The 102,068-nt window shown below is 37.5% G+C and overlaps 1 protein-coding gene across 3 annotated transcripts; it reads left to right on the forward strand.

Moving 5' to 3' along the window:
* Positions 1-20,059: 20,059 nt before the first annotated feature.
* Positions 20,060-99,431, forward strand: SEC22A (SEC22 homolog A, vesicle trafficking protein). Of its 3 annotated transcripts, none has more exons than XM_065943220.1 (7): positions 20,060-20,148; positions 32,929-33,129; positions 46,273-46,436; positions 47,580-47,774; positions 72,959-73,074; positions 85,937-86,002; positions 95,621-99,431. In XM_065943220.1, exons 2-7 carry the CDS (start codon positions 32,948-32,950, stop codon positions 95,819-95,821), a joined length of 924 nt encoding a protein of 307 aa, XP_065799292.1. In that variant the 5' UTR covers positions 20,060-20,148; positions 32,929-32,947; the 3' UTR covers positions 95,822-99,431. The 3 variants fall into 3 exon arrangements, with proteins under 3 accessions (XP_065799292.1, XP_065799291.1, XP_065799293.1); XM_065943219.1 differs by lacking the exon at positions 20,060-20,148 and adding an exon at positions 22,151-22,248; XM_065943221.1 differs by lacking the exon at positions 20,060-20,148 and adding an exon at positions 22,151-22,248 and having other exon boundaries at positions 97,649-99,431.
* The last annotated feature ends 2,637 nt before the right edge of the window (positions 99,432-102,068 follow it).

Genomic DNA, 102,068 nt, shown 5'->3' on the forward strand with positions numbered 1-102,068 from the left:
CAAATATGTGGACAGAAGAATTCTTGTTGGAAAGGATTGTCCCATTGTTCATGAATACAATGGCACTCTTATTCAAAAATCATTACCTGAGTCAGAAGTTGCTGGTAAGAAAGAAATCTACTCTAAGAAGCTCATAAAAAGTGGGTTTGATATCAAGACTGAGAGGAATGTCATAGAGACTTAACTGCAAGATATAACCTATCCTCACTGGGAATCATAATATGAGTTACCTGCCCCATCTCTCTCTGAGGAGATAGAGCCATGTTCATTTCTTTTGGGCTTCCTTAGGTGTATTCTAAACATCTGCTCTCCTGTAAACTTATAGACTCTCTGACCCACCCTCTAAATAACCTTTCAGATAGTTGCATGCACGTGGCATCTGACCAGCCCACTCTTTATGTTTCTTAGGTCAAATTCAGAGAGTCTGATTGATTGCTGGCCAGCTCGTTTTGTCACATGGTCCAATCAGCTGTGGCTAAGTCTCTAGCACAGTTGCCTGGCTGGTCAGTCAATGCACCTCAAAGAACTGTGCCTGCCTTCTGCTCCTGCATCCCCAACTTAGCTTGCCTTTACCTCCCAGCTGTCCTCCAGACTTGCACAGGCTGTTTTCTCCCCAAGTGAGAGATGCCAATGCTCCTGTAGGCCTTTCTGTCCCAGGCAGCCATCTGTCTGGCCATTGGAAAAGCTTATCCATTTCATTATGTGGCTCTCAATAGATAGCTAGAATCCCTGGCATTGACTGGACATCTCTTGTCCTGCTTTTATACCCTTGTCTCCAGTCTCAGGGCCTTCCCTGGACTTTGCCCTCTTCACAGACCTGCAGATTTTGTCTCTATGCACATTCCTCTTACGTTATCTTAGATTTCCTCCCTCGGTATGCATGTGGCCCAGTAGTTTACTTCATGCCAGGATTAACCAACAAATACATAACATTGGCTTTTTGAACTTGCCGAGTTGAAAGGCACACCCTGACATGGCTGGATCCCTAAGACATGTGGAGTGTCCAAAGATGACAAGCCTAATGCAGTTGGTCTGTCTTCCTGGCTACAGAGCTACCAACTGCAAGTGGCAGCAAAGGATCACAGTGAAAAGAGCCAGCACAGGAGTTAGCAAGCCTGGATTTGAATCCTGGTTCTTACATCTCCTTACCGTGGGACCTTGGCCAAGTTTCGGAGACTTAGTTCTATAAGATAATAATTATTATAATATTTAAGGCATAGGGTTGCTAGAAAAACTAATTGAGATGGGTGCAAAGTAATTAGCCCAAAATAAAGGAATGGGGATAGTTATTTTTAATCATATTTATCAGTGTTAATAGAACATTTCCTAGTCCCCAGGAAATGGTTAAAGAGAAGGCATTGTTACAGCCCACAGGCAACTCCTCATTCCTGAAATAGGCTTTTCTCTCCACTCCATCACTCCTACAAGGTCACTGCCATATGGGGGTGGTGAAGAAATGATGGATGTATTTATAGCAGTTAGGGAAACCATATTTTGGATTTCAAGAACTTCCCGCACCTAACCCCCTCTCCTGTAATGAAGGTTTAAAATCCTTTCCTTGCAGCTTACCTTACTTTTTTTTCCTTAAACCTCAGCAGCAATGTCACATTGAGGTCTCTCTTTGAGCAAACACCACTGTACTAAACCATATTTCTTACTGAATTTTGGTTGGAGTGAAAATTACTTCTAAGCCATTTTTTCCTTTAGCCAAGAAGTATGCAGTAATTAAAGCACTATATGTAAACAGGAACAAGAAGTAATTTATAGCTTATGTGTGATTGTTTCATTCTTTCATGAACTTACCTATTTATGTATTTGAATAAAACCTATGAATACTAACTGGCTCTTTATTCCAACAAACGAGACTGATGGGGAGTGAATTGAAGAAGGAAAATATGGAGCACGTAATTGAAGAATAAGATGAAATGATGGACTTGAGATACACGTCTGAATCATTTTGTAACTCTAAATACAACACTTCGTGTTCTGATTCTCCACCTGGAAGATTATGGTAATATAACTATCTGGAAAGTATGGCATAAGAGTCTATTTTTTAAAAAGTGAGAATATCAAAAGGATTCTGGGGCTTTTGGATCCAAACTGGCAAACATTGAATACAAGGGTCTGGGAAATTAGAATCCTTGTTTAGCCTGAAATATTTTATCCCTGGTCAACAGAGTTTGCAATATTTGAAGATGTGGCTTTAAATCTAGCGTATCAACAGAGTAATAGTATTCATACATTGTTTAGCCAAAGAAACAGATGAATGGGCAACTCTCCGAAGACAAAACACATTTGACCAATAAACACATAAAACAATTAACATCTTCACTAATAAAATTGTATAAGAATTACAAGCTAAACAATAATGTAACTTTTTTTCACTTTCAAATTGGAAAAAAGTTAAACACTCTGCTGATACAAGTTCAGCTTTGGGGAGGACTGGGGAAATGCACACAGTATCAGTGATAGTATAAGTGAGTACAGGAATTTTGAGAGCAATCTGATAGAAATTTTCAATCCGTGTGCCCTTTGGCCAGGAAATTCTACTTCAAGGAACCTGTCCTACCTAAATATTCATATATGACAGTCTTTACAACATCAGTGGTTGTAATGGACTGAAAAGGGAACATAAACATCCGTTAGTAGAAAGTGATTCAATCACTTACAGTAATCCATATTACCATATGCTACTATGGAAAAGAATGAAGTAAATCCTCAGATACTGACTGGAGTAGGAAGAGGGACTGTACATGAAATACTGTCATAAAAGCAAGTTTGGTGGCTCAGAGGTAAAGAATCTACCTGCCAATGCAAGAGACACAGGTTTGACCCCTGGTCTGGGAAGATCCACATGCCACAGGGTAGTTATGCCCAAGTGGCACAACTACTGAGTCCATATCAGTGAGTGGTAATCCCCCTCTCTAGAAATAAATGGTACACATATATTTCTGTATTACCTTGCAGTCTTTTAAAAATAAATCCTTAAAAATTAAAATTATAGACGTGGTACGCTTACTCCTTGGAAGGAAAGTTATGACCAACCTTTAGATAGCATATTAAAAAGCAGAGACATTATTTTGCCAACAAAGGTCTGTCTGGTCAAGGCTCTGGTTTTTCCAGTGGTCATGTATGGATGTGAGAGTTGGACTATGAAGAAAGCTGAGCACCAAAAAATTGATGCTTTTGAACTGTTGGTGTTGGAGAAGACTCTTGAAAGTCCCTTGGACTGCAAGGAGATCCAACCAGTCCATCCTAAAGGAGATCAGTCCTGGGTGTTCATTGGAAGGACTGATGCTGAAGCTGAAACTCCAGTACTTTGGCTACCTCATGCGAAGAGTTGACTCATTGGAAAAGACCCTGATGATGGGAGGGGTTGGGGACAGGAGAAGGGGACGACAGAGGACAAGATGGCTGGATGGCATCACCGACTCAATGGGCATGAATTTGAGTCAACTCTGGGAGTTGGTGATGGACAGGGAGGCCTGGCATGCTGTGGTTCATGGGGTCACAAAGAGTCGGACACGACTGAGCGACTGAACTGAACTGAACTGAATCATACACTGATTTCTATTTATGTACTGATTTTAAAAATTGTTTTAAAATTTATTTAACTGCTCTGGGTCTTAGGTGCAACACACCTAAAGATCTTCGATCTTTATTGTAGCATGCAGGATCTAGTTCCCTGACCAAGGGTCCAGCCTGAGCTCCCTGCATTGAGACACAAAGTCTTAGCCACTGGACCACCAAGGAAATCCCTTATGTACTGATTTTTAACTTAATGTTCTATTATGAGCGCTTCTCTATATTATTTGGCATAACTTTAACAGTTATGGATATACCAATAGTTTTTTAATAATGAACATCTGATAGTTTCTATTTTTTGCTATTGTAAAGAATATGTATGCATGCATATAAAATATGTTTCATTATATCTCTTGATTGCTTCTTCAGGATAAATTTCTAAAAGGAGGAGGAGTGCAATCTTGGCTCGGCACATATTGCCAAGTTGGTTCCTGGAAATACTAAATTCATTTGCACTTTTACCAGAAGGAGATCAAAATGAATGAGCTTCCCAGGTAGCTCAGTGGTAAAGAAGCTGTCTGCTAATGCAGGAGATGCAGGGGACGTGGGTTCGACTCCTCGATTGGGAAGATCCCCTGGAGGAGGGTGGCAACCCACTCCAGTACTCTTGCTGGGAAATTCCCATGGACAGAGGACCCTGGCGGCCTAGAGTCCATGAGGTCACAAAGAGTCAAACTCGACTGAACACCTGTGATGAAACTTCAACCATCCCACTGTGGCCAGTAGCTTAAATTCTACTTTAAATAGAAAATAAAAAGAAGCCAAAATAATAAGAAGGAATCTATTTAACAGGCAAAATTTTTTTCCTTTTTAAAATGTGTATTTACTTGATTGTTATTATAGCTGGAAAAATTAGAATGTATTTTTTACTTCCGTTTGTAGTTTAAAAAAGAACATTTCTCTCCATAAAAATTATAATTTTTAATATTATATCAATATTTGTTTCATAGTTAAATTGCACCATTGTCTGAAAAATGTCTTTTCTGGTTTGTTTAAAACAAAATCCAACCCAAGACCAGACATTGAACCTGAATATTACATCTCTTAAGATTCTTTTAATCTACAGTTCCTTTATTTCTCTTTCTTTTTCCCTCTTGTTTTCTTCCTTTCTCGCTCTCTCTTTTCTTTTTTTTTTTTTTTGAAGAGATTTGGTCAGTTGTCTGTAGAATGCTTTATTTTTCCATATTTGTCTTATTTCCCTGCAGTGTTGTTCACTTTGATCCTCTATTCCCTGTGTTTTCTGTAAATGAGGAGCTGGATTTAAAGGCATGGGATTTAAGCTAAACATTTTTGGAAAGAATACATCACAAGTGTTGTATATTTCTTATTGCATCATATTAACAGTCTGACCAATAACATCTTGTGGTCAGTGATTAGGAATGTTAAGGTTGACCCCTGATAACATTAGCAGCAACCTTCTCCCTCCATTTCCCCTTTGCAACTGCACAGTAATCTGTATGGTGCCCTTGAGCACCAGAGGAATACTATTCTATTAAATAGAGCTTTCTCTCATCAACTGGGACCACTTGTTTATTCTGAAATGCAATGACTAGGAAGGTAAGATATTTCATTTTTCCCCTTTAATTACCCCTTAAATATTTGTTTGCCACTTACAATAGTTCTTTGGTGAATGATCTTTTTAGTGCTTTGCCTATTTGCAATGAAAATGTCCCTAATTCTCTTGGCATATACTTTCTTCAGTTTGTTGTCTGGTTCTTAATTTTACTTGCTTTCAGGTACACATTTTATATTTTTATTTAATTTGATCTCTTGATCTTTTTTCTTTGTGGTTTCTTCATTGTTTTCATGCTTAGAAATCCTTTTCTATCCCAAAGCCAGATCACCTTTATCTTCCTATAGCTGCTTTAATAGTTGACGTTTTTAAAAAGCTATAAAATATGCTTATTTTTTAAAGCACCATTAAAAACAAAATTTTATGATGCATTTATTTTACTATTCGTCTGCTTAAAATCATTCAGTGCCTGCAGGATAAAAGTCAAACCTGGCAACTTGGCATATCAGCTCTTTGGAATCTGGCCTTTCCTTTGGCTTTATTTCCCATCTACATTCTAACAACAGAAGGACACTTGCAGTTACTTGAATTGTTAATGTTGTTCCATGTGCCTATGCCTTTACAAATATGGAGTCCCTTCTCCATGACCCACCACAGCTTGCCTGATTAATTTCTCTTCTTCCTCTTTATCACCTCTTTCTGTAAAATGTTTTCTGTGTTTCCCTGCAGCTTAGTCACCCCTTTGTGATCCTTCAGAGCCTCTTGGTCATATTTTTATTGACATTTATCTTATTGGATTATCATTGTCTTTATACATATTTCTCTCACCATCCTTACTGTGAGAGCCTTAAAGGGGAGGACTGTATTGTATTTATCATTGTGACTGCCAGCACACAGAGGGCACACAATTTGTTGAATGTGTGAAAGGTTAATGAAAATACAGTTTTGGACAATAAACCAGATAACAGTTTGCAAAATTGTTGGAAACCACCTTTGCAGTGGTGAAAATGTCATTTCAGAATTTCCAAGATGTAAGATGCTTCCCCCCCCACCCGCCCCGTTTCTAAGAAATAGAGCTATCAAAGACTTCACTAACCTAAAAGAAAAATAACTTCATATAAATATGACATGTATGTGTGTTAAGGATGGCTTTTGATGTGCAGTGTTAGTGACAAAGAAATGATGTCATAGTGGCAAAGCTACTACACAACTGCAATGCTGGGCAATCCTTGCCCTCTGGCTTCCCTAGCCTTTCTATCCTGCAGTTCTTTATTCCTGGGTCTGCAGTGCTGCCATGTAAGACTCAGACACACTACCCCCAAATGCAAATCTTCACTTCCTTCCCCACCAGGTCTACCCGGAGCCTTGAGGTATGAGGGACTCCCTTAGATGGCTGGCTACATAGAGGGTCAGCACTGTTTTTCTGTCCCTCATTAACAGTTAAAAAAAAAAAGAACCCAGGCCTTCCATAGAACTGGCTCATAAAGCAATAGAGCAGTCTCAAACGAGGGCATGTAAAATGTTTAAAGATATGTGGTGATGACAGTACTAGAGATAATCTTGATTTCTATACTATGAAAAAGTAATGGAATCCAACAGTGCTATCCAATAGAAATAGAATGCAAGACATATAATTTTAAATATTTAGTAGCCATCTTTAAGGAAAAGAAAAGTAAAATTAGCTATGATAACATATTTTAGCCCACATATTAGCATACTATGATTTCAGAGCATGTAAATTTTAAAGTTCTACATTGCTTCAATTTTAAAATAAAAAATTTAACTAAAGTTAAGTAAAATGAAAATGGTTAAAATTGATACCTTTAGTATTGATACAGCACTATTGATACTATCTAATCCATTCTCCATATTCAAATATTATTGGTTGTTCAAATAATGTTCTTCATGGCTATTTCTTCCCACAGTCCAGAATCTAATTTAGAATCATATATTGCATTTAGTTGTCATGTTTCTTTAGTTTCTTTGAAACTGGAAAATAGTCTCAGCCTTTCAAGACATTGAGATTTTTGAAGTGCATGGGCCAGTTGCTACGAAGAATGTGCTTTAATTTGGGTTTGATGTTTCCATATGATTATTTTCATGAGTTGCACTTTTGGTAATCATCCCGCAGAAAATCTGTGTGTCTGCTGTAGACACAGGGACTCCCTTCCAGAATCTGCCTCAAGGTAGGACTTGTTGAATTTTATGGACTAAATGTTTGTCTTCCCTTGTTGAAGATCTACCCCACATGTGATGGTATTAGGAGATGATGCATTTAGGTTTAGTTAAAGTCATGAGAGTGGTGCTCCTATGGTGGGATTATTATCCTTATAAGAAAAGAAATAGACACCAGAGCTCACTCTCTTACTATATGAGGATATAGTATGACAAGAGGACTTGTCATGTACCTGCAGGGAGAGTGGTCAGAAGATAGGCTCTAGCCAATAGATGCTCTATTGTCAGCCTCCATTTCAGAGAGCAATCTTGTGTGATGTCATGTCCATCTCGAGAAGTCCACATATGGTGACTTGTGAAGCAAGGATATCAAAGCCTGGCCATCAGATCTGACACAGGACACTATAATAGGTGGTACCTGTTCCAGAACTCCTGCTAGACTGACTGAGCACTCCTTTGTTAGATTTGCATCGCAGTTCAACTTATTCCTCTGCCAATACTGTTTCCTTCTCTTCCCTTCACAGGTGTTGGTCCCTAATAAATATTTCATACCCCAAACTCTACTTAGTGCCTACTTTCAAAGAACCCAACCCATGATGAAAACAGAAGTGGGATAATGAAAAAAAAAGGCAATAATAAAGAGTGTTTGAAATGGAATCATTTACCACCTGGCTGGGGATATTAATAGATGGAAAATTTGACAGTACCACTTGTTAAAGTCTTTAGCAGGGGTAAGTTGAGAGGTATATAGGTGGAAGGGAATACATATGAGCAGGTACAATGTATGAGACATTCAAGATATATGGAGAAAAGAAAAGCTATGAGAGTAGTACGTTGGATGACTCTTACTGATTGCCATTGAGGTTCTACATAGAAATATAATATACAGCTAAAGTTGAATAACAGGCAATTGAAAACCAGGTATGAAAGTTAGAGGACCACTTTGATTACATATATAAAAAGAGAAAAATCTCATCTCTAACAAGACTGCAGAGAAAGCCCAGGAGAAAGCCAAGTGTTTAAGAAGTTAAAAGCCAGTAAAGGCAGGACTGCTTTGCCAAGGTCAGATTCCTGGTCAGGAAACACTGGTTGGGAAACAGCACACAGGGTCATACGTGTAGAGGACCCCAAAGTTTTTGCAGCCCTATCCCACTCCTGTCTCTTCTGAACCTTTTGAGCCTGCGTAAGTGGCTGTGCACCAACCCTCCACATTATGAGTTGGTAACTGACCCTCAAAGGCAGTATGTGCTCTTGGGCTATCCTATTGGTCACCAGGCCTATGAAGAGGCTTCAGTGAAGGTGTAGCCCAGCTGAGGACATGGTGAACCTAGGAAGGAAGGAAAGGAGCTATACACCAAGGGAGCTGCAAGATCCAGGCAACAGTTATCAGAAGGAGCGGGGCAGTCCATTTGTGACTGGGTTCTAAGGCTGCTTAATCTAAGGGGTCAGAGTATAAAATTGGATAGAGAAGAGTTAGACTTGGGAGTACCTTCCTGAGATTCAGGATTTAACACACAGCAAGAGCCCAGGATGCCAGGAGGTGAGCATTCAGCCCTTGGATGGCTCCTTCAAGTGTGGTTCACACAGGGCAGTTGAAACACCGGAATGGCAGGAGAGGACAGAATGGAAAGCAGAAGTGAGCACACTGGAATGGTTACACTATGTGTGACTGCAAGAGTTGCCAGATGATATGTTCTTGGAAAGGCCCAGAGGAATGAGCTGTGGGGCACTGTTCAGAGGCTCAGCAGATCTCTCCCTGTCAGCCAGGGTTGATGGCAGCAGAAGTCATAATAGAATTTGGTTCCCTGATACTACAAGACCCTGAGCAAATAGAGGCCAAGTGTTGATGTTTAATAGCCAAATGCCAGGGTGAGACCGTGATGACTACAATGGTCTGCAAAGCTAGAGTGGCAGGCTGCTGGCCTGACTGCAAAGAATTATGCTGCTGCTAAGTCACTTCAGTCGTGTCCGACTCCGTGCAACCCCATAAACGACAGCCCACCAGGCTCCTCCGTCCATGGGATGTTCCAGGCAAGAGTACTGGAGTGGGGTGCCATTGCCTTCTCTGGCAAAGAATTATAAAAAATGGTTAATAGAATGTGGCCTTCATTGGGTCAAAATAGATGGGTAGCTGACTAAATACTACTCAGCTTTCACTAATAGAAAACTGGGAGGTTGAGTGTACTCATCCCACAAAAAAACTCATGATTCCTGATCATAACTACCATAATTCCTTGTATCCCTAGTAGAGACAATACACAAGTCTGGGTACCAAGGGGTAGAAGCAGGTTGGCATCTCTTATTATGACTCTTAATGACTCATCAAGGGACCTCATATTTCTTGTCTCCGTAACCCTGGGCTCTGAGAGGTTTGAGTTCTTGGTCTCCACATGTTTGGCAGGTGATTACAAGAGTCCTAGGGGATTATGAACTATGGTTGCTCCCTGAGCACTTTGAATTCTTGTGTCCAGGGACCAGGCAAGAAGAGGGTCACTGTCTTGTCAGGGATCACGGAGCGTCAGGAGGAGGTTGGGCTCCTTTTTACATAACTGAGGCAGGGATGAACATGTGTGGAATGGAGGCTTCCCACCTGGGAGCCTCAGAGTACTGCACTGCCCAACTGTGACTGTGAAACCACGGCTGGAGAAGGGCATGATGACCCTGAGATGAGAATCGGGGTCATGCCACTGTTAAGGCACTGAGGCCAGCAGAGTTGGAAATGGAAGATAAGGACAATTAGAAGGAAAAGTGGAGGGGGATGATGTGATGTATCAGTTGTAGTTTGTCTCCCTTCCTTCCTTCCCCTAAGTTTGCCCTCTGAAAGAGATCCACCATATCCTGGAGAAGTGGGTTGGTTGACAACAAGGTGTTGACTGTGATAGACACAGAGCTAAGATGCCTAGATCTCCCCTCTCCCCACCCCACCAGTGAAGAAAATGCTGCCCATCTTTAGTGAGTGAAGACCCTTCAGCGTCCACATCAGCTACAAGAGTACAGCCTCATCTGGGGTCACACCCTTCCCAGGGCAGCCTGCTTCTGGTCCCTGAACGAGGTGGGACTATAAAAGTGGTCATTTTGGCCCACATAGGACACTCTGATAAGCAACACTCGCTCCAGAGCTACCCATTGGATCGGAAGAGGCTTTCTTAGGTCTGAATTGTAGTGTAAACTCTTAATCCCATCTCCACTCTGTTTTCCTTCATAGGTGTTAATCGCTAATACACATCTTACACTTCAAACTGGCTCCAAAGAACTCACTTTCTGACAGTGTCCTTTTCAGTGCATCACATTAGGGAGCAAGCATATAAAGTCACTTGGTGATTTGGTGGCATCTGCCAGGTTTCTTCATTATAAAATTCCTGGTTTTCCCTTTGTTTAGTAGGCAATTTGGGGAGATGTTTTAAGATATATAAATATCTTGTTCCTCATTATACTTCTGTCTACTTAGATTGGGATTGGCATCCATTAATAATTTTCTAAGTCTATCATTCTTTCTGTATTTGTTACTTGGCATTTACTGTAAGGAAAAGCTTTCCTTCCTCATTTATCTATATCTATCATCTATGATTTAAATTTATATCAGTGTGGACTCACGGACTTCCCTGGTAGCTTAGCTGGTAAAGAATCTGTCTGCAATGCAGGAGACCCTGGTTTGACTCTTGGGTCAGGAAGATCCCCTGGAGGAGGGATAGGCCACCCACTCCAGTACTCTTGAGCTTCCCTGGTGGCTCAGTTGGTAAAGAATCCACCTGCAGTGTTGGAGACCTGCATTCAACCCCTGGGTTGGGATGATCCCCTGGAGGAGGGCATGGCAACCCACTACAATATTCTTGCCTGGAGAATCCCATGGACAGAGGAGCCTGGTGGGCTACAGTGCATCAGGTCTCAAAGAATCAGACATGACTAAGCACATAGACTCACAGATTATTTATTTCACTGATATTTATTCTACTCAAGGGGAATTATATAAAAAATGACAGCTATCGCTTAGTTTGAGACTATGATATTATCCCAGATAGGATCAGAGGAAATCCTTCAAGCTGGCTTCTACATCTTGGATGCGTCTCTGTCGTTCTTTGACACTTCTTTGTTTTCTGGCATAATATGATCCAGGCGCCTATTGTTCTTTCTGTGCCGTAGGCCTGCGATCAACCTTTTCCCCAAAGACTTCTGGTCCCTTTTAGTGGAAATGGCATTTTGTTCTCTTATTTTTAGGTAACTCCATTATTTTTAAGTAACATTAGATAACTCCTTATTTTTAACTCCCTTTCTTGACTTGAGTGACCTGCCTTCCATCCTTCTCAGTGTATTGATTTCTTTGTTCAAGCCTAGAAAAGACAAAAATAATTTCAGATTGCTAGTTAGACTTCAATATTTATATGCCACTTTTTTCTTTGGAGGTAAATTTACATGCAATGAGATGCAAAAATCTTAAGTGTACCATTTAGTGAGTTCTGAATAATTCATATGCCTGTGAAAACCAAATCCCTATCAAGATAACAGAACCTTATCACCACCCTAAAAATGTCCCTCATATCGCTTTCTAGTCAACCCAACCACTAGAGGCAAGCATTTTTCTGATTTTTTTCACTATATATTATTTTTAATTGTTTAGACCCTCATTTAAATGGAAAGATACAGAATGTACTTCTTAGTATTTGGTTTCTTTTGCTCCACTAATATTTTAAAATTTATTTTTATGACCTAGAGTATGGTATAGCTTAGTGAATAGTGCATGTGCACTCAAAAAGAATGTACATCCTGCTGTTGTTTGCCATTATTTCACCTTCATACTTCGAAAGAAATTTTACTGGATATAAAGTTCTAGACGGACAGAGGTTTTTCTTTCAGATTTTATTTCATTAAATTTTGGCTTACACTACAGTCATAAAGACAGTGTGGTAGTGGCACAAAAACAGAAATATAAACCAATGTAACAAGTTATAAAGACCAGAGATTAAACCCAAGCACCTATGGACATCTTACCTTTGACAAAGGAGGCAAGAATATATGAGAAAAAGTAGTCTGTTCAGTAAGCGGTGCTGGGAAAATTGGACAGTTATGTGTAAAAGAATGAAATTAGTACACATCCTAACACCATACACAAAGATAAACTCAAAATGGATTAAAGACCTAAATGTAAGACCAGAAACTCTAAAACTCTTAAAGGGAAATATAGGCAGAACTCTCTAGACATAAATCACAGCAAGATCCTCTATAACCCACCTCCTAGAATAATGGAAATAAAAACAAAGGGAATCTAATTAAACTAAAAGGTTTTTTTCACAGGAAAGGAAGCCATAAACAAGATGAAAAGACAACCCTCAGAATGGGAGAAAATAATTGCAAATGAAGCAACTGATAAAGGATTAATCTCCAGAATTACAAGCAGCTCAGGCAACTCAATATCAGAAAAACAAACAACCCAATCAAAAAATGGGCAGAAGACCTAAACAGACATTTCTCCAAAAAGACATACAGATGGCTAATAAACATTAAAAAGTGCTCAACATCACTTATTATGAATAGAGAAATGTAAATCAAAACTACAGTGAGACATCACCTCACACCAGTCAGTATGTCCATCATCAAAAAATCTACAATCAAATCCTGGAGAGGATGTAGAAAAAAGGGAACACTCTTGCACTGTTGGTGGGAGTATAAATACAGTCACTATGAGAACAGTATGGAGATTTCTCTAAAAGCTAAGAATGAAACTACCATACCACCCAGCATTCCTACTACTGGGCATATACCCTGAGAAAACCACAATTCTAAAAGACACATGCACCCCAGTGTTCATTGCAGCACTATTTACGATAGCCAGGATATGGAAGCAACCTAGAAGTCCATCAACAGATGAATAGATAAAGAAGACAGACAGACAGACACACAGACACAGACACAGACACATATATATATAATATATATATAATGGGATATTACTCAGCCATAAAAAGGAACAAATCTGAGTCAGTTCTAGTGAGGTGGATGAACCTAGAGCCTGTTATACAGAACGAAGTAAGTCAGAAAGAGAAAAACAAATATTGTATATTAGCACATATGTATGGAATCTAGAAAAATGGTACTGATGAATCTATTTTTAGGGCAGCAATAGAGATGCAGGCAATAGAGGACAGACTTGTGGACACAGTTGAGCAAGGAGAGAATGGGGTGAATTGAGAGCATAGCATTGAAACATATACATTACCATATGTAAAATAGATAGACAGTAGGAATTTGATTTATAACACAGGAAGCTCAACCTGGGGCTCTGTGACAACCTATAGGGATGGGATGATGGGGTAGGTGGGAGGGAGATTAAAGAGGGAGGGGACATATGTATACCTATGGCTGATTCATGTTGATGTATGGCAGATACCAACACAGCATTGTAAAACAATTACCCTCCAATTAAAAATAAGTAAATTTAAAAAAATTGTAGCTTACAATCTCTCTGATTCATAGTAGTAATTCTTATCTTTTCCTCTGTATACAATGTGGCTTTTTCTGTGGTTGTTTCTAATATTTTCTTTTAATTATTTATTTTCAGAAGTTTTGTGAAATGTGCATTGATGAGGATTCTTGTTATTTATCCTCTTTAGGGTTGGTTTGATTTCTTGATACTGTGGATTTCTATTTTTCATTAAATTTAGAAAAGTTTTGGCTGTTATTTCTTCAAATATTTTAAAATCACCTCTCCTCTCTTTCTGGGTCTCTGATTATACATGTGCTAGGTAACTTGGTATTGTTCTGTAGGTCACTAAGTCTCTTTTCATTTTCTTTTCAACTTTTATTCTCTTTGTGCTCTGGTATAGATAATTATTTTTGTACTATTTTCTCATTCACAGATCTTTTTTCTGTATAGCTAAGCTGTTTTTAAGGCCATCCAGTGAAGTTTTCATTTTGGATACTGTATTTTTCTGCCCTAAAAGTTCTATTTGGTTATTTTTGTAGTTTTCATTTCTTGTGTTTTCTTTTAAATTCCTGGCTACATTTTTAACAGCTGTTTTAAGCCCTCTGATAAATTCATTTTCATTGTCATTTCTGGGTCCATTGACTAATTTTTCTCCTGTTTATGACTCACATTTTCCTGCTTCTTCATATAGTTCAGTTCAGTTCAGTCGTGTCCAATTCTTTGCGGCCCCATGGACTGCAGCACATCAGACTTCCCTATGCATCACCACCTCCTGGAGTTTACCCAAACTGATGTCCATTGAGTCGGTGATGCCATCCAACCATCTCATCCTCTGTTGTCCCCTTCTCCTCCTGCCTTCAATCTTTCCCAGCACCAGGGCCTTTTCAAATGAGTCAGTTCTTCGCATCCGGTGGCCAAAGTATTGGAGTTTCAGCTTCAACATCAGTCCTTCAAATGAATGCTCAGAACTGATCTCCTTTAGGATGGACTGGTTGGATCTCTTTGCAGTCCCAGGGACTCTCAACAGTCTTCTCCAACGCCATAGGTCAAAAGCATCAATTCTTCAGTGCTCAGCTTTCTTTATAGTCCAGCTCTCACATCCATACATGACCACTGAAAAAATCATAACTTTGACTAGATGGACCTTTATTGGCAAAGTAATGTCCCTGCTTTTTTTTTTTATTTTTTATTTTTATTAGTTGGAGGCTAATTACTTTACAATATTGTAGTGGGTTTTGTCATACATTGACATGAATCAGCCATGGATTTACACGTATTCCCCATCCCGATCCCCCCCCCCCACCTCCCTCTCTACCCGATCCCTCTGAGTCTTCCCAGTCTCATGCATCCAACCTGGGCTGGTGATCTGTTTCATTATAGATAGTATACACGTTTCGATCCTGTTCTCTCGAAACATCCCACCCTCGCCTTCTCCCACAGAGTCCAAAAGTCTGTTCTGTACATCTGTGTCTCTTTTTCTGTTTTGCATATAGGGTTATCATTACCATCTTTCTAAATTCCATATATATGTGTTAGTATGCTGTAATGTTCTTTATCTTTCTGGCTTACTTCACTCTGTATAATGGGCTCCAGTTTCATCCATCTCATTAGAACTAATTTAAATGAATTCTTTTTAATGGCTGAGTAATATTCCATGGTGTATATGTACCACAGCTTCCTTATCCATTCGTCTGCTGATGGGCATCTAGGTTGCTTCCATGTCCTGGCCATTATAAACAGTGCTGTGATGAACATTGGGGTGCACATGTCTCTTTCAGATCTGGTTTCCTTGGTGTGTATGCCAAGAAGTGGTATTGCTGGGTCATATGGCAGTTCTATTTCCAGTTTTTTAAGAAATCTCCACACTGTTTTCCATAGCGGCTGTACTAGTTTGCATTCCCACCAACAGTGTAAGAGGGTTCCCTTTTCTCCACACCCTCTCCAGCATTTATTGCTTGTAGACTTTGGGATAGCAGCCATCCTGACTGGCGTGTAATGGTACCTCATTGTGGTTTTGATTTGCATTTCTCTGATGATGAGTGACATTGAGCATCTTTTCATGTGTTTGCTAGCCATCTGTATGTCTTCTTTGGAGAAATGTCTGTTGAGTTCTTTGGCCCATTTTTTGATTGGGTCATTTATTTTTCTGGAATTGATTTGTAGGAGTTCCTTGTATATTTTTGAGATTAATCCTTTGTCTGTTACTTTGTTTGCTATTATTTTCTCCCATTCTGAAGGCTGTCTTTTCACCTTGCTTATAGTTTTCTTTGTTGTGCAAAAGTTTTTAAGTTTCATTAGGTCCCATTTGTTTATTTTTGCTTTTATTTCCAGTATTCTTGGAGGTGGGTCATAGAGGATTCTGCTGTGATTTATGTCAGAGAGGGTTTTGCCTATGTTCTCCTCTAGGAGTTTTGTAGTTTTTGGTCTTACATTTAGATCTTTAATCCATTTTGAGTTTATTTTTGTGTATGGTGTTAGAAAGTGTTCTGGTTTCATTCTTTTACAAGTGGTTGCAAAAAATCTTGAATAGTCAAAGTAATCTTGAGAAAGAAGAATGGAACTGGAGGAATCAACCTGCCTGACTTCAGGCTCTACTACAAAGCCACAGCCATCAAGACAGTATGGTACTGGCACAAAGACAGAAATATAGATCAATGGAACAGAATAGAAAGCCCAGAGATAAATCCACAAACATACGGACACCTTATCTTTGACAAAGGAGGCAAGGACATACAATGGAAAAAAGACAACCTCTTTAACAAGTGGTGCTGGGAAAACTGTCCCTGCTTTTTAATATGCTGTCTAGGTTGGTCATAGCTTTTCTTCCAAGGAGCAAGCATCTTTTAATTTCATGGCTGCAGTCACCATCTGCAGTGATTTTGGAGCCCAATAAAATAAAGTCTGTCACTGTTTCCACTGTTTCCCCATCTATTTGCCATGAAGTGATGGGACTGGATGCCATGATCTTAGTTTTCTGAATGTTGATCTTTAAGCCAACTTTTTCACTCTCCTCTTTCACTTTCATCATGAGGCTCTTTAGTTCTTCTTCACTTTCTGCCATAAGGGTGGTGTCACCTTCATATCTGAGGTTATTGATATTTCTCCCAGTAATCTTGATTCCAGCTTGTGCTTCATCCAGCCTGGCGTTTCTCATGATGTACTCTGCATGTAAGTTAAATAAGCAGGGTGACAATATACAGCCTTTACATATTCCTTTCCCTATTTGGAACCAGTCTGTTGTTCCATGTCCAATTCTAACTGCATACAGATTTCTCAAGAGGCAGGTCAGGTGGCCTGGTATTCCCATCTCCTTCAGAATTTTCCACAGTTTATTGTGAGCCACACAATCAAAGGCTTTGGCATAGTCAATAAAGCAGAGATAGATGTTTTTCTGGAACTCTCTTGCTTTTTTGATGATCCAGCGGATGTTGGTGATTTGATCTCTGGTTCCTCGGCCTTTTCTAAACCAGCTTGAACATGTGGAAGTTCACGGTTCATGTATTGCTGAAGTCTGGCTTGGAGAATTTTGAGCATTACTTTGCTAGCACGTGAGATGAGTACAATTGTGCGGTAGTTTGAGCATTCTTTGGCATTGTCTTTCTTTGGGATTGGAATGAACACTGACCTTTGGATACTGGATATTATGGGTGCTACATTGTTTAGTGTCTGGATTTTGCTGTCCTTAAAGATTATTAAGTTTCATTCAATGAAGCACTTAATTTACTTGCAGGTAAGTTTTCTGTTTTGTTTGAGTGAGTCTAGAATAGCTTTTACTCTTGGGCTAATTTAGCCTTATCTCTAAACTGTGGCCTTTCTGAGGTTTTCTTACCAAATGCCCTATTTGTTTAATAAGGTTTTTCCATTCCAGTTGGTCAGAACTTCAATGATTCCAAACTTTATTTAAGATCTAGTAGTTGTTCAGCTTGTAGTTCCCACAGTGGTTATTATTTAACCAGCCTCCTGGAGTCTCATTAAAGCTATGCCAAAGATTCAAGGAGACTCATGCATATTCCTGAAACTCTTAATCTGTTCCTCTTCCCTGCAAATTTCAGTTGCCTCCATCTCTCATAATTCAAATTTCACTCTCCTCAGTTAGAGAGAGTACTGTATTCTGCTTAGCTTTCTTCAATCCTGTGCTTTGGAAAATACCACCAGAAAGAAAATTTGGGGACATCTTTGTGCTCATCTTATTTGCTTTCCTTCTTTCTAGGATCACAGTTCTACTGTGCCTACTGTCCAACATCTAAAGACACTTGTCTCAGATTTGGTTCAGTTTTCTATTGTTTGTGGTAGGAAAGTTAGTTTAGTTTGGTACCAGTCACTTATTTATGACTGGATCACCATAACACTTTAAAAATATAAAATTTCTATTGAATAATAAGATGCATACTAAAAATTGCATATCTTAAGTGTACAATTTGACTAATTTTCTTTTCTGGTTTTTTTTTTTTTTTTTTGCTTTCTCCATGTAGCAGGCAGGATCTTAATTCCTTGATCAGGGATTGAACCTGTGTGCCACCTGTAGTAGAAGCAGGGAGAGTTCCCACTAGATTGCCATGGAATTCTCAACCCCATGAATTTTCATTAATCAAACACACTAGTGTAATTAACATCCAGAGCAAACATTACTAGAACCCCATAAGCCCTCTAGGGGCCCTTTCCAAACCTTAACGCCACCTAAGGGTAACCAACAGTCTAACTTCTATTACCAAATATTATTTTTGTCTCTATTTGAATACTATATAAGTGGAATCAAGTAGTATACAGTTTCTGTGTCCGGCTTATTTCAGTCAGTTTTACAGTTGTGAGATTCATCCATGTTTTGTATGTAGTTGTTGATTGTTCATTCTCTTTCCTGTATACTGTTCTACTATGTGAATATTCTAAAGTTTATTTATCCTATGAGAATTCTTATATATGTGGTACATTCTTATATATGTTTATGGTAAACATGTGAATACAATTCCGTTGCATATATATCTAGGAGTGGAACTGCTTGGTTAACCCACTCCAACAACCAGCAAATTTATATAATTAGTCCAGACATTGCTTCTGGACTTCAGACTTACATCTCCAAATTTGTTTGACATCTCCATATACAAGCATGTCCAACTTAATAAGTCCAAGACCATTTACTCCTCCTTCTAGGTTCCCTGAGTCAGTAAATGGGTTCTTAATTCATCTAGTAAGTTATGGAGTCATCATTAATGCTCCTCTTTTCTTTATCATTCTAGGCAAACCAATTCATTATTGCATCCTTTGGATTCCACTGCTAATTTATAAATAAGTATTTCAAAATTATCCAAATCTTTGTGTCTCTAGTGTCATTACCCTAATTCAAGCCACCGTCATCTCCGGCCTTGACTAATGTAACTGCCTCCAAACTGGACTTCCAATAAGCCCTTCTCTCCTCTTTCAAACTATTCCCCACAAACAGCCTAAGTGAGAGTTTATTAATAAATATGTAAATCTGACCCTACTTAACACTCTATTAGCTGCCCATTGACCTTAAGATACATTCCAAAATACAATTTAAAACTTATAATGTGGACAGGAAGAGCCTGCATAGTCTGACCTCTGATTCATTTCAACTCGTTTGCTCCTACACCTCAAACCCATTGACTTCCTTTCAGTGACATGTTCCTAGAACACATCAAATTCTTTCATGCCCCAACAATCTCAAACATAATATTCCCTATGCCTGCAACATTCTTAAAGGCTCTTTCATGTGCCTAGAGCTTCAAAGGCACTTCTTCAAAGAGCTCTGCCCCATAGTCCTGATTAATCTGTCGTTGCACTACCTAATTTTCCTTCATAGAACTGATCACAATTTATAATTACGTAATGTTACGCTTTAACATCTCTTGCTCCTATCACACATTAGATCCACTGAATGCTATATTCACTCCTATAACCCAATGCCTAACACTGTGCTTAGCACATAGTGTGCAGTCAGTAAGTACTTGTTTAATAATGCATGACTGATGCAAAAGCTGGGATGGACTGAAGGAACAGCATCTGGCATTTCTTTGTCAAGGTTGGATGACTTCCCCCGCGTGGTAATAATGGGACAGGTCGTTTTCTTGTTCACTCAGAGGGGGGCTTTCATGCTCCTTCGATAAGTGTTTCCTGCAGGGCCGCATAAGAAACAACCTGCAGGTACAGGCGGCAGACAGGAGATCAGCCTTATTTGCGAGGGACAGTATAATCAGTCAATCCAGGACTTGCCACTCTCTTGGCGAAGAAGCGTGAAAAGCTGTCAATCTCCCCCGGAGCGGGCGGGTGTGTTCTTCCCCCAGAACCTGATTGGCCTGAGCAAGATGGAACGGGGGCGGGGCTTGATCCCGCTGGGCGCCAGCCACGTTGCACGCGGGGCTGCCCTGCGGAGAGGCCACTCCCCGGCCCCACAGTGCACTGCGAGGCGCGTCACTCGGAGCGGCGGGTCTCGGCTCGACAGGTACGACCCGGCCCCTCACAGTCCTCCTTCGTCCCTTCTTGGGGTCGCTCGAACCCCTGATCTGCCGCTCCCCTCTCTCTCCCGGTCTCCTGCTACGGTCCTGACCCTCGCCGTTGGGACTACAGACCTACCTACCCCGGGCGGGAACTAAGTTCGTGGCGTGGGAGCGGGAGTCGTCGGAGTCGTGGAGCTTTGGAGGGGTGGGATTGCTGGGACTTCGTTCACTTCAACTTGAGGGATCACTGGGGCCGCGCGAACGGCGGTTGTCCTTCGGCTGACCTGCCGGGATATCGGGCTGCTTGGGCGGGGGGCCGAGGAGGGAGGGACAGTCGCTCTGAGCTGCCAGCGGTTAAGCGGCATTCCCTGGCGCCCAGGTGTCAGAAACACGGTGATCCTCCTAAGCTGTTTAGGTGGCCCAGAGAACTTGACATGGCACTTCCTATTTTCTTTTAGGCAGGGTTACTTTGCTTTTTTGTGAGGTAATCCAACCTCAATGCTAATTCAAGCGTTGAACCCAGAGATTTGCCCGCGTTGGCTCACAGAAACCTAAGTTCCTGTTAATGGTACTTAGGAAACGATGTGTCATAAGAGAGACCTAAGCAATTGGCTCGACAGGTAGATGAAGGTTCCGGAATAGGAGGCCGAGCCCCAGCTGCCTTTAATCTCTCTGACAGTGAAAACAGCAGCTTTGGCCCGCCTCCCCCCCTCCCCCGCCCCCGGTTAGTTTCCTGGATCATCCACCTGGGGCAGTGGGAAAGCTTGAGAATCAGTTCCTTCTTTGCTTTGCTTCAGCCAAGGCAAAGCTTAGGGGTGAAGTGTCAGCCACCAGGAGGGAGATGATGGGATCCCAGCTAACAGGTGGAACAGTCACTTCCTAAAACTCTCTCAGTCACTTTGCAGGTTACTGGCATTTGTTCAGGTGCTAAGATAATGGTTTCCCTGGTGGCTCAGATGGTAAAGAATCTGCCTGCAACGTGGGAGACCTAGGTTTGATCCCTGGGTCAGGAAGATCCCCTGGAGAAGGGAATGGCAACCCACTCCAATATTCTTGCCTGGAGAATTCCATAGGAAGAGGAGCCTGACGGGCTACAGTTCATGGAGTTGCAGAGTCAGACAGGACTGAGCGACCAAGCACATAACACAACCCTAACTTAAGGGGCATCTGGGCATTTCCTGTATTGAGAACCATAATTAGTTTAGTGCTTGTGTGTGTGTGTGTGTGTGTGTGTGTGTGTGTGCGCGTATGTGCACGTATAAAGTGTTAGTCGTGTCTGACTCTGTGATCCCACGGATTGTAGCCCACCAGACTCTTCTGTCCATAGGATTCTCCAGGCAAGAATACTGGAGTGGGTTGCCATTTCCTCCTTCAGGGGATCTTCCCCACCCAAGGATCGAACTTGGGTCTCCTGCATTGTAGGCAGATTCTTTACCATCTGAGCCACCAGGAAATCCCGTGTGTACATAACTGACTCTTAAAAATCTTCAGTGTATTTTATGCTGGTGTATTAATGGAGCCTGGAGTTCAGTTCAGCCGTTTGTCATGTCCAACTCTTTTTGACTTCATGGACTGCAGCACACCGGGCCTCCCTGCCCGTCACCAACTCCCAGAGCTTGCTCAGACTCATGTCCATTGAGTCAGTGATGCCATCCAACCATCTCATCCTCTGTTGTCCCCTTCTCCTCCTGCCTACAATCTTTCCCAGAACAGGCTCTTTTCTAATGAGTCTAGGTCTTAACAAATGGGTTCTTTTGACCTTCCTGTCCATGTAGTTGAGTTGCTGCTGCTGCTAAGTTGCTTCAGTCATGTCCGACCCTGTGTGACCCCATAGACGGCAGCCCACCAGACTCCCCCATCCCTGGAATTATCCAGGCAAGAACACTGGATTGAGTTGCCATTTCCTTCTCCAATGTAGTTGAGTAAGAAGCTTAAATATGTTGAGAGACAACATTTCAGAGTGTGGTTAGAATTATGCTTGAGTTTAATTCTGTCACTTGCTTGTTTCAGGATTGAATAGATTACTTTTCTGGGCTTGAATTTCCTCAGAGATAAAATGGAACAGATAATAACTACCTCACAGGTTATTGGAAGGCTTAAATGAGGTAATGTGTATAAAATGGTAAATAGAGGACAGTCAATAATAATAACAAACACTTAATATTGCACTTTCAGTCTGCAAGGTGATGTTTCAGGTTCCTTACATGTTCTTATGAGGTAGATACTATTAGTATCTTTAAACAGTTCTATGAGGTGGGTGCTATTGGTGTTCAAAATTGACAGATGAGGATATTGAGCATAAAAAGACAAAGTTTGCCCAAGTTTACACAGTTACTAAATGGTAGAGCCAGTTTTTGAACCCAGGCAATTTGGTTCCAGAGTACACCCTGTTAACTATAATACTATACTATAGAGTATATACACTGTTTTTAAAAATTACTGTTATTTCAGAATGAGTAGCTAATTCCTGTATCACTGGCTTCTTGTCCCTTGTTGATTATAGGAGGAGCACAGTGATGTAGAGATATACAAGAGACTTAGGTTTAAGCACTGCCATATATTAGCAGTGTGACACTGAGGAAGGTTTCCTCATCTGTAAAATGGAGGTTATACCTTCCTCACTCTTCGTGAACTGTGAGGTGTTACACAAATTACTGATGCAATTGAGTATGTGTTGAAGTCCTTCTTCCTAGATGTGTGTATGATCTACTCTGGAGCCGGGGTTCTTATGCATATTATGCAGTATAAGTACCTATAATAAAAATACCAAAGTCTGTTGATAAGGTGGGAGGCACAGGTAAAGTTGCAGAATAAATTCTGGTTGTTCTTGGTACCCTTTCCACCTCTTTTCAGGCTCTATCTCCCAAGTGCCTTCCTGCTAACCTATGGCTGCATGAAGTCCTTCTCTTTTCACTCAATCTTGCCCCAACCCAGTGCATCACAATTAGTATAGCTTTCTCCAAAACTACACCCCAGTTCCCAGATCTCGGCTAGTACTTTTTAAGAAAATTAATTAATTTATTTTAATTGGAGGCTAATTACTTTACAGTATTGTAGTGGTTTTTGCCAAACATCGACATGAATCAGCCATGGGTGCACATGTGTTCCCCATCCAGAACCCCCCTCCCATCCCATCCCTTAGGGTCATCCCAGTGCACCAGCCCTGAGCACCCTGTCTCATGCATTGAACCTGGACCGATGATCCGCTTCACATGTGATAATATACACGTTTCAATGCTACCCTGTCAAATCATCCCACTCCCGCCTTCTCCCACAGAGTCCAAAAGACTGTTCTGTACATCTGTGTCTGTTTTGCTGTCTCGCATATAGGGTCATTGTTACCATCTTTCTAAATTCCATATATATGCAATAGTATACTGTATTGGTGATTTTCTTTCTGACTTACTTCACTCTGTATGATAGGCTCCAGTTTCATCTACGTCATTAGAATGGATTCAAATATATTCTTTTTAATGGCTGAGTAATATTCCATTGTGTATACATACCACAGCTTTCTTATCTATTTGTCTGCTGATGGACATCTAGGTTGCTTCCATCTCCTAGCTGTTGTAAACTGTGCTGTAATGAACATTGGGGTACATGTGTCTCTTTCAATTCTGGTTTCCTTGGTGTGTATGCCCAGCAGTGGGATTGCTGGGTCGTATGGCAGTTCTATTTCCAGTTTTTTAAGGACTCTCTACACTGTTCTCCATAGTGGCTGTACTAGTTTGCATTCCCACCAACAGTGTAAGAGGGTTCCCTTTTCTCTGCAACCTCTCCAGCCTTTATCGTTTGTAGACTTTTTGATAGCAGCCATTCTGACTGGCGTGAGATGGTACCTCACTGTGGTTTTGATTTGCATTTCTCTGATAATGAGTGATGTTGAGCATCTTTTCATGTATTTGTTAGCCATCTGTATGTCTTCTTTGGAGAAATGTCTATTTAGTTCTTTGGCCCATTTTTTGATTGGGTTGTTTATTTTTCTGGAATTGAGCTGCAGGAGCTGCTTGTATATTTTTGAGATTAATTCTTTGTCAGTTGCTTCGTTTGCTATTATTTTCTCCCATTCTGAAGGCTGTCTTTTAACCTTGCTTATAGTTTCCTTTGTTGTGCAAAAGCTTTTAAGTTTAATTAGGTCCCATTTGTTTATTTTTGCTTTTATTTCCATTACTCAGGGAGATTGGTCATAGAGGATCCTGCTGTGATTTATGTCAGAGAGTGTTTTGCCTATGTTTTCCTCTTCAGTTCAGTTCAGTTCAGTCACTCAGTCATGTGACTCTTTGAGACCGCATGAACTGCAGCACACCATGCCTGCCTGTCCATCACCAACTCCTGGAGTTGTGGCTAAAACTTCCAAAACTATGTTGAATAGTAGTGGTGAGAGTGGGCACCCTTGTCTTGTTCCTGACTTTAGGGGAAATGCTTTCAATTTTTCACCATTGAGGATAATGTTTGCTGTGGGTTTATCATATATGGCTTTTATTATGTTGAGGTGTGTTCCTTCTATTCCTGCTTTCTGGAGGGTTTTTATCATAAATGGATGTTGAATTTTGTCAAGGCTTTCTCTGCTTCTATTGATATAATCATATGGTTTTTATCTTTCAATTTGTTAATATGGTTATCACATTGATTGATTTGCAGATATTAAAGAATCCTTGCATCCCTGGGATAAAGCCAACTTGATCATGATGTATGATCTTTTTAATATGTTGTTGGATTCTGTTGCTAGAATTTTGTTAGGGATTTTTGCATCTATGTTCATCAGTGATATTGGCCTGTAGTTTTCTTTTTTTGTGGCATCTTTGTCTGGTTTTGGTATTAGGGTGATGGTGGCCTCATAGAATGAGTTTGGAAGTTTACCTTCCTCTGCAATTTTCTGGAAGAGTTTGAGTAGGATAGGTGTTAGCTCTTCCTTAAATTTTTGTTAGAATTCAGCTGTGAAACCGTCTGGCCTTGGGCTTTTGTTTGCTGGAAGATTTCTGATTACAGTTTTTATTTCTGTGCTTGTGATGGGCCTGTTAAGATTTTCTATTTCTTCCTGGTTTAGTTTTGGAAAGTTATACTTTTCTAAGAATTTGTCCATTCCAAGTTGTCCATTTTATTGATATTTAGTTACTGATCTTAGTCTCTTATGATCCTTTGTATTTCAGTGTTGTCTGTTGTGATTTCTCTATTTTCATTTCTAATTTTGTTGATTTGATTCTCCTCCCTTTTTTTCTTGATGAATCTGGCTAATGGTTTTTCTATTTTATTTATCATCTCAAAGAACCAGCTTTTAGCTTTGTTGATTTTTGCTGTGGTCTCCTTTGTTTCTTTTTCATTTATTTCTGCCCTAATTTTTATGATTTCTTTCCTTTTACTAACCCAGGGGTTCTTCATTTCTTCCTTTTCTAGTTGCTTTAGGTGTTCAGCTCAGCTCAGTCATGTCCGACTCTTTGTGACCCTGTGAACCGCAGCACATCAGGCCTCCCTGTCCATCACCAACTCCTGGAGTTTACCCAAACTCATGTCCATTGAGTCGGTGATGTCATCCAACCTTCTCATCCTCTGTCCTACCCTTCTCCTTCTGCCCCCAATCCCTCCCAGCACCAGAGCCTTTTCAAATGAGTCAGCTCTTCGCATCAGGTGGCCAAAGTATTGGAGTTTCAGCCTCAGCATCAGTCCTTCCAATGAACACCCAGGACTGATCTCCTTTAGGATGGACTGGTTGGATCTCCTTGCAGTCCAGGGGACTCTCAAGAGTCTTCTCCGACACCATAGTTCAAAAGCATCAATTCTTTGGCCCTCATCTTTCTTTATAGTCCAGCTCTCACATCCATACATGACTACTGGATAGAGTCAGATTATTTATTTGACTCTTCCCTTGTTTCTTGATGTAAGCTTGTATTGCTGTGAACCTTCCCCTTAGCACTGCTTTTACTGAGTCCCATAGATTTTGGGTTGTTGTGTTTTCATTTTCATTCATTTCTATGCATATTTTGATTTTTTCTGTGATTTCTTGGCTATTCAGAAGTGTGTTGTTTAGCCTCCATATGTTGTATTTTTAATAGTTTTTTTTCCTGTAGTTGACATCTAATCTTACCATATTGTGATCAGAAAAGATGCTTGGAATGATTTCAATTTTTTTGAATTTACCAAGGCTAGATTTATGGCCCAGGATGTGATCTATCCTGGAGAAGGTTCTGTGTGCACTTGAGAAAAAGGGGAAGCTCATTGATTTGGGGTGAAATATACTATAGATATCAATTAGGCCTAACTGGTCCATTGTATCATTTAAAGTTTGTGTTTCCTTGCTAATTTTATGTTTAGTTGATCTATCCATAGGTGTGAGTGTGGTATTAAAGTCTCCCACTATTATTGTGTTACTGTTAATTTCCCCTTTCATACTTGTTAGCATTTGCCTTACATATTGCGGTGCTCATATGTTGGGTGCATATATATTTATAATTGTTATATCTTCTTCTTGGATTGACCCTTTGATCATTATGCAGTGTCCTTTGTCTCTTTTCACGGCCTTTATTTCAAAGTCTATTTTATCTGATATGAGTATTGCTACTCCTACTTTCTTTTGGTCTCCATTTGTGTGAAATATCTTTTTCCAGCCCTTCACTTTCAGTCTGTATGTGTCCCTTGTTTTGAGGTGGGTCTCTTGTAGACAGCTTATATAGGGGTCTTGTTTTTGTATCCATTCAGCCCATCTTTGTCTTTTGGTTGGGGCATTCAACCCATTTACATTTAAGGTAATTATTGATAAGTATGATCCCGTTGCCATTTACTTTGTTGTTTGGGGTTCGAGTTTATAAACTTATAAACTTTTCTGTGTTTCCTGTCTAGAGAAGATCCTTTAGTGTTTGTTGAAGAGCTGATTTGGTGGTGCTGAATTCTGTCAGCTTTTGGTTGTCTGTAAAACTTTTGATTTCTCCTTCATATTTGATTGAGATCCTTGCTGGGTACAGTAATCTGGGCTGTAGGTTTTTTTCTTTCATCACTTTAAGTATATCCTGCCATTCCCTTCTGGCCTGAAGAGTTTCTATTGAAAGATCAGCTGTTATCCCTGTGGGAATTCCCTTGTGTGTTATTTGTTGTTTCTCCCTTGCTGCTTTTAATATTTGTTCTTTGTGTTTGATCTTCATTAATTTGATTAATATGTGTCTTGGGGTGTTTCACCTTGGGTTTATCTTGTTTGGGACTCTCTGGGTTTCTTGGACTGGGGTGGCTATTTCCTTCTCCATTTTAGGGAAGTTTTCAACTATTATCTCCTCAAGTATTTTCTCATGGCCTTTCTTTTTGTTTTCTTCTTCTGGGACTCCTATAATTCAAATGTTGGGGCATTTGACATTGTCCCAGAGGTCTCTGAGGTTGTCCTCATTTTTAAAAATTCTTTTTTCTTTTTTCCTCTCTGCTTCATTTATTTACACCATTCTATCTTCCACCTCACTTATCCTATCTTCTGCCTCAGTTATTCTACTGTTGGTTCCCTCCAGAGTGTTTTTGATCTCAGTTGTTGCATTATTCATTATTGATTGACTCTTTTTTATTTCTTCTAGGTCCTTGTTAAACATTTCTTGCATCGTCTCAATCCTTGTCTCCAGACTAATTATCTGTAACTCCATTTTGTTTTCACGATTTTGGATCATTTTTACTATCATTATTCTGAATTCTTTTTCAGGTAGACTCCCTATCTCCTCTTTTGTTTGGTTTGGTGGGCATTTATCATGTTCCTTTACCTGCTGAATACTTCTCTGCATTTTCATCTTGTTTAGATTGTTGTGTTTGGGGTGACCTTTTTGTATGCTGGAAGTTTGTGGTTCCTCTTTATTGTGGAGGTTCCTCCCTGTGGATGGGGTTGGACGAGTGGTTTGTCAAGGTTTCCTGATTAGGGAAGCTTGGGTCGGTGTTCTGGTGGGTGGAGCTGGATTTCTTCTCTCTGGAGTGCAATGAAGTGTCCAGTAGTGAGTTTTGAGGCTTCTATGGGTTTGGTGTGACTTTGGGCAGCCTGTATATTAAAGCTCAGGGCTACATTCCTGCATAGCTGGAGAATTAGTGTGGTATGTCTTGCTCTGAAACTTGTTGGCTCTTGGGTGGAGCTTGGTTTCAGCGTAGGCATGGAGGCTTTTGGATGAGCTCTTGTCGATTAATCTTCCCTGGAGTCAGGAGTTTTCTGGTGTTCTCAAGTTTTAGGTTTAAGCCTTCTGCCTCTGGTTTTTCAGTCTTATTCTTACAGTAGCCTCAAGACTTCTCCATCCATACAGCACTGATGGTAAGACATCTAGGTTAATGGAGAAAAGATTCTCCACAGTGAGGGACACCCAGAGAGGTTCGCAGAATTACATGGAGAAGAGAAGAGGAAAATCAAAAGGGGAGAGAGCAATCTAGCCAGTAATCAGTTCCCTATTTGCTCTCCACAGCCTGGAACACCCAGAGAGGTTCACAGAGTTATGTAGAGAAGAGAAGAGGGAGGGAGGAGATAGAGGTGATCAGGAGGAGAAGAGGGGGAGTCAAAAGGAGAGAGACAGATCTTCAGCTAGTACTTTTAATAAAACAGTATGTACCAAAGTAGAGTTTCCCAAACTTTAGTAACTTAAGATAGGTAAGATAATTCAAATGATAAGCAGATAAACATAAAAGAAATTCTGCAAAAATTTTCCCACACATGTTTGATGAGGCAAAAGTTCTTTATATATTTTAATTTAAATTAGAAGGAAAACCTAACACCTCAAAACTGATTTCACAGATGCTATTGCTAAGCATAGGGCAAAAAATAAATCAATTGAAAGACCTGTATTAGGTAAAAAACAGTACAGGTGGGATGCAGATTTGGTAATATGACTTCTGAAAATGGTACTTGGATGATGGAAGTTTGGGAAATAACAGACTAAAAGTATGAGTGATCAACCTATTATGAAATTTTTTTTCCCCTTAAAAGTGGCATTTATGAAAACATCTTGCTGGAGAGTAGATATAAAATGTACTTACATGTTGGGTTTTGTTTATTACTTTTGAGAAATTGCCTTCCTGGAACTTTGGACCCACAGTCATTACCCCACAACATTCTGAAGAAGAGAGGCCAGCGTCTTGTCTTGGGTCTAAAAGGCTGCTAACCACTGCAATAGGAGTTTGGTATTGTGCAAATTTTTCCTCTAGCAGTTGCTGTTATGCAAAGAATATATAAGCCAGCACTCAGATTTCTTATGAGTTTTCTGATGCTATGTAAAGGCATATGTTACTTTTTTTTTTTCCTGTTAAAGGTAAGGGAGAATGGACCAGTGTCCTAAAAATCTATCTATAACCCCAATAAAACTACTGCTCTTGAATCTTCCCATGCAAGTGTCTTAACTGCTTCCTTTTCTCAGTTCCCACCAGCTTTTCCATGTTCTCTCCAGCCACTACCCTGCCTAGACTTTAAGGGTATCCTAACCCGAGCTTGGCCTTAATGTCAACAGATTCCTTTTTCTACTGCCACAGTCCAGATTAAGATTGGAGTGTGTGTGTGTTTAAGGAACTGTATTAAGAATTCAAGGTAAAAAGAAAAAAAAGGGGGGGGGGTGTATTTATTGAGTTAATAAAGGAAAGATTGCTAATCCAAAGAGTTGGACATGACTGGACTGAACTGAAGGTGACTAAAGTCTCTACAAATTAGTCAAGCCTTGTATTGTTCACTGGGCAGTCATCCCAATTTCTTTTGTTAGTTCAGTGGTTTGAATGCTAGGTTAAATGACTCTGAAAGGAAGAGGTTTAATTTTTTCTCCTCAGAGAAATCTTATCAGTAGATCTAGTGAAGTAGTTCTCTGAAAACCTTTCAAGAATTTAGAAAGGGAATATCACTACTGTTGTGCTTTTGGTTACAAGCCTAAAACTGTATATTAGGAATATCTGAAAGGCAAGTTTGTGTAACTGTAGTTTTCCAGTTAGTAAAGCAGTTGGCAATATAGCTTTTGTTATGTTTGCTCTTTCCATCTGAATTTCTTTAATTCTGGACCAATGCTTCTCAGTGGTAGGAACTATCTATTCCTAATGTCTAACATAGCCCCTGGCATAAATAATAAATGTTTCTTAAATGAATGGAACTTAACTAGGTTGGTATTCTTTTAGGAAGTATGAATCATACATTTCTGTCTTTTAAGTCATATAAAAAGAAAAGAGTAGCTTTGAAGGTTATGTGAAAGTTGGCACTGTATAGTAAAGCTTATTCCTAATATTTCGGTTGAGATCCTAGAAAGATCGAACATAAAGAATGCAGTTTCTTTTAAACAGTACTAAGAATATGGATGTTTGGAAACTGTAAGTCACAATCCTGCCCTCATGTTAAGTCCTAGAGTGGTCACTGTGTTTCAGTATACTTCTGGAAAGATGAAATTTTCTGTTTAAATCATAAATTGTAAGGGTATAAAGTAAGCCATTTTCCTAATTTCTTACACTTAGGATAAATGTTACAATTGTGGTTTGATAAATGTAATAATTTTAAAAAGAGATTTATAGTATAGACATTATCCCTTGATCCCAGCTTTCTTTTGCTACTGCCTTCAGAAGGAAAAATGAGCTGATTGAATAGGAAGAAAAAAAATGATTTGGATATGTCATGTTGGAACTTTTGTTTGAAGATTCCATTATGGTAAAGACTAATTTAATTCCTGCTGGGTTTTTTTTTTTTCCTTTCAAATAAATGGAGAAGAAAAATATTAAAGGGTAATGACATATTAATACCTAGCTTTTCCTCTTAGAACCTCATGAATAGAGGTAAAGGGGGAAGTTAATTTAATGCATTAGCTTTATTATTTGGGTTAAGCTTTGTTATCAGTTGGGCACTCTGATATGCCCAACTGTGATTGGGCATATGATCATGATTGGGCACTCAGATTTCAATTTGACACAGCAACAAAAATTAGGGGCACTCAGATTTCGATTTGACACAGCAACAAAAATTAGGGGCCACTGGTTTCCAAACTTGGTACCAATTGCTTTTCTTTGTCATTGTTTGATATATTACTAACTCAGTTTTTCATTTTTGGAGTGGGATAATATTGAACTAACTAAGCTGATCAGGTGAGGATTAATTTAGTCTCTGAGATATATTATCTTGAAAAAAGCCTATGACATTGTTACCAAATTTTTCAGTTTTACTGCTGCTAGTGAAGGAGATATATTTAGTGGCATTATGCTCTATGGCCTGGCAGGAAAGAGTTATCACTTAATTTTAGACTGTTAATATGTTGTAATTCAGTTTTTTTCAAAGTATGGTCCTTAGATAAGCATAGTAATTACTTTGGGAATTTGCTTAAAATGGAAAATGCTCAAGCTCCACCCCATAGTCAGTGGATCAGAATTTGTTGAGGGGAGGACCCAGAAATCTGCATTTCTAATAAAAATTCCAGTGGTTTTGATACAGGCTAAAATTTGAGAACCACTGTGTTGTGTATTTTATCAAAGTTTGACTGTTTACCTGATTTCTTTCAGACCTGCATAAACCTATGGTCTTTTATTTATTTTTGTAAACCATGATTAGAATATAATAAAACAGGTCATTATGATTTAGTTAGTTCAGTCACTCAGTCGTGTCCGACTCTTTGCCACCCCACAGACTGCAGCACGCCAGGCCTCTCTGTCCATCACCAACTCCCAGAGTTTACTCAGACTCATGTCCATTGAGTTGGTGATGCAATCTAAAACCACCTCATCCTCTGTCGTCCCCTTCTCCTCCCGCCTTCAATCTTTCCCAGCATCAGGGTCTTTTCAAATGAGTCAGTTCTTCGTATCAGGTGGCCAAAGTATTGGAGTTTCAGCTTCAACATCAGTCCTTCCAATGAACACCCAGGATTGATTTCCTTTAGGATGAACTGGTTGCATCTCCTTGCAGTGCAAGGGACTCTCAAGAGTCTTCTCCAACACCACAGTTCAAAAGCATCAATTCTTCAGTGCTCACCTTTCTTTATAGTCCACTCTCACATCCATATGTCACTCTCACATCCATACATTATGATTTGCTTTCTGGCAAAAAGATTGAGAACAGTATTAATTAGTATTCCTTTAGCTTTAAGACTTATTTTAAATAAAACATTTATCTGATTATAAAAATAATATGTACCCATTGTGGACTATTGTGGAGACTTAGGAAATTGTAAAATAACTGTCACCCATAATACTGTTTCTTGGAAATAAGCATTCTGATTTTGTCATGTTTCCTTCCAGTATCTGTTTCGCCATTTATCCCTCCCTTCTTCCTTCTCTGTGTCTTTATGGAAAACAGCATATACAGTTTTGATCCTGCTTTTTTAATACCTAACATATAAACATTTTACCATATCATTAAACTTTTCTTAACAAACATAACTTTTAGTTGCATTATATTCCATCATGGGGCGTACCAATAATTTGTTTAACCATCCCCCTGTTGTTGAATGTTTAGGTTGTTTTCAGCTCTTTTTATGTGAAAAATGTCCGTTTAAAATTTTTTTCTAAATCTGATTATTTTCTTTAGGATAAGGAGATATATGTATATATTTATTTATTGTGGTCAAAGGGCATATGTTTTTTTAAACTTTTGTTGAGCATCACCAAATTGTTTTGAGAGTGCTGTTTATTCCAATATTTATTTCCATGTATACCTACAGAAATGCCAGAAGGAAGCAAGTGGTTTTTTTTTTAACAGCTAATTTGTGAAGGAAAGTATGATGTGTCATTGCTTTAATTAGTATGTCTTTGATTATTAGTGAGTTGCACATTTTTGCCCTGTTTACCAGCCTTGGATTTAATTTCTTACCTAACCCAAATTGTTAATTTTGTTTCAGGTCTTCTCTGCTGGTGGAAATGTCTATGATTTTATCTGCCTCAGTCATTCGTGTCAGAGATGGACTGCCACTTTCTGCTTCTACTGACTATGAACAAGGCACAGGCATGCAGGAGTGCAGAAAGTATTTTAAAGTGCTCTCAAGAAAACTGGCTCAGCTTCCTGATAGATGTACACTGAAAACTGGACGTTATAATATTAAGTAAGACTTCAGCTTGCTCCCTTAGAATTATTTGCTTAGTGGTTGTCATTTTAATGAAATTTTAGTTGTTGAAATAGAAATCAATATTTGATTAGTTTAGGAAAACTTTTCAAGTCAAAAATGATGTGATTCTGACCTTACACTAAATAATATTTATTATGTCATTACCCTTTTTGTAGTTTCTCTGTGTTTATGTCCGGCTTTAGAAAATGTTATATTTTTACAGATTGCAAATATTCTGTCTAGTAAACTGATCATTTGGTATTTATTGGTGTTTTAACATATCCAGGAAAACTTTTCATGGGAAATATAAAAAATCATACCTGATAGCTGTACCTCAAAGAACTTACAAGGTTTATATCCTAGTGAGAGGAGATAGTGCTTATCTTTATTATTTATTGACATAATGCCCAATAAATAATGAACAGTGGAATAGTGACTTTTTGGTGGTCAAGGGCCTCTCTGAGAGGGTGACATTTGAACAGAGATCTAGAAGACATGAAAAATGACAGTCTTATGAATGCCGTGAATGAAGATCAAAGTGTGGTAGATGCATTAACCTGGCCTGGAGTAGTGAATGGTGATTTAGGGATAGTTATGGGAAATGTGAGATAATTAGTGTGGGGTCATATCCTAGATCTCCCTGAAAGTTCAGGTCAAGGGATGTCACTTTGATTATGTAATAAGTTTAGGAAACTGCTATCGCAGGTTTGAGGAAAATGGCTTTATAAAAAACAATGCTGAGACAGTGAAATATAGGGTGAAATGAAAAAAAACCAACCAAACAAAAAAAAGAAATATAGGGTGAAATGGAAAGTCTGAGCAGAGGAGAGAAGTCAGCTTGTAATTAGGGCCTGAACTAGTAACATAAAAGTGCAAATGAAAAAGAAAATGCCAGCCAGAAAGATACTTCAGAAGAAGAATGGTTAAGCCTGATAAGATAGAATATCAGAGATGAAGAGAAGAAAGGGACGAAGTTGACCTGGAATGGGAATAGGACAGAATAAGATCTTTGGAAAGGGTTACTTATGTGGTGAGGAAGAAGAGGGAGACAGTGAAGCTCCATTTTGATCATTTTAATTGAGGTTATGATAAGGTGTTCAGTTGAAGTGGTAGAGAGATTTTTGAGTTATTTACATAGAAACTGAAACTGTGAGGGTAGACATGCCTACTGAGTTTCAGAGAGGCCCAGAAGAGAACCTTAAAGAAGGTCCTTATTTACTTGGATTACCTGGGATAATGAGCATTGTCTTTACTTGGTCTTTCTGAGAGTTTCAGCTAGAAAATGTGGTGGTCATGGTGGTTAAAATATATCTAAAATGATATCTTAGTCTACTTCTATAATTTAAAGAAAAAGCCTGAAACCTTAAAATATTTCATAGGCTCTTTTAGTGTCCTGGGTTTATCATCCTGAGTTCCAGTTGTTGTATAGTGCCAACACAGATTGGTTTGAGTATGTATTAATTCTAGCCGATATCCTGGACTCTGAAAAAACCAAAAGCTTATTTGCAAATGTTTTTTGTTCCTCTGCCTTATTGACTTAAAAGGAGAGTAGAATGTGGTGAAATTTTAGCACTCTTCTAGTGCTCAATGCTGTTTAATTGTTGTGAATTCTAGATTTTATATTATTTATTTGCAAGCAGGATTCCACAAAGGATGTGAGGCAATTAAAAATAATTCAAGAGTACAGTTAAGAGAATCATATGAAAGAAAAAAATATAGACAGACTAATAAACTGAAGTAACATATCCTTTTAGAGATGCAAACTACATAGTCCATTCATTTTTTTAGAGAAAGACTGCAAACATTGTCCTGAACTTCCTTGGGGCCAAAACAAAGGGGGATATGGGTCATTTATGGGATTCACAGTATCCATTGGATAAAAACATTGTTTCTCATGTTGCTGAAACCTGATGTATATAGAGACAGAATTTGGATAGTATTCTTCCAGCAGCCATACCATGAGCTTTTTATGATTTTTCTTATAATATTCCTTAGTGTAAGCAAATAGCTTGATGCAAAAAGCAGTTTATTAGGGAGTTTAGGAGTCAGGTGAATCAGCAGAAGTCTAATCAGCTTGATCTAAGAATATAATTTAGAAATGTCTAAAGGACTAAATAGATTACATGGCCCCCAGAACCACATATAGAAAAATCTCTTTGTGTATTTTTATAGCCAAGTTTTAAGAAAGGTTGGAATAACAGAATTTTTAGTTCTAGTTCCTGACAACCTGGATTTCATATATCTTCTTGTACTGATTAGAAGTCTTGTTAGTTGATTTCTAGCTCACTGAGGTTTTTACGCTTTATGACAACAAATTTAGCCTGAAATACATAAAATTGGAAATTTATGTGTTACCTGACATATTTAAAATTCTCACATGACACCTCTTTTTCTAACCACCATGAGTTTGCCAGATAAAACCCAAAGATCTGTAGTAGTAGTTGCAGCACAACGTGAAACTGGCAGCACTCTGTACTTTCTTAGCCATATTTCTAAATACTTCTCTTTCTTTCAAAGCTCCGCCTATAGCCTGTGTCTTTTCAGTCACCTTCCTCATTACTACTGTTTGATTTCTCTAGTAACCTCACTCCCTTCACAGATTGCCTGTAGAACTTGTTGACTGGCCTTTTTACCTTTTTTTTTTTCTTATTAATATTTTTTAGAATTTCTGTATCCACTGTCTAAAACTACGTTGTAACTCATTGAGATAACTGACCTGCCCTGGCTTGTATTATTTTTGATTCCTTACCTCTAAGCATTGTGGTTTTCAGATTTGTACAGAGATTGAAGTGCTCTTTGCAGAATACCCCTGAGAAGCCAAACTAAGTATCAAATTATGTGCTAAATCAGGTGGTACCTCACCTTAGATTCTAGTTGAATAGGTAGAGGAAGTTCAAAGTTTTAAGAAAAAAAATAGGTAACATTTAAAATTGAGAAAATTCTTTTAACTTTCTCCCCCTATGTATTGGATAAAAGATAAATTTCAACAGATTGTAGTATCTGAATAATGCAGCTCAGCTAATGGTGCACGTTCTGTGGAGCCTGGCTTGGGGTGGCACAGTGCCATGCGCGTATCATAGTAGCTGCCGCACGAGGGGCGGTTGTTCGGCATGGCAGCAGTCAGAGTGCAGTGGGGTTAAGTCTTCGTTTTCTCTTAATTCTTCAACTTGACTAATTGATTGGCGTGGGGGTGGGGGGTGTATAATCCAGTTTTGTGATTTCTTTTCGAATTGCATAGTGATAGTATAATTCTCTGTATAAAATTTTAAGGAATTCATCTGTTTTATTAATTGAAGGATACTTTCCTTAAATTATAGTGTTTAATAGATAAACATATTACTACTTAAGGAACAACAGTGACTCACACAATACTTATTAACCGTATGGAAATTAAGTTGTATTTTATGAAATCTTGAAACTTTGAAATTGGTTTTAGGTGTTTAAAAAGTATAGTTGTACATTTTGAAATCTCTTTAAACGTTGAGACACTGATCTCATGAAAAGACAAACCCTTTGGAAGGTCAGTCATACTTTGAGGTGAGTTTAGTGCAAGAAGTGAAATTCTTTAGTTCTTTCATAGCAAATTCATTTGAAGTCTGATATTGGCTGTGAACTTCATAGGTTCTCTCCTTACCTGTGGAGTCACTTTCTTCATATTTGTTCCCAAACTGCTGCTACCAACCAGGAATGCTGTCTTAGACTTATCTATCTTTTTGTTTTTATTTCTGGCATTCCTTTCATACTTTGGTTGTATTTTCTGATTATAGGAGTAACAACTTCATCAATGACCCAGTTATTAATTACCTGCAGTTGCCAGGCACATTAGTTACAGTAGATCCCCTACATGTGAATGAGTTTCATTCTGAGAGCATGTTTGTAAGTCCAATAAAGTTAGCCTGGGTACCCAGCTAACACAATCAGCTGTATCCCACTGCTTTTATGCTTGCTTCTGGACATCCTCAACTTGAAGTAAAGATATTATACTACTGTACTCTAAAATACATAAAAACCCAGCCACTTGTAGAGGATGCATGCACGTTACATTGCATGCCAGACATATGAACTAACTTACATGATTAGACATGTAAACACGTTTGCATCTTTGAAAGTTTGCAACTTGAAGGTTTGTATGTAAGGGATTTACTGTGCTTTTCATTAAATTTTGCAGCTGTTCTGTGAATGACTTTTAAATAGAACTTTTCCCCATTGTCAAGGGCAAAAACACAACTCACACTTGCTTAAGCAAAAAAGGGTATTCTGAAGGTTAGGCCAGATTCCTAGTTGGATGGAGCCAGGGACTTAGATGTTACCAGGAATTGTTCTCTCATTTCTCCAGTCTTTTCTTTTGCAGATAGATGTTATGTTTTGCACATATTAGAAAACACTGTACGGTAGCTTCAGGCTTACTTCATTACAGCTGGGCAACCCCGCCACCTCCATGTTTCAAGAAAAGGACCTCAATTGGCCTTGTTGTGTTGTGGCGCATTTCTGTACTAACTTTGTGCTTGGAGGTACTCTTAGTTGGTCTGACCTTGTACATACCCATCTGGTTGGTGGGGAACTTTATCAAAGCCACATGGAATAGGTAGTGGGGCTGGAGGTAGTTCCCCAAAGGAAAGGGGTGAAGGGATGCTGGGCAGATAGCTGTATAGTACTACCACTCCTATTGTACAGATGAGGGGACTGAGACTTAGGGGGTAAAGAAACTTGTTCAAAGACACAGAGCTAATAAATCGTATACCTCACGTACAGTCTTTAGGGGTGCTCAGAGGGTAAAGTGTCTGCCTGCAATGCGGGAGCCTTGGGTTTGATACCTGGATCGGGAAGATCCCCTGGAGAAGGAAATGGCAACCCACTCCAGTATTCTTGCCTGGAAAATCCCATGTACGGATAAGCCTGGTAGGCTACAGTCCATGGGGTCACAAAGAGTTGGACACGACTGAGCGACTTCACTTTCTTTCTTTATTCACATTAATCTCTGGTAAAAGAGGGAGTTGCCTCCCTTTACCCTTAACCTCTTTCTTGACAAAGTGCCTTCCTAATTCTTTTCATTTTATGGACGGAGAAATTAACTAGGGAAGAGTATTAAGTGAAACTATCCCCTTCCTTTTTTGGTTGAAAAACAGTGAGGAATAGAGTATATATTAAGTCTAAAATTGATGAGAAAACATCAATTTTAGGTGTTTGGTGGGGGTGGGGGGTGTAGCAGGGGAATGCAAGCCACCCAGTAGTTACCAGGCTACTTGGGGGAAGAAGATAACCTGTGTTTTGTCTCATTACTAGCATCATATTACTTTTCTAATGTTTATTATGGTAAGATCCACAGCTTTTCAGCTCCATGTATGTTAAATAGGCTCTTATGAACTGATCTAGAAGTCTAGTTACTCTTACAATGCTGTTTCTGTAGGTGTAGTAAACCTCTGAAATACAGCTAACAGGCAAATAAGAGAGTGTTAATGGTTGGTTATCTAAAAGAAGTTAGGATCTTTATTCCCTGGAATGTGAAGGTGTAAAGGTGTTAGGGTTAGTGGAAACAGGTAAATCAGGAGATAGATTAACTCTGCAGAAAAAGAAAATAAAGGCTGTCAAAGGCAAAGTTTGTATCCAAGGTTCTGATGGTGTAATCATCTTCAGTCACTTAAAATCATCTGATTCTCCTTTTGTTTTTGTTTAGTTGCTAAGTCATGTCCACCTCTTCTGTGATCCCATAGACTTGTAAGATGACCCTCTGGGTCAGCAAGATCCAAGAAGGGAATGGCAACCTACTCCAGTATTTTTGCATGGAGAATTCCACTGATAGAGTAGCTTGGCAATTTACAGTCCGTAGGATCGCAAAGAGTCAGACACGACTGAGTGTCTAATGCTTTCACTTATTTTCTCCAAGGCGTCTTCCTGACCCAGGGATTGAACCTTGTCTCCTGCATTGTCAGGTGGATTCTTTACCACTGAGCCACCAGGAAAGCCCAATTCTTCTTTAGCTTACTGTTATAAGTTGCTATCACCTGACATATTACATATTAATACATATTTTCTTATATAATGAAGTTTAAGTAATGAAAATGGGTCTTTTATTTATGGGATAGTGTATTTATGATTTAGCTCTTCACCATTGGCGGATAATTAAAGGTTGGCTACGTAAGAGAGGAATAAGTGAGAAAATATGAAATACCTGGTAGAATGTGGAGCATGGCAGATGCTCATTATTACTTAGTTCTCTTTCTGGTTCTTGTCATCGTACTGTCACTGTACTGTCCCTTTGGTAGTAAAGTCTTGTTTTCACTTTGTTTCTTATCATATATATTTGGTGATAACAAATTCATAAGGTATACTCAATTTCATAACATCAAACCATTTTTTATGTTTAAAACTTTAAAATCATTATTTTAGGAAATGGAATGCAGTGTGGAAGGTTTTTTTTCTTAGGAGTTTTAAATGTAGATTAGAGATTTCATGTCCAGCTGGAGAACTTTTCTTCACCCAGGAAAGCTATTTACTTGGTAAACATGGCTACAAAGGATGAGCAGATTTTCTGTGTGCATTGGTACAATTGCAGAATGAAAACTATCAGTTCAGTTCAGTTTGGTCACTCAGCCGTGTATGACTCTTTGTGACCCCCATGGCCAGCAGCGCGCCAGGCTTCCCTGTCCATCATCAACTCCTGGAGCTTTCTCAGACTCATGTCCATCGAGTTGGTGATGCCATCCAGCCAACTCATCCTCTGTCATCCCCTTCTCCTCCTACCTTCAATCTTTCCCAGTGTCAGGGTGTTTTCAGATGAGTCAGTTCTTTGTATCAGATAGCCAAATTATTGGAGTTTCAGCCTCAGCATCAGTCCTTCCAATGAACACCCAGGACTGATCTCCTTTAGGATGGACTGGTTGGATCTCCTTGCAGTCCAAGGGACTCTCGAGAGTCTTCTCCAACATCACAGTTCAAAAGCATCAATTATTCAACACTCAGCTTTCTTTATGGTCCAACTCTTACATCCATACGTGACTACTCGAAAAACCATAGCTTTGACTAGACAAACCTTTGTTGGCAAAGTAATGTCTCTGCTTTTTAATATGCTGTCTAGGTTGGTCATAGCTTTTCTTCCAAGGAGCCAGTGTCTTTTAATTTCATGGCTGCAGTCACCATCTGCAGTGGTTTTGGACCCAAGAAAATAAAATATGTCACTGTTTTCACTGTTTCCCCATCTATTTGCCATGAAGTAATTGGACCAGATGCCATGATCATAGTTTTTTAAATGTTGAACTTTAAGCCAGCTCTCCTCTTTTCACTCTCCTCTTCACTTTCATCAAGAGGTTCTTTAGTTCTTCTTTGCTTTCTGCCATTAGAGTGGTGTCATCTGCGTATCTGAGGTTATTGATATTTCTCCTGACAACCTTGATTCCAGCTTGTGCTTCATCCAGCCTGGCGTTTCTCATGATGTACTCTGCATGTAAGGTAAATAAGCAAGGTGACAATATACAGCCTTGATGTACTCCTTTCCCGATTTGGAACCAGTCTGTTGTTCCATGTCTGGTTATAACTGTTGCTTCCTGACCTGCATACAGATTTCTCAAGAGGCACGTCAGGTGGTCTGGTATTCCCATCTCTTTAAGAATTTCCCACAGTTTGTTGTGATCCACACAGTCAAAGGCTTTAGTGTAGTTAATAAAGTAGAAGTTGATGTTTTTCTGGAATTCTTTTGCTTTTTCTGTGATCCAGCAGATGTTGGCAATTTGATCTCTGGTTCCTTTGCCTTTTCTAAATTCACATTTAACATCTGAAAGTTCATGGTTCATGTACTGTTGAAGCCTGGCTTGGAGAATTTTGACCATTACTTTGCTAGCATATAAGATGAGTGCAATTGTGCAGTAGTTTGAACATTCTTTGGCCTTGCCTTTCTTTAGGGTTGGAATGAAAACTGACCTTCTCCAGTCCTGTGGCTGAAAACTATATGTAATACAAATATTATTACTATTTCAATTTATAACTATTTTTATACTTTTTCATTTAGCATGCTAAAAGGTTCAGTTTTGTTTCTTTAATCTTATTTTGTATATCATTTTGAGTATATTCCCAGTACCTAACTACAGGTGCCTGGTGGACAGGGATTTATTTGGTCTTTGACATTAAAGCCTGTAGAGTAGAATGCTGGATATGTACTGGGTGCTTTATTATTTGCTGTGAGAAAGATCATAGTCTTAACTTATCATTTTAATTTGGTACAACAAGCCAAGTCCTAATAATGTTGATGTTTAATTGGTGATGTCTAAAAAAATTTTTTTGACATTTCATAAATAAAATTAGGTACTAGGAAAAGTTTAATGTCTAAAACCACTTATTCATTTTGTTGGACTTTAGGAATCACTTGAGGTGTGGCCTGCTTGGATACATGTTAAAATTAGCTTTTAAACAAAGTGACTGAAAGTGGTTAAGTCTCCTTATCTGTAGTTTGAACTTCAGCCAGCCTTACCTGTCCCAGACACTCTTGACTCTTGGAATTCCCTAAAGAATTTCTAGTATATGTGCCATGGGGAGGAATCAAAGATACAATGAGGTTAGATAAATTCCTGGGTCAGAAGAAAGGCAGTAGCTATAGAGATCAAATCCCATGGATCCAAAAGTCCAGAAGTGGAAGGAAATAAAAAGGGAAAAGGAAATTAGAGTGAAGTAGGAAGAAAACAGTGGCAATTTAAGAATTGTAATCAAGGTGGAGAAAAGAGGACTTTCTGTTGTTGTTGTGAGGATTAGTAATGACTGTGATAAGAGGAAAGCTGACAAACTTGTTAGACCTTTATAACCATCTGTTGGTACTCAGTGCACGGGTGAGTAATTCTACATGATCCCTGAGACCAGCCCTGTCTTTTAAATAGGGGGATGTTGAAAATTTAATGACTTGAACTCAAGCCTTCTGGGAACAATGACCTGGAAGAGTATGTGAAGCTCTACTCCTTTCTGTCATTAGTCAGGTGTTTATTGAGCTTCTTGGTGTAGATGCCACTGAGCTGTGCAATTGTCTGTGCATAGTATCTAAACCAGTTAGGTATAAATGAATAAATGAATGATGCTGTGTATGCACTTATTTACAAATTTATTGAGCACTTATTGTGTACTGGACATAGTATTCTAGATATTAAGAATACAGTGGTGAACCGTAAAGAATCATCTCTGTTATCATGGAGCATAAATATTAGTGAGAAAGACATGACAACAAACATACAAATATGTAAATATAAACTGGGTTAATTACATGAAGATAGATAACATGTGCTTTATTTACATAAAGTAGGAATGAAATAAGATAAAATATGTAAAATGCTTAGCAAAGAGCCTGGTTCATACCAGGTGATCAGTAAACCGTACCTGCTACTATTACTGTTACTACTACTACTCTTCTTCCTCCTCATCAAGACAGAAGAACAACAGCCAAATTGTAACAGGTGAGCCAAATGAACTTGATGGACAGGCTGAAGCTTGCACAAACTTGCTTGCCTCTAGTGACTTTAGACTATTTCATTGCAGGTTGTCCTTAGTGCGATGATAGTAGTCTTTCAGTTTGTCCCAGTGATATGAAAAAGTAGAACCTTTGATAATAAAGTAGAACCTTTGATAACAGAGTTGTATGTAATTTTGGAAAACCAGCTTTGCATTTCAAAAAAAAGACAGCATTGTAAGGGTAAATTCACTATGAAAAGTCAGAATACTATAGAATATAGCATTTTTGGAGAATATTTAGCATTTATAATAAAATAAAGACTTTGTAATAAAGATTTGAAAACATTAATATACCATCTTAAAAACAGGACTTTTTTTATTTCACAAATAATTTGCTAGGTAAATTGAGTGCAAGCAAGAGAAACCATTTGAGATAAACACATGTAGGTGTCTATGGTTCACTCTGTTATTAATATTAAAGTACAGTAAAACCCTGTTATAGCACAAAAACTGGAGTGTAGAAGTTTTCATCATATTATTGAAAGATAGTGAAATAATGCCTCAGTAGCTACTTGAAAGTTCCAAGTGTTTAGAAGCCAATCACCAATTGTGTTCTATTGCAATTCAAGTTATTGTGAGATATATTTGAATGCTAATGACATGTTGAAGAATTTTGATAGTGACAGTGAAGATTTTTTTGGACAGGGAAAAGTATTTGGAGAAATCATACTTTGATTTTTCAATTTTTAACAGTTGAAAAATTGACAGATTTCTTGACAATTTTGTAGAAAAGTACAGTACATTATGGCTAAACTTTTTTGACTGTGACCCATAAGAAGAGATACATTTTACTCTGTGACTGTTACTTAGCATACAAATAGGATAAACCAAAGTTTTATGAAACAATTTGCATTCCAGCATTTTCTGTAATATTCTATTTCAGTTTTTAAGAAAATGCTGTGTGTAATTCATTAATTTTATGATCTACTGGGGAGGGGTCACAACTTGCAGCTTGAAAAACATTGCATCAAATGACTGTGTGTTAAGTGGAACTTCAGAAAGGAATTTCAGGTTATTTCAGAAGCACAAGATCAGCAGTTTCCCTAGTAGTGTATCCCACACCGTTAATAATAGATGATTAACAGGTGCCAACCTCACATCATTTGGCTGCATTGGGTGGTCTTTTAAAAAACATAGATGTATATTTGTTTTCATATGCATAACTCTCACTGGAAGGATGCATATGAAATTAATAGTAACATGAGTTGCTTGAGGGACAGAGAACTGAGTATCTGAGAGCAACGGTGGGGATAAGACACTTCAAGTATATATTTCCTTTCATTTTTCATTCTTTTAAAATTTGAGTCATGTGAATATTTTTTTGTGTGTGGATTTATTTATTTGTTTATTTTATTTATATTTTTAAAAATTTTTTAATTTTTTTATTTTTCAGTTGGTTTTGTCATACATTGATATGAATCAGTCATAGAGTTACACGTATTCCCCATCCCGGTCCCCCATCCCACCTCCCGCTCCACCCGACTCCTCTGGGTCTTCCCAGCCCACCAGGCCCGAGCACTTGACTCATGCATCCCACCTGGGCTGGTGGTCTGTTTCACCACAGATAATATACATACTGTTCTTTCGAAACATCCCACCCTCACCTTCTCCCACAGAGTTCAAAAGTCTGTTCTGTATTTCTGCGTCTCTTCTTCTGCCCTGCATATAGGGCCATCGTTACCATCTTTCTAAATTCCATATATATGTGTTAGTATACTGTAATGTTAAAAGTTAAATTTAAAATGATGTTAATAAATAAATTCTGCTTCTATAATAGTAGAGAAAAAGGGGGAGAGAGGGACTCTGATATGGATCAGGGTTCGGTAGTAAAAATTGCTGTGACAGATTAGCAGTGTCTGGCATGGGATTGGCGGTTACAGCCTTTACTCTCTGTTTGCTTCCCTTGATCTCGACCAGAACTGTGTTGACAGTACCATGCAAGAACGTTTAATGACTCATTAAAAACCGTCAATTTGTGTCCCATACTATGCATGTTATAGGGCAATGTATACTTTGTTTTAGAAATTTTTTTTCCAATGGAAGATAATTTAAACATTTTTGTTTTTAAATTTTAACTTATGTAGAAATAATTTCAAACTTTCAGAAAAGTTGTACAAATATGAAAATTACAAATAATACTTGAGCCCAGAGTCACATTTTGTTAACATTTTACCCCATTTACTTTATTGTTTTATCTATCTATCTGATTTACTTTGGTCCAAACCATTTGAGAGAAACAAAAATACCATACCCTTTTATTCCTAACTACTTCAGAGTGTATTTTCTAAGGTTAGAGATATTTCTATACTTAATTATAGTACAGTTATCAGGTCTAGTATATTTAATATTGATACCATACTTTTACCTAAACTATTGTACTGGCTGTTTTCTGTTTTTGTCAATTGACCAAGGAATGTCCTCTATAGAATTTTTCCCCTTTTCTAACACAGGATCCAGACTAGTGTTAGGTATTGCATTTAGTTGTGTCTCTTTAACCTCCTGTGATCAGAAACATTTCCAAAGCCTTTCTTTCTTTCTTTCTTTTTTTTTTTTTTACAACATTGAGGTTGCTGAAGAATACAGCTCCCCGCCCCACTCCCTTTTAAAGAAAATAGAATGTTGACTATTCTGGTGTTCCTTCATGATTAGATTCAGATTATGCATTCTCAGCCAGAGCTGATAGGTCTTACTGAGGATCACATCTGGAGGCATGGGAAGGCCATCTGTCCCTCTTTAATGATATTAGAGTACTTGGTTAAGGTAGTGTCTAGTTTCTACTGTTTGATAAATACAGTAGAATTCCCCTGCAGCCAATAAGCAATCCATGAGAAGACATTTTAAAGCCATGCACAATTTCCTGCTCCTTACCAAAGTACCTACCTAGATTTAGCATCCACTGTTTATAAATGGATTCAATCTTTACTATGTAGGCTGCAAAGTGCTAGGTTTTCCAGTTCTACCACTATCTCCACATTTACCAGGTGGTATTCAGCATTCTGCTGTGAATGAGAGTCTTCCTTTCTTCCCTTTTATTTGTTGTTATAAACTCATAAATTCTCTTTTTCCCCCAATGATACGTAATTCATTTTGTGAAGTAGAGGATTTGATTTTGGAGTCAGTGGATAACTTTAGGAGATCAGTAATCATCTTGAAACTGTCTGCCAAATTCTGTGTTGTTCTGCAAAGAGTGTCCATAACTTTCATCAGAACCTCTAAGAAGTTCTTGATTCGGTGTTAAATTCCTCTAGGTTGAAGAATTGAAATGTTAAGCTATCTATAACCCTTATCTATTAGCATAGTCTTTTCTGCTTTCTACCCCAAATGATAAGTAACTGAGGTGTTCGAATCACAGTATATGTCCCTCTCCGCTTTTTTAAAATGAATCTAATTTGAGTATGGTTGATTTACAATGTTATGTTAGTTTCTGCTGTGCAGAAAAGTGAATACATTCCACTTTTTTGTCTATTGTTTTTAAACTGCAACTGAAACTAGTATTATATTTCAATTCCTTTAATTTTTTGCTAAAATATTTAATAAGTGTTAATATCATCAATGCCTCTGTAGCAGCAGTGTATGGTGTATAGAGCCAGTCTTGTGAAGTAATGAATTACCTTGATTTAATTTGAAATTTTAAATCCAATGTTTTTTACACTGTAGTTTTATTAGCTCTATGGGAGTGAGCTACATGATGTTGTGCACTGAAAATTACCCAAATGTTCTGGCCTTCTCTTTCCTGGATGAGCTTCAGAAGGAGTTCATTACTACTTATAACATGATGAAGACAAATACTGCTGTCAGACCGTACTGTTTCATTGAATTTGGTAAGGGCCTAAATTTTTTTTTCCCCTTTTCATTATCCTGTCTCTATTAAGTCATAAATGATTTTTCATCTAATACTAAGGGACAGAGAGAAAACTCAGAAAATTCTCTTAACTTGCTCTTGACAGAATAGTTTGACAGTCTATAAATTATGGCAACTTCTTCACTTAGAGGCCTATTAGAAAAGGTTCTGTTTGAACTCTGTAGAGGATCGTGATTATTGGCTCAAAGAATTAATCCCAGAGGATAATTTCTCAGTGAGAAATTTATAAGCTAGAGATCCAGAGCTTTGTGTTTATGTGATAGTATTTTTAGGCTGCTTAATGTAGAACAAGAGTTGGCAAACATTTATTGGAAAAGACCAGATAGTACAATTTTAGGCTTTAAGGATTATTTTCTCACTGTCTCAGCCCTTGCCATTATAGCTTGAAAACAGCCATAGGCAATGCATAAATGAATGAGTATATTTATATTCTAGTAACATTTTATTCACAAATAGAACCAACAGGCTAGATTTGGCCTGTGGACATTGGTTTGCTTGACTCCTGATGCAGAAGGGGGAAAAGGGTAAATTCAAGGTGCAAATAGTGGAAATAAAATTGGGAGAAATTTAGGAAATGTCTTTTATTCATTTCATTAAATTTGTTTTTAAAACATATGTTCTAATGGTATAAGCAATAAATAAGAAAACATTTATATGAACATGCAATTTACAGTATATATTTTAATGTAATTACAACTGGTAATACTTACAGATAGTATTTTATGAGATCTGAATCCCTGTACAAATTAAGGCTTTGGTTCAAATTTAAAGGGAGCTGTTTTCAGTTGTTTTTTTTTTAAGAAGTTCAGAGTAATTCCTTGAAGTGGATATAATTGTAGAAGTATTCTCACAATCATGTAATATTAAATCCTTAGTTTATTTATAATTACTAGTTTCTAGAGTATAATTTCTAGTGAGAAAAACTGATGATGCCATGATATATTAACCATTAAACACAAATAATATTAGGGCATTCCATGACAGGTTGAACATTTAGGATAACAAACTGTTTATCACCAAATTTACTGTCCGTAAACATCACACTTTCAAATGATTTAATTAACAAATGACTGCAAGGAAATTTATTTTTTATTTTACATAGATAACTTCATTCAGAGGACCAAGCAGCGATATAATAATCCCAGGTCTCTTTCAACAAAGATAAATCTGTCTGACATGCAGATGGAAATCAAACTGAGGCCCCCTTATCAAATTTCCATGGGTGAGCTGGGGTCAGCCAATGGAGTCACATCTGCATTTTCTGTTGACTATAAAGGTGCTGGTAAGATTTCTTCCGGTGAGTTCTGGATCTCAATTACTTCATTAAAAAAGTGTTTTCTAAGAACTGAGGGACTCTTAAAAAATGAATTAATTTATTCTAAAATTTTAAAGCAAGTACATGAGAGAATGTAGAAGCTCAAAGTAATCAATCATTTCTCCCAATGTTTTATATAGTTATCTCTCAGATATGTGATTGATCAAAAAAATACTTTTAAACAGCAGTCTCAAAGGAACTCTTTGCTAGAGAAACATTTAAGAAGGTTTCTTTGTACACATTTTTCTTGAAAAGAATAATAGTTTATTTGCAATGTATACCTATAGGCATGTAAAGTGCTTTGCATTGTGTAAAAATGATTACATTTGAGGTCAGGGTTCTTGACTGTCACGGAAAATATGATCATCTACTCAGAGGTCCCTGTTAAACAAGGAGTGCCATTCTCAACAGTTGTGACATGTTGAAAAGTTCTGCTTAAAAGTAAAACTCTTGTTATTTTATAAGGTAGTATATGCCACTGTTGAATTGCTTATTTAAAAAATTCTTTCTTGTATTTTTGAGCTAAAATCTGTTCCCTATAATGCCTACATTTGTCTAAGTTCTGTGATCTCTCCCTCCCTGGCTTCAGCTGTACCAAAACATTGAAATCAGCAGCTTTGTGTCCTTTTTATCCTGTTAGTCTGATTGACTTCATGTAAAATATCCCCAATTTCCTTACCCTTTTTGTCTGTTGTATTTTGAAACCGTCCTCATCCTGGAAGCTTCCTCTTTATATGCTTGTTTGTTAGTATTCTTCAGATGTAGCATTCAAGTCCGAACACGTTTCATGTTTGGTTTGATTAATACAAATTATGGGAGAGAGAGGAAGCAGATTTTACTAAAATAATCCAGCTAGTCAGAAAACAAGTAAACAAATAGTATTAACAATCCCTGGGGAAGAGGAGGTGGATCAGTACTCAGAGTTGTTAAAATATAGTTTCTAAAATTCCTAGTTTCCAATAAAAACAATTACAAGACATTCAAAAGAAAAGGAAAGTATAATTCATTCACTGAGGACGGGGTATAGTAGGGAAGGCAGGCAATAGAAACTGCCTGTGAGAATGACCTGATGTCAGATTTAACAGACAAAGACTTCAAAGTAGCCATTATAATTTTTTTTCAAAAAACCAAAGGAAGCCATGATTAAAGAATATGATAGTGATGTCACATCAAATAGATAGTATTAATAAAAGAAATGTTAAAGTAAAGAAACCAAATGGAAATTCTGGAATTGACAAATACAGCTGAAATAAAAAACTTGCTAGTTGAGCTCAACAGTAGATTTGAACAGGCATAAAAAAGATCAATAGAGATTATGTAATCCAAAGAACAGAGAGAAAAGTGAAGAAAAATGAACAGAACTTCAGAAAAATATGGGTCCCTATTAAGCACACTAACATATGCATGATGGGAGAACCAAAAGGAAAGGAGAGAAGGGGGAATAGAAGAAGCATTGAAGAAATAAGAGCTGAAAAGTTTCCACTTATTCAAATATGTCAATCTACTTCTCCAGGAAGCTCAAGGAATTCCAAATAGGATACATGCAAGAGATTCACAAAAAGATGAATCATTAAAAATGCTGAAAGACAAGGAAAACTCTTTAAAACAGCAAGAGAAAAACAACTTGTCAATTGCAAGGTTAACCACAACAAATTTAACAACTGCCTTCTCAACACAAACAGTGGGGACAAGAAGGTAATGGGATAATATGCTCAAAAAACTCAAAGGGGAAAAAAAACTCAACCAAGAATCCTATATATAGCAAGGCTGTCTTTCAAAAATGAAGGTGAAATAAAGATATTTGCAGATAAGCAGAAGATGAGAGAATTTGTTGCTGGTGGACTCACCTTAAAGAAATACTAATGGAAATTCTTCATATTTGAAAGCAAGACCCAGACAATAATTTGAATCCATACTGAAAGAAAAAAAAGCAAAGAGCAATTGTAAAGGTAGTTAGACAATAAAAAGTATTTTCTTCTTTTCTAAGTCAGTTAAAAGCAATAGTATAAAGCTATATATACATAGTCTCAGTAGATGTGGAAAAAGCTTTTGACAAAGTTCAACAACCATTTGTGATGAAAGCTCTCCAGAAAGTAGGCTTAGAGGGAAACTGCCTCAACATAATAAAAGCCATATATGACAAACCTCTTGTGTTGTTGGAAGAGGGTATTTGCTATGACCAGTGCGGTCTCTTGGCAAAACTCTATTAGCCTTTGCCCTGCTGCATTCTGTACTTCAAGGCCAAATTTGCCTGTTACTCCAGGTGTTTCTTGACTTCCTACTTTTGCATTCTAGTCCCCTATGATGAAAAGGACATCTTTTTTGGGTGTTAGTTCTAGAAGATCTTGTAGGTCTTCGTAGAACTGTTCAACTTCAGCTTCTTCAGCATTACTGGTCGGGGCATAGACTTGGATTACCGTGATATTGAATGCTTTGCCTTGGAAACGAACAGAGATCATTCTGTTGTTTTTGAGATTGCATCCAAGTACTGCATTTCAGGCTCTTTTGTTGACTATGATGGCTACTTCATTTCTTCTAAGGGATTCTTGCCCACTGCTGCTGCTGCTAAGTCACTTCAGTCATGTCTGATTCTGTGCAACCCCATGGACTGCAGCCTACCAGGCTCCTCCGTCCATGGGATCTTCCATGCAAGAGTACTGGAGTGGGGTGCTATTGCCTTCTCCGATTCTTGCCTACAGTAGTAGATAAAATGGTTATCTGAGTTAAATTCCCCCATGCCAGTCCATTTTAGTTCACTGATTCTTAAAATGTCGACGTTCACTCTTGCCATCTCCTGTTTGACCACTTCCAATTTGCCTTGATTCATGGACCTAACATTCCAGGTTCCTATGCAATATTGCTCTTTACAGTATCGGTCTTTGCTTCTATCACCAGTCACATCCACAACTGGGTGTTGTTTTTGCTTTCGCTCCATCTCTTCATTCATTCATGCAAAGATGGGCACAATAAAAGACAGAAATGGTATGGACCTAACAGAGCAGAAGGTATTATGAAGAGGTGGCAAGAATACACAGAACTATACAAAAAAGATCTTTAAGAACCAGATAATCAGTGGTTTGATCACTCACCTAGAGCCAGACATCTTGGAATGCAAAGTCAAGTGGGCCTTAGGAAGCATCACTACAAACAAAGCTAGTGGAGATGATGGAATTCCAGTTGAGCTCTTTCGAATCCTAAAAGATGATGCTGTGAAAGTGCTGCACTCAGTATGCCAGGAAATTTGGAAAACTCAGCAGTGGCCACAGGACTGGAAAAAGTCAGTTTTCATTTCAATCCCAAAAAGAAAGGCAATGCCAAAGAATGTTCAAACTGTTGCACAATTGCACTCATCTCACATGCTAATAAAGTAATGCTCAAAATTCTCCAAGCCAGGCTTCAACAGTACATGAACCATGAACTTCCAGATGTTCAAGCTGGTTTTAGAAAAGGCAGAGGAGCCAGAGATCAAATTGCCAATATCTGTTGGATCATTGAAAAAGCAAAAGAGTTCCAGGAAAACATCTATTTCTGCTTTATTGGCTATGCCAAAGCCTTTGACTGTGTAGATCACAACAAACTGTGGAAAATTCTTAAAGAGATGGGAATACCAGGCCACCTGACCTGCCTCCTGAGAAATCTGTATGCAGGTCAAGAAGCAACAGTTAGAACTGGACATGAACAGCAGACTGGTTCCAAATAGGGAAAGAAATATGTCAAGGCTGCATATTGTTACCCTGCTTATTTAACTTATATGCAGAGTACATCATGAGAAACGCTTGGGCTGGATGAAGCACAAGCTGGAATCAAGATTGCCAGGAGAAATATCAATAACCTCAGATATGCAGATGATACCACCCTTATGGCAGAAAGCAAAGAGGAACTAAAAAGCCTCTCAATGAAAGTGAAAGAGGAGAGTGAAAAAGTTGGCTTAAAGCTCAACATTCAGAAAGCTAAGATCATGGCATCCAGTCCCATCACTTCATGACAGACAGATGGTGAAACAGTGGAAACAGTGTTTCCACTATTTTTTTAGGCTCCAAAATAACCCCAGATGGTGACTGCAGCCATGCAATTAAAAGATGTTTACTCCTTGGGAGAAAAGTTATGAGCAACCTAGACAACATATTAAAAAGCAGAGACGTTACTTTGCCAACAAAGATCCATCTAGTCAAGGCTATGGTTTTTCCAGTGGTCGTGTATGAATGTAAGAGTTGAACTATAAAGAAAGCTGAGCACCAAAGAAAGGATGCTTCTGAACTGTGGTGTTGTAGAAGACTCCTGAGAGTCCCTTGGACTGCAAGGAGATCCAACCAGTCCATCCTAAAGGAAATCAGTCCTGAATATTCATTGCAAGGACTGATGCTGAAGCTGAAACTCCAATACTTTGGCCACCTGATGCGAAGAACTAACTTATTTGAAAAGACCCTGATGCTGGGAAAGATATGAAGGCGGGAGGAGAAGGGGACAACAGAGGATGAGATGGTTGGATGGCATCACTGACTTAATGGACATGAGTTTGAGTAAACTCCAAGAGTTCTTGTTGGACAGGGAGGCCTGGCGTGCTGTGGTCCATAGAGTTGCAAAGAGTCAGACCCAACTGAGCAACTGAACTGATGACAAATGTACAGCTAGCATCATACTCAATAGTAAAAGGCTGAAAGCATTTCCTCTAAGATCAAGAACAAGACAGCAAGCATCTTTTAATTTCTTGGTTGCAGTCACCATCTGCATTGATTTTGGAGCCCAAGAAAATGAAAAATGACACTGTTTCCACATTTTCCCCATCTATTTGCCAAAGTGATAGAATTGGATGCCATGATCTTAGTTTTTAAATGTTGAGTTTTAAGCCAGCTTTTTCACTCTCCTCTTTCACTTTCATCAAGAGGCTGTTTAGTTCCTCTTTGCTTTCTGCCATTTAAGTGATATCATCTGCATATCTGAGGTTATTGAAATTTCTCCGAGCAGTTTTAATTCAAGCTTGTAATTCATCCAGCCTGGGATTTTGCATGATGTACTCTGCATATAAGTTAAATAAGCAGGGTGAGAATATACAGCCTTGACGTATTCCTTTCCCAATTTGGAAACAGTCTGTTTTTCCCATATCTTTTTTTAACTGTTGCTTCTTGTCCTGCATACAGGTTTCTCAGGAGGCAGGTAATGTGGTCTGGTATTCCCATTCTCATTAAAAATATTCCACAGTTTGTTGTGATCCACACAGTCAAAGCCTTTAGCATAGTCAATCAAGTGGATGTTTTTTGGAATTCCCTTTTTCTATGATCCAGTGGATGTTGGCAATTTGATTTCTGGTTCCTCTGTCTTTTCTAAATCCAGTTTGCACATCTGGAAGTTCATGGTTCATGTACTGCTGAAGCCTAGCTTGAAGGATTTTGAGCATAATCTTCCTGGCCTGTGAAAGAAGTGCAATTGTATGGTAATTTGGATATTCTTGGCATTGCCTTTCTTTGGAATTGGAATGAAAACTGACCTTTTCCAGTCCTGTGGCCACTGCTGAGTTTTCCAAACATGGAAAATCCTGAAGATGCTACCAGAAAACTACTAGAGCTCATCAATGCATTTGGTAAAGTTGCAGGATACAGAATTAATAAACAGAAATATCTTGCTTTCCTATACACTAACAATGAAAGATCAGAAAGAGAGATTAAGGCAATAATTCCATTTACCATTGCATCAAAAAGAATAAAATACCTAGGAATAAACTGATCTAAGAAAGTAAAAGACCTGTACTCAGAAAACTAAGATACTGATGAAAGAAATCCAAGATAACAAAAATAAATGGAAAGATGCACTGTGTTCTTGGATTGGAAGAATCAATATTGTCAAAATGTTATACTACCCAAAAGCGATTTATAGATTTAATGCAATCCCTATTCAAGAGCATTTTTCAAAGAATTAAAAGAAAAAATTTTATAATTTGTATGGAAACAAATAAGACTGAATAGCAAAAGCATCTTGAGAAAGAAGAATGGAGCTGGAGGAATCAGGCTCCCTGACTTCTGACTATACTACAAATTTGCAGTAATCAAAACAATATGGTACAGGCACAAAAACAGAAATATAGATCAGTGTAACAGGATAGAAAGGCCAGAGGTAAACCCATGCCCCTTTGGCCATCTAATGTATGAAAAAGGAGGCAAGAATATACAATGGAGAAAAAACAGTCTCTTCAATAAATGGTACTAGTAAAACTGAACAACTGCATATAAAAGAATGAAATTAGAACATTCCCTAATATCACACACACACACACACACACACACAGACACACACACACACACACACACAACTCAAAATGGATTAAAGACCTAAATGCTGGATACCATAAAACTCTTAGAGGAAAATGTAGACAGAACATTCTCTGACATAAATCACAGCAAGATATTTTTTGATCTACTGCCTAGAGTGATGGAAAAAAAGACAAAAATAAACAAATGGAACCTAATTAAATTTAAAAGCTTTGCACAGCAAAGGAAACCATAAAACAAAAAGACAACCATCACATGGGAGAAAATATTTGCCAATGAAGCAACAGCAGGGATTAATTTCTAAAATATACAAACACCTCATGCAGATCAATATAGAAAGAAAATTAACAACCCAATCAAAAAAAGTGTGAAAGACCTAAATAGACATTTCTTCAAAGAAGACATGTAGATGGCCAACAGATACATAGAAAGATGCTCAACATTATTATTAGAGAAATGCAAATCAAAACTACAATGAGGTATCACCTCACACCAGTCAGCATGGTCTTCATCAAAAATTCTACAAACAATATATGCTGAAAATGGGAACCCTCCTACACTGTTGATGGGAGTGTAAAGTGGTACAGCCACTATGGAGAATAGTATGAAGGTTTCTTAAAAGAGTAAAAATAGAGCTATCATATGACCCAGCAATCCCATTGCTAGGCATATATCTGGAGAAAACTATATTTCTAAAGGATGCATGTACTCCAGTGTTGATTGCAGCACAGTGGGCAATGCAAATGTCCATTGACAGAGAAATGGATAAAGAATAGCTTCTTTATTCTTTCTACTGTACATATACACAGTAGAATACTTGTGTGTTTACTTGGCCATAAAAAGGAATGAAATAATGCCATTTGCAGAGATGTGGATGGGCCTAAAGATTATCATAACAGGTGAAGTATGTCAGAAAAAGATGTATAATATTGCGGCTTTTCTGGTGGTTCAGATGATAAAGAATCTGCCTGCAGTGCAGGAGACCTGGGTTCGATCTCTGCATTGGGAAGATCTCCTGGAGAAGGAACTCCATGGACAGAGGAGCAGCAACTAACACTTTATATGTGGATTTAGAAAAATGGTAGCGATGAACCTATTTGCAAAACAGAAATAAAGACACTGACATAGAGAACAAATGTATGGCCACCAAGGGGTGGGAGAAAGAGAGAGAGGGAAGAACTGGGTGATTGGGACTGACATATGTACACTGCTAGGTATAAAATCTGGAGTAGGAAATGGCAGCCCACTCTAGTATTCTTGCCGGGATAATCCTGTGGACAGAGGAGCCTGGCAAGCTACATACAGTCCATGGGGTTGCCAGGGTTGGACACGACTTAGCCTCTCAACCACCACTATGTATAAAATAGATAATGAGCACAGGGAATTCTCCTCAGTGCTCTGTGGTGAGTTAAATGGGAAGGAAATCTATAAAAGTGTGGATATATGTATATGTATGGCTGATTAACTTTGCTGTACAGCAAGAAAATAATACAACATTGTAAAGCACCTATTTGTTGTTGTTTAGTCGCTAAGCTGTGTCAGACTCTTTGCGACCCCATGGACTGCAGCTCCCCAGGCCTCCCTGTCCCTCACTATCTCCTAGAGTTTGCCCAGGTTCATATCCTTCAAATCTGTGATGCTGCCCAATCATCTTATTGTCTGCCACCCTATTCTCCTTTTACCTTCCATCTTTCCCAGCATCAGGGTCTTTTCCAATGAGTTCGCTGTTCGCATGAGGTGGCCAAAATACTGGAGCTTCAGCTTCAGTGTCAGTCTTTCCAGTGATTATTCAGGGTTAATTTCCTTTAGGATTGATTGGTTTGATCTCCTTGCTGTCCAAGGGGCTCTCAAGAGTCTTCTCCAGCACCTCAATTTGAAAAGCAACTGTACTCCAATAAAAATTAATAAAAAATAAAACTGTGTATATTTTGCTACCTATGACATATAGAAATATAATGTATTTTCTGTTTCTATAGTGCAAAGGAGGTAGATGGTGGCAAAGTTCCATTGGGTTAGAGAAATGACCCCAGATGGTAATTTGATACCCCAGGTAGTAATTTGATTCCACAGGAATAAATGAAGAAAGCCAGAAATGATAAGAATTCATATTAACAAAAACCTGCAAAAATATAATTGCAGCCCTTTTTCCTCTTAATTTCTTTAAAAGACATACACATACACACAGAGCAATGCCACAAAAACAGGAGAAAGGGAATAAAGCCATATAGGAGTAATGTTTTCTGTAGCTCATTTGAATTAAGTTAGTATAAATCTGAAGCTGTTTCTGATAAGTTAAGATGTATATGGTAAATTCTAGAGCAGACACTAAGCAAATAACTCAAAGTGAAAAATCATTGAAGAAAAACACTGCAGTATTCACTTACTGTAAGTATAGCAGTAAGTAAGGAATAGAGCAAAAAGTATGAGGGATATCAAAATGAGTAAAAATGGCAGGTGTAAATCTTCTGTCTCAATAATCACATCATATGTGAATGGATTTTTTAAAATGTGAATGGATGGGACATTCCAGTCAAAAGATTTTAAAAGTGGATTAAAAAACCAAAATTCAAAGATACAGATAGATTGAAAGTAAAAGAAAGAAAAAAGATATATATTGCAAACGACAACCAAAAGAGAGCTGGAGTGGCTATTTTGATACCAGACAAATGGAGTTTAAACAGAAACTAATACTAGAAACAAAGGACACTTTATAATGATAAAAGGAATCAATATACTAGGGTATAACAGTTTTAAATACATGTGCATTTCTCAACAGAGAAAATCCTAAAGAATTCACCAAAAAACTGTTAAACTAATGCATCAAGCAAGGTTGTAGGGTACAAGACCAAAATAGAAAAGTCATTTATTTGTGTTCTAAATAATAGCAGTGAATAATCTGAAACGGAAATTAAGAAGATCCTAGCAACTACTGGCCAAAACAAGACAGACATGTATATATTATACTGTTTGCAATTAGAAAGAAAGAAAATCCCATGTGCTGAGAAGTACCAAACATAGGAAGAAATTAAAGAAGACCTAAATTAACGGAAAGTAAAGTAGTCCTTTGTTCACAGATTCGAAGACAGTATTGTTTTCATAGCCATACTCCTAAACTGATACACAGCTTCAGTGAAGTCTTTGAAAATTCCAGCTTTTGTGTGTGTGTGCAGAAATTGGCAAACTGATCCTAAAATTTGTATGGAAATGCAGGGAACTAAGAATAGTCAAAATAATCTTGAAAAAGAATAAAGTTGGGGGACTCACACTTCTAGCTTACTACCAGGCTGGATAGTCAGGACTGTAGTTCTGGTGTAAAGATAGACATCCAGATCAACAGACTAGAATTGAGAGTACAGAAAGAAATCCTTATAGTCAATTCATTTTTAAGAAAAATGCCAAGGCAGTGGTGAAGGAATAGTCTTTTCAGCAAATAATTCTGGGACAAGTGGATACCAACTTGCAAAAAAATGAAGTTAGACCTCTACCTTACAAAATGTGTTGAAACTGACTCAGAATGAATCAAAGATCTAAATTTAACAGCTAAAACTGTGAGATTCTTAGGAGAAAACTTACATTTCTACAAAGAAAATGTGCAGCTGGCTAATTAGCACATGAAAAAATGCTGAACATCGTTTAGTCACTCAGTCATGTCTAACTCTTAGTGACCCCATGGACTGCAGCACTCCAGGTTTCCCTGTCCATCACCAACTCCCGGAACTTGCTGAAACTCTGTTGAGTTGGTGATGCCATCCAACCATCTCCTCTGTCATCCCCTTTTCCTCCTGCTTTCAATCTTTCCCAGCATCAGGATCTTTTCCAGTGAGTCAATTCTTTGTATCAGGTGATCAAAGTGTTGGAACTTCAGCATCAGTCCTTCCAATGAATATTCAGGACTGATTTCCTTTAAGATTGACTGGTTTGATCTTGCAGTCCAAGGGACTCTAAAGAGTCTTCTTCAACACCACAGTTTAAAAGCATCAATTCTTCAGCGCTCAGCTTTCTTTATGGTCCAACTCTCACATCCATACATGACTACAGGAAAAGCAATAGCTTTGACTAGATGGACCTTTGTCGACAAAGTAATGTCTCTGCTTTTTAATATGCTATCTAGGTTGGTCATAACTTTTCTTCCAAGGAGCAAGCATCTTTTAATTTCATGGCTGCAGTCACCATCTGCAGTGATTTTGGAGCCCCCCAAAATAAATTGTTTGTTCAAGAAATTGCCATTGTTTCTTCATCTATTTGCCATGAATTGATGGGGCCAGATGCCATGATCTTAGTTTTTTGAATGTTGAGTTTCAAGCCAGCTTTTTAACTCTCCTCTTTCACCGTTACATTGTTAGTCATTAGTAAAAAGCAAAGCAAGGTGTTAAGATACCACTTCACACCCACTAGGATGACTATAACAAGATAGACAATAACAAGTGTTGGCAAGGATGTGAAGAATTTGGAACATTCTTATGTTGTTAATAGGATTGTAAAATGGTGCAGCTGCTTTGGAAAATAGTTTGAAAGTTCTTGGAAGAGTAAACAGAGTTATCATATGACCCATATCATATGGATCATATCGTATCATATCATTCTAGTTCTTGGTACATACCCCAGAAATTGAAAATTATGTCTAAACAAAAATTTGTACATGAATATGCATACCAGTTAAAAAGTAGAAATAACCCAAATGTCCATCAGCTCATGAATGAATAAAGTATGGTGTATTCACGCAATAGAATAGTACTAAGTAATAAAAAAAGAATGAAGTATTGATATTACATGGTACCATATGAACTTTAAAACATGCTATGTGAAAGAAGCCAGGTACAAAAGGTCACATATTTATAATTCATTTATTCAATATGTCCAGAGTAGGCAGATCTACAGAGATAGAAAGTATATTTGCAGTTGATAGGAGCTGGAGGGAAATAGGCATAATAACTACTAATTGTTATGAGGTTTCTTTTTAAGGTGATAAAAGTGTTGTGGAATTCATTGATAATGATGGTAAAACTCTATGAATGTATTAAAATTTCTGAATTGTACACTTTAAAAGGGTGAATTTTATTATATTTGGATTATATTTCAATTATTAAAATCAGTAATAAATGAAGGGGTTTACTTTAAAGACTTCTAAAGAATAGGGTCATGTCTGACTCTTTGTGACCCCATGAACCATAGCCTGCCAGGCTCCTCTATCCATGGAATTTTGCAGGCAAGAATACTGGAGTGGGTTGCCATTTCCTTCTCCAGGGGATCTTCCTGACCCAGGGATTGAACCTGGGTCTCCTGCATTGCAGGTTGATTCTTTACCATCTGAGCCCCCAGGGAAGATATTCAGACCAGTAGTCCCATGAAATACATGTAGACAAGCTAAATGGAATGTATATATTACATAGAATAATAGGTCTAATATAGAATTTAATTTAAATTATAATGTTCCTGAAGTCTTTGGAGACCTAAGAATATTACTAAGAATTACTAGGTTACAGGGGGAAATGGAGGCTTAGGAAAATGAACCCAATGTTTGGAACTACTTTTTTGGTGGGGAGGCTTTTTCCAGTTCTGGAGGGAACTACTGATAACCTCTCAAGACCTGGGAGACAGGGATTAGAGAACAGAACCCACCAAGGTGGTGAACCTCATGAGCAACTTTTCAGCTCTGGGTTAGAATTTTGCATGTCTGCACGCTAAGAAAAGGATAGACAGGAAGGAGTATGAAGTAGATAGGCTTTATGTATGAAGTAGATAGGCTTTATCAGGACTGAAGCTTAGTTTTGAACTATATTGGTCTCTAAAACTGAATTGAGCCGATTACACCGTGCTTTGCTTCAAAGATCCTGGCAGAAACAAACAAATTTCCTAGAAGAAATAGCCTCACAAGCTTTAGATATCTACAATACAATTTTGAAAATAGATTGGCAAGCAGTCAAAAATAACCAGATTCCTTGAGGAGACTAGACTATGTGAATGCAAACCATTAGACACACACATACACACACTCTCTCTCTCTGTCCCTCTCACAGAAACTGTGGAGGCCAGAAGGCAACTTAATGATATCTTCTAAAAAAGAGGATAACTGCAAATGTAGAATGCTGTGGTTAGCAAGGATATCCTGAAAGAATAAAGGAGCAGGAATGGATATTCTTGCTTTGTTCCTGATTTTGATCTTACCAGGAAAAGCTCAGTCCAAACAGTTAAATACTTATAATACGATATTAACTTAGGGTTTATTATATTTGATACCTTTTTACCAGGTTGAGAAAATTCCCTTATATTCCCAGCTTGATGAGTGGTTTTTATCAGGAACTGAAGTTGTATTCTGTCAAATGCTTTGTCTGCATTTTTTGTCTGCATTTATTGAGATGATTGTAGCTTTTCAAATGTTAAATCAATCTGGTGGTTCTATGATAAACCCCACTGAGTCATCCTGTATTATCCTGTTTATATAGTCAGATCCAATTTGCTAAAATTTTCTTAAGATATTGTACCTGTATCATCAGGGAATTGGTTTGTAGTATTCCTCTTTTGTGATTTTTTTTGTGGGGGGGCGGTGTTTGGTTTTGCTAACATGAAAAACTGGCCTCATATAATAAATGGAAAGGTATTCTCTCTTTTTCAAAGTCTGAGAAATGTTTCTGTAGAAGTTTTATTTCTTTAAGCATTTGGTGGGTGGAGCCTTTCGAGCTTCTGGTTTTCTTTGTGGTAAGATTTTTATCCAGATCGGTTTCTTTAGTGACTGTGGTTATTTATCTTCCTGAGTAAGTTTTAGTAGTTTGTTTAAGAATTCTGTCCATTTCACCTAACTTATTGAATTTTGGGGCATAAAGTTTGACATCAGTCTTCTTAGAGTTTATAATTTTTCTTTGTTTTTTTAAAAAATATATTTTGTATTGGGGTATAGCTGATTAACATGGTGGATAGCAAAGGCACTCAGCCATACATATACATGTATCCATTCCCCATAGAGTTTATAATTTTTATCGATTTTCTTAAAAAGCTAGCTTTTGCTTAATTTGACTTTTTATTGTTTTGTTTTCTGTTTCATGATTTATGTTTTGATGCTTATTACTTCCTATCTTTTTCTTCCTTAGAGTTGATTTGAGTTTTCTTTTTGTAAGTTATTAAGGTAGAAGTTGAGGTAGTTGACTTCAGAACTTTCTTTTTTAATACAGACATTTAGTACTGTGTATTTCCCGCTAAATATTGCTTTAGCTACATTTCGTAAATTTAAATTATAATCTATTGCATTTTCGCTTTCATTCTGTTCAGGATGCTTTTTAATTTCCCTTTTGATTTCTTTCATGATCCATGGATTTGTTAGAAATATGTTACATGTTTCAAATATATAGAGATTTTTCAGATACCTTTATGTTATTGATTTCAAATTTAATTTCACTGTAGCCAGATAGCAAATTTTGTATAATTTTAATCCTTTCACATTGATTGAGCTTGTTTTGTTTTCTCCAAGTATAGTATATCTTAGTCATTTTTCTGTGTTCATTTGAAAAGAATATGTATTCTACTGTTACTGGCTAGATGATCATATATCAATATTGGTGATCAATATAATTTAGATCAAGCTAGTTGATGGCGTTCAAATCTTTTATACCTTTCTGATTTTCTGTCTGTTTCTGTTAAGTATTGAGAAAGCGGTATTGAAATCTCTCACTATATTTGCAAATTTATGTTTTTTTCCTTTTAGGTCTATTGTTTTTATTTTGGATATTTTAAATCTTGTTAAATATTTAGGATTGTTCTCTTGGTATATGTACTACTTTGTCCTTTGAAATTACTTTCTTTATATCCAGTAATATTCTTAGCTCTGCAGGCTACTTTATTAATATAGCAATGATAATCTTCTTTTTTTAAATTAGTATATATTTTACCATCTTTTTTCTTTTAACATTTGTTTTTAACATTTTTAAATAGGTAAATCTATTTTTAAAAATATTTAAATAAATTAATTTAAATACATTTATATACTTTAAAATATATACGTTTACTTACATATTTTTAAATTAAATATAGTTGATTTGCAGTGTTGTGTTAATTTCTATTTTATAGCAAAGTAATTGAGTTATACGTATCTATCTATATTATGCATTCTCTTTCATGTTCTTTTCCATTATGGTTTTTTTTTTTCCATTTATTTTTATTAGTTGGAGGCTAATTACTTTACAACATTGCAGTGGTTTTGTTATACATTGACATGAATCAGCCATGGAGTTACATGTATTCCCCATCCCGATCTCCCCTCCCACCTCCCTCTCCACCCGGTTCCTCTGGGACTTCCCAGTGCACCAGGCCCGAGCACTTGTCTCATGCATCCCACCTGGGCTGGTGATCTGTTTCACTGTAGATAATATACATGCTGATCTCTCGAAACATCCCACCCTCGCCTTCTCCCACAGAGTCCAAAAGTCTCCATTATGGTTTATCGCAGGATATTGACTATAGTTCCATTTGCTATACAGTAGGATCTTGTTTTCCATTCTATATACAATAGTTTGCATCTGCTAATCCCAAACTCCAAGGCCATCCCTCCCCTCCCTGCTTGCACCTTGGCCACTGCAAGTCTGTTCTCTGTGGGTTTGTTTCTGTTTTATAGACATGTTTGTGTCATATTTTAGACTCCACATATAAATGATATCATATGGTATTTGTCTTTCTCTTTCTGACTTACTTGGTATGATAATCTCAGAGTCCATGCTGTTGTGTGCCATTGTATATATGTACCACATCTTTATCCATTCATTTGTCAGTGGACATTTAGGTTGCTTCCATGTCTAGTAAATAGTGCTGCAATGAACATTTTTGAATTATAGTTTTGTCTGAATATATGCCCCAAAGTGGGATTGCTGGATCATATGCCAACTCTATTTTTAGCTTTCTGAAGAACTTCTATACTGTTCTCCATAGTGACTGTACCAACTTACATTCCCACCAAGGTGTAGGAGGGTCCCCTTTTCTTCATACCCTTTGCAGCATTTGATATTTATAGACTTTTTAATGATGGCTGTTCTGACTGGTATAAGGTGGTACCTTGTTATAGTTTTGATTTGCATTTCTCTAATAATTAGTGATTTTGAGCATTTTTCACATGCCTGTTGACCATCTGTATGTCTTCTTTGGAGACAGTCTTCTGATCATTTTTTTTTCCTGATCATTTTTTGATTGGGCTTTTTCCTTGTTCTTGTTATTGAGTATGTGAACTGTTTGTGTATTTTGGAGTTTAAGCCTTTGTTGGAAAACATTTTCTCCCTCCATAGGCCGTCTGTTTGTTTTGTTTATTGTTTCCTTTGTTGTACAAAAGCTTGTAAGTTTGATTAGGTTCCATTTGTTTATTTTTGCTTTTATTTATATTGCCTTGGGAGACTATTGTATTTTTATATTTAAAGAGTTGTTTTTTTTAGGTATCATGTAGTTAGGTCTTTGGGGGAAAAAATCCAATTTGACAATATCTGCCTTTTTACTTATATATTCAGATCATTTATGTTTAGTGTGGTTATTGATATGTTTGGGTTTAAACCTATCATCTTGGCCATTTGTTTTTGTTCCTTTGGGTTTTGATCACTTGTCTCTCTTTCTGCCTCTTTGTATTGATTACTTTTGATCTATTTTCTGTTCTTTGTTGCCTTATTATACCTCCTTGTTTCTTTTGTCAGTTTTTGTGGTTCTTTTGGGTTTTGTAGTCTTTCTTTCCAATGGATAAGCTGACAAGGTAACTTCTGATTGAGATAAGACAGTAATTGAAAATACAATTTCTCATGCCTTAACTGCCCTATTTGACAAAATGAAAAAAAAAAAGAGAGATTATTAATATATATCTGATACTTTATGGTAGGGACACAAGGTTCTGCAGTGGCTAATAAGCAAGCCTAAAACTAGTTCTGAAAATGAAAACAGTTTTTGCCTAAGGGCTGTGTCATTGCTTCAGAAAACCTGGAGCCTCTTTTATGATTTTTCTTTCCAGGTTTACTGCAGGCTCAAAACATCATCCCTCTTCTCCACAGATTTTACATAATTAGTTAATTAATTTTTGGCTGCACTGGGTCTTCATTGCTGCACACGAGCTTTCTCTAGTTGTGGAACGTGGGGGCTACTCTCTAGTTGTGGTGTATGGGCTTCTCATTGCTGTGGCTTCTTGAAGTTGTTGCAGAGCACAGGCTCTAGGCACACACTCTTCAGTAGCTGCAGCACATGGGCTCAGCAGTATGGCGTGGGGGCTCTAGGGCCTGTGGGCTTTAGTAGTTGTGACACAGGGGCTCTTGTTAGTTGTGGCTTAAGAGCCCAAAAGCATGTAGTCTTCCATAGTTGTGGCCCGTGGACGTAGTTACTCCACAGCATATGAAATCTTCCTGGACCAGAGATCAAGCCCGTGTTCCCTGTGTTGGCAGGAGGATTCTTTTCCTCTGTGCCACCAGGGAAGTCCCACAGATATTTTTAGCAACATTGGATCCCTGGGTCATAAGTGCTGAGTAACAAAATGTCCTGTATTGAAGTCTGGATCCTTCTGTTGGTTTGGACCCTCCTCAACCACTGTCATTTAGTAAACATGTTGTAGCATTGTACACAAATCTAGAAAGGCATATTAAGCAACATATGTTTTCTTAGTGGTATGGGTGGAAAGGTGCAACTTGATCTTTACTTTCAGTGTTCTCTAGACCTTTAACCCCCAGAAACTTGACTGAGGTGGTAGACTTTTATAATCTTGTGATTATTTTTTACCCTCTGGCATATATGTCATCTCAAGGTATCTAACCCAAGGCATATACTGTCTGTTCTTCAGGCCCTGTCAGCGTGAGGTCCTCAATGAAGTAGATTAATATAATGTTCTATGAGGTGTTAAGATGTTAAGTGCTTGTAAACCAAGATTTAGCAAACTTTTTCTGTAAAAGGCCAGGTAGTCAATTTTTTAGATTTTACAGGCCATGTGATCTCTCTCATAACTACTCAACTCTGCTGTTATAGTATGAAAACAGCCATATGCAGTAAAATAATAGCTGAAACTGTCTTGCAGTAAAACTTTATTTACAAAAATAGGTGCTAGGCTGGATTTGGTCTGTGGGTCATGGTTTGCTAACCCCTGCTATAGACAAATCAGTGGCACACAGTTGGTAAAACCTAGTGGCAATATGATAAATTTACTGATATCAGTAGTAAGTAAAAGCAAAATGCTTCTGATCTTCTGTTTTAGTATAGAGAAAGTGAAGTGAAAGTGAAGTCACTCAGTCGTGTCTGACTCTTAGCGACCTCATGGACTGCAGCCTACCAGACTTCTCCGTCCATGGGATTTTCCAGGCAAGAGTACTGGAGTGGGGTGCCATTGCCTTCAGTATAGAGAAAAGAAGTGTGCAAAAGTTAGTACCTGTGTGCCAGGGAGTTAATTGGTTTGTTCCATATGGAGACTGCATCTAGAAAAGCATGTGCAGTTGGAACTTACAGTAATCTGTTGTCATCCTCTATGGTGCACCTATTTTGGAGACAAATTAGAAAGTTAAAATGGAGTATGATAGGAATCATCACCCATGCATCTTTTTAAGCAAGCCTTGGGTGGTCACACCAATCTCTGCAGTTAGCCTAGGGATTAATTTTTTGATGATATTTGGATTGAGGGAGCTACAAGACTTGCATTGGTCTTTCCTCCAATAGTTTTAATTCCATAGGTCTGGCACTTGCTAAGAATATATGTTCATTAAAATATACACTCAGGATTCAGGAGAATTACCTTAATTTGGGGTAGGGGTTCAACTTGACCTACTAGGAGGAAGACTTTATTAGAAACTCCTTGTATTACTTGACTTCCATAAGTCTCCACTCTGATGCGTAGACTGCAATGGTATCTTGGATCACCAAATAGGAGATACTTGGAAAATGGGGAGAATCTAGAATTTGTTATTGTTTTAACAAAGGGAGAGAAAAAACATAAGAAAGAGAAAAATTTAAAGTAATTGGCAATTGGAGATTATCATAATATTAACTTTAAATTTGTTTTAAATTCAGACCAGGCCTGCATAGTATTTTCTGCATAGTCTCCCAGTTTAAATATACTTTCTTGTTTTGCAGTTTTCTTTCCTAAATGAATTTATTTTAGAATCTGATTAATAGTTATTTGATAAGCATTATTTTGCAGGCCTTTTTCTCGCTTACTTTTGATATCTCTTTTCTACAGATGTTCTGCTGGGGTCAATTTGTTAAATACTATATCCCACTTTTACTTGTTTTCTTTTTTAAACATTTTATTATAGAAAAATTTAAACATATATCAAGTAAATAGAATATTACAATTAACACTTGTATCCATCATACAACTATTATAACTATATCAACATTTTGACATTCTTGTTTAATGTATACCTCTCCTCACTCCCCACTTATCCACTTGATAATTTCTATAGTTCTTTCTCTTTTTCTTTTTAAATCAAGTTTTTATACAATTTGTAAAGGCTGTTTTTCATTTACAGTTATTATAAAATATTGGCTATATTTCCCATGTTGTATAATACATTGTTGAGCCTGTATTATACCCAATAGTTTGCCACAGTTTTCTTTTTTAAGGGAAATTTTCACATACCGAAATGCACAGATATTTGCTGTATGGTTCAACAAATGGATACAGTTGTATAAACCACACTCTGTTTCAAAATATAGATTTTACTCTTATTCACGTATGGCACGGCATGGCCAACAGATTAGGAAATTGAGTCTTTGCTGTGATTTCCCCAGGAAGGAACTGGAGAGGCAGAGAAAGTACATTTAAGATTGGCTAGTTTGAATACTTGTAGTGATACCTGCCCCTGGGGTGCTTCAGGCAGGGGAATAGTGACCTTGAGTATGAGAACCCTGTAGTTAGGTGTGTGGGCTCCAGATGTGGGGTTTGCTTATGAAAGACATGCTAGTGGGTGAGTTGTTTGCCATCTCTAGGATTTAAATAGTCCTGGGAGAGGCGGTCCTCTGATGTCTGCAAGGTCCCAAGATGTCAAAGCATCAACAATACAGAGTAAAACCATGATAGTACACACCCCTATCACAGTGTGGACCATTTCCATCTCCCTGGAAAGTTTGTGTCCTTTCCTAGTCAATCTCTGTCCCACTCCAGACAACCACTACTGAGATTTTTTTCTCTTTAAATTAGTTTTATTTGTTCTAGAGCTTTATATAAATAAGACCATGTAATGTAATTCTTGTGTTCAGCCTCTTTTGTTCAATGTCATATGTGTATGTTGCATCTCTGTAGTTTGTTCCTCTTTATTGCTGAGTAGTAGTCACTGTGTGGGCATGCCACAATTTGTTTATCCAGGGTGGGTAGACATTGGATGTTGGCTTGTTTCCAGTTTTTGGTTATTGTAGATAAACCTGTTATAAACATTCGTCTTTTGTTGCTGTGTGTTTTCTTTTCTTTTTTTTTCCATTTATTTTTATTAGTTGGAGGCTAATTACTTTACAATATTGTAGTGGTTTTTGCCATACATTGATTTCATGTCTCTCAAGTAAGTATTAGGAGTCAAGTTGATAGGTCACAGGTTAGGTGTGTGTTTAACTCTTTATGAAACTGCCAGTTTTTTGAAGTAATTGTGCCATTTTACATTCCCACAAGCAATGTATGAGAGTTTTGATTGCCCTCTATCCTCACCAACATTTAATGTTGTTATTCTTTTAAATTTTATGTCCTTCAAAACAAATTTATGAAACCCTAAATTTAATACACGTTTCTCAGTTCCTTTAATACCTCTGTTTTTAGCATAAATACTTGGTGGTTAATCAGCATTTTGTCAATCTGTGTAATTTTCTAAACAATTTATTAGTTGCCTACAAATGTGGCTGTTTTTGGCTGTTGTCCCACAATACAAGTGGATTTCCCAATCTCTTTCTCTTACACACACACACATACACACACACCCACCCACCCACCCATAATCTAACAAATATTTATTGCTTTTTTCCCTCCAAAGTATTATGTTTAAATATTTTAGGGCATTTTATGAAGACAATAAGCACATGTCTGGTTTCAAGATGGTAAAAGCAAGTAAAAGTCAATAAGTAAAATACAAGGTAGGATGTGATACATGCTCTAAAATAAAAAGGAAGTAACACTTTTAGACCTCGGAACCTGAAGGACATGCAGGTTTTTGACAAGTGGTAATGATAAGCAAGGGTCTTATAGTGAAAAAAATAGTGTGTTTTTGTACCTTACAATTAGTCTCAGTCTTAATTTAGTAATAAGTTTGCTCATTTAGATAGAACTGACTTGAAATTTCTCTGCATTTTAAAACCTGTGTCTCCAGGTGTTTTGGACATCATTGAATGACTGCACCTTTTGAACTTTGTCTTTGACTCAGCATAGACACTGGTATTATGATGAGGTTTGAGGTTAGAATGGTACCATCTTTTTGAATACTCACTATTACTCTTCTGGTACTCTGTTTCACCAATTATTTTTCCTTTCTCTTGATTCTTCTATTTCTTTTTCACTGAATTTGTTGTTCCACCTATAAATGTGTTAAAGTCTCCTACCTCCACCCCATTACTGGGGAAAAATAATTATTTTTCAATCCTATTGTATCTGTCAGGCTGTCGTCCTGTTTTCCTCTCCTGTAACTCCAGCAGTGTTCACTTACTGCTTCTGTCTTTTACCTTTACTAGTTATTTAACTTCTTGCAGTCTGAATTTTGCCTTCAGTCACTCTTCTGAAACCATTGAATACTTTCTGAAGTATCTTAGTCGGTAAATCTAATCTTTTTTCTCTTTCAGTTCAGATTGTCTTTGGCCTGTTTACAGGCATTGTAAGCCACATCTTCCTGATGGTCTCCCCTTCCTAAGCTTCTGTTGCTCCCTCCTCTTCTGTCTGTTCTACATCTGCCTTCCTTGCCTCCTCTTCCTTTCTGTAAAGGTAGTGTTTACCAAGGATTTGCTGTTGGCTCACTTCCTTCAGTGTAATCTCATCCAGACCCTTCCCATCAGATGCAGACCTCATCTGTTTTTCCAGCTCACCGTTCTTGCGTTCTTCAGTTGCTTATTAAACATATCTCACCATCACTTCAAGTTTGATATGTTTAAAATGTCTCCATTCTCAATCAAACCTGAGTTTCTTCCACTGGGTCTGTTAATAGTACCCTTATCTTTCTAATACCTGCACTCCAAACCTTGGCATTTTCCTTGATTTTTTTCCTTTTTGTTTCCCACATCTAGTTAGTTGCCAAGTCTAATAATTTTAGACTCTATAATCTCTCTCACCTCTTTCTTCTTCTCCATTTCTACTTCTCTATCCTAATTCAGGCCCTCAATTCAGTCAATATCTTATAATGACTTACTCATGAATTTCTAATGCAGAGTAGTAGAAAAAGCATGGGATTTTCAGACCCAGCTGCTGATTGTGAAGATGGAACTTACTAGCCATCTTAGAGCAAATTATTTAACCTCAATTTGTAGGTGAGAAAATTCAAACACAAAGAAGTTAGTCGTTCCTACCTCATGAAGTACACTGTTTTGAAGGATAAATGGGACTGTGTATCCCTAGTGAGAAGGTACTAAGAAAATATTATTTATCTCTCTCTTCTTTTAATCTCTACAACCCATTTACAGGTTAATAGTCTTTAAGAACAACTTTAATCATCAGTGTTGCTCTTCCATGTTTCCCTGTTGTTGAGTTTGTTCATAATTTTTAGCCTCATATTTCAGACTGTTAATTTGTTTCAGCCTCCCTTTCTGACCTAATTTCTTCCTACTTTTAACAAACATCTTTTTGACCAAAACAAAGCCAGTGGCAGTGCCCAATAACAAAGTGGTGAAGAGCATGAATTCTAGAGTCAGGCTGTGTGTGTGCCCAGTCACTCAGTCGTGTCTGACTCTTTGCAGTCCCATGGACTGTAGCCTGCCAGGCTTCTCTATCCATGGAATTTTCCAGGCAAGAATATTGGAGTGGGTTGCCATCTTCCCAACCCAGGGATCAAACCCAGGTCTCTTGCATCTCCTGCATTGGCAGGCTGATTCTTAGCCACCGTGCCACCTGGGAAGACCCCCCTAAATTTAAATCCCAGTTCCTTTACTCAGTTTGGGCAAATTTCTCAATCTCCCGAAACCATAGTTTCCTGTCAGAGAAAACTTCAACAACTGTAGTGTATACTGCATTGAATTCTTGGAAGGATAGAATGAGATTGTATATATGAAGCACTTGGTGCTTGGTGTGTTGAGAGCAGCCACTATTAGAAGGATTAGAATTAGTTGTGGCAGTGGTTTTTGTTGATGCTGTTATAATTTGCTTCTCCCATTTTCATCTCCAGGCTCCTCATATTCTTTTCTATGCATGGAGTACAGTTCTTCCCATTTGTACGTGTCTAAGTTTTAACCATCTTTAAAGACCTACCTTGGTTCCCTTACCACTCTGATGTCACCATTTTTCCCCTAGTTATCTTTCCTCTTCAGAATTCCCTAACTCTTTTAATTTGGAATGCTTGTTACTTCCATGAGCTTATCTGTCCATTTCGCTGTAGAAGACTAGAAGTGCCTTGCAGGCAGATTGGGTAATTCATTTTTTTAAATCCTGTAACGCATGGCATCTTACACAGAATCACGCCCAAAAATGTATGCTGAATAAATGTATTAGTTCACTATAAGCAATAGCCCTTTTGTTCCAAGGGATTTGCTCTTATTTCTTTAGGAATTTTTTTAAACTTTCCATTAATCGTTGGCACATTAAAATTTTAATTTTGACGTGAAAATGTAATTATTGGGCTCAAGGAGACTAATCTAAAAAAAAATCATAGTAGAAGACAATAATAGCTAAACAAATAAAAAGTGACCTGGTAGTGTTATTTTGAATTAAACAAACTATTATTTTCTACATTACCTCTCATTTCTTCATTTCTTACTGTTCCAAACCTGCTTTATACCTAATAGTACCTATTATGGTGCCAAATTGAAGTGTGAAATAAGCATTTGTGGATAATTCATCTAAAATCTGTTTTATAAAATAAAAAATATGTAATATAATTCATTGAAATGTGATTAAATATCTCATTCAGTTTGTTAAAATGAGAAAGTGTCCTTAGAAAGTGTCAGCCTCACATTCTGTGCAGATGGAGTTTTTCTTAGTAAGCGTTCCCACAGGTCTTAGGAAGGGGATGGGGTGGGAGTGGGGGAATCTCCACTTGAGATTTTCTTTCTTGTGGTGATTTGGCGCCTTTCCAGCCTGTCCTTCAGCATAATTTGTGCCTTGTGCTTGTTAAAGGAGGCTTTCATGCCTTTAAAAATGTTTCTAGTCATTTGAAATAATTTTTAAGTTGTATACTATCATTATAAAGAGAGTGCTCCAAGGGCCTAAGAGGCAAGTGTTAGAAACTTGGTAAATATTATTATTTATTTCTTAAATAGGTATTGATCAACGCATTAAAATGGTAATATTTTTTCGTTCAAGAGTGACCATTCCTTTCTTGACCACAAAAGGCTATGGTTCTTAATTACAGTATAGATTACCATTTGGTTTTTTTGGTAAGATAAACTTGTATACTTTAGAAGTGTTATTTCTGTAATCTGTTTAGTTATCAGGTGGCTTTGTGCTTGAGGTCCTTGCTAAGGATTTCTGTTTCACTTGGAGGTCAGTTCCCCCTTACTACCTAGAGGGAGTGGGGAAGGATGGAGGGAGGGATGCAGAATAGGACTAACTGGTGGACCATTGGATAGATTCTTAAGTTGTGCGATTTTTTCTCTAGTGATAGAAAGTTTGGTACTAATACTTTACAAAGACATTTAGTTTTTGCTTTCATATTAATCTCAAGGAAATTAACTGGGAGAACAAGCAGTTAGCTTTGGCACAGAAGAAATTTAAGAAAATGTATCCTATATTTGGATTCCTACTGAATTTGAGGAATAACTTTTTTTTTTTTTTTTTAGGAATAACTTTTTTCGTGACATGTGGGTTTTTGTGTTTTTATGAATTATTTAGAGACACTTTTCTGCTGTAATGGCTGAATATAACTTGCAAAGATTTAAGCCTTTATATTAATGTTCTACCTCATTAGCTTCATTGTTAGGGCTTTTACACTTCAGTGATTTAAAATAAAATGATCTAAATATAGTTCTGTTGTCCTCTTTTTCCCTCTCTCTCCCTTTTGAGGTCTAGATGATTATGTATTTAATTTTGTGTTTTCATTTAGACTCTGTAGTTAATTTTGTTAACTGCAGGATGATGAAGGGAAGCTATTGTATATCTAAATGTGTTACACTGTGAAGCCCCGATGGATAGGGCATGTGTTTGTAAAATAAACTGGTCACTTCATCAACTGTTGTTTTACCTTCAAGTGGTCTTCAGAGACCAGAACCTCATAACTGTAAGAGTCCATTCTATTGTAGAGTTCAGATCAGTGGTTACAGATGAGCTTTCACATATATCCTGTGGTATTTATAGCCCTGGAACCCAAATAAGGAAGAGCTTGCTTAAAAGCAAGCTGTGTTTGTCCTTTAAAATGTTTTCTAAGCATTTTCAGGAAAAATAGGAATTATGCAGTGAATTTTTGAGCAAAGTCACCTTAGCAGATATTTGCAGCTAAAAAAATATACATATTTGCAGCTACTTGTAAATGGTAGACATATTTAGGCAATAAGATTTTTTCCTATATGGTTTACTGGCAAATGTGAAAACTCCTTAGCACTATGTACCCCACATGCAAATTAGGTGTCTTTGTTAAAAATGTAGAAAAAAAGTTAACTTGAGTTCAAGGGAATGAAGCTGTTATATCAGACATTTTGCATTTTAAAAAATATTTAATTTGTAAGGTATCTTATTAAATAATTTTATGAAGATTCACCAATATTTGATCCATTTAAATTGAGCAGTGAATTTCATTTTATATAAGTATAGGCATTGATGTGAGGTATTGATGTTCATTTCTGATCATTTCTTTTATTTTTCAGCTCACCAGAGACTGGAACCAGCAACTCTTTCAGGGATTGTGGCATTTATCCTTAGTCTTTTATGTGCTGCTCTGAATTTAATTCGAGGCTTTCATGCCATAGAAAGTCTCCTGCAGGTACTGTGCTATATTTGCAATTTCAGGTGACTGTGCCTTTCATACTACTTGTTACACAATTGATTTAGATTGATTTGGTTATTAATACAACTTACTGTGCTCAGATTTTGTATCCTTTATACTACTCTAGTTTCCTCTCCCCTTATAAACACTACTTTCTAGTTGGCTTCTTCGACTTAACTAATACATATTTATTTATTATCTGCTTTGCAGGAGGCACTGTTTAGAGGTATTCTGGGAAAACCAAGATATGTGTGACAAGGGCCTTGCAGTCTCAGGCCCTGGAATTGAATTGGGAGGCAGAAGTCCACAAATAAATGTCAAGTACAGAGAGTTTGAAAGAGGAGTCAGGATAGGAGAAGGAGGCTCTGGGGGCGGGGTTGAACAGGACCTGGAAGGACCTGAGTAGACAGAAGTAGAAGAAAGAGGAGAGCACTCAAAGGCAGGTTTTTGTCCTTCTTTTGGGTTTCATACCTATTATTTCCAGAGACTATAGCTATCAGAACCTACTTTTTCTCTTACTCTTTTTGTAAACTTTTGAAACTTCCTTTCTTGAATTTACACACATCTCCCCTTTTCCTTTCCCTGTTTTTGCTCATTTTCTCTGAAGAGTTTTTGACATTTACACATTATAAATTAGTTCTTTTTTCTTTGGCTAGTATTATGCTAAAAATATCATTTGTAAGAACCCAATCAAGACACTTTATATTCTGTTTTAAAATTGCTGTTAGTTTGCAGAATACACAAGAGAGTGGCATCTTTAGTACCCTCTGAAAGTCCTCAGCCATAGGAAGCTGAGAGCAGAGGACATCACAGCTTTCAGGCAGCTGAGCTGTCCCTCCAGGGGGGTTGAGGGTGTTCTTATGGCCTCCCAGTTCATCTCCTGAACATCCCGGGCCTGCAGGTAAAGCCCCTGTTCCCTTTCAGGCACAGGGCAGCTGGCTGCTCTATCAGGGCATTCCTGCCCTGGTTGCTTAGCTGTTTAGCTTTATTCCAGTAGGGCATCAATTTCAAACCACTTTAACAACCTGCCAAAAAGAAACAAAGGCAATTTGGAGACTGCTGACTGGAAAAAGCTAATAAATAAGATCTTCTCTTGCCTAAAAAAAAAAAAAAACAACTTGATATAGTGGAAAGAACAGCAGCATAGACGTGTGGGAGCTGATTTTTGTTTGTGGAAGAGAGAGGGTTAACTCCAGCTGAGCTACTGATGAGTTCTGTGACCTTGAATTGCTCACCTTACTTTATGGTTCCCCAGTTTCATTTCTTAAAATATGAAGGGGATTTCTCTAGTAGTCCAGTGGTTAAGACTCCATGCTTCCAATGCATGGAAGGGGACATTGGTTCAATCCCTGGTAGGGGAATTAAGGTTTCCACATGGTGTGCAGCGTAACCAAAAAAAAGGAAAAAAAAATGGCAGAATACATCCAAATAAATCCATTATGTTAAAAAAAAAAAAAGTGAATGGTGAATGGATAAGCAGATTTCAGCAAACCATACAGTGGAATATTATTCAGTAATAGAAGTGAGCTACAAAAAGACATGGCTAAACCTTAAGTTCATATTGCTTAATGAAAGAAGCCAGTTTGAAGAAAAACTATATACTAAATGATTTCAATTATGTGACCTTTTGAAAAAGGCAAAACTCTAAAGACAGTAAGTGAAAAGATTTGGAGGGATGGAGAAAGGGAGCATGAGGTTTTTAGGGCAGTGAAACTGTTCTTACTATAATAGTGGTTATGTCATTTTAGTACATATATAGTGTTAGTTGCTCAGTCATGTCTGACTCATTTGCAACTCCAAGGACTGTAGTCCACCAGGCTGCTCTGTTCATGGAATTCTCCAGGCAAGAATACTGGAGTGGGTAGCCATTCTCTTCTCCAGGGAATCTTCCCAACCCTGGGATCGAACCTGGGTCTCCTACATTGCAAGCAGATTCTTTACTTGTCTGAGCCACCAGGGAAGCCCTAAGTCATTATATAGTTGTCAAAGCCAGTAGAATGTACAGCATGAAGAGTGGGCCCTAATGTAAACCACGGACTTCAGTTAATAATAGCCTGTCACTGTTGGTTCATCAGTTGCAATGTTAGTGCGTGATGTTAATGATAGAGGAAACTGAGTAGGGGAAAGAGTGGATAAATGGGAGCTCCCTGTACCATCTGCTTAAATTTTCTGCAAACCTGAAACCGCTCTAAAGATGGCAGTCTGTTCACATGTACACATACCTCCCCACCACCACCAGATTAAAGCAAAGCCTGGAGGCACATTCTCCGTACTTTGATATTTCATTAGGTGTGGCTCTACTTAGTTAAAGTACAGCTTGTTACACTTGGCCAGCTCTTAAGAAATGGCGGATGGGGCTTTCTTTTCTAACAGAGTGGCAGAGCGTTCCCCCTCACACAGGCCAGGTAGGGACACCAGAGCCCTAGCCAGAATGGAGCCAGGGTTCAGAAGTCTGATTTGTGTTTAATAGTCAGATGTACAAATTTTTGCTGTCTGAGAACTATGGCCATTTTGAGAAAGCCACTGAGAGACAGAGCAGGTTCTCTGACATTGCACCCACCAGTCTCTCTCAGCTTGGCCCCCAGCTCCCCTCATCAAGATGTCCTGGGAAATAGCTATAGTTTGCATTAATTTGCACAAGGAAAGTCTGGAAAGATAAGAAACTATTAAATGTAGTAGGAACTGGATAGATAGGAAGCAGAGTAGGATTGGGAATCTTCATAATGGATATCTTCTTGATTTTTACTTTTTGAACCATATAAATATATGACATTCAGATTTTAAATGCTAAAAATTAATATTTATTAGCACCTATTATGTAAGCAGGAAAACACTTTTCTTAATCCAAATTAATAGGTAGATTTTTAAGAAACAGAAATTTCAGGCAGAGTAAAGGTATATATTTTCATGGAGGGTAAGAGGAAGCTGAGCATTTTCCCTACATTTTTGAAGCTTCTTATTGCCTCTTAAAGTCTACAATTTCCCTAGGAGCTTCAGGGGTTTTTTGTTTTAAACAGTTCCTTAAAACTGTGGTGGTGGGGTATGAAAGCAGCATGGGGTGAATTATGAATGGGGAAAAAGTTATAGTGGTCTTTTATAGTTTTGATGCTTATATCTTTGAAGATGTGTCTTTCTGATAGTTGATATGGAATTCTTTTTCGCTGTCATCCTAGACTAAATTCACCCGAACAACACTGCTTTCTCATTTGACCCAGGGAACTGTAAAATGTTCCATGTGGGGTTTTTAGCTATCTGGAGGCTAGGGACACCTGGTTGTGTTACTCTCTTAGCATTGTTTTAAGTCTTTGTTCTACCATAACCCAAATACACTCATCAACAGTTGAGGTTCCTGAAATAGCGATGCTTTAAGAGAGGAGTGAGGAAACAAAAGAGTACAAAGTTGGGGGAATGTAATCTACAGGTACTTTGTCACTCATCAGTAGTTTTAAGGTATTTTCCAGCAAATTTCGATCCTCTCACCTAAATGAGAATTACTGCTTTTGGAAATTCACTGGACCAAAAGTAGAGATTCCCATTGTTCCAGTTATTGGGGTTTTTACGTCTGTATAGAGAGAGTGTTCTGGTAAGTGACTGGAGCTTGGAGATATGTTTCCTTGTCTTATTATGAAACTAATGAAGGAGTGCTATGTAGTGCTGGATTCCATGTAGTGTTGACTTTCTGAAAGATGGAATGGACAATAGGCTAACAAGTGGAGAAAAGTGTCAGATTGCAGAGAGCACTGTGATAAATTTAGAGCTCTTACCAGGATGAGATTAGTCGTGCAAACTAGATTAATTTCAACAGTACATCCTTTATAGCTTGAATTAACCTGAAAGAAACTATATACAACATTAGGGACCTGAGTTCTCTCTCTTTTAATCTTCCCTCAGCATCTCTTTTATCATTGTATATGACTTATATTGGCTAAAAGCTTCTTTTTATTTTCATTAAAGCCACTAAACTTAAGATGTACTTCTTAATCTTCTCTCTGTTCATCACTGTACTTTGTGTTTGGGATAATCTCTACAGTTGCTGTAGATAATTTTTGATCAATAAAGTAGATTTTTTTGAGGAAGTCCACTGTGCAAATTTGAGTGCAAAATCCCAAACATGAGTCTTAAACCTTTATCTGTTCTGAACTTACCTGTGTTGGTGTTAACTCAGACCATGGTAGTAACAGAGGAGATAGAAAGATAGTACCTAGATGAAATGGCCTCAGCATTTCTTTAATACTTGATTTAAGAGCAAAGGGTTTATTTGGGGGTCATATTTTTAGATCTAGCTGAAAATGTATAGTGTGTGTCCTGAGTGTGAGCAATATATTGATATTAATTTCAAATTTGATTTTTTAAGGCTGTGAATTCTAAATACTCTCCTTAAGTATTAAAAATGATTGTCACGTTTATCTTCTAGTATGTAACTTGGTGCCTGAGGCAATTTAAATTTGAGAACCCACAGAAATCAACATTCCTGTATAGTTAATGTCGTTTGAAGGTTCAGCACGAGTTTGTTTCTTCTAGATTAATAACTGATTCTTAGGGTGATAACGAGCAATTTATTACAATGCCAAAGTACTGAAGTTTTTCTTTGGTATCTAAGTTCAGACTGGGGGAGGTTTAGGATGAGTACAACTTTTTTTCAAGTTGGTAAATTTGATTTGGTGTTCACAATAACGTGTAAATTAGATTATTTTTCGCTCATTTCCATACTTTGTTCTGAGTTTAGAGATGTTATTGTGAATTGACACCTCATGCATAAGCTTTTATCACATTGGGCTTATTTTTCCTGTGTCCTTTTAAGGATCAGCCTTAGAACAATGATCTTAATTAGCCTGATGCCAACCAGAAGTAATTCACATGTGGTGCACTAGAAAAAAACGAGTATTCTAATACAGAAGTAGAAATGCTCATCTGGAAGTCAGAATACCTGGGTCACATTTGCCAATAGCAAACTTTGTGACCTTGGATGGGTTATTTTACCTTGTTGGATTTCATTTTTCTATTCTACAAGAGGAAAGTTTTAGACTACATAGGCTTGAGGATCACTTCATTACTACATCTCTGATTCTAAAATTGTAATGGATACTATAACTAAAAGTCAACTTGCTTTTATTCCTGGAGTTCTTTATTTACCATAGATTTGTTACTATCTTTTAAACAAATTACGTACCTATTAAAGCTCAATGGAAGTTTTTATTTCTTTAGTAGCATTATATCTATGTTAAGATACATTGATTGCTTCCTTCAAAAAAATAAATGCATTTTTCGTGTTCTGTGCATAAAGAGTTGGAAGGAAAAGTATAAAGAAGAAAAGGAAAATCCCCCAATTTTCTCTTATTTTATTAATACCTACCATATATATATACACACATATCATACCATTATGTAACTTTGTGTCCTTTTTTTCACTGAAGTTTAAAAAGTGAATGTTTCTCAATTATTACAGACATTTAAATAGTATCATTCTAATACATTTTGTGGCTATCATAGGAAGCTTCTGCTTACCTTGACATCCTCATTTTAAAAAATTCTTTGCCTTTACTAGTTATTTTCCAAGCAATATATTAGTACCCTAGCATCCTCTGAAGGTGAATGTGATTTTTAAAAATTTGGACTCTTTACTTCAGCCCTTTCTTCCCCGCCCACCCTTAATCCCATCTCCTGTCCACCCTGCCCCCACTGATTCCCACTTTTGTCTCTCTCTAAACCTCTGCCCCATGTTTCCCCAACCTGTAGCTATTCATCTGCTTTTCATATGCTTCCTCTCTACTGGCTCTGTTCTCGCAGCTTGTAAGCATGTTATAGCCTGCTGATCTGTAAAAAAAAATAAACAAAAAAAACCCTAAAAAACTTCTTGATGTGTGTTCCCTTCTAATATTTTGAAAGCATAGATTATACTTGTGTCCCTGTTCCCTTACCTCTGTTCTCTTGGTTTACCATGATCTCTTTCTGCCCTTATAATTCTTTCAGTGACAATTAAGTTCACCAGTGTCTTTGGGTCACCAGATATTGCAGCCACGCTAGAGGCCTTGTTTTATGTGTCCTCTCTGTCTCATCACACATGTTGTTCACTGCTTGCTTTTGAAAATAATTCATTGTTTAAATTCAAAAATAATGTCTATTTTAGAAAACTTAGAAACAAATAAATAGATCACTGTTAAAAACTTCCCTGGTGGCTCAAATGGTAAAGCGTCTGCCTACAATGTGGGAGACTCAGGTTCGATCCCTGGGTTGGGAAGATCCTCTGGAGAAGGAAATGGCACCCCACTCCAGTATTCTTCCCTGGAAAATCCCATGGATGGAGGAGCGTGGTAGGCCATAGTCCCTGGGGTCGCAAAGAGTCGGACATGACTAATCGACTTCACTTCACTTAATAGTTTGATGTTTTACTTTATTCTTGACATAATCTCATCCCTTCACTTCCATGAAACAATTTTTCCCATTGTATTTTTTTTCCTTTCTCTTCTTGTTCAGTTTATTTGGTAAGTTTCTTCCTCCATCTGTCCTTTAAATTGTAGGGTTTGTGTCATGTACTTGGCTTTACATTCTTTTAAGTCTACATCTTCTTGGATATTATCATAATGACTTTAAAAAAAGTTAATGCATGTATATCTAAGACATCAACAGTCATGCATACACAAGTAAAATATGTACATGGTAAATTTCAAAGCCTGTAATTTTCATAATAGGCAATTCTCTTCCCATTTCTCCTCCCCAGAGAGACTATGTGCATATGTTAGTGAAATGAAGTGAAAGTCACCCACTTGTGTCTGACTCTTTGTGACCCCATGGACTATACAGCCCATGGAATTCTCTAGGCCAGAATACTGGAGTGGGTGGCTGTTCCCTTCTCCAGGGGATCTTCCCAACCCAGGAATCAAACCCAGGTCTCCTGCATTGCAGGTGGATTCTTTACCAATGAGCTACCAAGGGAGCCCACACAAGTTAATATGTATATATTTACTTATATATTCTTTTAAAATTATTCCTTTGTAAATGGCAGTATATTATTCATATTGATTTGAATCTTTTTTCATCTAACTATGTAAATCATTTCATGGCAGTATATAGAGATTCTTGTTAGTGACTGAATAGCATTTTTTTTTTCATTTGTATCCCTGTTTCCCCCACCACACAGCATTTTATTTTGAAAGAATTCAAACTTACAGAAAGGTTTTAGAAAGTAATATAATTAACAGCTACCAAACCATTCAATATCACAGTAATCCAAGTCTATGCCCCAACCAGTAATGCTGAAGAAGCTGAATGGTTCTATGAAGACCTACAAGACCTTCTGAAACTAACACCCAGAAAAGATGTCCTTTTCATTATAGGGGGCTGGAATGCAAAAGTAGGAAGTCAAGAGATACCTGGAGTAACAGGCAAATTTGGCCTTGGAGTACAGAATGAAGCAGGGCAAAGGCCAACAGAGTTTTGACAAGAGAATGCACTAGTCATAGCAAACACCTGCTTCCAACAACAAAAGAGAAGACTACCATGGACATCAGCAGATGGTCAATATAGAAATCAGATTGATTATATTCTTTGCAGCCAAAGATGTAGGAGCTCTATACAGTCAGCAAAAACAAGACTGGGAGCTGACTGTGGCTCAGATCATGAACTCCTTATTGCCAAATTCAGATTTAAATTGAAGAAAGTAGGGAAAACCACTAGACCATTCAGGTATGACCTAAATCAAATCCCTTATGATTATACAGTGGAAGTGACAAATAGATTCAAGGGTTTAGATCTGATAGACAGTGCCTTAAGAACTGTGGATGGAGGTTTGTGACATTGTACAGGAGGCAGTGATCAAGACCATCTCCAAGAAAAAGAAATGCAAAAAGGCAAAATGGTTGTCTGAGGAGGCCTTACAAATAGCTGTAAAAAGAAGAGAAGCTAAAGGCAAAGGAGAAAACGAAAGATATACCCATTCGAATGCAGAGTTCCGAAGAATAGCAAGGAGAGATTAGTGATCAGTGCAAAGAAATAGAGGAAAACAAAAGAATGGGAAAGACTAGAGATCTCTTCAAGAAAATTAGAGATACCAGGGAAGATTTTCATGCGAAGATGGGCACAATAAAGGACAGAAATGTTATGGACCTAACACCGGCAGAAGATATTAAGAAGAGGTGGCAAGAATACACAGACAAAGTATACAAAAAAGATCTTCATGAGCCAGATAATCACGATGGTGTGATCACTCACCTAGAGCCAGACATCCTGGAATGCAAAGTCAAGTGGGCCTTAGGAAGCATCACTACAAACAAAGCTAGTGGAGGTGATGGAATTCCAGCTGTGCTATTTCAAATCCTAAAAGATGATGCTGTGAAAGTGCTGCACTCAGTATGCCAGCAAATTTGGAAAACTCAACAGTGGCCCCAGGACTGGAAAAGGTCAGTTTTCATTCCAATCCCAAAGGAAGGTAATGCCAAAGAATGTTCAAGCTACCGCACAATTGCCCTCATCTCGCACACCAGCAAAGTAATGCTCAAAATCCTCCAAGCCAGGCTTCAACAGTACATGAACTATGAACTTCCAGATGTTCAAGCTGGTTTTAGAATAGGCAGAGGAACCAGAGATCAAATTGCCAACACCTGTTGGATCACTGAAAAAGCAAAAGAGTTCCAGAAAAACATCTACTTCTGCTTTATTAACTACGCCAAAGCCTTTGACTGTGTAGATCACAACAAACTGTGGAAAATTCTTAAAGGGATGAGAATACCAGACCACCTGACCTGCCTCCTGAGAAATCTGTATGCAGGTCAGGAAGCAACAGTTAGAACTGGACATGGAACAACAGACTGGTTCCAAATCAGGAAAGGAGTATGTCAAGGCTGCATATTGTCACCCTGCTTATTTAACTTATATATAGAGTACATCATGAGAAATGCTATGCTGGATGAAGCACAGGCTGGAATCAGGATTGCCGGGAGAAATATCAGTAACCTCAGATATGCAGATGACACCACCCTCATGGCAGAAAGCAAAGGAGGACTAAAGAGCCTCTTGATGAAAGTGAAAGAGGAGAGTGAAAAAGTTGGCTTAAAGCTCAGCATTCAGAAAACTAAGATCATGGCATCACTTCATGGCAAATTGGTGGGGAAACAATGGAAATAATGAGAGACTTTATCTTTGGGGGCTACAAAAATTTTTTTTTTGGGCTCACTGTAGATGGTGACTGCAGTCATGAAGTTAAAAGATGCTTGCTCCTTGGAAGAAAAGCTATGAAATTAAAAAGACGCTTGCTCCTTGGAAGAAAAGCTATGACCGTAATTAAAAGCATATTAAAAAGCAGAGACATTACTTTGCCAAAAAAGATCTGTCTAGTCAAAGTTATGGTTTTCCCAGTAGTCATGTGTGGATGTGAGAGTTGGACTATATAGAAAGCTGAGCTCCAAAGAGTTGATGCTTTTAAACTGTGGTGTTGAAGACTCTTGAGACTCCCTTGGACAGCAAGGAGATCCAACCAGTCCATCCTAAAGGAAATCAGTCCTGAATGTTCATTGCAAGGCCTGACGCTGAAGCTGAAATTCCAATACTTTGGCTACCTGATGCGAAGAACTGACTCATTTGAAAAGACCCCGATGCTGGGAAACACTGAAGGCGGGAGGAGAAGGGGACGACAGAGGATGAGACGGTTGGATGGCATCACCAACTCAATGGACATGAGTTTGAGTAAGCTCCGGAAGTTGTTGATGGACAGGGAAGCCTGGCATGCTGCAGTCCATGGGGTTACAAAGATTCGGACACGACTGAGTGACTGAAATGAGCTGTTACATACCTACCATTCTTTCTTACTTTCTCTCTTTTTATTTTCTTTTTTTTTCCTGAATCATTGGAAAGTAAAATTGTCAGTATTATGACAGATTTATTCCAAAATTATTCAATATGTCTGTCTTTAGGACTAGAACTTTCTCCTGCATAATCACAATACCTTTATTAAACCAAAGAAACTGAAGACCAATGTAGTATTAGCTAATAATAAAATCTATTTTCAGATTTCACAATTCATATTTGACCCCAAATATCCTTTAATTTTTATTTTTCCCTCTCTCCAGTCTATCAGCCAGTCAAGAAATATATTTTGCATTTCGTTGTCATACTCCTTTATTTCATTTAACTACTATTTAAATATATGACTACTAAACTAGATCTCTAGGTTAAACTCTTCCCTGAAGCTGACTTAAATGTCTACTAAACTTATTTATTAGGATATCTCACTAGCAACTCCAAAATACCTTGTCCAGAATGAACTCACTTTTTCTTCTCTCAAGCCCATTTTTCCTCCTATATTCCCAACTTAGTGTTTGTGTATGCTTAGTCTCTCAGTCGTGTCTGACTCTTTGTGATTCCATGGACTGTAGCCCTCCAGGCTCCTCTGTCCATGGGGATTCTCCAGGCAAGAATACTGGAGTGGGTTGCTATGCCCTCCTCCAGGGAATCTTCCCAACCTAGGAATCAAACCCAGGTCTCCCACATTGCAGCATCTGAAACACCAGGAAAGCCCAACTTAGTGAATGGTATCATTCAAATGTTGCCTAAATAGGAGACCTTTGAGTCATCCTATCCTCTTAAAACTGCACAAGTTACTCCTTTTGTCTGGATTTCTTGTCCTACCTTGTCTACTGGTTTATCCTTCAAGATGCAAATTAAGCTTTACTTTCTGTGACAAACCTTCCCTGATCCTTTTTTTCTCCAGAATTAAATGTGTCTCCAGTAGGCTTCCTTAGTACCCTATACATATACACCTATCCCATCAGTTACCACTTTGGATGCAAATTGTTACTTTCTACCAATCTCTGCCTTCCTGATTAGAGTTGAGCTTCCTCATTTTATGTTGACTTGTTTTCTGTCCTTGGTTGCATAACACAGTACTTGGGCCATCAGTGTTTAATGAATGACTATTTTTTGAATGGAAGAATATGTTTATAGATATTCTCTTTAGTAAGTGGAAATAAAGATTTTCCAAAGCACAACTCTATTTGGCGTTCATTTGTTGAATTCCTACTTTGTGCACAGTTTCTTGCAAGTAGTAAGATTTATTTTCTGCCTTGAAGGAAGGTTAGGCTCTCACTGAGAAGAGAAGGCTAGTACATTAGAGGTTTAAACAATATTGAAACGTAATCCTAATTATCTGATAAATGATGCACATAGTAACTTCTGAGAAGGAGAAGTTAGTGAATGTTTTTGAATACTTACTGTGTCAGTTACTGTTTTTTGTGTTTGCCAATATTATTGATATTTCACTGAATCTCTACAACATTTATTTTCAAAAAGGAATTGAAGTTAAATATTAATAATAATCCATGGTCATACAGCTAGCTAATAAGTAAAGATTTGAACCCAGTTCTTATCTACTCCAGAAACATGCTGTTAAGTGTTCCAAAGGCAATTAAGAGAGTTATAAAGTGATAGTGTAAATTTAGGGAAAATACAATGTTCAATTTTAAGACAATGAGATTATTGTATAGCCCCACAGTTAAAGGTTATGTAATTATTACAAATTAAGTGGTTGAGAAATATTTAGTATCTTGAGAACATGTTTTATGACATAATGTGAAGTATTAAAAAGTAGTACATAAAAGTATGATTCTATTTTTTTCAATGTACATATATTTTTGTACAGAAAGGATTAGAAGGAAGTACATAAATGGTTAGCAGAATTCTCCCAAAATTGTGATATTATATACTATATGAGTTTCTTCTTTGTAACATTTTGTTTCAGATTCTCTACAATGAACATGAACTTTTATAATCAAAAAAGATCATTGAAAGGACAGAAGAAAAAACAATCAAGCAGAACTTATTTAAAAGTCTTAGAATTATTAAAGTAGAAGGGCTTTTTCTTGACCTTCCTTGTCTCTGGGATAGAACTGGTCTAACCATCCCAGACAGATTAATGGTTTCTATTTTAAGATCCTCTCACTAGGATAAGCCATTTTCTCTCTGCCTTACAGGCACTTCTGTTGCCCAATAGCAAATGGAAAAGGAATGTTCTCTTTATGTTATTTCAAGCACTCATGGTCATGAGAGACACTCCCATGTCTTCTGAAAATTTTTATTGTATAGAGAGATTTTTTTCCCCTAAAATAAGGGTCAAATTTATGTTTCTATCTAGAAGAAAAGAAATTTGATGCTCCTGCTTGGGCTTTATGTTCTACTCCATCAAAAGGCATGAGAAATACAGATATTTAATAGGAACCAAAAAGGAGTAGAAAAAAATGGGTTTTTACATGTCTCCACTAGTTTTCTTTTAAAAGAAATACTCATGCATAATCTCAGTTTTTCCTCTGAGTGGTTTTAACGTAATACAAGTGACTGAATTTCCTCATTAGGATTTAGCACACTCTAGTGGACAGTAGCTTTTCAATTTTGGTTGTCTTTTTAAAAAAATTTTAATCATGTCAAATGACTTCATTGGACAGTTCAGTGATGTGCTAATTCTAGATGTAAACTATCAGTATTTATTTGAGTTAAGTAGTAATCCTGACAAGCAGGCCTAACTTTATAGGCTGCTGGGGTGTTGTATATTTTCATATGGTTTCTTTAGTGGAAAGTAGAGAGATGTTTAATGTTACACAGAAACTTGTTTCCATTGGCTTTCATCTTTTCTTGGGTAAGATATAATTGATGCAGAAGCCCAGACCTAAAGGAACACTGGTAGTCTTCCTCTACCTCACACTCCCAGGTTCTTATGATGTGTTTTATGTTTCTTTTTTAGTACTTGAGTATTTTTATATGGCACTTTTGAAAAGTTTGACCATTTGTGCATAAACGTTGTCATATCCTATCCCAATGGATTGTTTTTGGAAATGGGCTTCCACAGAAAGAGTAACTTTTTATTTTATTTTTGCAGAGTGATGGTGAGGACTTTAATTACATTGTTGCATTTTTTCTTGGAACAGCAGCCTGCCTTTACCAGGTATGTACTCTCTCATTTGTAAGAAATACCTTCCTATTATTGCTCATTTCAGGTATCATTTCTAATTAACTTCTTGGGCACTTTAAATAAAATATTGTCTGAGTTCTTTGCCTCGTTTTTCAATTTGAGCTTCTGTTAGCTTTGTGACCCTTTTGAATGGACATAGATCCCAGTGAATTCAGTGTTAGCCCTCTTCCTGTTCTGGGGCTTTATTGGCAGCAGGTCATCAGCCTGTGGCAGTAAAGGCTACGTCTAGATATTCTGGTGACTTATTATTCAACTTGCAGGCTCTGCTTTTACTCCAGGTTGAGGATTTTGTGTTTTTGAGAAGGTCTGTGAAGACAGAACAGCAAAAGCAGGGTTTTAGGATATTTAATTTAGCAGTGATGAATAGTGTAGATTGTCAGAGCAAAGAGACTACAAGCAAGGGTATTAGTTTTGAGGCAGAAGGTAATGAAAGCCTAAATTATGGTAATGGCCGTGAAAGTGAAAGTCGCTTAGTTGTGTCCGACTCTTTGCAACCTCAAGGACTATACAGTTCATGGAATTCTACAGGCCAGAATACTGAAGTCGGTAGCCTACCCCTTCTCCAGGTAATGGCAGTAGGGATAGGAAAAGAAAGGACGCTGAGAAGGAAGACTCCATGAGATTAGAAGACTGAGTAGATCTGAGACTTCAGGAGAGAGGAGGTTTTGTACCTGAATGATAGGGAGATACATACTCCCATTTCCAAGACCAGAGGAGGCACAGATGTGTTAGAGAAGGGAGAGTTAACCATGCTGATTACCCAGATTCAAGTGTCTTTGCTGAAACATGTTAGAGCAAGCAAGGCCTTTTGACTTAACACTTACAGGTGACACATTTCTCTGTCTTGCATAGAAAAATGTTAGATTCAGTACTGCAAATAAAGGGGTACCTAAAACCAAGAAGAAATCTTTAGAGAAATATATTAAATTATGCGTTTGACTTTTATGTAAAGACATATTAGAAATTTTACTTTCAGTGACCCCATTTTTTTTAAATCCCCTAATTTTTCTTAATCATTTATATTAGCTTTAGAAATTGTTTTTCTGTCAAATTTGACAGATTGAGTTATAATGAATGACATTTCGTGCAGGAGATATGAAAGCTTGTCTTTATTGATGTCACAAGTACTTTAATTTTATGAAATATTCTTGTGCAGATTTTGTCATTTAATCTCTACAGTCTATCACAGAGGGTATATTATCCTCACTGTTTTGAAACAGAAATCTGAAGCAGCTTCAATACTATCCTGAGATCACATAGCCAGCAAGTGGTAGAGTCAGAACTGAACTGGGTCTTCAGATTTTAAATGTCATATTCATTCCACTATATCATGCTATCTCTAAGCAAAATTCCTATATTTGCATGACTTTTATAATGCTATAAGTTCATAACTTAATAACTTATATGCACTATTTCATATTCTAAAACAATGTGAGGTAAATATTGACTTTAAAATAGTTTCATGAATGATTATCCTTATAAAATATACTTTTAGCTGTTTTACCTTAATGAAATAATTTTAAATGCTAATAATAATGCAAAAATGTGTTGAGCTCTTCCTTTGTGGTAAGCCCTTTATATTCCTTATGCCATTTGATCCTCAAAGAAAGCCCTGCACTAATCCTATTATTATCACCATTTTTTACTGCAGCCTAGACAGTTCTTACAGTCAGTCAGTGACTTGAATCTAGGTGATCTTAGAGCCAGTGCTCTTGCCAAGGATAGGCATACCTCTGTTAACTTTCTCAGAACAGATGAAAGTATTGATAGTTTTAAGAGTGGTCTCATGGTAGAGCAATGTCACCCAGGTCTTCTTTTAACTTGAGAAGTAAACAGATACATACTTTAAAAAAGAAAATTTTTAAAAAATGTCCTTCATATTGACAGGCTTGAAACTGAATGCTTTCCAAATATGATTAGCAGAGTGATAATAATGTTGTTTTCCCCCATAGGAAAAATTTAAGTGATTAGGTTTTACCATGTGATATGCTGTATCTCCAATTTCAGGATATTTTTTAATCTCCTTTGGATCAGACCTCAAAGGCCACTACTACATTGTTTGTTGCCTTTTCCTCCAGGCTCTGGATACTTACAGAATCACAGGGTTCAGTCAGATAGAGATCATCTTGATATGGAGCATTTACAATAGGAAATCTGGGAATTCCCTCTCAGTTCAGTGGTTAGAACTCCATGCTTCCACAGCAGGGGGCATGGACTCAATTCCTGATCTGGGCACTAACCTGCTGCAAGCTGCATTGCATGACCAAAAACATAAAATAGAAAATCAGAGGAAGTCTGAAGAAACTAGATACTGTACTTTTCCCTCTGTGTTTTATTTTGAAAACCTTTAGACTTACAGAAAAGTTGGGAAACTGGTACACCTAGAATCACCAGTCGTTAACATTTCACAGCATTTGCTTTATCTCATTCTTTTTTGTGCATTTATGTATATGGGGTATGTACTCATTGTTTATAATGTAAATTGCAGATAAGATGAATGTGTAAAGTTGTTTTTCTTATTAGACTTTTTATTTTGAGAGACTCACCTGGAGTCGTAAAGCATGCTTGTATAACATTTATCTGTTTCCTCCCAATGTAACCACCTTGGAAAGCTATAATACAACATCACAATGCATATTGATGCTGTCAAGTATATAACAGTCCTTACCATAAAGACTCCTCATGTTGCCTTTTATAGTTCTCTCCTGCCCCAACCCCAACCCCTCTTTAATCTCTGGCAACCACTACTGTATTCTCATATAATTTTCTCATTTTGAATGTGTTATATGAATGGAACCATTTGGTGTATATAACCTTTTGTTGTTGGCATTTTTTATTCAGCATAATTCTCTGAAGGTTTATCCATGCATGTGTCAATGGTTTGTTCCTTTTTATTGCTGAATCATATTCCATGGTATAGCTGTACCACAGTTTGTTTGATCTTTCACTCTTTTAAAGGGCGTCTGAATTGTTTCTGGTTTTTGGTCATTATAAATAAAGGTGCTGTAAACTTTCATTGGTGGGATTTTGTGTGAAAAAAGTCTTCATTTCTCAGAGCTAAGTGCCCAGGAGTACAATGACTGGGTCATGGTAGTTGCATGATTATTAAGAAACAAACTGTTTTCCAGAGTAGTGTACCATTTTATATTCAGCATTGTGTGAGTGATCTAGTTTCTCTGCACCCTTGGCAGCATTTGGTGTTGCCTGAATTTTTTAATTTTAACCCTTCTAATAGATGTGTAGTGATAATCTCATTGTGGTTTTAATTTTCATTTTCCTAGGGGCTAATGATGTTGAAAATAGTTTCATGTTTGTCACCTGTGTATCATCTTGGGTGAAATGTCTTTTCATGTCTTTTGCCTATTTTCTAATGGGATTGTTTGTCTTTTACTGTTGAGTTTGAGAGTTCTTTATATATTCTAGATATTAGTCCTTTGTCAGATATATAGCAAATATCTTCTCCCAGTCTTAACTTGTCTTTTCATCCTCTTAAGAGTCTTTTGTAGTTCAAGTATTTTAAATTTTTATGAAGTTTAATATATCAGTTTTTCCTTTTTTTTCCCCTCTATTGAATTGCTTTTGCATTGAAAAAATCTGTTTGGCATGTTTATGTGGATCTGTTTCTGGATCCTCTATTCTGTTCTGTTGATCTATGTGTCTGTTCCTCTGCCAGTACCATACAGTTTTGATTACTTCAGCTATTAGTAAGTCTTTAAAAAAAAAGATTATTTTTATTTTTTGGCTGTGGTGCATCTTTGTTGCTGCACACAGGTTTTCTTTCGTTATGGTGAGCAGGGGCTGCTCTTCCCTGTGGTGTGCGGGCTTCTCATTGTGATGGCTTCTCTTGTTGCAGAGCACAGGCTCTAGATGTGCAGACTTCAGTAGCTGCAGCACGCAGGCTCAGCAGTCGTGGCACATAGGCTTAGTTGCTCTGCAGCATGTGGGGTCTTCCTGGACCAGGGATTGAACCTTCGTCCCCACATTGCAAGGTGGGTTCTTAACCACTGGACCACCAAGAAAACCCTAATAAGTCTTACAATTTTTTTAAATAGTTATAGAGCTATTCACATAATTGTTTACAATGGATGGTTTGCATTTTAGGAGGAAATTGTCCATTTCACTTAAGTTATCAAATTTGTGTGTTGGATGGTTGTGGTATTCCCTTGCTATTCTTTTGATGCCTATAGAATATGTAGTGATATTTCTTATTTCAGTGCTCATATTGATCATTTGTATCTTCTCTCTTCTTGATCAGTCTTATTAATTTCATTGATCTTCTCACCAAGCCTATTCTTTGTTTCATTTTTTTTCCCCTATTTTCTATTTTATTGATTTCTGTACTACCTCCATTGTTTCTTTCCTCGTGTTTACTCTGGGTTTATTTGACTCTTCTTTTCCTGGGTTCTTGAGGTGAGAGCTTAGATGATTTGATTTGAGAATTTTCTCTTTGTAATGTGTACATTTAATATTACAGATTTCCCTCTTAGCACTTCTTTAGTTCCAGTCCATATTTTGATATGTTGTATTTTCATTTAATTCAGTGTATTTAAAATTTTTTTCCTTGCAGTTTCCTCTTTGGCCTATGTATTATTTAGAATTGTGTTGCTTAGTTTTCAAGTGTTTGGATATTTTCATTTTCTTTCCATTATTCTAGTTTGATTCCATTGTAGTTTGATAACATATTCTGTGTGATTTCAGTTATTTTACATTTGTTGAGGTTTGTTCTGTGGCCCAGAATATGTTTTGTCTAGGTATATATTCCATGGGCACTTGAATAGAATGTGTATTCTGTTATTGTTAAGTGAGTATTCTGTAAGTGTTGATTAGATTCTGTTGGTTGATAGTGTTGTTCAGTTTTTATATGTCTTTGTTGATTTTTCTGGCTAGTTCAATCATTGGGCTTCCCAGGTGGCACCAGTGGTAAAGAACCTGCCTGCCAACGCAGGAGACATAAGAGATGCGGATTTGATCCCTGGGTCAAGAAGATCCCCTGGAGGAGGAAATGGCAACCCATTTCAGTATCTTTGTCTAGAGAATCCTATGGATAGAGGAGCCTGGTGGGCTACATGGGATCCATGGGGTCCATGGGGTCACAGAGAGCTGGACATGACTGAAGCAACTTAGCATGCATACACACTCAGAGGAGTGTTGAAATTTTCAACTATAGTTGTGCATTTTTGTATTTCTTATTTGAGTTCTATCAGTTTTTACATCTCTGTTGTTTAGTTCATACACATTTAGGATTGCTGGATCTTCTTAATTGATTGATCCATTTATCATTATATCCCTCTCTGTCCATGGTTATTTTTACTTTCTTTGAAATATTTTTACTTATTTATTTTTATTTTTTGGCTTTACTTTCTGGTTCTTAGTTTCTCGACCAGGGATGGAACTTGTGCACCCTGCAGTAGAAACAGAGTCTGGACCACTAGGAAAGTCCCAAAGTATTTTTATATTTATCTAATAGTAGGATAGCCACTCATGCTTGCCTTTGGTTAGTGTTTGCATGATACATCTTTTTCCATCCTTTTACTTTAAACTTGCCTGTATCATTTGAAGTGAGTTTCTGATAGATAACATAGAGTTTGTTATGCTTTTTAATACATCCTGCCAATCTCTATCTTTTAATTGCTATACTTAAGTCATTTATATCCAGTGTAGCTATTAACATGTTAAGGCTTATGTCTGCCATCTTATTTTTTTGTTTTCAGCTTTTTCATTTTTCTGTTTTATTGTTTGTGTCTTCCTGTGGATTACTTGAACATTTTTTTAGAACTCCATTTTGTTTTATCTGTAATGTTTTTGAATGTATTTCTTTGTATGACTTTTTAAATATTGCTGTAGGTATTACATTTTACTTACTCATCTCAGTTTACTGGTGTCATCATTTTACTAGTTCAGGTGAAGCATAGAGATTGTAACTCTTTATATCTCTTTGTCCTTCTCTATTTATAATTGTCTTAAGTATTTCCTCTACATATATTTAGAAACATATCAGACCTGTTACAGTTTTTATTTCAATCATTAAACATAATTTAGAAAATTCTTAAAAAGGCAAAGCTAGTCATTAACATGTATTTTTGCTGTATTCCTTTTCTATCCAGCGTTCCAAGGTTCCTTTTTTTTTGGTTTCCTTTCTGTCTAGAGAACTTCCTTTAGCCATTCCTTTAGAGTATATTTGTAGGTGATGAATTCTCTCGTCTTCTGTCATCTAGAATGTCTTTATTTTCCCTTCATTCCTAAAGGATATTTTTGTTGGATATAGGATTCTGGATTGACAGCTAATTTTCTTTCAACACTTGAAAAATGTTGTTCCACTCTTATCTGAACTTCATAGCTTCTGATGAGAAATCCATTGCCTTTTTAATGCCAAGTGGAGGTGAATTTCTGCAGTCCTTCTTAGTCTCCAGTGATACACCATGGGGTGGGGTTGAGGGACTCCTACCATCCAGTGGAAATCAAAGTTCTGGCTTACCACTTGCCTTCTCTGAAGCCCTGCAGAATTAAAACATCTCCTTACAGCATTATAGTCTCCCCACATAGGCTTTGATGGTGTGAATGTGGGTGGTCTCAGTTTGTGTGTGTGTGTGTGTGTGTGTGTGTGTGTGTTGGCTTTTTTGGTTTGTTTTGGTTTGGTTTTGGTGGTGTTTGTCTGTGGTAGAATAGTTGTTATGTACAAGTTTCTGTCATGGAAAATCGCATCACTCTTGGTCTTTTGGCTAGAGAAAGCAAAATTTTATTGAGTTTTGTTTGTTTTGTTGGTGTGCATCCAATGGTTTTCTAGTTGTCAGCTTCTTCAGCTCCAAGTGTGGGGTATATGAGGCAAAATAAACAAACAAACTTAGGTAATTTACCAATGTGTCATTCCTTGAGACTTAAGGTCCTTAGCCTGTCTGCCTTCTTCTCTTTATCATCCAGAGTCATCTGATACTTGTTTGATATATAATGTCCAGGGTTTTTAGTTGTACCTAGTGGGAAGAATAGAGGAAAGTGCATCGACTCCATCTTCCCAGAAGCAGAAGTTTCTGCAGTTTTGGCGGTTTTTTTTTTTTAAAGTAAGTTACAAACATCAAGATACTTCACCTCTGGAAACTTCAGCATGTGTCTTTTGAGAGCAGAGACATCGTTCTGTTGTACATAGCTGTGATACCTTTATCACACCCAAGAAATTTAACATTGATACAGTATTACCTAATATAGGATTCATATTCAGATTATGTTGTCTCTGAAATATTCTCTATAGCTCTTTTCCTCTGATTTCAAATTATGCTTTGTGTTTGGTTGTGTATATCTTTTAACCTACAATGCCATCTCCTTGTTGTTCTATTTTGTTTTGGTCTTTCATAACCCTGATATTTTTTAACAGTCCAGACAAATACCTTATAGAATGCTCCATAATCTAGATATGTCTCTTCTGATTAGATTCAGGTTAATTATTTCAGCGACCATACTATGTAGTATAGTATGCTGTATACCTCTAATTATATAAGTCAAGAGGCATGTAATAAATTTGATCATTCGATTAAGTGATGTCTAACAGATATCTCCATTGCAAAAGTATCTTTTCCCTCTTTGTAATTAATAAGTAATCTGTGGGGTACAGACCATTATCTTTAAAGCCTTTGAAAACCACAAATTAAATATTGATTTAAAAAAAAATACCAGGTAATCTAGCTCTTCTTCATAGTAGAATTTTCAGTTAATAAATGTAGAGAATGATGGAAATTGAAAGTGACCATTTGGCAAACACCTATGGCAGGCAGGAATCATCAATAGATGCTAAAATTAGTGGGAAAAAGTATAATGGGATAGAAATCTACATAATCTCAAAGTATCTTCCCACAGGATGCTGATTACAAAGGGAAAAATAGTAACTAGCGGAGAAACCTGTTGGATACCACCTACCAAAAGATCAAAGTTAAGAAGTAATTTGACACATCACACATTACCTCTTTGGTATTCTTCTTTCCAAAATTGGATATCCTCTATTCAATTTTGAGATAATATCAGGAGAACCAAAATTAAGGGCCATTTTACAAAATAACTGATCAGTACTCTAAATTGTTAAGGTCATGGAAAACAAAGAAAGACTTGAGCTGTTAAAGATTCAAGGAGACCTGACAGCTAAATGAAATATGGAGTCCTGGATTGGATTCTGGACCAGGAAAAGGGTCTTATGGGACAGCTGGCAAAACTCAAGTAAAGTCTTTAGGTTACTTAATAGTATTAAAATCAATGTTAATTTCCTATTTTGATGATTATACTGTGGTTATATGAGGACAACATTTGGTTGGGGTGAAAAGCTTTTGCAACTTTTCTTACATTTAAAATTATTTCAAAAGAAAATTTCTCCAATTTTTTTCAACTTTTTAAATTCAAAACTCCAATAAAATAAAATTTTCCAATTAAATTTTGCTTGGATAGCAAACACAGTCCTGATTTGTATAAGAACTAAACATATTAAGCAAAACATCACATTCTTTCTGTATTGTCACAAACACTCTAATGTTCTTCCTGTTCTGAAGTCTGGATATAATTTCACACAGAGACCTGCACCTCTTTCCTAAGGCTTTCTGATCATATGTAATTCCTATATATCCCAGACTTGGAATTTTAGATATCTTCTAGAAAACAGTTCATTGATTCAACAGATTTTTATTGTGCACTTATTATATACATAGCAGGCACTGTCTGGGGCAATGGAGAAAAGTGAGTGAACAAGGCAGTTAAAAACCTCTCCCTTCATGAAGCTTGTATTTCATTGGAAGAATATAGATGACAAATAAAATAAGCATATTTTTGAAGTATTTTAATAAATGCAATGTAGAGAAAAATAAACGAGGAAAGGTGAATGCCAGGGTTTGGGAGCAGGGGAGTACTTTATCTTCTAAATCAGCACTCATTGCGTTCTGTGTCCCATTTTTAAAAATCTTTTTTAAAACATAACTACTTGATTTTATATATATAAATACATATATATACTTATATATAAACTTTATAATCTGGCTTCTTCCAGTAGAATGTAAGCACCATCTGAGTGAGGTCTTTGTTAACTTGAAACTAAAGAACAGCTAAGTAGATAAATTTCCATTGAATAAGTTCTCCCTCAGGTGTTCTCTCAGGCCCTACACCTAGGTTAACTCCTGGGACTCAAATAAATGTTTGTTGATTTCATTAATATATAGATTCAGGTTATATGAGCCCATTTTGCTGAATAACTTGCATGAGTTTTTTTAACTTTTCTGGGATAAGAACCGTTAAGATCCTAAGAATGCTTCTTAGTTGCCTGTCATCTTGAGGAATTTGTTTAGCCTGTTTGCATGGAGGTTATCTATTTTATATATGATATATATTTATGTTTTTCACTTTTGAAAAGTGAAAAACATAAAAGGAGACCCCTATTTCCCTCTTAAGCTGTGGAGCTTTCATAGCTGAATGTCTTAAGGATATTACATTGTCTTATCTGTAGTTGAAAAATCCCCTTACTGCACTCTCATATTTCACCCTGTGGCCTGTTAAAGTTTTATAGCTGCAGCATCTATTTCTTCTTCCTGTAACCCTAACCATCATTCATTTTTATATTTTCAACAGTGTTATTTACTTGTCTACTATACCAGCTGGCGGAATGTCAAATCTTTTTTGACTTTTGGTTTAATTTGTCTATGCAACATGTATCTCTATGAACTGCGTAATCTCTGGCAGCTTTTTTTTCACGTGACTGTGGGAGCATTTGTTACACTACAGATCTGGCTAAGGCAAGCCCAGGGCAAAGCTCCTGATTATGATGTCTGACACCATCCTTCAGACATATTGCCTTGCCTTAAGGAGGAAAAGGAAGGACACCACCACTGTGATGAAGAAACTGTTCACCACAAATGAGAAGCTCCGCTTTCTTTCTCTCCAGCTGTCCTTTTTAAGTCAGCCTAGCATGCCTGTGAGCATGCAATACCTGGTAGGCAAACTGTTCTCAGCAGAATGTTGGCCATGATTATCATTCAGAAGAAGATGAGGAGACCTCTCTACAGGGCAATGGCAGTGGAATAACAGTCAGATGCCATTGGAAGACTTGGCCAGCAGCTCTGAATCATGGCTGGAGAATTCAGTCAAAAAGTGTGTGGTACTTGCTCTGAGAACCAAGCAGGAACTCTACAACCCCGGTTTGCCTTTGTGAGGCATTAGTATAGACCAAATAAAAGATGCTGCAATGAATTGGAAAGTTTATGTGTAAAACAAATGACTTACTAAATATTAGATCATTTGCACATTTGTTGTACCATGAGTTTATGAAGTCCAGATTGGTGTGGAGTGGGTTCTTTTTCCTTTTATATTTTTGCTTGAATCTTAACTCTGGAAATCACCTGATGTAGGAGAAGACTGTGGTGAGTTCATCCCTGGAGCGTCATAAGTATTGAAAACACAGTGACACATGTTTCTTTCCTAGACCGCATTTATACCTTCCTTTGAAATCACTTTTTAAAAATATGTCATTAGGCTATAGCCATTATTTGCCAAACTTCAATCACTTCAGTATTACATATACTATTATTTACTTAATATTTATCTTTTAAATTTTAAAATATTTTAAAAAGAAACTAACCTCTACTCCAAGTGAAAAACCAGCATCAGTTTGCCATTAAAAAAGAGAACTACAAAATAAATTAAAAATAAACCAGGATGTTGTTAGATTCTAACTGGATGCTATTGACTGCCAAGGCTCTGAATCCAAGAAGCCTACTCTCTCTTTGTTGCAGTGAGAGATACTACCTAGCACCAAAATGGGCTTTCTCTGTGGAATCATCAGAAGTTTAAAAGAAAATTATAAAGGGAATGACATTCACATTGTGATTCAGCATTATTTAATTCTGTGTTGTGAATCACCTAAAGTCATCTCACATGCCACCAAGTGATATGGGTCCTGCCCTGTGGAAACACTGAGTTGTTCTAAAAGAATCAGAAGGTAACTTTTCTCTCAGCACTTCTTATTATTCCTCTTATAATTTCATGGCTTCAAGGAGTTAAGCACCTAATATCTAAGTGGTGCTTTTCAATAACTTTGTAAAGGTTGTTTAAGCAGTTGTGAATTATTAGAGGAAGCATATTTTGGTTCTTTTAGCAAAATCTACAACTCTTGTGGTTTTGAGGGTTTCCCTGGTGGTTCGGATGATAAAGAATCTGCCTGCAGTGCAGGAGACCTGGTTTGATCTCTGGGTCAGGAAGATCCCCTGGAGAAGGGAATGGCTACCCACTCTAATATTTCTTGCCTGGAGAATTCCATGGACAGAGGAGCCTGGTGGGTTATAGTCCATGGGGTTGCAAAGAGTCAGACAAGGACTGAGGGACTAACACTTTCACTTTCTGATTTTGAAATCATCTTCATGAGTGATTTTCTTGAGGAAAGATTCCAATTAAGGAATTCATAAGGTTTGAAATTTGATATCCAGAAAAAAGTGGACTCATTACATATAATTCATGTTACTGGGTATATTAATTATGCAGAAAAAATTATCCAGAGGGGTAAAGTCACCAAACTGCATTGTTTCCAGAACCAGTATATATAGGTATACTTACAATGAGAAATCCTGCTTAACTACAACCTTTTTGCTACACTCTCCTTTTTAGGAGAATGAGGCAAAAGAAGACAGTGAACGCTTACGATTTTGCGGATTTATTTAATACAAGAAACTCCAGTTTCCTCCAATTTTCTGCTCCTAACAAAACTGAAAAGAAATTATGAATATTCTGAGAGATATCCCAAGGTACCACATGATCCTAAATCATCAAAATGATGTTTGGTGTTTTGTAGTTACTGAACCGGAAAGTTAACTGATTCACTTTACTTTAGAAAGTAAAACTTGAGAAAGTTTTTTATAAACTAATGGTTAAAGCAAGAAGAGTTTTCTTGTAAATAGTTGATTAACCAGGAGATTGGTGTATTCTGGTTTATCAAGATTTTACTGTATATTGATACTTTATAGCTCTCTTACCAGTTTGGTTCTTTTTATTATTGAGTCATAATGTTTGGTATTCAGCAAGGACACTTGAAAACTCACCAGCTATCTTTAAAGGCTTCATTTGTTTTTCGTTTTGTTTTTTCACCAGCTATTTTGGATAAGGGGATGTTTATATTTTAATGTAAAAAATGAAAACAGGTATAAATAATGTTTTATGTATAGAAATGTTCTCTTTCATTATTTGGTGCCTGCACATTTGTTTGTTTATATAGCTTTCCTGCCTCTGTCATGTTGTTGCCAAAGAAAGTATGAATTTAGAAAGATAAATTTTTGCCGTGAATGTAAAGAAGTTTCTAAGCTCATGAGAAAGAATTACTTAGGCCTCTAATGTGTATGATGGTGACACGTTGCATTTATATTGCAATTTTATTTCTAAGAGCACCTACCTAATCATAATGGGTCTTCTACTGTCAAGGAGGTACTATTTTCCCAATAGGAAAGAGGACACTATGGTAACCAAGTGTTAATGACTTACCTAGGGTCAAGAGCAAAGCACACACAATTTCTGATCTCTTAGCCCAGGGTTGGGCTAATAAAGGTAGCTAAGATTATATAAATGAAGATAACTAAGATTATATTCAGGAAATATGTCTATTCTTGATAAAATTGAAGTCCTGGGGACTTCTTAAAATAATGAGCTTTAAAAAAAAAAATAATGAGCTTTAGCCCACTATTGTATCTAGGTGTATGTTACCTTACTTACGGTAATTCTGAAATATTGCTTCTGATTAAGGTGTGCTATGAGGGCAAAGATACTCCCTTTTATATCCTAAAAGTATTTGCAATATTTGCTTGCTTTTTTTGGGTGTGTATTTGAAGTATACCTGTCTTCTTTGCCAGAAGAATTTGGGAAGCATATCCAAAAAAGACATACACAATAATGGTAATAAAATATGAACATTAAGGGAAGAAAAGCAAAACCAATGAGACCGGAAGGAAGGGTGAACACATTGCTGTTACTGAGTATAAAATTTGATTCTTGAACTTCTTGAAAGTCAAGGCTAGAAAAAGGAAAACAAGTTTTGCCTTGATTTATATCCATAAGTCAAAGCGTGTTTCTCAGAGAAGACATCTTCCTGATGAATTCAGGTAAAAATGTTTGCACTTGGGGGTCTTGTGAAATGCTAAAAGGAACAAAATCCTCAGTTGTTTTACACACATTTCCACTTTACAATTGTGCCTTGGATCTTCAACTTTGTACCAGCTTTCAAAGGCTTTCATTTCAGGTATTTTTTTATGCGTTTAATAGAGGATTTTGTTCCAGTAAGAATTCTGCTCCTAAGCTAAAACCAAGTATCTGTGTTAAAGCTTGAAATCCATTTAAGACAAATGCCTTGACACTTGGAAAACCTTTATCCAATTTTGTAATTTTATGACTTCTATAAAGTGAATCTGCTACCTCTGGGTTAGCACATTTGTTTGGTATTAAATATGGTCTTTTTCACAGTGGAATCCAGTCTGGAGAAATGCATAGCTCCATTTCTTTTGGACTGTGTGTGGAATCTCATTAGAATTCTGATTTGTCAAGCCTCCACAGAGACCAGATTTGTCAGGTGAACCTTTAACCCTCCTGTCACAAAAGTACTTCCTCCTGGGGTTAGCGACCTACCAAAAAAGCAGACACTTGGCCTTTATTACAAAAGATTTACTGAGTAACCCAAGAACCCATTCCAGGCTGTTGGATTTCCAAGAGATACAGCAAAGTGTATGCATGTGTTCACTATTCTTTTTGCTTTTTTAACAGACATTATATTCACTTTAAAATAGTTTTAATAGAGTGTGTAGTAAAAGAACAAATTATTTCAAAATCAGCCACTACTCAGACCAAATTGAACACTTAGCTCTACTACATATTATAGGTCACTCTTCAAGGCTTCCCTGGTGGCTCAGATGGTAAAGCATCTGCCTGCGATGCAAGAGACCTGGGTTTGATCCCTGGGTCAGGAAGATCCTCTGGAGAAGGAAATGGCAACCCACTCCCGTACTCTTGCCTGGAAAATTCCATGGACAGAGGAGTCTGGAAGGCTACCATCTATGGGGTCGCAAAGAGTCAAACATGACTGACTTCACTTTTTTTTCAGGGCTTCATTCTTTGTCTGTGGTCAAGCCTTTGTATTTTTCTGCTTTATATCTCTAAGGAAATGGAGTCTTTCTAAAAATATTGTGATAAAGTCAAACCTAATTTTGGGGTTAAATTGGCTTTAGGAATATCCTGGCCTAAAGTTAATAGAAGAAACCTTTCCAACTCCCAGGGTTATAAATGAATTGTGCAGAGACCATGTCAGCTGAGGATTTTACTCTTCTGGTCATACTGAGTAGGGTCTGATGATCATCAGTGTCCTGGGACTGCTGTTGAATGCTAGCATATTGCAGTCTTCTGTTTGAGCAGTGAACTTTTCAAAGAGAAGTGGTGTTTGTGACTGCCACTCTTGTAACATCTCTTCCTTGGGTGGCCAAGCTTTCTAGGTTTCTTTATTCAACAGGTGAAATCACAGTGTCACAGCAGTGTGTGGCTGGAAGCCACATGGCTTGTATCCTCCTTGCCTGTTACAGTGAGCGGCATTGACATGAGTGCAAACGTTTTCTTCTGCATTGGTGGTGCTGGTGTGTAAAGAATAGTCTCAACACAGTGGAGGCTAAAGAATCTCAAGAAGAGAAAAGGCTTCATTCTCAAAGAGTTCCTGAAATCAATACCGTAACCTTATGAATTGTTCCTGGTGTTTTCTTGGCAACAAGTGGTGTTTTTTGCCCAACTCCACCCACAGTTTACATTTGCCCTTTTTTTCTTCTACATCCCACAGTACAGCAGTGCAAGCATCACACACAAAAGCACATTCAGGCTCCATCTGACAGTGGGAAATAGGGCTCATCAGTTCTGTCTCCTGTCTGGTCCCAGCAGCCCCTTTCCAGCTCTGCCTTGGTTACCTGCCTCCTTGTGCTGGTGAATTTCTTTGAGGCTGGGTTTTCAAGGGGACCTTGCCTAAAGGTGAACACAGAACATTTTGCCCTTGCACTTTGAATTCTTCCGGAAAATTGGGAGATACCAAGGGAACATTTAGGCAAAGATGGACACAATTAAGGATAGAAATGGCAAGGACCTAACAGAAGCAGAAGAGATTAAGAAGATGTGGCAAGAATACACAGAAGAACTATACAAAAAAGGTCTTAATGACCTGGACCTAACCACGATAGTGTGGTGACTTACCTAGAGCCAGACATTCTGGAATGTGATATCAAATGGGCCTTAGAAACCATTACTATGAACAAAGCTAGTGGAGGTGATGGAATTCCAGCTGAACTATTTTAAAATGCTTTAAAAAATGATGCTATTATAGTGCTGCACTCAGTATGTCAGTGAATTTGGAAAACTGAGCAATGGCCTCAGGACTGGAAAAGGCCAGTTTTCATTCCAATCCCAAAGAAAAGCAATGCCAAAAAATATTCAAACTTCTGTTCAGTTACGCTCATTTCACATGCTAGCAAGGTAATTCTCAAAATCCTTCAAGCTAGACTTCAGTAGTATGTAATCCAAGAACTTCCAGGTGTACAAGCTGGATTTAGAAAAAGCAGAGGAACCAGAGATCAAATTGCCAACATCTGTTGGATCATAGAAAAAGCAAGAGAATTCCAGAAGAACATCTGCTTCATTGACTGTGTTAAAGACTTTGACTGTGTGGATCACAAAATCTGTGGAAAATTCTTAGAGATGGAAATACCAGATCACCTTACCTGCCTCCTGAGAAACCTGTGTGCAGGTCAAGAAGCAACAGTTAGAACCAGGCATTGAACCACAGGCTTGTTCAAAACTGGGAAAGAAGTACATCAAGGCTGTATACTATCACCTTATTTATTTAACTTATATGCTGAGTACATCATGGGAAATGCTGGGCTGGATGAATCACAGGTTGGAATCAACATTTCTGGGAGAAATATCAGCAAACTCAGATATGCAGATGATACTACTCTAATGGCAGAAAGTGAAGAGGAACTAAAGAGCCTCGATGAAAGTAGAAGAGGAGAGTGAAAAA

The sequence above is a fragment of the Muntiacus reevesi genome, chromosome 8 (genome assembly GCF_963930625.1).
Source record: "Muntiacus reevesi chromosome 8, mMunRee1.1, whole genome shotgun sequence".
NCBI lineage: Eukaryota > Metazoa > Chordata > Mammalia > Artiodactyla > Cervidae > Muntiacus > Muntiacus reevesi.

Coding starts and splice junctions, on each gene's coding strand:
- SEC22A (XM_065943219.1), top strand. Junction 46,437..47,579: donor GTACTGTTTCATTGAATTTG/GTAAGGGCCTAA, acceptor TATTTTACATAG/ATAACTTCATTCAGAGGACC. Junction 47,775..72,958: donor TGCTGGTAAGATTTCTTCCG/GTGAGTTCTGGA, acceptor TTTATTTTTCAG/CTCACCAGAGACTGGAACCA.